At 48.9% G+C, this 142,352-nt stretch overlaps 2 protein-coding genes across 6 annotated transcripts in view; both read left to right on the top strand.

Moving 5' to 3' along the window:
- The window catches only part of MVB12B (multivesicular body subunit 12B), a 57,959-nt gene extending 57,580 nt beyond the window's left edge, over positions 1 to 379 (top strand). For all 5 annotated transcript variants that reach the window (XM_056505024.1, XM_056505022.1, XM_056505025.1 and 2 more), the window contains one exon: positions 1 to 379. This exon is cut by the window's left edge and continues 4,366 nt beyond it. The gene's annotated coding sequence lies outside the window, so the exon portion shown is untranslated.
- A 48,498-nt stretch (positions 380 to 48,877) lies between these two features.
- Positions 48,878 to 134,409, top strand: LMX1B (LIM homeobox transcription factor 1 beta). The gene is made up of 8 exons (XM_056505035.1): positions 48,878 to 49,236; positions 49,534 to 49,720; positions 124,169 to 124,401; positions 126,962 to 127,140; positions 127,532 to 127,609; positions 127,953 to 128,019; positions 128,784 to 128,945; positions 130,595 to 134,409. The coding sequence occupies exons 1-8, from the start codon at positions 49,098 to 49,100 to the stop codon at positions 130,750 to 130,752; spliced, it is 1,203 nt and encodes a 400-aa protein (XP_056361010.1). The 5' UTR covers positions 48,878 to 49,097; the 3' UTR covers positions 130,753 to 134,409.
- The last annotated feature ends 7,943 nt before the right edge of the window (positions 134,410 to 142,352 follow it).

Below are 142,352 nucleotides of genomic sequence, written 5' to 3'. Positions count from 1 at the left end.
GTGGGACAGCAGCAGGCACACCTGCTCCTCTGCTCACCACCAGCTCACTGAGGTGCTGCCCAGCTCATCCACCACAGGGAAACCAAACACTTGGGATATTCCGCTTGTTTGTTGTGAAATTGTTTCCTGACAGCAACAGATTTAAATGTCATCCTACAAATGGCAGAGAGAAACCTTTTATGTAGTTGCAAAGTGGTTTTCTAAGATGGTTGGGTTACTGAAAGTGATTTTACTGTGCATTAATCTTATGAATGTTACTATGTTTTATATTTATTTTAGATGACCCTCCTGTATTTTACAAAGGGAAGTTTCATTGTGTGATAACTCAGTCTGTATTCTTAATATAATTTGTTAAATGAAACTTGTTTTAATCAGATAATTCTGTGTGCTTTGTGTTTTAATTTTCTGACTGAAACAACTACCTGGATCAGAAGGTTGAACTACGGATGTGGCAACACGATCCCCTGTAGGGAACATGCTCTTATTCTGTGGGCTTTTGTGTCCAAAACCTCTTTCTCTACAGGTATGCTGCAAAATCAAACCAAACTCAAATGCTGTGTTTTATAGGGCAGGGTTGGCTGAAGCCTGGCAGGAGCAGTGCCCAGCACAGTGCTTGTGCTGACAGCCTGGGGGCTGCAGTGGCCACCTGGGCCCAGCCCGTGGCCACCCTGGCAGCAGTGCAGGCACCTGCATGGCTGGGGCAGCAGCCCCAAGGGGAATGGGCTGCTCAGCCAGGGGGAGGATAATGCTGCACTACACTGAAAACTGTTTTTCTTTGTGCTAAATTATTATTCTTCTGAACTTGACCCAAGCTAGTGGTGCACAATCTGACCTCTGGCATCTTCTCACCCCAGACAGTATTTCTGTCTCGCTTATTTTGAGTGCTCTTTGAATTAAGGGAGATTAATACCCAAGTTCCCGACATTCTCTTCAGGCACATGTTTTTGTAACCTTTTGAAAGCAGTACCACTTGCTGCACAAAAACTCCAAAGCAGGATCCTGTGGCTGCCGTGGGAGCTGTCACCAGCACCTGATGGAATGTCCTGGCAGGGAGGAGGTGCAGTGGGGAGGACATAAACCAGAGTGGGCCTGTCCTGTGCCAGCCCACGGCTCCCAGGGCTGTACTGCTGGGGCTGTGTGTGCCCTGCTGCCCCTGGTGTGGCACAGCACAGCCTGGGACACACACAGCACAGCCTGGGACATGGCACAGCACAGCCTGGGACACACACAGCACAGCCTGGGACACACACAGCACAGCCTGAGGCACACACAGCCTGGGACACAGCACAGCCTGGGGCACACACAGCACAGCCTGGGGTACACACAGCACAGCCTGAGGCACACACAGCCTGGGACATGGCACAGCACAGCCTGGGACACAGCTGGGCTCCCAGCCTGGCCAGGACAGCCTCATCCCCCCGCCCTGGGCTGGCACTGGAGCTGCCTTACATCCATCATTCCCCGAGTTTGGTCTCTAGGGAGAATCTCCAATTCTGCTCTGCTGGGTGCTTTGAGACGTGGGAGCAGCCCTTTCTCTCTGGAGAGGTGTCCTGTGGCCATCCCTACCCCAAGGAAATCTCCCAGCCCGAGGGGAGCAGCAGGGGCTGGCACAGCCCCTGTGTCATCAGAGCCTTCTTTTGGGCTTTGTGTGCCGCTGGCTTTGGTGCTGTTTTGTTTTCTTTTTTTCCTCTCCCTCCTACAGCTTTAAAAATTAACTTGCCTGGGGAGTTTCTCAAAATCCTTTCCTTTCTCTGGAATGATGGATAAGCCATGTAACTGATTGTCATGGCCCTGGGGAGGATAAACATCTTCTGCAGTTTAAAATAAAACCTCCTCACTCCTTGGTTAATAAGTGTTGAAAGAAGCACAAACAGAGCTAACATGGGATTTCCATGACTAACAAGATGACCACATCAGTGAATGTTGTTTGGGGTTAAAAATGACTCAGCTTTTGCTTCCCCTGGGTAAGATGTTTTATCCTAGTGCAGGAAAAGCTGCCAAGAGCACTTTGAAGCTCTGGCAAAGCGACGGAGCCGGGATTGTGAACTGGGAAGTGTTTGAATGCCGGGTTAAAAAAACCCTCATAAACTCCACGCCATGTGTGCGGATTGCTGGAAGATAAAGGAGCCCACAGCTTCATCCAGCTTGTGCTGACTCTTTTCTTTTCAAAAGCCTTTTCAGATGTTTTCACTTTTCTGCTTGCTATGTTGAAAGATGTAAAAATTTAAGACAACCACAAAGTAAACATTTCAAAACTTTCTATTCTGAAAATTAGTGACATTTCCAAAATCCCTCAAATTCCATTTCAGCACTATCAGAAATGAAGATGTTTGGGGGTTTTTTTGATTGGCAAGTTTTCCAGGCAGATTTTTGTTTATTGATAACTTTTGTTTTTCAAAGAAAATAGATTTATTATTCAGTAGAAACACTAGATAAGTAGATGTCTTGTCAAAATCAAGCAGGTTTTCTTTATTAGAGTGAAATAGTAATGAACTCATCTGCTTCCAATATTTATAAAGAGTAGGGAAGGCCATTAATTCTGCTGCTTGTGAATAAAACCATCTGTGATTTCTTTCCATTTGATGTGTTTTGGTTTTAATATACATTTTTCACAAATAAGTGTAGGGATTTTTTGTGAAAATGTCACATTCAGAATCTCATAAAGAAGGAACGCAAGGAGGGGGAAACTAAATGTTTTGTTAGCTCAGTAATTTCTCACCTTGCACAGAGAGTAAAATTCCTGCCAACTTTAACACATTAGGCGACAGAATTACATGTTCGGCTCTAATGCAATCCATGACATGGAACAAGGCAAACAGAGGATGTTTGGAAGTTTGTTTTCCTTTGGGAATCACACAGCACATTTAACTTAATCTGTCCTGACACTTGAATTATAACATGAGCTTCTTTAGGGAAGCAAAGTGGTAGATGCCTCTTTTTAAGGCAAAGCAGAAGTTAATAAAATGGGCAACACGTCAAGGAGAAAAAGCCTGAATGAACATCATGCAATTCTCAGCACAAACGGGCTCTAGTCTGGGGTTTTTCCACCAGAAATGCTGGAAATCTGGTGACATCCTTCTGCTGGGGCTGAAATTTGACCTCTAGAATTTTACTCGATTAAAGCAAAAGCTGCAAGAATGCCCCAAGTGAGACCACTTTGTAGATGGACCTGTGAGTGTTCTATCTTAAATTGGACTGAGTATTCATCCAGCTGCTCTGCCAGGATTTATTTCACAATCTTCCCAGCAGCTCATGTGTTGGAGGCTGTGCTGGAGCTCCCTGAGCTGTAGGGGTGAAGGAGAGCTCTGCTCCCAGCCAGCAGAGCCCAGGCACCCCACTATCACAGGAGCAGCAAAACAGGGCTTTGAATGGGAATAAGGAAAATTCACACTGGATGTTAAGAAAGCTTCCTGGAGGGGAAGCAGGTGGGGCCTGGGAGGTTGGTGAGTCTCCATCAATCTTTGCCAAATGCACTTTGGGAAGGGAGGTGAGGCTGAGCCTGAGCAGTGCCAGGAGTGGCTCCTTCCCGGGCTCTGCCTTCCCCAGGGAGCATGGCTGATGTTCCCACGGGCATGGCTGGGATTTGGGTTCTTTGGGTTTGCTGGGAGGGTGACTCCAAAGCTGCTGAAGTATCAGGAAAGCAGGAGCCCAGGAAGTGGCCAGGATAGCCCTGGGCCAGAGATGGTGCTGCTGGTGCTGGTGACCATCCTGCAGTGACAAACGAGCTCAGGGAAAAGCTGTCATGTCCAAGGGCTGGGCCAAGGGCTGGCAAAACTCAAGGAGAACAAACCTGGGGATATGTGAGGATCACTTTCACGAGCTCTGGGTGGCTTCCTGTGGCTGATTGTTCTCTGGGTTGCACAAAGACTGTGCTTTTCCCAGCAGCACAGACCCTGTTCCCACAGTCCCCAGCAATGACCTGCCATGGGTGGCAGAAGCCAGTCAATACTCAAAGCCCTTAATGCAAGAGTTTTCCCTGTTCTAACTCTAAATTCCTTTTTCTGTCCAAATTCCTACTCATATGAACCTTTTTGGAACTTAATTATCCTTGAGACTTCTACCTCTCTGTGAAATCTGGTTTAAATCAGTAAAGAAAAGAGTTCAAAGTTATTGGGCAGGACAGGCAGACAGACAAGCACACAGGGATCACAGGAACCTTGTTTTCATAGGAAACTAGATTAAAAAAATCCCACAGCAGTTACCAGCCCCTCTGGTGGCACGCCTGGTGCTGAGCAGGGCCGTGGTGGGGGGTGCTGGGGCAGGGGTGGCTGGTCTGTGCTCCCTGGGGAGGGGAGGGGGCTGCAGCAGACCCTGCCCCCTTCACCCTTAACCAGGGCTGCCTGGGCAGTGCCCTGATCCTGCAGTGTCTGCTGCTCCCAGCTGGATGCAGATTCATGACATCCCTGCTCGCCTTGGCATGCAAACCTGTACCTAATTTCTGCTGAAACGGGCCCTGAGGAAGTCAGCAGATGTTATTATTAAAGCATTGAGCATCAGCAGCTCCCGAGATATTGTCAGTCTGTTAATGAGCTGATCAAACTGGGGAAGGCAAGGGCTTTCCCTTCTTCTTAATAGGGAAAATAAGACCTCCAAGGTTAAAAGACTTCATTTAAACTGCACCAAGTTTATAGGTTGCAAAATGGTCTTTAATCAGTTTATTCTTAGAAGGCCCTAACTGCCCATGAACAGGAGTGGGCATTATCTTAAATGATCCCACAAGAACACAGCAGCTCTGTCTTGGTGGGGTTTGATGGTGTTTTGTTCCCTTAGTCTCCTTAACTGGCATTTTCCCTGCATCTTCTGCAATTCTTGTGTGAACATTTTGTGCATCATTACTCACCCTTGGAGCTCTGCCCCAAGACTACTGATGATTTCTGAATTATTGGTTTTGCTGTTTGAAAGTTAGACTGGTTTTCCTATCAATATCTTTATATTTGCAGTTTTGCAAGTCTTAAATCCCAGCAGTTTCCTAGGGCTGCAGGAGACACCAGTTGTACAAGTAAAACAGAAATCTCCTGAATTAGGCATCTCCCTTCATTCTCTGTGTCCTCTCTGACTCTGAGCCTGTCCCTGTAGCTGCAGAACCTCTGGGTACTGTTCTCCCAGTGGCAGGGGTTAATGGGGAACCCACTTTGTTGGCTTTTCTCTTAGCCCCATACTATCTGGAAGTCTACTTGTGCTTTTCCACCTGCAGGGATGTTTAGAATAGGGACACCAGTCATAGTGGTATTAGAGTAAGTTGGTAACAGCTGAAAGTTTGAAAGAAAACATTTATTATTTCTACAAGAGCAGAGTAGCACAATGTGCCTTAATGGTGCCTTGGCCACCATCACTCACCTGGGATAGTCCAGGAACAAACTGAAAAACCCTTGTCTTGGGGAGCTTCATTCTATCCAAACTGCCAGCAGGTGAACAGCTGCCAAGGAATGACCAGAGAAGGAGAATACAGAGAAGGGCCTTTTCCTTCTCCCCATCTGCTCCTTGGTGCAGGTAGGAAGGAGAACACAAAGTGAGGCCCCTGTCCCATGTCCTGCAGGAGCTGCTGTGTGGCTGTGGCAGCCTGCCCCATGCCCAGGGGGACTCCCAGGGGCTCAGCAACACTTCCTCCTCCCATGGACCACTGAGCTCAAGCCCATGCCATGATTTATCCCAGCATGGACATATTTATGCCATCTGAGAAGCAGAGCCTGCTATAAATATGTCTGTGCTCTCCCTTTTGCTATGCACCCGTGAGGAAGGGGCACGTTGTGATAAATTGACCCTGAAATATGGTGCATGTACATAGTTTCAAAGACTGGAAGGATTGGTCAGTTTGGTGTCTCTCTGTTGTGGTTCAATTTGTTATTTTTAAAGGCATCTGCTGAACTGTGGCTTCCAGGGAACATTTCCAACATCACTGACATTTTTAACCCCAACGTGTGTTCTTGGCAGAACTTTATGAACACTAATAAACAAAAAGGGCCTCAGCTCCTCCTCAGCATCAAAGCAGGAGTGTTCTCCCCTGCTGTGGCCAGTGAGGGCAGGGCTGTGCCCTGGCAGGGCAGGCACGGGGTCAGCACCCAGGGCCAGAGCTCTTCTACAGCCCTGCTCAGAGCTGCAGGGAGCCACAGCTCACTGCTCTGTGCCTGCAGGCTCCCCTTTCACCCCTTCAGTCCTGGGGCCTGTCTGCTCACCTCTGAAGGTAACGTGGAACAGAGAAACAACAAACCTGAAACAGCTCCCAGTGCTTCAGACAGCGGGGGGAGCTGGGTCTGCTGAGGAGGGTGGAGAGGGGCAGGGACAGCCAGAGTGCCTGGGGGTCACTCTGCAGCCAGGTGAGGCTGGGTGGGTGCAAGGCTGCATGACCAGGTGCCAGCTGATGGGCAATGGAGGCACCTGAGCCCGTTCTCACCATTTCTCTCAGATCTGAGGTCCATCTGAGCTCTGCCTCTTCTCCTGAACTGTGAGTATCAGCTATGGTTTTTCATCTTTCAGAGGAAGTTTATAATTAGGCCGGAATTCTTCAGGCAGAGGCAAAGGCCGTGCTGGTTTGGGTTAGATTGTTTTGTTAAATTTTGAGGAAAAGTGTTCTTCATTAAAGAATGTGTGCTGGTTTCCAGAGCAGTGGCTGAGACCTTCTCCTCTCTGGTATTCGGAGCCTTGTGCATTCTAAACTCGAGTTTCTGTTCTGTTAAAATACCTAAGGCTTGTCTTTGCTTTTGTTTTCACGGCAGTGGAGCTGCTCTGGGGCGTGCCCCAGGCTGTGGGAGAGGAAGCTGGGTCAGCCCAGTCTGAACTGGCCGTGGCTGGACAAGAACTGACCATGTGCACAGCAGGGCCTGGCAGCCCAGCAGGGGCTGCCAGAAGTGTTAGGAAGGGGAAACTCGTTTTTTTAGGAGTTTTGGATGGTTGGTTGTCTCTGCACAGGGCAGAGGAAGATCTCAGTGGGTGAACTGGGTGAGCTGGGCTCTGCTGTGGGGAGCTGCCCTTGCTCTGCTGTTTGCCTTGAGTTGTGTTGGAGCAGTGACACTCTGGTGTCTGTGGCCAAGATCACCCTGCTTGGTGCCCCCAAAACAGTCCAGGCATGAATTCATTGCAAGCTTTTTCACCAAAAACACCTGAAGGGGTAAAGCAGCCGTTGTGCACTCCTGGTAAAACCCAGCCTGACGTGGTGCTAGTGGGGTGCAGGTTCCTTTGTTGACTCACCAAAGCTTTAGAAAACATGAAAGCACTTCATGTAACCAAAAAGGGTACTGGATGCAGGCTTATTTCTGTGTTTACAGAACTATTTTCGAAGAAAAAGTGTTATTATTTTTTAAAAAATTAAGATAGAGTATTTTTTCATAGCATAACACCAAAAGGAAAATAGTGCAGCTTTGGACAAATTAGAAACAGGCTTGAGTATTAGACTTTACATGGATGGTACTCGGGTATTAATCCATTAAAGTAATCAAAAGAGCTTAAATAAGAATCTGAAGGCTGCAATATATATGTCAATGAACAAGCTGTAAAACTTCCTGAAAAGGTGATTTCAAAGCCATATTGTCCAAGCTTGGCAAATTGCATATTTAATTATTTTGTCAGTCCCTCTTTCTACTCTAATCTTTTGGTGAAATACCTTTAGACATATGAAATCAGTTAAGATAATTAGGGTATGATGGAATTAGGTGTTACTTGATTTTTAAGAAAGATACCATCCTCTGCCTTGGTATAAAATGTGTGCAGACCCCAAAAGCTGGACTGTATTGTAATGTTTTCTTTTCTATAAAGATCAAAGGTCTCCAGCCCCTTTCAAGATGTTTGCAGAATTTGTTTCCTAATTATCCCACATTTACTTATTTGTGTGCTGGGACATCAGAGTTAACTCTTTGATTGTAAAGATGAGATGGGACCTTCCTCCAGATGACTGCGGCCAGCAAAGCCTTGCATCTCAAAATTGTTTTTCAGATCCCGTGGCTGTTCCAGTTCTGAGGTTCTGGTGTGGGTTAGGATAGATGAGGTGTTGTGTTTGCTTGATTTTAATGCCCCAGTCCTCTACAGCAAAGATTTGGTTTTCTGCAGTAAGAGTTTACACCTTCATTAATATCCTTTACAAGTTTACAAACTCTTGGTAAGCAACAGTAAACTATTTAAGCTTTGATTTGTCTGGGAGTTGGAACTGTTTTCACCAAACCTTTATGGTCTTTCCATGATGTGGTGCCTGAGTTTCTTCAGCAGAATTTTCTATAAAAGTTTTGAAATTAGAATTTCTTGGCTCACTTCATTGACTTTATTTTTCCCCCCATCTAGAGAGATATAAAAGACTGACAGGACACCCCAGAAATGTGAAAACAGGCTGTAAGTTTTGCAGTTTCAGTTGTGAAGTTACAAAAATAAAGTTGATTAGAATAGCATGAAATCTATAAAATAAAAAGCAAAACGTTTATAGGGGAAGTCTAATATGAAACATTTTTAAACAATGTGTTTTATTTACTTTTTATACATTTCATTTCTCATATTCTTTTGAACTTTTTTGAATCCTCTCATATGTTTCCTAATTACATTTGCCTCTCTGACTCCTGTCTGAGTTTCCCTCAGCGGGGCTGTGTTCGGTTTGTGTTTGTTTTTCCCTTTGCAGTATCAGCTCCGAGCTTTGCTGAGGGAGCGCTGGGGCAGCGCCGGGCTTGGGGCTCTCGGGAGGAGATGGGTGCGATCGGGGAAGGGGGAGCCCGCACCCAGCAGCGCCCACAGACAAATCCCCGGCTTGCTCTGGGGGAAGAGCGGCGCACGGGCTGACAAAGAAAAGCTTTTTTAACTTTCGTGAAGTGCTGCTGCCTGTTTGTGCTGCAGGGGACAGGGACGGGAGATGGGCAGGGGGACAGGATGGGACAGGAGGGAGATGGGCGGGGGGACAGGAGCTGTCAGGGTGAGAGGGAGCAGCCCTTGCTCCGCTCCCCAGGGCTCTGCGCCAGCATTCCCCTCTGCAGGAGACCCCCGAGTCCCCTGCCACCCCCGAGCCCCCGGCATCCCCCCTGCGATCCTCCCGGCATCCCCCCTGCCATCCCCCTGCCATCCCCCCTGCCATCCCTCCGGTATTCCCCCTGCCATCCCTCCGGCATCCCCCCTGCCATCCCCCCTGCCATCCCCCTGCCATCCCCCCTGCCATCCCCCCTGCCATCCCCCCGCCATCCCCCCGCCATCCCCCTCTGCCATCCCCCCGCCATCCCCCTGCCATCCCTCCGGTATCCCCCCTGCCATCCCCCCTGCCATCCCTCCGGTATCCCCCCTGCCATCCCCCTGCCATCCCCCCTGCCATCCCCCTGCCATCCCCCTGCCATCCCCCCTGCCATCCCCCCTGCCATCCCCCTGCCATCCCCCCGCCATCCCCCCGCCATCCCCCTGCCCCCCGAGCCCCGGCCGCAGCTCCCCCAGATCTCGGGGTGATGCGGTGCCATCCATCAGCTCCTCGCTGCTGTTCCGGCAGGGTCAGCGCCGGGCTGTGCCTCGGAGCCTCCCGGGGTCACTCATGCCCTTAAATGCTTTCCTGACTATTTATTTCTTTGCCATCTTAGCTCAGGTGTGGGGTTACTTATTGTAGTTTTTTTCCTTCCTCTGCTTTTTAAGATTCGGGGAGATTTTCTCTAGAATTTGCCATTTCAGTATTTGCTCTTAAAATTGGTATTTTGTTCATTTTTTCCCCCCTAGTATTTATTATTTATTCACATAGGATTCTAAATTTCTCCCTTTCACACACTTTGATAGGAATAGTTTTCTTCCTTAGCACCCCCACAAAGAAGTCAGTATTCATTTCAGCATTTCATTTGTTATAATTCTTGAATTCAATAACATCACAGCTGAGCTTTTTACATTGTGTACCCAGCTCACAAAAGTGCTGGGGAAAAGGTGGGGGTTTTTAATTATACATGCACTAAAATACATCCCTAGTTCCAACAGCCATTAATAAATATTTCAGATGGTGCTCTGGATTGAGTGCATATCCTTTAGTCTGGGCTGGGTAAAACATTTAAATTCTTAGTTTTGCATAAAGTTACAATTTTTTTTTTTTTTAAAGACCCAAATTCGAAATGAAAGAGCATCTTGGGTGTTTTAGTGATAGACTTCTTAAAGACTAAGAGGTCTCCTATGCACTTGGGTAAAAATTTTGACTAAACTTGAACTTTAAAGTGTCACAGGAGCTTTTAAAGCAGTTTACCCAGTGTTTCACCCTGGGGCTTATTGAAGGGTTGAGGTGCAGCCCTTGGAGCTGCTCCTGGTGCCTGCAGAGAGGCTCTGAGTGGTTTCAGTCCAATTTGATCCCATTTCATCTTGGAGATTTCTAATCTGAGCTGCTTGAGGTATCCAGAGCTGTTTATTTGGCTTCTGGCTACAATTTTGTCCTGATACCCCTTTACTTGAAAACCACATTTAGAAAGGAAGAGGAGAAAAAAAAAAGGAAAAAAAAAAGTGTGTGAGAGAAAGGAAATACAAAGAGATTTTACTGAAGAACTTTTGCAAGTTCTGGATTTTGAAACTAAACTCAGAAACTCCTCAAAGACACAAACTGTGTTGTATTGTCACGAACAGCGACACAAAACATGAACTGGCAAAAGCAACTGCTGGAACAACAAACAGCTGCAGCACATGATCTGCTGCTGGATGAGGAGTTTTCACTCGTGTTAATTACTGTGATGAGCAGAACAGTCCTCTGCAACCAGCATCCTTGGGAAACCATAGATACAGCTCTGTTCAGAGGGTTTAAAAAATAATTTTCAAAGCTATCCTTATTGAAAAATATAAGGTAAATTATTACTGGTAAGAATTAAGGTAAACTTTGTTTTTACTTAATTCTAAACAGATTAAAAACATAGATTAATAGCATAGAGTAGTTCCATGAAATGCCTTACCCAGGTAACTCCCTACTGAGGAAAAGGAGACGCCACGCTCCGCTCCCTGTCCTCTCTCGTGCTTTTCATTCATTGCAATTTCTGCTGCAGCTTCAGCCAGAGCAGCAATAAATCTATTGGAATACAGATCTCAGGTTCACCTCCCGTGTTTGGGTGAGACACAGGCAGAGCCAGGAGTGTTTACCTTGCTGTGCTCAGAGTGGTCCCAGCGAGGATTCGGGTGTCTCAGCCTCTCCCGGACAGGTGCACAAACACTTCCCCCTTGTAGGTGCTACCTGCTCTTTACTGGACGTTTATTACAAGTCGATGCAATTTCACAAAGCACCTGCATGCAATAAAACCCCATTACATGTGTGAGGCCTTAAGGAAATTAACGGTTCCTCCCTAGGGATGCATATTTTGTTAAGATGTTTATTACAGATGAAGTGGTCCTGGGGTAAAACATTAACAAGTTGTAGAGTGATAAAAGGAATTTTATCATTGCTCAGTGACATAAATAGGAAGAAACCTTTAACTAAATCTATAAAATTCCTGTTTCCTAATGAATTTGCTTTAACTATTTATTAACTGGATGAACGTATACAGGCTGAAATTTGGATTTTTTCTTCCTTGTCCCCTCCCAAAACCCAAGCAGAAGGCATTGTCTATGAACTGATGTGAGCTCTGGTGCTCTAAAAAGAAACTTTAGATCAATAACTTTTTTTTTTTTTTTTTTTTTTTTAATTAAATGTTTTCCTCTGTGGGTTTAAGGCAGGGCTCTAAAACTCAGATCAGTCTTGTAACACTGATTTTAGAATTAAATGCAACATTAAAATTCCTTGTTATAATAATGCTAACTCAAATTACTGAAATTACATGTTATATTTTAGGGTTCAGTCCCAGGAATTTGTTTTTGGTTGCCATTCTTTTTTTTAGCACCATATTAATGAAGTTTTCTCTTTACCATTATTAGAGATGAAAGCAGGAGCACTGCTTTGGACTGAGAATGCTCCATCTAATTGAATTATATGAATGTAGTTAAATGTCTACTTCAGAAAGGCCATATTCACTTTCAAGATTAGTTACTCCAAGAGTTAATGGCCTATTTAAGCAACATAGTCCAAGAGCCAAACACAGGTGGGCTGTGTTAATAACTTTATTTAAACCGTTTTTTCCCCTTTTGAGAGGCACAAGCCATCCATTAATGCATTCATTAGAGTTTATGGCATAGTTCTGCTTTTCTCCTAATGACACTATCCAGACTCAAGCTTGCTTGGCTAATTTAGCCCAGCTGCCCTTTGCCTCTCAGCAACAGGTCCCTTGTTCTGCGCTCACGCAGGCTGGAGTGTCACGATGATTAGTTTTTGGTCATTGCTGCCCTTTGCGATATTGTTTTGTGTTTTCTCTGCATCAGAATTTACTTTTTCTCCAGGCTTTTAGTGGAGGTTTGTGTGCAGCAGCTGCTGGAAGGGGCATGGCCGTGCACAGGCACTGCCCCTCGCTGCAGCCCTCGCATTCCAATGTGATTGAATATTCTGGTTTATGACTTGACTCTGACCAAACAAGCTCACAGGTTTTAATATCCAGCCCTGCCAAAGGTATTTGTGGAAGTTCCTCACAACTGCAGCATCTGAGCTTGCCTGGACTTTGCAGTTTTAGGTCTGATCCATGCCTCTCCCTGATGTCATTACAGCTGTAAAATGAGTGGCTGTGCACAGAAGTGCCTGTTTCCCCCAGTAGCTGCAGTGGAGGTGACCTGTGTGTGTTTAGTAATGAATTCCCCAGGTACTAATGAACATCACAACAAATCAGAATGACCAATGCATCACTGGCAGAGGAAAACCGGGGTGGGTCAGGCTGCACTAGCAGCTCCTGACACTTAGAGTTTATTCTGGAATATTTAATTAATCAGTTTGGGTATGCATGTCTGATGTTTCTGGGAGGCCTGTGTTAGCTGCTGGCTTCCAATCTGAAGTATCACCTCTGATAAACTTGAGCAAACCGTGGGGGTGGCCATGGCCATCATGGGCAGACCTCAGGATCACAGTGCCACTGAGCTCTGGCCACCACAGGGATGAGGGTTCCCAGGGGCTTCCTAACAGATGGGTTTGGAGGAAATAACGGCTTAGAGCACTCCTGTACCTGCACCTCGTATGAGCAGCACAACTCCTGCAGGATGGCAGTGATGCTGCAGGGGTAGCACTGTCACGGGCAGGGTGACACTGCCACTGTCACGGGCAGGGTGACACTGCCACTGTCACGGGCAGGGTGACACTGCCACTGTCATGGGCGGATGTGACACTGTCACTGTCATGGGCGGATGTGACACTGTCACTGTCACGGGCAGGGTGACACTGCCACTGTCATGGGCGGATGTGACACTGCCACTGTCACGGGCAGGGGTGACACTGCCACTGTCATGGGCAGGGGTGACACTGCCACTGTCGCGGGTGGGTGTGACACTGTCACTGTCGCAGGCGGGTGTGACACTGCCACTGTCACGGGCAGGGTGACACTGCCACTGTCGCGGGCGGGGGTGACACTGCCACTGTCACGGGCAGGTGTGACACTGCCACTGTCGCGGGTGGGTGTGACACTGTCACTGTCGCAGGCGGGTGTGACACTGCCACTGTCATGGGCAGGTGTGACACTGCCACTGTCGCAGGCAGGGGTGACACTGCCACTGTCGCGGGCGGGGGTGACACTGTCACTGTCATGGGCAGGAGTGACACTGTCACTGTCATGGGCAGGAGTGACACTGCCACTGTCGCAGGCAGGGGTGACACTGCCACTGTCGCGGGCGGGTGTGACACTGCCACTGCTGCACTTGCGCACTGCCGGTCAAGGCGTTTCCTTTCGCTGATCCTGACAGCAGCACGCGTGCATTTAATCGTCATCATCCTCATCACCCCTTAGCACTGATGGCTCTGTTCGTTACCTGGTCACAGGTGATGCTGTGGGCGCGTTCTGCCTGCTCAGGGCTGCAGTGCCCGTGGGGAGCGGGGTGCCCCCTGCCCGTGCCGTGTCCGTGCCGTGTCCCGCTGTCCCCCGTGTCCCCCTTTCCGTGTCCCCCGTCCCCATCACGCCCCGCGTGTCCAGGCGCGGCCGCCAGGGGGCGAACGGGGGCGCCGTGCGGAGTCACCTGACCTGGGACAACTGAGAGTGACACCGGGACACACCTGAGAGTGACACTGAAACACACCTGAGAGTGACACCGGGACACCTGAGAGTGACACCGGGACATACCTGAGAGTGACACTGGGACACCTGAGAGTGACACTGGGACACCTGAGAGTGACACCGGGACACACCTGAGAGTGACACTGAAACACACCTGAGAGTGACACCGGGACATACCTGAGAGTGACACCGGGGCACACCTGAGAGTGACACTGGGACACCTGAGAGTGACACCGGGACACACCTGAGAGTGACACTGAAACACACCTGAGAGTGACACTGGGACACCTGAGAGTGACACCGGGACATACCTGAGAGTGACACCGGGACACACCTGAGAGTGACACCGGGACACACCTGAGAGTGACACTGAAACACACCTGAGAGTGACACTGGGACACCTGAGAGTGACACTGGGACATACCTGAGAGTGACACTGAAACACACCTGAGAGTGACACCGGGGCACACCTGAGAGTGACACTGGGACACCTGAGAGTGACACCGGGACACACCTGAGAGTGACACTGGAACACACCTGAGACTGACACTGGGACACACCTGAGAGTGACACTGGGACACCTGAGAGTGACACTGAAACACACCTGAGAGTGACACTGGGACACCTGAGAGTGACACCGGGACACACCTGAGAGTGACACTGGAACACACCTGAGAGTGACACTGGGACACACCTGAGAGTGACACTGGGACACCTGAGAGTGACACTGAAACACACCTGAGAGTGACACTGGGACACACCTGAGAGTGACACTGGGACACCTGAGAGTGACACTGGAACACCTGAGAGTGACACTGGGACACACCTGAGAGTGACACTGGGACACACCTGAGAGTGACACTGGGACACCTGAGAGTGACACCGGGGCACACCTGTCCTGAGATCCCTGTGTTTGGCAGTAGGATACAGACCTGAACCCTGTTATGAGAAATTACCAGTAATTCATTTCCCTTTATCATGTCTTCTTTATTTAATGTCTTTTGGCAGACATTTTTACATAGGCATGTGAGTTCCCCATGTCTTCTGCAATATTCTAACAGTTAATTAATGTTCTCAGCAACTTTGAATGTAAAATCTCACTCTGCAGAAGGGGCCCCACAAGCACCTACAATATTTCTGGATGAATTAGAGCAGGATGTTGAAATTGTAACATCTTGTGACCTCAGTGCTTTTATCTACGGGAGCAGTGAAAGAGTTAATGCATTAGTTAAAAAGATTTTTAGCACTGTCTGAACTGAGGCTGACAATCCATTACTCATGACTCCTCAGAAACCTGGCCTAGCTCTTTTCTCTTTCTTTTGTGATTTACAGATTTTTACACCAATTGTAAGCACTTTGCAGTTGGATTTTTTAATAGAAACTCCAAAGTGAAGAGTTACGGTTTGAGATTCACAATGAGAAAAGTGTTCTGGTGTTTGCAGATCCTTTCCATCTCCTGTGTCCCCTGCTCAGGGCAGGAGTGGCTGTGTGTGCAGGTGAGCTGGGCTGTGTGAGGCCAGGCCCTTGGGGTGCACCTGTCCCCCAGGCAGCTCTGGGCACAGGGCAGAGCCCTGGCACAGCACACTGAGCAGGCCGGTGGGTGCAGGAATTCCAGCAGAGACTGGGGTAGGTTATAGGGGAAACACCTTCCCAGAAAGGGTGGATCATCAGCCCCAAGGTGCCCAGGGCAGTGGTGGAATCCCCATCCCTGCAGGGATTAAAGTCACACAGATGTGACACTTGGGGACAGGGGTCATTGGTGGCCTTGGCAGTGCTGGGGGAACAATTGGACTCGATGGCCTTTGAGGGTTTTTCCAGCTTGAACAATTGTGTGATCTCTTGGCCGTGATGGGATGGAGACCCTGAGTGCCCAGGCAGCCCCAGCAGGGCTGGGTGTGAGCCTCAGTGTGAGCTGAGGTAAAAGAGCTCATGAGGAGTTGAATTTGGGATTGGCTGGAGGCTGCAGAGCTCCCTCCCCTGCAGCAGCTGCCCTGGGCTGGTGTCAGACAGAGCAGCTGCTCACTGCTGCTCCCAGCAGCTCCTGACAGAAAAGAATTGCAAAGAGAGCTCCTGCAGCTCCAGCAATCCTCTGTCCACAGGGTTTGTTGCTGTGGCTGAGAGTGGTCCCTCATCCAAAAAGCATTTGGGTGCAGTTGCTGCTCCTTGGCTCTGGAAGGACAACTCCAACCAGAGACAATTTTTCATTATGGACAAGAGAATTATGAGGTACAAACGAGTGTGCACAAGAAAGTTCATAAATTACTGGGGATTAGCATCAGTGATGGGCAGATCTGCTGTGTGCAGCCTTCGCCTGGCAGAACAGGCAGGATCCTGCACAGTGTTTGTCACAGATCAGAAACAACAGCCCTTTGAAAGATGCCACGTAGATCTTCATCTCCAAATTCGCCCATCTGAGGAACATCTGTGTGCTTAGGCTGGCAAATCTCAAGGAATGCTCTGCCAAGCAGCCTCCTTCCGCTTTTATAGCTCTGTAATCCTCCTTCCCCCTCCGAGGGGAGCGGAGTGTGTGCGGCTCTTCAGGAAAACCGGGTGGGTCCGGGAGGAGCCTGTGAGGAAAAGATTCATGGCACGATCAAAAAGCACCCAGGCTTTTACAGGCAGGGCTCAATAGGTGCTTCAGGCAGCTGTAAATAATGCTGAGGAGGCAGGGAGCAGATTAAAGAGCTGAGAGCTGCGAGCTGTGATGGGTTAGGGGGGGACAGAGAGCCGGGGCTGGGACAGAGAGCCATGGATGGGACAGAGAGCCATGGATGGGACAGAGAGCAGGGGCTGGGACAGAGAGCAGGGGCTGGAACAGAGAGCCATGGATGGGACAGAGAGCCATGGACGGGACAGAGAGCCATGGATGGGAAAGAGAGCCAAGGCTGGGACAGAGAGCCATGGATGGGACAGAGAGCCAGGGCTGGGACAGAGAGCCATGGATGGGACAGAGAGCCAGGGCTGGGACAGAGAGCCATGGATGAGACAGAGAGCCATGGATGGGACAGAGAGCAGGGGCTGGGACAGAGAGCCATGGATGAGACAGAGAGCCATGGATGGGACAGAGAGCCAGGGCTGGGACAGAGAGCCATGGATGGGACAGAGAGCAGGGGCTGGGACAGAGAGCCATGGATGGGACAGAGAGCCATGGATGAGACAGAGAGCCATGGATGGGACAGAGAGCAGGGGCTGGGACAGAGAGCCATGGATGGGACAGAGAGCCAGGGCTGGGACAGAGAGCCATGGATGGGGCAGGGAGCCATGGATGGGGACAGAATGGCAGGGCTGGGGACAGAGAGCCCAAACTGGGGACAGACAGCCTGGGCAGTCCCACCCAGCAGGGATGCTCCCTGTCCCTGTTTCTGTCCCTGGGCAGAAGTGTCCCCAGCACAGGACAAGGGGGCTCTGTGGCCATAGCTGCTGTCCAGACCTCAGGGCTCTGGTTCTTGGCTCAGGCCCCTCCTGCTCCCAGTGTGGTTTTCCCTCTGTCCTCGTGCTGGCACAGCCCTGGGAGCTGCAGGGATGGTGCCCATGTGGAGCAGAAGCACTGTGAGCATGGCACAGGTTCTAGGGCAGGTCTGTTACAGCTTCTCTCCCCATCACAGCCTGTGGGTGAGCTCCCCCAAAGCTCCCTCCTGTGCCTGCACCCCTCTGGAGTCACCAGCTCCTGTACTTGTTATAAAACAAGACCCATTTCCCCAGGGAATTTGGAATTTGAAGTAATTCTGGGAAATCTATGGATTTTGCATACAGTCTGCAGCAGCCACTAGGGCTTTTTTTATTGTTTTGTTTTTTGTTTTATTGTGAGAGAAACCTTTTGGAGAAGTATTACTTGCCTAGAGGCTGCCCCAATTTTTTCCATTTGTGCAGGCAAAGGAATATTGGTGGGGAGGGGCACAGACACACACATCACCCTGAGGGCTAAAGATGTTTCATAGGAAATTGTTGCTTTCAGTCAGATGAAAGCAGATCCCTTTAATTTTTTGTCAGTGCACGCAAGGAACAAAGTTGTGTTTAGGTGTGCTGATGTTATCCCTGGGGTCCAGGCTGGGTCTCTGTGGGGCTGGCTTGGAGCTAGTCTGGAAATGAAATGTTAAAGAATATCAGAAGTGTTCTGTTTGTGAAGAAGTGTCCCCAGCAGGCTGAGGTCACAGAGGGGCTCTCAGCTGTGCTGGGGACATGGGACAGAGCATGGCGAGCTCTGGCCCCTCTGGTGGGCAGTGGCTGCCTGGCCCTGCTCACCTGGAGCTCTGCCCAGGGTCACATCCAGCCCCAGGGAGCCCCCACCTGCTCCCTGCCTGCACCCACAGCCCTGCTGCCCTTGGCTCCCCTCCTGCCAGCAGGGAAGACAGCACGTTTGCTTAACATTTGAGGGCATGATTTATAAACAACCCTTAATGCACCTTTTAACCTCTTTTTTTCATTGTTTGAATTTCAAATTTTTTGGATGCAAACTCCTTAAATCAGTTCAATATGCTCTGAAGGGCTTTGCTAGAATTTGGGCTGAATTGTTTCCAAATGGAAACACAGCTCCAAAAAAACAGCATGTCAGTGATTTTAATTGACTCTCTACTGTGTGTGTACCCTTAAATAATTGAAATGTTTTCAATATTCATAGGTGCCTCAATTTGGCAGTTGTTTGGGGATAGTCCTAAGAAGGCAGAATGCAGAAGCCTTATACCTTGGGCTTCACAAGGGATTCCCTCTGGATTTAGCTGGGATTCCTGTAAAGCTGTGCAGAGCATTGCCAATGAAACTGGAAACCAGGTGAGCTCCTGGTGAACCTGTGTGGGGTTTGGCATGACCCAAGTGGTTTGGGAGGTTTTGGATGAGAACCAGGCAAAATTCACTGATTTCCCCTGACCCTTCTTTGTAATTTTGGCATTTTCTTTACTTGAAAGAAGAGTGAAAACCGAGAGCCCTCAGTTTCTCTGTCTGGGGCTACAAGGTAGATTGAGAGCCAGATTTGAGGACAGGGCTGTTTCTCCCTGCAGGATCTGTGATGCTCTCTGCTGGCTCAGCTGCCCCAAGCTGGCTCCTGCACCCAGGCAGGTGACATTTCTTCAGTATCCTCAGCACAGGCCTGAACTCTGCTTGCAAACAAGAGAAAGTCATAAAGAGAACAGGAAATTCTCACCTAAACACCTTAACACTGCAAGATTGGCTCTCATCAAGTTATACTGAAGTGAATTCCTCTCAATCCATTTAATATAACATTTCACAGGCATGATTTTTAATTCCTGGGATAAGAGAGACAAGGTGGTGTCTTGTACAAAAGCTGCTTTCTTGGGAAACAAAGCACTCTCAGCTCAACAGGTGCCTGCTCCCCTTGTCTGGCTGCTGACTTTCCTTCTCATTTTTCAGAGGCACCTGCCCCTGCACCCTGCAGACCCTTTCCAAGTTGAGGGGCTCTGGGGAGAAGAGAAAATTAGAAAATGGAAAGAGGACTCTTTCTCATGTCTTTCCTTTTTTTTGAGGAAAACTCTATGGTGAAAATATTATTTTCTGTTGATTGTTTGCTTTTAACAATCAGGGAAATAGCAGCTACTATTTCATGTCCTTCCTCCTATTTAAGGCTCCTTTACTAGAGTGGAAAGGGAGAACTTGGGGGTTTTTTTGTACTTGTGCCCAGTCAGAGAAATATTTGATATTTTTATTTTCCTGCAAGAAGGAAGCTGTGGTTTAGTAGTACAAACATTGTGAGCATGCTGAAGAAATGCCCGAAGCATTCAGAGCACATGTGTGACCCTGTGGCAGCTCAGTCTCAGCTGAAGCACCTCGGGGTGCTGCTCAGGGCACTGCCCTGGTTTTGCTCCTGTGCACTCAGTTTCCTTTGAGGTGCTGGCACCCACAGCCCAGGGCCAGGGGAGGGGCTGCTGGGGCTCCACAGCCCTCACTGCTCTCACACCTGGGTGCTGGTGCCAGTCTGGGCACACACTGCCTGCCATGGCACCCAATGGGTTAACAGCTCTGGTGTGGCTCTGCTGTGGCATCTGTGCCTCCAGTCCCAAAAGCTCTGGTGTGAAACCCAGATTCCAGGCCAAACTGCCAATCTCAACTATTTCATATCACAGCTTATTCTGTAGGTTACTATTATGGATAAAACAAGCAAGGTTTGGTTTCTAAAGTGTTTTACTACACAAATCATAGAACCCCCACTGGCAGTGATCTCCCACTCATCCTCTCACAGCACAACCTGACTGTGTGCTCAGGTTTCAAACAGATTCCCCAGTGTCCCCAGGACTCAAAGCACCAGGCAATAGAGAGATCTGGCCCATCATAATTGACTAAAATATTTATTTCCTGGATACAAAAGGTGCATTTCAGACACTCTTTTGATAGTGTGCAAAATCAGTTTCCAGCTTCCATGCTTCTGCATCATGGCACATGTACTGCACTGCAGGGCACGAAGGTGTCCCAGGGATTCTGCCATCGTGCCTTGCTGGACAGGAAAGCAGACTGGATGAGCTGTACCAGAGTTAAATATACATTCATGCATATTTTGGAGCCCAAAGCATCACCTGCTCCTGCAGCACTCCATTCCTGGGATTGCACTGTGCCTTGGTACACATTGTTCAATCTTCTCATGTCTGGCAGCCAAACCATCAGGAGAACATCTGAGCAGAGCAGCTCATCCCCTGGCATGCAAGTTATGCACATGGGGAAAGATGCTGAGGAAAAAGAAAAAACCTTGGAATTTCCACTGGCTGGGAGATGTGTTGCCCCAAGCAGGGTCAGAGGATGAGTGGTCCAATGAGGCACAGAGCAGGCAGCATTTTCTGGGGCTCCCACAGCCACCCATCCTCCTGCCCAATTAGGGGCTGCACAGCATCACCTGAGGCTGCATCAGCAGGGCATCCAAGGCAGAAAAACTCGGGGGATTTGCTCCTTCTGTTTCCTGCTGCTCCCTTCTCTGTGCCCCTGTGCATTTTGTCTTTCCCTGCCTCGTGTTTGGATCCCAGCAGGGCTCAGCTAGCCAAAGGGTCTGATTCAGTCATGCTTTAACCAAACCACTTAGAGAATCTCTCCTCTCTGTGGTATGGCAAAGCAAACTTTGGGTGAATAGACACAAACTTCTTTCCAAGCTGAGGAGGAGTCACCTCTGGGAGCACCCAGGGGTGTGTGTGGCAGGAGGTGCTGCTGTGCTGGGCTCCTGCCCCTCCACAGGCACTGCTTTGGCCCTGGGCAGGCTGGGGAGGAGGAGAGCAGCCAAAGCCTTTGCACTTCTGGCTGCCAGTCATGCCCTCAGTGTTTTGTCTGTCCCTGCTACTGCCCACTGCAGCAAGCAGATTTTCCTGCAGCTGAATTGCCTTCCTGCTTTCTCCTGTGCCCTGAGCTCCAGGAACAGAGGGAGAGTCTCATCTTGGCCAGGAATTAATAGATAGCAAAGCTTCTCTGCTCTAGCTGCTGACATGTTTCCAACCTGGAATAATTAAGAAGTATCAAGCATCTTGGAAAGCAGTTGTCTCCCATTAGATTTCCTGCATGATCTCCAAGTCAAAGAAATCAGATAAGATGTGGTGATGTTGGGGAATGTTTATACAAACCAGACTCACCCTTCTCACATGCTGCATACATGAATCCATTACAGTGCTCATCTTTCAGCAGACATCTCAATAAATAGCCTCCAATGTATAAAACAATTAAATCCTCCTCATCTCCCTCTTTATATCCTTCTGGTGTTCTTTTTGTCCATTGTGCTGTTCCTGTCCTGCTGACACCAGCAGGACTTGTGGGTGATTACAGTGCTTGGTGGTGTGCTGGGGCTGGCTGTGACCATCTCCCTGTGCCTGCCATGGCCCTGCTCGGCCTTGGCATGGGCTGTGGCCATCTCTGGGCAAGTGGCCAGCTGGCAGCAGTAAGGGCTGTGACTGCAGGAGTGCCAGGGAGCTGGGAGAGCCCTGGCCTGTGCCCTGAGTGCTGTGTCTGCACTCTGGTGCTGTGAGCACACACTGGAGCTCTGGGGTGCAGCAGGTCACTCAGCTGCTGCTGAGGGCTGGCCAGGCTCGGGTGAGGCTGGTGGCCAGCACAGGCACAGGTGCTCAGCTGCAAGGAGCCTTTGATGGTTCTGTTGTGTTCTGCATGGGGCAGGGCCATTGCACAGCCTGGGGACGAGGTGGGGCTCCAAGGTGAGCTGCAGCTGTGTCCAAAGCTCCCCAAACTCCAGCTGCCTCCTCCTCCCTCTTTGTGCAGCATCGAGGGCAGGGCTCAGCCTTGTTGGAGTCCAGGGTGTTCCTCTGGCTTCCCTGGGAGGTTTAAGACCCCCCTGGTGGGGTCCCCAAAGACCCTTAAATGAGACCCAAGTGTCTCAGGGGCTGGATTTACCTCCTTGGAACAATTTACCAACGTTGAGAGAAGAAATGCAAGCTGCAAAAATAAAGAGTGTAAATTAGACTGTTAGAATGTAGAATAAGTAGATTTCTAGAATGTTTCTATCATGGGGCTCGTGGTCAAGATGGAGGATTTGGGACGTGGTATGCCTCTTCCTTCTTCTTCATGCCATCCATGGTAAAGTGCCACCTTGGCATCCTTCGATTGGATGGGGACAAAACTAGACATTGCAATAAGATTGAAGTGTATTGGGAATTAATTGTAAATATCTAACACATAATTTAGAGTATAAAAGATAAGTCCTGCCTCTGCCAGGCAGATTCTGTCTGGCTGGACAAAGCATTCCTGAGATAAGAAACAATAAACAACCATGAAAACCTCCAAGAACAGCCTCCTGCAGTCTCTCATTGGCAGGCATTGGAAAGAGCTGGGTTCCAGACCACCTGCATGTCCTCCTGAGGTGATCTCAGTCTAAGGAGACACCTCGGGCAGTGACAAGCCTCTCCCTGCTCCAGTGCACAGTACCTGCAGGCAGCCCCTGGTGGCTCTCACACCTTGCAGGCTGTGACAAGAAATACAAGTGTTCTGAGGTTTCTGTCTGTCACACATACAGGACATTTGCACGATATAATTAATTGCACCCACAGTGCAAATATCCAAGAGGAAATAAATAGTTTTAAAGGTGCATAATGTCTGGGAAGCGTGTGCTGATCTCTGGGGAGCAGCTCGATTTCCTGAATGCATTTTGAAACTACCACTTCTGACAGGTCTCAGTGTTTCTACAAGCCATTTTCCCATCAGTTAAAGAACCACTTCAAGCCCAAAATAAGGTTACCAATGTTTTCTAGTATTTTTTTATTAACCACCTCCACCATCTTGTAATTTAAAGCACCTGTCCATTTAAATTTTCCTCCTGACCTACTAAATAACCCTGCATGATACATACAATGAAACTAATGGCTTTTGGATGATGTTGTTGAAAACTAGCTTATGAAAAGTGAGTTGAATGAACCACACTGCAGGAAATCCTTTTCATACCCCCTGGAAAACTGAGCTGGAACACCTTTCTGGTCCAGAATTTGGGGCTGAATTCTTACACAGTTATCACTCACTTTGCACTTGAAAAATGAGGACTGTCTTGTGATTCCTCGTGCTGCTGGTGTCACTGTGCAGCCCTTCCCGTGGTATTTTTGAGGAATGCCAGAGGCTTGGCACGCTCAGGAGCACTTGCCCACTAAAGGCAGCCATGCACAGAGATTGTCTGCTGCCTTCTGCTTCACTTTCTCTTGTTCTTACAAAAACAGAAACCTTTGGCTTTTGTTGAGGAGTAGTGAGTAGATTTTCTCCCTGCTGGAAAAAGAGCAGCTCTGTGCCTTCACTCAGTTACCACTTCAGTGTTTGTGAGCCCTAAAGCATGAGCCTGGTGAGCCCCTGAGGGGTGTGGGCACTGAGTGCTTGTGGTGCTCCAGGTGCCTGCAGAGGAGTTTCTTGGGTCTCTTGGGACTGGCAGTGACAGCACAGGTGTGTGGGAGGCACAACTGCAGCCAGGGGGCCACAGAAATCAGGGACTTTGTTTTTTTCATGGGAAGCCACCTCTCCTGACAGGCAGGCATCGTTATCCACATCCTGCGAGCGCTTGCCACAGGCCCTGAGATTTGTCACAGCAAGCAAGGAAAAGATGGTTCAGGAGTTAGGTAATGATGTGCACTGAGAGCTGGAGACTGCAGAGATAAAAGGCAACTAGTAGCAAAGCATAAAGACTGACACCACTTAAAAGGGCAGGAGAAGTAAAATGGCTAGACACATCATAGCCCTAATGGGAAACACATGAGAGATGCTGATCAGAGAATGCTGGCAAACAGATGAGGTCTCTGAAAAAAAAAAAAAAAGGGGGGGGGAAAGGAGGAAACAGAAAACAAGATGGAAAGATAAAATTTCAAAGCAAGCCCTAAATGGATAGCAGTTCCAGCTAATAGGAAGACCTGTAGTGATTTTGCCAAGTAGTGCACAGAGAAGCTGATGCTCATTAATATCTTGATAAATTTATTATCAGACAATTCATTCCTGTCAATGTCAATTCCTTCCAAGAGATTAGAGGTGGTTAATGTGGGTAAAAGCAAATGAATTCCTAAAACCACTGATCCTCCTTGTCTGCATCTCCATATAACAAACACTCAGGAGTTAACTATGGGAAAACAGCTTCCTACCTGCTGCACTTTGTGGGAAAGGCCCTTTGGAACCTACTCTGCCCACGTGGAGCTGGAGGGACACATCCAGTGCTGCTGTGAGATGGCAGCAGGGCCCAGGGGAGGTTCCCTGGAACACACTGGCTGCACTGGTGTGCATTGATGCAAAACTGCATCTGCACAGCCCCAGCTGAGCAGGGACAGCAGCCACTGAACCTCATGGAGAGAGAGAAAACTGAATTTCAGCAGTGCTGTCTACTCCTGCCACCACCTGGAGGGCTGCTCCTGCATTTCCCCATTGCTTTTGGAAGGATATGTTGGTTCTGACCCTATGCTGAAGTCATTCACAGAGCAGGAATCACTAACTTGTAACTCACTGCCAGCAAGACACAATGAAAGGACAGAAGTTAGTGAGAGCCAAAGGCTTGGCTGTCCCACAGGCAGCACAGCTGTGACACCCTGATCTACACTGGAATCATCACAGCCAAGGCAGAGCTCTGGGGAGAATTCCTACGTTTGCTTTATATAGTTCGATATACCTTGATTTAAAAAAAAAATAAAAATTAATTACTCACGCCTTACCCTATCTTTTGCAACAAGGCTGACACATTTTAAAACTAAAAATGCTTTTCTTACATTTTTAATCAGGCTTCATTATGAATGGCAGATGCTTGAAACTGAAGTGAAAATCATCATCAGTTGTATTTATTGACTAAATTCCTGCAACACTCAAAGCTTGAGAAAAATCAAACATGTTTGACAGCTGGTAGAATGAAAGGAAAGGATAAATCTTACCCTGACAGCATGCACCATATTTATCATAAGCTGTTAAACTCAGGGAAGCATCAGCCTTCTACTGGAATACCACCAGTGCTCTAACAGGGCCCCTGAACAGCTACTGGGGGCAGGGCTGGCAGGGTGTGCCAGTGCAGCTGTGCCAGGCTGGGCTGGGCTGTGGGGCAGGGCTGTGCCCACCAGGAGGCTGGGGCAGCTCTGGGGCCACAGCAGAGCTGCAGCTGGGCAGTGTGGGGCAGCACAGCCTCCTGAGCACAGCTGGACATCCTGGGGTAGCACAGCCCCCTGAGCACAGCTGGACATCCTGGGGCAGCACAGCTGGACATCCTGCACCCACCCAGAGCTGCTGCTGGACACTCTGGGGTACCACAGCCCCCCTGAGCACAGCTGGACACTGGGGCAGCACAGCTCCCTGAGCACAGCTGGACATCCTGCACCCCCAGTGTGGACGTGCTGGGCATGGGGAGAGCTCCTGGCTCCTCGTGAGCCTCTCACCTGGCAGCAAGCAGGAAGGTGTCTGCTGGCCATGGTGGCTCAGGTGGCTCCAGAGCAGAGGGGGCTGCTGCGGCTCCAGCCCCGGATGTGTGGGGCAGGAGCTGGGCTGGGAGCTGAGCTGAGCTGGGAGCTGAGAGCTGGGAGCTGAGCTGGGAGCTGGGAGCTGAGCTGGGAGCTGGGAGCTGAGCTGGGAGCTGGGAGCGGAGCTGGGAGCTGGGAGTTGGGAGCTGGGAGCTGAGCTGGGAGCTGGGAGCTGAGCTGGGAGCTGAGCTGGGAGCTGGGAGCTGGGAGCTGGGAGCTGGGAGCTGAGCTGGGAGCTGGGAGCTGGAGCTGGGAGCTGGGAGCTGAGCTGGGAGCTGGGAGCGAAGCTGGGAGCTGAGCTGGGAGCTGGGCTGGGAGCTGGGAGCTGGGAGCTGAGCTGGGAGCTGGGAGCGAAGCTGGGAGCTGAGCTGGGAGCTGGGCTGGGAGCTGGGAGCTGGGAGCTGAGCTGGGAGCTGGGAGCGAAGCTGGGAGCTGAGAGCTGGGAGCTGGGAGCTGGGAGCTGAGCTGGGAGCTGGGAGCTGGGAGCTGAGCTGAGAGCTAGGAGCTGGGAGCTGAGCTGGGAGCTGAGCTGGGAGCTGGGAGCTGAGCTGGGAGCTGAGCTGGGAGCTGGGCTGGGAGCTGGGAGCTGGGAGCTGAGCTGGGAGCTGAGCTGGGAGCTGGGAGCTGAACTGGGAGCTGGGCTGAGAGCTGGGAGCTGGGAGCTGGGAGCTGAGCTGAGAGCTGGGAGCTGAGCTGGGAGCTGAGAGCTGGGAGCTGGGAGCTGAGCTGGGAGCTGAGAGCTGGGAGCTGGGAGCTGGGCTGGGAGCTGGGAGCTGAGCTGGGAGCTGGGAGCTGGGCTGGGAGCTGGGAGCGAAGCTGGGAGCTGAGCTGGGAGCTGGGCTGGGAGCTGGGAGCTGGGAGCTGAGCTGGGAGCTGGGAGCGAAGCTGGGAGCTGAGCTGGGAGCTGGGCTGGGAGCTGGGAGCTGAGCTGGGAGCTGGGAGCGAAGCTGGGAGCTGAGAGCTGGGAGCTGGGAGCTGGGAGCTGAGCTGGGAGCTGGGAGCTGGGAGCTGAGCTGAGAGCTAGGAGCTGGGAGCTGAGCTGGGAGCTGGGAGCTGAGCTGGGAGCTGAGCTGGGAGCTGGGCTGGGAGCTGGGAGCTGAACTGGGAGCTGGGCTGAGAGCTGGGAGCTGGGAGCTGGGAGCTGAGCTGAGAGCTGGGAGCTGAGCTGGGAGCTGAGAGCTGAGAGCTGGGAGCTGGGCTGGGAGCTGGGAGCTGAGCTGGAAGCTGAGCTGGGAGCTGAGCTGGGAGCTGAGCTGGGAGCTGGGAGCTGGGCTGGGAGCTGAGCTGGGAGCTGAGCTGGGAGCTGAGCTGGGAGCTGGGCTGGGAGCTGAGCTGGGAGCTGAGCTGGGAGCTGGTAGCTGGGAGCTGGGCTGAGAGCTGGGAGCTGGGAGCTGGGAGCTGAGCTGAGAGCTGGGAGCTGAGCTGGGAGCTGAGAGCTGGGAGCTGGGAGCTGGGCTGGGAGCTGGGAGCTGAGCTGGAAACTGAGCTGGGAGCTGAGCTGGGAGCTGAGCTGGGAGCTGGGCTGGGAGCTGAGCTGGGAGCTGAGCTGGGAGCTGGTAGCTGGGAGCTGGGCTGGGAGTTGTGAGCTGAGCTGGGAGCTGGGCTGGGAGCTGGGAGCTGAGCTGGGAGCTGGGAGCTGGGAGCTGGGAGCTGGGAGCTGGGCTGGGAGTTGTGAGCTGAGCTGGGAGCTGGGCTGGGAGCTGGGAGCTGAGCTGGGAGCTGGGCTGGGAGCTGAGCTGGGAGCTGAGCTGGGAGCTGGTAGCTGGGAGCTGGGCTGGGAGTTGTGAGCTGAGCTGGGAGCTGGGCTGGGAGCTGGGAGCTGAGCTGGGAGCTGGGAGCTGGGAGCTGGGAGCTGGGAGCTGGGCTGGGAGTTGTGAGCTGAGCTGGGAGCTGAGCTGGGAGCTGGGCTGGGAGCTGAGCTGGGAGCTGAGCTGGGAGCTGGTAGCTGGGAGCTGGGCTGAGAGCTGGGAGCTGGGAGCTGGGAGCTGAGCTGAGAGCTGGGAGCTGAGCTGGGAGCTGAGAGCTGGGAGCTGGGAGCTGGGCTGGGAGCTGGGAGCTGAGCTGGAAGCTGAGCTGGGAGCTGAGCTGGGAGCTGAGCTGGGAGCTGGGCTGGGAGCTGAGCTGGGAGCTGAGCTGGGAGCTGGTAGCTGGGAGCTGGGCTGGGAGTTGTGAGCTGAGCTGGGAGCTGGGCTGGGAGCTGGGAGCTGAGCTGGGAGCTGGGAGCTGGGAGCTGGGAGCTGGGAGCTGGGCTGGGAGTTGTGAGCTGAGCTGGGAGCTGGGCTGGGAGCTGGGCTGGAGGCTGGGGGCAGCCAGGGCCATCCCAAGGCAGCCACAGCTGCTGCTCCTGGACAGTGGGCGACCCTGCAGCCCTTGGGTAAGCAGGGGATGATTGGTATCTCCTCCATCAGGGCAGCAAGATGATTTCCCAGTAATTTAAGTACAGAAAGATAAAGTTTCAGCTAACTTGTTAACCTGATTGGTGAGCACTAACTCCAGTGTCACATTTCACCTCCGAATAATTGGGGAATTGTGATTTTTGTTCATTCCCTCTTCACCTGTGGGTCAGAGGTCCCTGGCATGTCCTACAGCATTTGAACAGCTGGTTTGAGGTAATGCTGTGGGCCAGTGCCTCGGAGCTGGGCAGGTTCCCTCGCTGTGGGTGACCTCGAGAGCTTGGTGTGCCTCAGTGCTGATTCCTTATCACCCACAGCTATGTGGCTCTAGGAGACATTTGCAAACTCTTTGTTGATACATGTTTTATGGGTTGATATTGCTTGAAGACTGACTGTCTGTAAAATGTATTTCTAAAAGAACTGAAAAAAAACCTGTCTAAAATAGAAATGCATATGTTACAGAAAAATCCCATTTTATTATAAGAAGTTTTCAGATTATTATTTAGATCTGTTTTCACTTGATTTTACATGATGCAGATTTATTAGGTTACAATTATATATTGGGGTGAAATAATTCTGCAAATAAGTAATTCACTGTGCTTATAACTCCATTATCTGTGTCTATAGCAATTGGTACATTATAACTTAAATATTATATTATCAATCCCAAATTCTATAATCTTTAATTAAATATACATAAAAATACTGCAAAGGGCAGCAGAAGGGGCAAACTTTGGTTAATCCAAAAATGAACTACAACTTCATACTAAGAATCAACCCCAGTTTTCCAATTACAAAACACTTTATTTCCCCAGTCAGCACTGGTGAGTTTCCAGTGGGTTCAGATGGACCCTAATTACACATCAATATGGGTGAGGTAGGCTTCTTCCTGATCTGGGACTCCTGCTCAGGACAGGAATTTCATGTCTGAGTTCTTTGCCAGACTGGGGCAAAGGAGGCTCCTGCTGGGCACAGCTGATGGGGCTGGGGGCACAGGGGGCTGTGCTGGCCAGGGGCACCTGCCAGCTGGAATCAGGCTCTGTGAGGAGCTGGGATCAGGTCAGTGCCAGCTGGGATCAGGTCTGTGCCAGCTGGGATCAGGTCAGTGCCAGCTGGGATCAGGTCTGTGCCAGCTGGGATCAGGGTCTGTGAGGAGCTGGGATCAGGTCTGTGCCAGCTGGGATCAGGTCTGTGCCAGCTGGATCAGGTCTGTGCCAGCTGGGATCAGGTCAGTGCCAGCTGGGATCAGGGTCTGTGAGGAGCTGGGATCAGGTCTGTGCCAGCTGGGATCAGGGTCAGTGCCAGCTGGGATCAGGTCTGTGCCAGCTGGGATCAGGGTCTGTGAGGAGCTGGGATCAGGTCAGTGCCAGCTGGGATCAGGGTCTGTGCCAGCTGGATCAGGTCTGTGCCAGCTGGGATCAGGGTCTGTGAGGAGCTGGGATCAGGTCAGTGCCAGCTGGGATCAGGGTCTGTGCCAGCTGGATCAGGTCTGTGCCAGCTGGGATCAGGTCTGTGCCAGCTGGATCAGGTCAGTGCCAGCTGGGATCAGGCTCTGTGGGCAGCTGGGATCAGGTCAGTGCCAGCTGGGATCAGGCTCTGTGGGCAGCTGGGATCAGGGTCTGTGCCAGCTGGATCAGGTCTGTGCCAGCTGGGATCAGGGTCAGTGCCAGCTGGGATCAGGGTCAGTGCCAGCTGGAATCAGGGTCTGTGAGGAGCTGGGATCAGGTCTGTGAGGAGCTGGGATCAGGGTCAGTGCCAGCTGGGATCAGGTCTGTGCCAGCTGGAATCAGGGTCTGTGAGGAGCTGGGATCAGGTCAGTGCCAGCTGGGATCAGGGTCAGTGCCAGCTGGGATCAGGTCTGTGCCAGCTGGGATCAGGGTCTGTGAGGAGCTGGGATCAGGTCAGTGCCAGCTGGGATCAGTTCTGTGCCAGCTGGGATCAGGTCTGTGCCAGCTGGGATCAGGTCTGTGCCAGCTGGATCAGGTCTGTGCCAGCTGGGATCAGGGTCTGTGAGGAGCTGGGATCAGGTCAGTGCCAGCTGGGATCAGGGTCTGTGCCAGCTGGGATCAGGTCAGTGCCAGCTGGGATCAGGCTCTGTGGGCAGCTGGGATCAGGGTCTGTGCCAGCTGGATCAGGTCTGTGCCAGCTGGGATCAGGTCTGTGCCAGCTGGGATCAGGGTCTGTGCCAGCTGGATCAGGTCTGTGCCAGCTGAGATCAGGTCTGTGCCAGCTGGGATCAGGGTCTGTGCCAGCTGGGATCAGGTCTGTGCCAGCTGGATCAGGTCTGTGCCAGCTGGGATCAGGTCAGTGCCAGCTGGGATCAGTTCTGTGCCAGCTGGGATCAGGTCTGTGCCAGCTGGGATCTGGTCAGTGCCAGCTGGGATCAGGTCAGTGCCAGCTGGGATCAGTTCTGTGCCAGCTGGGATCAGTTCTGTGCCAGCTGGGATCAGGTCAGTGCCAGCTGGGATCAGGGTCAGTGCCAGCTGGGATCAGGTCTGTGCCAGCTGGGATCAGGGTCTGTGCCAGCTGGGATCAGGTCTGTGCCAGCTGGGATCAGGCTCTGTGGGCAGCTGGGATCAGGGTCTGTGAGGAGCTGGGATCAGGTCTGTGCCAGCTGGGATCAGGGTCTGTGAGGAGCTGGGATCAGGGTCTGTGCCAGCTGGGATCAGGGTCTGTGAGGAGCTGGGATCAGGTCTGTGCCAGCTGGGATCAGGTCAGTGCCAGCTGGGATCAGGTCTGTGCCAGCTGGGATCAGGGTCTGTGCCAGCTGGATCAGGTCTGTGCCAGCTGGGATCAGGTCAGTGCCAGCTGGGATCAGGGTCTGTGCCAGCTGGATCAGGTCTGTGCCAGCTGGGATCAGGGTCTGTGAGGAGCTGGGATCAGGTCAGTGCCAGCTGGGATCAGGTCTGTGCCAGCTGGGATCAGGTCAGTGCCAGCTGGGATCAGGGTCAGTGCCAGCTGGGATCAGGTCTGTGCCAGCTGGGATCAGGGTCAGTGCCAGCTGGGATCAGGTCAGTGCCAGCTGGGATCAGGGTCTGTGCCAGCTGGGATCAGGTCAGTGCCAGCTGGGATCAGGTCTGTGCCAGCTGGGATCAGGGTCTGTGAGGAGCTGGGATCAGGTCAGTGCCAGCTGGGATCAGGCTCTGTGGGCAGCTGGGATCAGGGTCTGTGCCAGCTGGATCAGGTCAGTGCCAGCTGGGATCAGGTCTGTGCCAGCTGGGATCAGGTCTGTGCCAGCTGGATCAGGTCTGTGCCAGCTGGGATCAGGTCAGTGCCAGCTGGGATCAGGGTCTGTGAGGAGCTGGGATCAGGTCTGTGCCAGCTGGGATCAGGGTCAGTGCCAGCTGGGATCAGGTCTGTGCCAGCTGGGATCAGGGTCTGTGAGGAGCTGGGATCAGGTCAGTGCCAGCTGGGATCAGGGTCTGTGCCAGCTGGATCAGGTCTGTGCCAGCTGGGATCAGGGTCTGTGAGGAGCTGGGATCAGGTCAGTGCCAGCTGGGATCAGGGTCTGTGCCAGCTGGATCAGGTCTGTGCCAGCTGGGATCAGGTCTGTGCCAGCTGGATCAGGTCAGTGCCAGCTGGGATCAGGCTCTGTGGGCAGCTGGGATCAGGTCAGTGCCAGCTGGGATCAGGCTCTGTGGTCAGCTGGGATCAGGGTCTGTGCCAGCTGGATCAGGTCTGTGCCAGCTGGGATCAGGGTCAGTGCCAGCTGGGATCAGGGTCAGTGCCAGCTGGAATCAGGGTCTGTGAGGAGCTGGGATCAGGTCTGTGAGGAGCTGGGATCAGGGTCAGTGCCAGCTGGGATCAGGTCTGTGCCAGCTGGAATCAGGGTCTGTGAGGAGCTGGGATCAGGTCAGTGCCAGCTGGGATCAGGGTCAGTGCCAGCTGGGATCAGGTCTGTGCCAGCTGGGATCAGGGTCTGTGAGGAGCTGGGATCAGGTCAGTGCCAGCTGGGATCAGTTCTGTGCCAGCTGGGATCAGGTCTGTGCCAGCTGGGATCAGGTCTGTGCCAGCTGGATCAGGTCTGTGCCAGCTGGGATCAGGGTCTGTGAGGAGCTGGGATCAGGTCAGTGCCAGCTGGGATCAGGGTCTGTGCCAGCTGGGATCAGGTCAGTGCCTGCTGGGATCAGGCTCTGTGGGCAGCTGGGATCAGGGTCTGTGCCAGCTGGATCAGGTCTGTGCCAGCTGGGATCAGGTCTGTGCCAGCTGGGATCAGGGTCAGTGCCAGCTGGGATCAGGGTCTGTGCCAGCTGGATCAGGTCTGTGCCAGCTGAGATCAGGTCTGTGCCAGCTGGGATCAGGGTCTGTGCCAGCTGGGATCAGGTCTGTGCCAGCTGGATCAGGTCTGTGCCAGCTGGGATCAGGTCAGTGCCAGCTGGGATCAGTTCTGTGCCAGCTGGGATCAGGTCTGTGCCAGCTGGGATCTGGTCAGTGCCAGCTGGGATCAGGTCAGTGCCAGCTGGGATCAGTTCTGTGCCAGCTGGGATCAGTTCTGTGCCAGCTGGGATCAGGTCAGTGCCAGCTGGGATCAGGTCTGTGCCAGCTGGGATCAGTTCTGTGCCAGCTGGGATCAGTTCTGTGCCAGCTGGGATCAGGGTCTGTGCCAGCTGGGATCAGGGTCTGTGAGGAGCTGGGATCAGGGTCTGTGCCAGCTGGGATCAGGGTCTGTGAGGAGCTGGGATCAGGTCTGTGCCAGCTGGGATCAGGTCAGTGCCAGCTGGGATCAGGTCTGTGCCAGCTGGGATCAGGGTCTGTGCCAGCTGGATCAGGTCTGTGCCAGCTGGGATCAGGTCTGTGCCAGCTGGGATCAGGGTCTGTGCCAGCTGGGATCAGGTCAGTGCCAGCTGGGATCAGGTCAGTGCCAGCTGGGATCAGGTCTGTGCCAGCTGGGATCAGGGTCTGTGCCAGCTGGGATCAGGTCTGTGCCAGCTGGGATCAGGTCTGTGCCAGCTGGGATCTGGTCAGTGCCAGCTGGGATCTGGTCAGTGCCAGCTTGTATCAGGGTGTGTATGCAGCTGGATCAGGTCTGTGCCAGCTGGGATCAGGTCTGTGCCAGCTGGGATCAGGGTCTGTGCCAGCTGGGATCAGGTCTGTGCCAGCTGGGATCAGGTCAGTGCCAGCTGGGATCAGGTCTGTGCCAGCTGGATCAGGGTCAGTGCCAGCTGGGATCAGGTCAGTGCCAGCTGGGATCAGGGTCTGTGCCAGCTGGGATCAGGTCAGTGCCAGCTGGGATCAGGGTCTGTGCCAGCTGGATCAGGTCTGTGCCAGCTGGGATCAGGGTCTGTGAGGAGCTGGGATCAGGTCAGTGCCAGCTGGGATCAGGTCTGTGCCAGCTGGGATCAGGTCAGTGCCAGCTGGGATCAGGGTCAGTGCCAGCTGGGATCAGGTCTGTGCCAGCTGGGATCAGGGTCAGTGCCAGCTGGGATCAGGTCAGTGCCAGCTGGGATCAGGGTCTGTGCCAGCTGGGATCAGGTCAGTGCCAGCTGGGATCAGGTCTGTGCCAGCTGGGATCAGGGTCTGTGAGGAGCTGGGATCAGGTCAGTGCCAGCTGGGATCAGGCTCTGTGGGCAGCTGGGATCAGGGTCTGTGCCAGCTGGATCAGGTCTGTGCCAGCTGGGATCAGGTCTGTGCCAGCTGGGATCAGGTCTGGGCACTCTGGACCTGTTGCAGTCAGTCCCCTCTCTCTGGGACAGGCTCCTGTGCTCCTCCTGCCCATGGAGCAGGGCAGGGTGCCAGGGACAGGTGGGCTGGCTGGGCCTGGGGCTGCTGGGTCTCTCTGCCACTCTCCTGTTTGCAGAGCTGTGCTTTATGCAGAACCATGGCATACACAATGTGTAAACTGTTGGGAAAGAAGAAAATGATTTGGGGTTGAGCGCCTTGTCTGAACTTTGTCCTTTTCTCAAGCAAAAGAAAATATTATTTCACCTTTTAAAGAGCCACACATAATAAGAGGCAAAATGTCAAGACCAGTGTTGATATAAACCCCCAAGGAAAACAAACTCTATGTGACTTCTCCAAAAGGTCTCACTTCCTCACCCCTCTCCCCTAGTTTAAACAGATTCAGTAACTGAGGAGGAAGGGGGGAGGGAAGGCTCTTCTCTGGTGGCTGCTGAAGGTCCTGTGCATGGACCCCTTGTGCCCATCCTTGGTGCAGGGGTCTGGTCCCACAGAGTGGCAGAACGCACAGCCAGGGTGGGGAAATCTCTGACTCCCAGGGGAATGTGGCTGCAGGAGGCAGAGCAGGGCAGAGGCACAGGTCCATTTTAGCCCAGGGCTCTGTGCTGGCACTGCTTGTCTGGGGCTGTGGGAGGTGCCCCCAGCACAGCTGGGCACGGACACACCCAGGCTCTGTTACCTGCTTGGGTCCGCTGGTTTCCCCAAGGAGCTACATGAGGTAAGAGCTGTTGGCTCTGAGGAATGAGGACTTGCTCGTGTGTAGGGTCATCCTGCTGTGGTATTACTTCAGTCAGGGCTACACTGAGGTCTGAGGCCCCTCAGAAGTGCACTGCATGTTTGCACAGCAAGTTGCTTGTTTTAAATGGCACGTATGTGCTTGCTGGGGACGGACTAAAATTCTCCCCAAGCCACTCAGCAGTTAGCCTGAAATACAAAATTCCCAATGACAGTGCTGTTACTGGGGAGCACAGAGACAGTAATTCCTACCCACAGCCACTGTAACTGTCACGTGGTGCAACACAAAGTACAGAAATTAATAATTAATGGCCTTGAAGAGGCTTCAGAAGAGCTGTGCTATTACGTGATCAGAACCAGGATAAATCACAAGCAATTCAGAAGTATATTCCCAGGTTCACTCATAACCAGCCTGGTATTTGGAGTCGCTTTGGGAGCAATAAATGACAGAGAGTCCATATTATAAAAATAAACATGAACTTAAGTGGCAAGGATTCATTTAAACCAAGAGGGAAAAGATTTCTCTACTTGCACTATCAGTTTAACATAAGTAGAGCAAGTTTTACCTTGGAGTATCTGCCCCATGCTGGGAGGAGGGGACCATAGTGAAGGGAACTGCTTGACACTGGCTGCTTCACTTCAAAGTTTTTAAACTAAATTCTCTAAAACATCAGCCTCAAAATGCTGTTCCAAAGTGAAAATGAAAGGCAAAATGCAGCTGTTTGTCTCATGGCACTTTTACTCAGTTTTTCTTAAATGTGACTGTGACCCCCCCTATACACAGTACTGGGGTTTTGTCACCAGGCACCATGACATTCAATACAGCCTTTAGAACTCCACCCCAGGAGCCCTCAGTGAGATTCCCTGCACTGAGATTACAGTCCTTGCACTCACAGCCAGCACTGAGTGCCCTCATGCTATTCTGAAGGCAGGAGGAGCTCAAACTTTACTTATTGACACTAATGGTTTAAAACCACCTGAGTGGATTTTAAGAAACTGGCTTGAAGCTTTTTGCTGAATAAGAATTTGCCCAAAAATGCTCGTTGAAGTTTGTATGATGGCAGGCTTTTCCAACCTGACATTCCTTTTCTCCCTTTGGTAATAACAATCTTACAATATCCCCCAGCACAGACCAAAAAGCACCAATCAAACAATCCCAGTCAGTTCAGTCCAGCTATGTGTGAAATGCCATCAGCCCTGTGTTTGGTGGTGCTGGCAGGGGAACAGCCTGGCTCTGCACTCGGGTTTGTGTCACAGCCTGGCTCTGCACTCAGGTTATTGTCACAGCCTGGCTCTGCACTCGGGTTTGTGTCACAGCCTGGCTCTGCACTCGGGTTTGTGTCACAGCCTGGCTCTGCACTCAGGTTCTTGTCACAGCCTGGCTCTGCACTCCTGTTTGTGTCACAGCCTGGCTCTGCACTCTGTTTGTGTCACAGCCTGGTTCTGCACTCGGGTTTTGGCACAGCCTGGCTCTGCACTCGGGTTTGTGTCACAGCCTGGCTCTGCACTCGGGTTTTGGCACAGCCTGGCTCTGCAGCCACGCTCCTGGCAGAGCTGGGAAGGAGCAGGAGCAGAGTGCCAGCGCTGGTGGGAGCAGGGCTGTTGGAAGCAGAGCTGTATCCCCGCTCAGGGAAATCCCCCAGAGGCTCGAGCAGCCGAAGCCTCCCCTGGCAGAGCCGCCGTGCTGCCGTGGAGCGCTGGGGTGACGCTGCCAGCCCCGGCTCTGCTGCTCCTGCCCGCAGACACCGCCGCCCTCTGATCCTCCCGCATCTCCTTCTGATGCCGGCTCCTCCTCACCGGCTCCGTTTCAATTAGCTCCCTAAATAAATAGGGTTTTGATGTGTGGTCTCATAGTGGGTTATTAAACTGGCTCCAAAATGCTTTTCAGCGAGAAGCAGCTCACTTTCCACTGGATTATCCTACTTCACACTTCTGATGTAAAAACCCCGCGGGATAAACACGCACCAGCACTTGTCTTTTCCTTCATAGCAGATTTTTTCCTAATCTCTTGAAGAATTGGCCTTTAAACGGTTCTTGGTGGCAAGCAGAGCAGCGCGGGTGCCTCAGCCGTGTGCAATCTGCGGCGGCAGCAGTAGATGGAGCCAAGCGAGAAAGGAAAGGTTTGAGGATTGCAGCATTTCTCCCATGGTGCAGGTTTAGCGCTTGATTTAACTCGATTAAGAAAAAAAAAATTCATTTAGTTCCTGATGCTTTGAAGGTAATACAGGGAATAATTACGTGTAGCTCTGCCAGCACAATACCCAGTGGAAAACAGTGACTTTTGGAGAAGTAACAAGTTGGAGGCTGTTTATCTTGAGGGATTAAATATATAGTGGAAGGGAGAGAGGATAGCTGTATTATATTTTTGGGAAGTTGAGAGATGAGGAAGGCATTCTGGGAGGCTGGCAATAGGGGTTTGAGCACTGAAATTTTCCTTCCTCTTCTATGAGTCCTGAAAAGTTCCTCAGCCAGGCACATTCTAGAATACGTGCTGGCTTGGTGAAGGATGGTTGATATCTGTGTTTTGGGGGAAGACGCTTTGCTAACCAGGAGAAATGGAAAAAATACTCAAGTCAAGTGCTCGCAGAGGGGTCTGGTTTTGATGCAGGACAGTTTCTGACCGACCTGATGGCTCCTCAGAATTGTGCTGCTTGGGCTGTGCCTCGCTGAGGAGGCAGAGCTGCCCCACCCAGGGCTGGCCAGCTCCGGAGCTCTGCTATTGAGGCAGGTGAATGTCCAGGTGAGAGCTCAGCAAAACCAAGGGAAGCATTTTCCCAATGTCTCCGTGACCCTGTGCCAGGTGGAACTTGGCCCTGGGAGCAGGGGATGGCTGGGCACAGCAGGGCAGCACAACCAGCACCTGCATGTCTTGAGCAGTTCCAGCAGCTTGTGCAAGGGGCAGCTACTGGAGCTGAAACAGGAGAAGATGAATGAGACCCTCCCTGCAACTCTCATTAAACAATCCCTTGTTTAATATTTTTAATTTGGTTTAGCTCGTGCTGAATATTGCTGTATGAAGATGCTGTTTATTTGGAAGTTGCTGCATTCTAGTGGACAATGAATACATTTCTGTGTGCTCCAAGTTCTATTAAAAATCACATGGAGAAAGGTGATAGAGAAAGACAAGATCTAATTTAGCCCAGTTCTTTCTGCATTTGTTTTAGTTTCAGCATCTGAGGTTTAAATCCTTACCAGGAATACTTTGTAGGAGAAGAATTGAGGAAAACAAGTGGTTTAACATTGTTCCCTCCTTCCTCTGCTCTCACCTGGGGCTGGCTGGGTGTGACTCTGCAGGCTGAGGGGTGGGACTGAGGCTGGCAGGCAGCTCTGGATTCTCACACAGCACTTTCAGTGATTGTCCAAAGGTGTCAAGGGATCCAGAGGAGATGAATCAGTTGTTTTAAAGAGGGACAGAGAGCACTCAATCTGCACAGTTTGATAAATACTTGAAGCAGTGTTTGGGGGGTATGTGGGGCCCCTTGGCTGCAGAAGGACTGAAATGTGTTCTCCCTTCATAGACCCTGGGCAGGTGTCTGGGAAGGACTGCCCAGGTCTCCTCCTTCTCCTGCCACTTCTCCACGTGCTGTGACCATGTGGAGACAGAAACAAGCAAGATCTTCTCATGCAAGCAGGGGAAAATATGAAAATATTCTATTCCTCTAGAAGCATTCAGATGGTGAATAAAAAGCATAAAAGCATAGTTTTAAAAAGATTTAAAACTCCAGCCTTTCATACAGTCCATTTCTACAAACACATTGTGGCCGTGGTGTTCTAATGTCAATTAGTCAATGAAACTGGCAAACAAAACAATGCTTGAAAATTGTAATTACCTAAATGTTCTACACTTAGCACATAAATATTAAATCCTCATAAATAATGTTGTCAGAGCTATTTGATTTCAAGAGAATTGTATCGTTGTTAAATGAAACAAACACCACATTTCAATTTATTCCTCTTGCAGTCCCATTGTTCAGCTTTATTTTTATTTCTTTTAAAAGAAAAAGAGAAAAGCACGTCTATCCTATGAAGAAGGCTACAGCCAAAACAAATGCACGTCAAGTAAGTTTATTTAAGCAGATGTGCTCATAAAATGTTAACAAGACACGAGATAATTACAGGAAAAGGCTAAAGTCCAACTCAGTATGGAGTCCAAAGGTCTGAGTTTTATTTAAGGCTGAGATCAAATAAAATATGCACTGACAGTGTAACACCAAGTCTTCTATCAGTAGTGATGCAGCCATTGTTTTCAAGGCCAATAAACTTTAATGTACCAGTGGAGCTGTATCCAAATCACATAAAATGCTTCACCATAGAACATGTAGAACAGACTGAAATGGGGTTATGGTTCAAAATATTGTCCTAGTGCAGATTTCTTTATTACCACTCCCTTTTTGACATGGAGGCTGTTTCTTACATCGAGTTGGTTCTTCAAATGTTGGTGTTTCTACTGCAAACCCAGCTTCGTTCTCTGCAAACTGATTGTCTTCATTTGCCTAAGTCAGTGCACAGGTGACACAAATCCCCTGATATCTCCCTCAGGATTCCTCAGCAGGCAGCTGATGCTGGCCCTGCCTGCTGGGACGGGATGGGATGGGATGGGATGGGATGGGATGGGATGGGATGGGATGGGATGGGATGGGATGGGATGGGATGGGATGGGATGGGATGGGATGGGATGGGATGGGATGGGATGGGAGGTGCCCATGGCTGTAGGGGGCTAGCTTTTCTGCTAAAGCCAGAATCCCGCCCTGGAGATGCAGGTATTGATGTTGGTTCTGGCTCTGTGCTCGAGGATGTCTCCACTCAGTCTGTGCAGAATCCACTTGGGATGCTCTGTCGAGAGAAGTTTGGCTTTTCCCTGCACACAGACACATCCTGAGCAAGGCTTTAAGGTTAAGAAAATTCTTTTTCTAGCTGCAAAGAAAACTCACAAATGTTCTGAAAGGACCCTATACTCTAGGCACTAGGAATGAAAATAAAGGATAGTTTACGATCCCGTGCTTCTAAACTGCTCTGACAAGCTCTCTAAGGCTAAGCGATGGATTTTGAGCACCTTGGTTTAGTGCTACTGGAACTGGCTTCTCCTTGCTGATTCTTTTATTTCTCTTAATTCACTAACAATGAGCGGCATTCCTGCCTCCACCTGCTGGAGACATGCAGGTCTCGGTGTGTCATGTGAGAGAAATTTTGGTAACATCTTTCACTTCATTCCAAACGATGCATGTAGTAGCAGCTGTAAATATTCCAGATTAGTGTTGTAGGATGGTGACCAAATACATGTGTTAGCACATGCTCCTTTAAAAGTGTTTTGCTATAGTGAAATTCATCCTTTTTTTTTTTTTAATATTTTATATTTTATATTTATATTTATTTTTATTTTTATTTTTATTTTTATTTCTATTTTTATTTTTATTTTTATTTTTATTTTTATTTTTATATTTTTATAATATATAAACAAACTTTAAATTGTTTTCCCTGGACACTGTCGGGATTGGAACAGCGGTCTCAGAGGTGAAACTCTTGTAATTAATACAGCATGCCAATCAAATCCCATCAGTGGCATGTATTTCTTCAATATCTCTTTTTTTATTGTTGAGCTACATTATAAACATTTTAACAGTTCACATCTGTCTCTCGTAGAACAATTGTAATTGAAATTAGAATGCTATTTTTTTCCAACGTAATTGTATTTTTGAAGCCCACATTCTTGTTCGAGGATACGATGTTTTCCGTTCCATAACTCACAGCGCTGTAAACTCTGTCTAATCACCAATAGCAACTGTTCTGTATATCTTTCACCTGCCACAAGGAAACAAAATGTTACCCTGAAAATTCCTCCTCATCCGTACAGTGTTTTGCCCTCTGTTCCGCCTGCTCTGGCAGCAGAGATGCTTTAGGACTCCCCAACAAAATGATACGTGTAATGTTTCTCTATATTCTTTGTGGAATTCTTTGTTGAAACTTCAAAATCTTGCAAACTTCACACCTGCTTTTCCCCACTTAACATCAACATTTTAATATCTTCTCAATAACTTAATAGATCTCATTAATGTCTTGTTTAAGTGTATTATTTTACTAATTACCCACTATTTTCTGAGCACTTTGGACTGCAACTCCCGCTTCCCACACAAAGGCAGGGAAACGATTCTTTGGCGTGGAAGGTGTCAGCCCGAGGATGGTGCAGGCGCTGCTGGCGGGGAGCGACTCGGGAGGGACCCTCTGTGCCTCTGACATTCCCCGCGCCAGAGAGGGACGCCTGGCTCTGTGACCCCCGTCTCTCCCTTCACCAGCTTTCACCGCTGAGGAGAACCTGGGTGTCGCTTAAAGGGGCTGCATCGGCCCCCAGAGTAATCTTACAAAAATCTTCATACACAAACCCATCAACGGACCCGGTCTGCCCCTACGTTTGAGAGCAATGGGTTTATTCCTTGACGCTTATAAAAATTAAGACCCGGGGGCTCATGTGCTGTTGGTACTTGAGAATTCTGGTACAGGACCGATTCTAGTACGGGGCCGGTTTTGGTACGGGGCTGGTTCTGGTACGGGGATAGTTCTGGTACGGGGCCGGCTCTGATACGTGTCTGGTCCGCGGCCGTGGAGCGCAGCCTGAGCTCTGCTGTGGTGCCCCTCTCCCTCAATCCACTGCCGCAGCCAGAATCAGGAGTGTAAATTTATCGACCCGTATATATGATGTGCTGCTCGGGATTGAGGGGTAGGGGTTTTTTTGTTTTCTAAATCGGGCTTAAGCAACGATTAGGAGTTGAGCACGCACAGAAATCCTTCTATGTGGGCAAGTGATTGAACAAATCAGAATTTTTGCAACGGAACCGCTTCGTCTAAAACATAACATCATTACCGCGAGGGTGGTGTGCTGTCCCCGACCGAGCTTTCCGGTGACCGTGACTGAAAACGCGAGTGCGTTCATATCCACAGGGATCATATCGAAAATCACACTTTGAAGTTATTAATCCAGGATTTCAGTTCTCCCTTTACAGTCTCTTTCACACAGGTTGGAAGGATGCTCCAATCTGTCTTAAATGTGACTATTCGGGCACGCATGTGACGCATGTTCCTGGGGAACATCTTTCCCCGTCTGTTACACAAATACTGAACTTCAGAAATACCCGGGGAGTCCCTATGGAAACAGCAAAGACGAAACTAGTCTAGGAACGGGGACCCTGCTCCATCGCCCTGACCCTTTCTCCCCGTTTTCACTTGCGGAGCCCCGAGACACCAAAATGTCTCGGTTAAGGCAGAATCGGTCACCGCGACTCCAACGAAAAATACGCAGGTCCCTCGTTTTGAGATGAGCAAGTCTGTGTTGAGGGAAGGGATGTAATATGGACTCGTCTGTCCTTGGCTAACTGAGGCTGAGGGTGAAAGTGCTTGTTGTCCATGATAACAATTTAGCCGCATTATCAGAGGAGTTTTTTCAGAAAAAAACCTTGGGAGAGCGACTTCTCAACAATTCGATGCCACAGCTGAGTTCACCTAAATTTATGTCTAGAGATAAATAGATACAGCAAGCAATAAGCTGAACTTATTAATAATGGGAGGAAAAATTAACCGTATTCCCGCCGGCAGTAGTGCAGGCAGCCCTCCGGTCCCGGAGTGCTCCAGGAACAGCTCCCAGTTTCACCGCGCCAGCACCTGGCATGTCAGGTAAATCAGACATGCAAGAAAAGGGGAGAGGACAAGGGAACGCTGCCAGAAGAGCCTCCAACCTCACGTGCATCTTCCGAGCCATCAGCTGGCAGCAGGTGAGGAATCCCAGGCTGGGAATTGCATCACGCCCCGCTCGGCGCGGCGAGCGGCCGGGCGCGAGGTGCTGGAGAGCGGGAGGGGAACGGGGCAGGAGCAACCCCGGGCCCGGGCTCGACTGGGGGGGCGGGAGGGACGGCCTCCCCCGGCTCCCCCTCCGCCTCTCTCGGGGTTTGCTCAGCGTTATCCCCGCTTTCTGTGCGGCACACAGGCTGCAGCCTTTTGCTTTCTCTTGAACCGCGTGTGTTTCGGGTCCCGAAGCAAATCCTTCCACCCCTGCATTCCTTAATGACAGCACAATAATCGCTAATACAAACCAGAGCGGAGCGCTCCGCTCAGAGCAGCGCTGCTTATTCGCGCGGCTTCTGATACTTCCCGTTGTACGTGATGGTTTTCTATTGACAAAGGCTGCCCCGCAGAGCCTCAGCAGCCGCCTCACCGCCGTCACCCCTGACTGCAGCTCCCGCTGTTCACATCTTTACGTAAAAGCGACGTCTTCTGCAGGCAGAGTCCGCTCCTCTCTTCCCTTCTCCTCTTCCTCCCCAACGCGTTTTTTCATGTCTCTTTTCAAGAAGAGCCGGGGAAGCGGCGCTGCGTAGGCGCGCAGAGGGCGCGGTGCTGAAGCGATGTCTGAGCGCTCCTGCCGGGCCCGCGGCTTCACCGGCCCCAGGCGGAGCTCGGAGCGGCCCCGGTGGGAGAAGGAGAGCGGCTGGGGGCTGCCGAGGCCCTCGCTCCCCTCGGAGGGAGAGATGGGAACCTTAGTCATAACGGAGAGGCCTCCCAGAACAAAAAGGAAACGACTTCTCGTTGTTGTTATTTTTTTCCCCCCTGGAAATCGAGGTATATTTAGGTTCCTCAATTAAACCTACAGAAACGATCCCGCAGCGCCTCGGCAAAGCAAAGCAGCGGCTAGCTCCCCCTGCTCCGAGGAGCCGGCCCTTATCGGGAGCCCGCTTCCATCGGGCGAGCGGTCCCGCCGCTCTCGCCGCCGCCCGGCCCGACGGCTCCCAGCGAGCTCGGTCGGGCGGCTCCGGCGCACCGGGAGCCCAGACACTGCTGCGGGGCGGCGGTGCCGTGATCCTGCCGGACAGCCCGGCGCGGCTGCCGAACCGGCGGAGCGGGCTCCCGCCCCGTGCCCGACCCGCCCGGCCGGCGCCGAGCGCTCGCCATGCCTCCCAGACGGCCCTGGCCCGGTGCCCCCGCCCGGGCTACTCCACGCACCTGGCAATTCTCGGGAGAAAAAAGTAGGAGTTTGGGGTGGCCTCGTCCTTTCCCGTCCCACTCCCCCGCTCACGCCAGCTCGGGAGACGCGGCTCTGCCGAGCGTGTCCCTGCGGGATCGCGTCCCGCCGGCGGGGACAGCCCGGGCCAGGTAGCGCCCGCACCGGCCCGCCCGTGTCCCTGCCCGCTCTCCCGGGCACCTGCCGGGTTTCTGTGCGGGAAAGGCCCCGGTGCGGGCAAGGCCTCTGCCCCGCCGGCCCAGCCCGATCCCCGGGAGCCGGGGGGGCACCGCCAGACCCCCTGAAGCTCCTCGGGGGCTGCCGAACCCCGCGGGCCCGGAGGGCAGCACGGGTGGGGGGCGCCGCCGCCCCCGTCCCGCTCCGGCCGGCGGGGCCGCTGCCGAGGCCTCGCAGATGAAAGGCTGCGCTCGCAGGCGTTCCCGCGCCGTCAGGTCCTGAGCCCCCCCAGCCCCTCCCGGCTGCACATGTCAGAGTTCACAGACCTGGCTGCTGCCTTTTACAACACCGAGCTGTAAAAGAGCGGATATTAAACCCCTATAATGGATCCAGCTCCAAGGAGAGGTTAAATTTCCCAGTGAAACGAAGATATTTGCCCTGAACTGGGAAAGGACCCCTCCCACCCCCCCCTGGGCTGAGAAACCCGCGGTGCCGTCAGAGACAGGCGGTAAACTCTGCCCCCAGCCTCGCACCTGGCATCGGTCGCCGCGGGGGCACATGTGCGCGACACGCTGCTGCCAGGCGGGCTCGTCACGCCCGCCCCGTCGGGTCCCTGCCCCGGCGACCGGCCGCAGGGAGCGCTGACGTTTGGTGCGGGGCTCCGCCGCCTGCCCGGCCCGTTGGGTCGCTGCGGCTCAGGGAGGGAGAGGGACACGGCCCGAGTAAGAGCTGTGCGAGCGGGCAGCGAGAGCCGGGCCCGGTGAGGCCGGGGAACAGCCCCCACCTCGGGCGCAGCCCTTGCGGGTCGTGCCCGGAGCTGGGTTAGCCGCGGGCAGAGCCAGGAACCGCTGGTGCCGCGGGAGGGGCCGGGTGGCGGAGGGACAGGCGCGGGCCTTGGTGCCGAGCCCGGTCCTGGCTCCTGGGGGCGGGCCGGGGTCTCGAGCCCTCCGCTCCACCAGGCCACTCGGACGGGCGCTCCACCGGCGAAGGGAATGCGGAGCCCAAGCTTGTCTGCCGCTCTGCCCTCAAAAATCCACTTAGGGAAGATGAAGGCGCATGCAAATGCGTGGCGCCTCCTCGCCTGTGCCTTTAATCATGGTAAATTGGCTCCCGTTCCTCCAGGCCCCCCGAAAAGGCGCACGGCGGCACCGCACCGCGGCGGGGTGAGGATCCCAGCACCGCCGCTCCCTGGGGCTTTCCGGCTCCTCGGCGCGGCCCCGACGCCCTGCCTGACCCGCCTCGCTCAGCAATTTTCCTACCCGAATGCTGTCGTGATGGGAACAGAGTGCAGAGGTAGATAGCATCAAGCGGCCTATATCAAAGAGGTCCTGCTTAATTAAAATACCGGCTCGGTGCTCGGCGCTTTTCACGCCGTGCGGCTTCCGAGCGCATTCTGCCCGATACCGCCGGCACCACCTCCCCAATCGGCCACCCCGGCTGGCCAGTCCCCGATCACTGGCCCTGTCACCTGCTCTGAGGCCGCCAGGCGATCAGGGTCGGTTCCTCAGCCCGGGGAGCAGCCGGTTGTCGGAGGAGCCGGTCCCGGTGGGTCCCCTGCGAGGCGCGGGGAGACCCTGCGTGGCTCTCGAAACATTTGTTTGCATTACTGAGCAGCAGTCCGATAATTTATTGTTATTGTTATTAGTAACTACACTTAGTAGCTCGTTCACATCCATCCTTCCGAGGGGGGAGCGCGGGCTGGATCAGTCACCGTCGTGCCGCTCCTCCCGAGCCAAGGCGGCCGGGCCCTGCCGCTGCCCCGCACGGCGGCGGCCGGGGGAGAGGCCCGGGGACGGGGAGGACCGGGCTGTGGGCGCCGCCGCCGGGGGCTCGGTCGGGGCTGCGGGCTTGCAGAGCCAGTCTGGGGAGCACCCTGTTGTAGGAAACACGGAGAGCTCCATGGACAACCGGCAGCGAGGTCGCCAAAGGGGCGGCCGCCGGTCTCGGTGCCGCTGCCGAAGCCACGCAGCTGTCCGCAGTGCCGGCAGCCCGGTGCCCCGGCTCCCCGAACGCTCCCGCCACGGGCGGTGTTCTGTGCACCGGCGTCGGCTCTGGCGAGCGGGGAAGGCCTCGCTCCGCAGGGGAGCGAGTTGCGGAGTCCGACTGTGGGTGGAGAAAAACAGGACACGGTGAGCGGGTGACACACGGCTGCCCGGGGGCTGCCCCACGGGGCCGGCGGACACGCACCGCTAGGCTGGAGACCTGTCCGGGGTGTCCAAGGGTGGGAATCACAGCGGTCTCCGCGCTGCACAGCGCCCGGTCCAACCCCGCCGCTCGCCCGCCCCGGTCCCGGCCCCGCCGCTCGCCCCGGCCCCGCCGCTCGCTCGCCCCGGCTGACCCCGCGCCCCGCAGCCCTGCCGTGCCCCCGCACGCCAGCAGGGGGCAGGCCGAGCCCGAGCCCCGCCGCTCCGGGCACCGGGCCCGGGGTCAGCGCCCGCCGGGCGGCCCCGCTCTGGCCGAGCACCGCACACCGCACACCGCGCTCCCGCACCGCCGGCCGCACGGCCCGCACCGAACCGCGGCCTGCTGAGCGCCGGGCACTGATCCTGCCCAGCTCAGCAGGGGAGCGGGCGGTGCCCGTCGGTAAGCGGGGAAAATACGCGTCCAGGCAGCCGGGAATGTGCACAGACAGACTGCACAGACACCCACGCGTCCGCACGCTGATGCGGAGAGAGCCCGGCGTGCCCCTTCCCTCGTGCGGAGCCGCCCGTGGCCCTCCCGAGTTCCGCACGGTTCTGTCCCGCTCACGGCTGCGGTCCCGCTCGCTCCCCGGTACCGCGCGCACCGGGAGGCACCGACGGGCCGGGAGCGGCACCGGGACCGGGCCGCGCGTCCCGGCGGCCGCGGGGGGAGTCGGTGCAGAGGGCTCGGCCGTTGTTAGTTGACCCGATGGCTCCTTCCTCCTGTCTCGTTCGGGAAGGATTGGGACCGGCTGCCTTTCGTGTTCCGCTCTCAAATTTAACTCAAAACAAAGAGATTTGCCTTACAAATAAAAGCACAATTCGAAGGAAGCCGCGGGGAGGTGGGGCTGCTTAGTCTGGTTTGGGTTTATTTCTGTGATGGTTTTGGGCGTGGGTGTTTTAATTGCATTTCGTTTTTCGTTAAAAGCATTATATAAACCTATACAACACCTCATCGAATTGTTCTCGGGGCAGGAGTGGGGATAACATTTACCCGGCGCAGTGCTCGTATACACGCACGGACAGAATAAACAAACCTCTAGTGTGATATTTGCGAGTAAAAGCCCACGAACAAAGCTGGAATTACTGCTGCGGGTGCAGAGCTAGGGGCTCTCCTTCTGCTTCCCGGTCCCGCTGCTCAGCGCTGCCTTTTCGTTGGGTTTGGAGGAGGGTTTTTTTCGTTCTTTTACAGCGAGAATTTATGAAAACTCCTCCAGAAACAGGAGCTTTAATTTTCCTCTCAATTGTAGAAGATAATTTGATGGAAGCCCTGTGTGATAGAGAAATCTGAATCCTTTCGTGAAAATAGGAAGGAGACATAAAAAATTAATGTAAACGAGCAGCTTTTGCATCGCTGACTGAACTGTGAAATCTTAGAAGTCTTTATCTTGATCTCAGAATTAAATAATCATATTTTTTCAGCATTAAGGACTAAGATTTTCCGATTTCTACTGTCTAGAACAAAACCAAATAAGCTCTATAACTGAAAATAGTTTTCCAAAATAATTTACTAAAACACAGTGACGAATTTCTTTTAAAGATTTTTTTTTTCCGTACAAAAACGACATTAAAAAAATTTATCTTAGGACCCACAAAATAGAAACATTAATTAATTCAAGTAAACACTCGTCCTGCTTATTAAGTATCAGTATTTTGGGAGCATTACAAAATACACTCCTCCTTTTGACAGGGTCATGGCATATTAAGAACCTCCGCAATAATATTTTCTGGATTTTCATTTCTTCATATTTAGATTTTTAACGGTATCAGGGGGAAAAAGCAAACAAAGATAGAAACGAAAACGAACAAACAAAAAAAAAAAAAACTCGAAAGGAGAGCCAGCGGCGCGGGGTCCGGCGCTCCACGCAGGATTTCTTTTCCCGTCGGTTTTTTCCTGGGAGGGAATCCCGGCGCGGTGAGCCGGGACGGGGCTGTCCCGCACGCGCTCGCCGCGCACCGCACCGAGCCCTGCGCGTCCAAAAGCGTTCGCGAGCAGCCCGAGCAGCAGCGCTGCCGCGGGAGCGGGCACGGCTCCGCCGGCACACAGGCACCGCAGCCCCCGGGCCGCGGCTCCGCCTGAGCGTTCCCGCTGCAGCCGTGACGGTTCGGAGCCGCCCTCCCCAAAAGGACGGCTGCCGCCGTCCGAGGGACAGAACCGCGTCCCCGCCGGTGCGGACGGCCCGAGGGACGGCGCTGCCGCTCCCTGCCCGCAGCCCGGGGCTGGACGCGCGCTGCTACCTACCCCGGGCAGGGCAGGAGCCGAGAGCCGCCGTCGGGCCAGGAGCAGCGCGGGGCGCGGAGCGGGGAGCGGGCCCCGCTCATCCGCCACCCCCGATAGCCGAGATCGATCTCCCCCTCCGCGGCCCGCGGGGGCGCGACCCGGGCCCGCGCTGCCCGCGCCACCGGCCGCCCCGGGGTGCCCGGAGCCGGCTGCCCCGGGCGCCGCCGCGCTTCAGGGGCCGCGGGGGCCCGGCGGGGCCAGGGCACTATTTGACGTCGAGGAGACGGATCACCGCGGCGCAGCGATACGCCGCGCACCAATGGAGTTCAAATGTCAGCAAGTTTGAGGAGGGGTGAGGCGCCGGGGGGTGTGTTCCTCCGCCGCGGCCCCTGCTCTAAACGGCGCGGCTCCTCGGGCCGCCGCACGGCTCAGGGGCTGGGAGCGCCGGGAGCCCCGCGCCCCGCCCGGCCCGCGCTCCGCCCGGCACGGCCCGCCCCGGGAGGGCCCTCCGCGCCAAGCAGGGCGTGGGTCCGGCGCTGCCGGCGAGCAGGTGACACCGCGGCTGCCCGGCGCCGTGTGCGCGGCATGTGCGCGCCCGTGTAGCGGGGCGGCCCCATGGGCGGCGGCGCCGGCTCCTGCCTCTGCCCCCCGTCTCTGGAAGCCCGGGCAGGAAACGCTCCTCATGTCTTCCAGATAAAAATAAAAGCGACTCGTCCCTCCCGGCCGCAGAGTGTCCCCGCGCCCGGCCCGACGCGGGGCTGAGCTGGCCCCGCCGCCCGGCAGCGCCTCTCCCCGCCGCCCGCAGCGCCGGGCCGCGCCGCCGCTCATGGACATCGCCTCGGGTCCCGAGTCCTTGGAGAGGTGCTTCCCGCGGGGCCCACCGGACTGCGCCAAGATGCTGGACGGCATCAAAATGGAAGACCACCCCCTGCGCTCGGGGCCGGCCACGCTGGGAGTGCTGCTGGGTGAGTTGCCGGTCGCTTTTCGACTGCGCCGAGAGCGGCCCCGTGCAGCGCTCGGTGCCCAGGGCTGCGCTCCGAGGGTCCCGGCCGCTCTGATGCGGACCGTGGCCGCTCAGCCCCTGAGCGGTGCGAGGCGCGGGACCGGCGGCAGCCGTCGAGCTCGGTGTTACCGAGCGGCTGGGCCGGGCGGACTACGCTCCCGGGACGGGGAGCGGGGAGCGGGGCCGGGTCGTGTCGGGGCTGGGAGCGGAGCCAGGCGGGGCCGGGGCCGGCGCCTGACGCCGCCGTCTGCCGTTGCAGGGTCGGAGTGCCAGCACCAGGCCGTCTGCGAGGGCTGCCAGCGGCCCATCTCGGACCGGTTCCTGATGCGGGTGAACGAGTCCTCCTGGCATGAGGAGTGCCTACAGTGCGCCGCGTGCCAGCAGGCGCTCACCACCAGCTGCTACTTCCGGGACCGCAAGCTCTACTGCAAGCAGGACTACCAACAGTAAGGGCGCGGGGGGCGGCGGGAGTCCCGCCGGGGCGGCCCAAACCGGCCCGGGGCTCGGGCCGGGCTCCGGGCGTGTTCCCGGCCGGGCCGCAGCCCGTGCCCGGCGGAGCGGGGCAGCCGGGCACCGGGCTCACGGCTGCGGGTGGCGGCCACGGCCAGCGGGGACCCCGGCGTGGGCTGAGAGGCGGGCACGAGCGGGACCGAAGACACCGAGCCGTGGCGTCCGCCCCAGGCAGGGCGCTGCTCCTCGGCCCGGGCCCGCAGCGCTCCGGTACCGTGCGGCGCCGTCGGAGGGGCGGCGATGGGGCGGCCCAGCCCTGTTCGGGCTCCCGCGGCACTCGCTGCCCGCCGCCAGCCCCGTCCCGGACCGCTCCGCCAGGCCCGAGGCCAGCCCGGCGTGGAACCGCCGGGGGCACTGCCGGCGGCGGGGCCGGGGCTCGGCGGGACCGCTGCGGGCCGGCCCGGTGAACGGCGGTACCGCTGCGGGCCGGCCCGGTGAGCGGCAGGGGAACGGCGGGACCGCTGCGGGCCGGCCCGATGAACGGCGGGAGGAGCCCCTCGCTGAGCCGGGCCCCGGCCCCGCCGTACCCGCGCTCTCTCTTATTCCGCCTTTATCCCCAAATGTCAGGCGCTGTCGGGAGCGGCCCCCGCCCCGTCGCGGCCCCGCGCAGGGACGAGCCCGGCCCCGCGCCGGGCCGCCCTCCCCTGCAGAAGCCCACTTCATGCTTGTCACCTAAATTGAGGATCCTTTTTGTGCCGGGAGGGGGGCGAACATGGGCATTTCAATCACTAGGACATAATATGGCTCTGCTAGAAGTCTGGCAACAAACAAAGAACAACAACTATTGGTTTGCATCAACTTTTGTCAGGCGTTCAGCAGGCATCCAGAAAGGCCTGAAGTGGCTTAGTGGCAACAATGTGCATTTCATAGCTACAGCATGAAAATCCATCTCCATGGAAACGGGTAGTAAATGCTAACATGACATGCTGAGTATAAATATTGTGAGGGTTATAACTCTTGTATAAATGGCCCAGATAAATGTCCCCCTGTTTAGGAATTACAACAAAACATGTTATTTCATGCTGCAGCCCTCGCTAGCTCCCAGAGAGTCCTGCGTGGCCCGGGCACTGTGCATGGGAATAACTCAAGGCTTGCCCGTGGGCTGCCGCCATCCCGACCTTGTGGGGCTGCGGCACCTTTGGGGTTTTCTTGTGCCTGGTTTAGACAGCCCGTTCGCTTTGCCTTTCATTTCTTCACAAAATAAACCACCCTGTGGTAGCTGTAGTTGTAGATCGGTAAAACTTCTTTTTCTGTAGGTAGTAACACCTTACATATTTTTTGTTAATTAGTAAAGAATGTTGAATAGTCTTCAGGCTACCTAAAAAAGCATTATTTGGCAATGTAAATATTTACATTAATTGCATATAAATGTACCCTCCAAGTTTCCAACTTTAGTTTCTGTAAAATAAAGAATTGTACTTAGTGATCCAAAAAGCAAGATCAGAGACTACTGCGTTGTAAAAAAAAACAACTTTCCTGACTGAAAACAGAATTGTTACCGCTTCAGAACCTCCCATATCACTAAAAGCGTCCAATTGTAAGGGGGCAAAACGGGGTAACCAGGCTGCCGAGCAATAAAAAGATATCAACATGGTGGCCTTTGTTGGATCGCAGCACCTAGTGTGACATGACATGGTGCCCTGCTGTGCGTGCCCCCGAGGACTGACAGCGGCAGCGGCGCACGGCGAGGGGAGGGGAGACACGCCGAATCAGAATTTGTTTTCTCTGAGATTTTATTAGCCCAAAAGAGCAAGCATGTGAAACTGTGCTGACACGGATTGTGTGCCCTTTCAGAGCTGCAGGAATATTCGTTTATGGAAGCTAGAGGATAAAAATAGCTGTCTGTCCGTGCAAGCGCCCCTGGGCTGTGCAGGACAGGGGCAGTTTTATCCATCTGACCGTGGGGAGCGGGGCCGTGAGCGGGCTCCGGGAGGAGCTGCAGCGAGAGGATGCAGCCCGTGCTGGGACACCGGGGTGGGAAATGCCCGTGTGCTCAGTGAGAATGCCCTGGGGTAGTGAGATGGACTAGAACCGGCACGGAGGAAGACAGGGATCAGAATTATCAGGCGCTTTTTGTTATCCTGAGTCCTATTTACATATATCTGGGAAAAATAAAAAAAAAGGATAATAACTTTACTTAAATATCTCAGTTCCTGAAATTTGCCTTAAATAGATTTTTCTGTACGTAGTAATGTAATTTTAAAGGTCAGATTTCTCCAGAACTCCCAGGACTATAATCAAGTACTGTGTATATATCTTTGGGAAAATGGTGTCTCATCTTTCTAATGAAAGCAAGCTTCTGATGGGTCAGATATCAGACCTTACACCTTTCCCTGGGTCAGGAATGATTGCTGCCCATCCTTGGATGAGGGCATTTCACATTAGGGGGAAGGGTGAAAACAGTTTTTCTTTTTTCTTTTTTCTTTTTTTTTTTTAAGAAAAATATTGGCTGTGTGAAGCTACCCTTATGCTTGGAATGTTACAGCAAGTCCTGGGGGAGGTGAATTAGTAGCCCAAGCCCAGTTTGAAGTAGTCAGAGATGCCTGATAAATGTAATTTATCACAAAAATATCATCAGTATGTCAGTGGGATAAGCTGGGCATGTATTTTGGTCTCTTTTTAAAGATGGAATTCAACACATTTTTGCATGAGTACATACTGATGTTTTGAGTTAATGCAAAGTACTTATTTTGCTAAAATCTAGGATTTTGAGGGTCAGGTGCATTAGATGGCAAGATTTTTAAGGGGGAAAAAAAAAAGCCGGAGCAGTGGCACCAGGGAAAGCTGGCTTTCACAAGTCCCAGTCAAGCAGAATCTCTTTTCTTTTAATTAGAACTTTTCCAAATTGCTGCACTTTTGGAACCTTACACTTACACTGTGTTTTTTTCTTTAAAAGAAGTTTTCTTTCTGACAAACTGAAACTCTCACAATTTTTTTTTTTTTCAAAAACAGGAGGCTTGTGGTAGTTAGTTGTATTTTAGTTCTTTGCTTAAATGAATTATTGTATCGCTCATAACAGTGCTTTCTACTACAAAACATTAGTATTTAGCTACATTTCTTTTCCATTTGTGCAAATTTTTTTTTTTTTTTTTTTTTTTTTAATATGATTGTGCTTTTCTGGTTTGTTTTTCTCTCACTGCCCAGTGTTATATAACGATTTGCCCTAGTTCTTGCTGATAGTAAAAAAATATATGTTACAAAAAGCCTGTTCCAGGATATGTATTTCATGTGTAAGCAATGCATATAATTTATAGAAAGATTTGTATTCTTGTTTTAGTTTCGGAAATAAAGGCTCTAAAAGAGGTTTTTATTCAAGGGAGCAGATAGCAAACACCCATAGCTGCTATTTCATAATTTTTCATTAATGCGTTCTAAGTTTTTCTTAGGGTGAGAAAGAGAAATATTCAGGCTTTTGTTCGTTTAGATATGTCAGGTATTCTTTTAGCATCACTTTTGCATGCTATTAAAAAACAGACCCACCACGTATTTCTGTTCCCCTTATTTGAGTCCTTTCTTGTCGGTGGCTTGTGTTTGCTGTGCAGTCAGCACGGAGCAACACGTCCCTCGCAGGAAGGGAAGGGAACCCCATGAAGCCTCGGTGCTGCGGGGAAGCCTTGCCCGCTGCAGATTTTGGGAATGCTTTCACGCCAGCGTAGCACAGAGGCTGATGTTTCTCAGTTTAGTTGCGTTTTAGGTTAAAAATACAGCAAACTCTCCCCGTGGGTGCGCGTCCCTCGGGTTTGTGACTTCTCGCAGAGCAGGGCTGTGCGGTGTGCTGGGAGCCCGGAGCAGGAGGGACGAAGCTCCCGGGTCCTGCTGCAGGCGCAGCGGACAAAAGCGATCTGCTAACGGCAGGATTTGATGCGTTTCCAGTGCTCCAGTTTGATTTTTAGCGGAGGAGCTGTGGGCTCGTGGGTGCAGCCCTGCAGCCCCCTGAGCTCAGCAGAACCGGGGATTCCTGCAGCTGCCTTCGCCCCGTGCCGGACGGGCACTGCCCTTGTGTGCGCAAAGAGCGCAGAAACCAGGTGAAACTTAGACACGAGCAGCCTAAGCACATGCCCAGGACATGGAGCAATGATTAAAGTTATGTCATCCACTAAAAATGCCTCTCCGAGTCTCTGGAACACTCTGGCATTTTTTCTGAAAATCCCACCAGCCCTGCACCATCGGTCTCAACAGCCCCATAAAAACTCCTGAGTGCGATCAGACTTTTGTGGCATCCCGAGCAGCCCCAGAGAGGAGCACGGAGGAAATGTGGCTGTTATTGCTGTTATTTCAGCCGCTGACGTCAGCGAGTGGCCGGGCTCGGTCCCTGCCGGTTCCCCGGGCCGGGCTCTGTCCCCGCGGTTCCCCCGGGCCGGGCTCTGTCCCCGCGGTTCCCCCGGGCCGGGCTCGGTCCCCGCGGGTCCCCCCGGGCCGGGCTCGGTCCCTGCGGGTACCCCGGGCCGGGCTCTGTCCCCGCGGCTCCCCCAGCCCCGGCCCCGGCCCGGCCTCGTTGGCTCCTCGGCCCCGCTGGCCACGGGCCACCCGCCGGGCCGCGGCTGGGCTGCCGGAGTGCAGGCGGGGATCTGCCATGGAATGTGTTTGTAGGATTTGGGGAGACATTTTGGTTTGCTGCTGCGATCACTGTAACGTTGGACAAAGTCATTGCGATGGAAAGACGCGATTTGCACTGATCCGTGGCAGAAAACGATAGGGAAGGTCTTTGTGCAGTATAGACAATATGCAATTAAATTAACAGGAGTATAATTTATAGTGCTTCACTTCTACCCTGAGAAAAAAAAAAATCATAGATGTGAAATACATTGCAAAAATTTCTTCACTTATTACAACAAACAGGAATATTTTGCATTCTGTTTAGAAACCGAGTCCATTTTTTTTTTGGTCTAAATTTTTGAGGTAGTTCAAAGGCATACATCCACCTTCCAACAATCAATAATATATCATGATAAACCAGCTGGATTTCAATGTCTCTTTTTAAACTAATTATGTTATTAGTGTATTTCAAGGTAAATACACACCCCTGTCACTTCCCTCCGTTTTGGAGCAGTCTGTAAAGCCTGCTATCTCCTAAAGTGCTCACTGCTCTGGAGAACCTGAAACGGGGGGGCAGATTTAGCCAGCGGCTGCTTCATCTGGTCACATATCTGGGCAGAAGCATTCGGGAGAAAAAAAGGAGTATGCTTTTCCTAACGCAGCTGTGTTTTTTTTTTTTTCTTTTTTCATTCCAGACAAAATTTGGATTTATACTAAATCTGCTGTTTCTTGCAGAAACAGGAATTGATTCAGTTTTATTTAGTAGCTCTTTCTTCTGAAATGGCGAGGGATTGGTTGGAGGAGACCTGAGAGGCCAGCGGGAGCTTTGGGAGGCTCCGGCGCTCGAGGAACGCTGGGGCCCTGCGGGCTAGAAGGGAGCGCGGGCCGGGGCTGCGCCCGAGCGCGCACGGGCCGCTCTGGCCACGGCTCTGCCACGGCAATGGGCACGGCAATGGGCACGGCAATGGGCACGGCTCTGGCCACGGCTCTGCCACTGCACTGGCCACGGTTCTGGGCATTGCTCTGGGCACGGCTCTGGCCACGGCAATGGGCACGGCAATGGCCACTGCACTGGCCACGGCTCTGGGCATTGCTCTGGGCACGGCAATGGCCATTCAATGGCCACGGCAATGGCCACGGCAATGGGCACGGCTCTGGGCACGGCTCTGGGCACGGCAATGGGCACGGCAATGACCACGGCTCTGACCGTGGCTCTGGCCACTGTTCCGGGCCATTTCGGGCTAGCGGGAGGGCTCCCGGGGCTCCCGGGGCTGCTCGGGGCTCGCTGTCCCCGCTCCTGCCGGGCCGGAGCTCCGCGGCCCTCGGGGCAGCTCGGGGACAGGGTGCAGTGTAAACACAACAGCGACAATTCAGGGCAAAATTAGAAAAGGGTTTAACACTGCTTAGGCCAGCTTGCACCAAGCCAAAAGTTGCATAAAATGCAGAGTCAGAGAAAGGCTGTGGATTTCAAAACCCAGCACGATGGACAAAGGCCGCTGCTGCGTCCTCTACAAGGTGTACAAGGGCGGATGACAGACTTGCAAAAAACAGAAAAATTCTTCTCTTTGCCTACAGTTTTTTACCCCACATAATAAGTCGTGTTAGGTAAGAAACAAGCAAATAAATAAATAAAACGGAGAAGTGACTTGATCAGCAATCTCCAGTAAAGGTAAACAAACCAGGTATTGCTCTGGTATGGTTTGGTGTGGTAGGAAGGGGGTTTGGCATGATTTGGGGTGATTACATTACTCACCAGGCAAAGATTGACTCATAATGAAATGACAGTTTCTTGTTCATTGCAGACATGAAATTTCCACATTTGTTTTGAAACAAAGGACAAGATTAGTTGTAAGTAACCATGTGTTGTGAGCCCCAGCAGCTGAGTCTGCAGCAGCCAAACAAGGGAACTATAGGAGTCTCAAGATAAATGGGTGCAATTAGGAACAGAATTTTCCTTTCTCCAGGTGAATTGAAATAACTAAATGAAGTGGGCAGGAAGTTTTTATTGAATATCCACCTTGTGGACTGTGTAGTTGTGGTTTGGTATAGCCAAAGCTATGAATGAAAACTGATCTTTTTGATAAAAAAGTATTAGAATTTATTTAGAAAGCAGGGATGTTTTCTGAGTTACAGTATTTTATAAAATGTAACAGGGAGATAACCTCATTTTGCAGCAGTGGAGCCTTAACAGCACTGGTTACATTTGGGAAGGAGACATCACTTTTCTCCATTAGCAACTAAGTTAAAAAAATACATTAACAGCTTCACATTTAACTTAAAATAAATGTTGAAACTCAAGCTAGACTTCTGAGTCTGAGAGGAGAGAGTATAAGAAAAAAAATATGTAAATACTCGTAAGGCAAAATGAGCCTGAGTTTTTGTTTGGAATGCAGTGTTGGTGTTTACAACATGCTAATATAGATCTGAATCTTCAGTGCCTTGTTCAGGCAAATTATTCACTGGTTCTAGAAGCCTCTTTAAATTCAATAGAAAATCGAGATATACTCTAATTTTTCCATTTAAAAAAAATATTTTTACATATCAACCTTATGTTTACTTTACATTCCTGGACTAGCTTTAGCTAGACTTGTGCTTCTCGAACACAATGCTGCCTTCCCTTCTGCTCTTGGGCAGACCTGCAGCTGCTCTGAGCTGATCCCAGCAGTGGCTGTGCACCCCGAGCCCCGGCCCTGCAACGCTGCCAGGAGCAGGGGGAGCACAAGGCTCCTGCCCTGGGCCTCAGCAGGCTGCTCTGAAACAGCCATTTCACAAAATACGCTCTGGTTGTTAAAAACCAAATGACTGGTGCTGTTCTCTGCTCTTGCACAACCCACACGTACCCTGAGTGGATGTGCTGCCATGGCCCTGTTTCGTGTGCTGAATATACCTGAGAAGAGAAACACCACGTGTGGTGTGTTGTGCTGCTCTAATGCAGATTATTTTAAGCAAAACCCTCAAAATGAAGTATCTGTAGTCACCATAAGTGTCTGCTGTCTCGGGGGGTGCAGTGTTGAGGTCAGCACTGCCAGTGGCACCCGCAGCCCAGCCCAGCCCCCTGTGTGCGGCTCATCACCTCACTCAGAACGGGGGTTTTACCTTTCAGAAACTATTTGCCCGTGGGCAGAGAACAAGTAGACTTTTCTGAGATTGTATTACGGTAAGGGGATTGTTAATGTGACTAATTTCAGTTTGTTATTTTCTTGGGTTTGAAATTTTATAGTGATCTTCTTCACAGATACAGCAGAACTGGTGTAGCACAAATTGATTAAATGCCCTTGATATGAGCATAAATAAGGTGTAGCACATTTCTTCAGGACTTGATTGGTGTTTGTGCTCCTGTAACAGGCAAACAGAATACTTGTTGTGGAGGTCATTTTTGTTGCTTCCAAAACATAATATTTTCTTTAATGTGCACAAAATTTTCCTCTGCAAACATTGACATGAACTTGTGAACATGCAATTCCTATTGGCTTCAGTGAGAGCCATCCTCGCTCATCAAAGGAGGGAATTTGGCTCCTGATTTTACTGCAATCAGTGTTTTATTTATAATGTACAAGAGTGCACGTGCACTCTCCCAGTAAGAGCTGATGGGATTTATGTGCACATGCTGAGGACCAAATCCTCCTGGTAGCTGTCAGGAAGTTTACTTTCACATGCTTCTTCCTTGGTGTAACCCAAATCACCATTCACTGATGACAAAAACAAAACAAAACCAAACAAAGAATAACTGTCTACATCAGTATTTTTTTTCCAGTTGTTACTTTCGTCATGTTAGTAGTATGATAGGGAACAAGCAGAATTGAATTGAATTTGCAGAAGAAATTATGAATATCCTTATAAAGAATTTTGGTTACAGTCAGGGATTTCTCTGATGGAGAGAAGCACCACTGCTCTTTAGAAGCTGGCACTGGTGCGTTCCTATGTGTCAGTGAGGGAGCACGTGTGGTGCACCTGTGGATGGGGACAGTTTGGTGGGGACACTCTGATGGGGACACTTTGGTGGGGACACTTTGATAGGGACAATTGGATGGGGACACTTTGATAGGGACACTTTGATGGGGACAGCTCTCCAGTCCCCAGCAGAGGAGCTCAGCTGGGTGCTGGGGTCTGCCTGTGCAGCTGGAGCCAAGGTCCAGCAGCACTTGCCAAAGCTCATTAGTGAGAAAGGCCAAGTTCTCCTCCAGCACTGACCCCAGAACAATTGTATATCCTGTGAGAGTCTGGCAGAAAGATGCTCAGGATGCTGGAGCTGTGCTGGTGTGGCTGGCAGCTCACAGGGCTGTGCTGGGTGGATGCAGCTGGCACGGGGAGCGAGCTGGTGCTCCCTGCCTGTGTGGGATGGGCTCATGCAGGTTACCTGTGCAGGTGACTCTGCTGGTCTTCCAGCATTTCTGACTTTCCAGAAGAGGAAGAGCTGATCATCTCCCTGACCCCACTGTTAATAGTCATGGTTTGCAGAGTAAATATCGGTTCCTTGAATGTTTGTGTGTACGTGCAAGCTTGAGCCAGTAGCTGATGTCCCTTTGGAGTCTCCCTGGATGCAGAGTGCTTGTGGGGCTGGCAGTGCCTTCTCCAGCAGCTGTCAGCAGCCAGGGACATTCCCTGCACAGAGGGGCTGGCACTGCCACTCCACAGGCTCTGGGCAGGGGCTTGAGCCAGTAAATCCTTGCCCCCAGCAGTGCCAGTGAAGCCGATTGCCCTGGCGTGCAGCAGCTTGCAGTGTCATACAAGGTCAGTTTACCTGACAGCAAGTGTCTAGTGAGGAATCAGTGGAGCTACTCAGTACAGATTTTGGGGATGTGGTTTTTCACAGGCTCAAGTTTTTCACCCACCCTAAGCAGAAGTCACAGTTTATCATGAGTTGTCTTCTGAGTTGGATCTTGGTGTGGGCTTCATCTGGCAATAAGGAAAGTTTCCCCTCTGGAGTTTGACCCTGTGGGGTCAGGTCCCACTCACACTGGAGTCGATATGAAAAGTGTGGTGAGACTTTACCTGAACATTAGCACCGGCAGTGAGGCTGGTTAAACAGTGCAAAAACACAAATGGAGTAAAACAATTTGAGGGAAGAAGTCCAGTGTAACCTTGCAGCAATGCTATCTCTGCACAGCATTATTTGTTCGAAGCTGCCAGGCTCGCTGCTTGGAGCTGCAGCAAACAAGAGGTTCAGCTGGTGGGAGCAGAAGGTGTTACTAGCCCTGACAGCTCCTTTGGTAACGGAGGAGCAGGCGGCTCCTGCTGCCAGGGGCTCCTGCTGCTCCTGGCCGGAGCTGCTGTGGAACCAAACTCCACGGAGGAGGCACAGTTTGTGCCCCAGCAGCAGCTTTCCCTCGTGTCCCCAGTGGGGCTGCAGGGGCACACAGCACCTCTGTGAAGTGGCTGGATTTCCGTGGGGTTTCCTGAGCTGCAGGGAGAGCACTCTGTGGGGTGTCCAGCTCCACCAGCTCCTTCCACTCGCCTCGCCTCGCAGCCCATGGGCTCGTTCCCAGCATGGTTCTGTGAGTGCAGGATGAATTAGCCATAATGGCGCCTGCATTCATTTTGTGTGGGAGAATCCCCATGGATTCCAGAGCAATTACAGGGAGTGCAGGCTTGCCCAGTGCAGCGTCCTTCCCATCCTGCTGCTGCTCCCCTCGGAGGGAAGCAGCACGAGAGGGGACAGGAGGGCTGGGAGCAGCAGGGCTGGGAGCTGCAGGGATGGGAGCTTCAGGGATGGATGCTGCAGGGCTGGGTGCTGCAGGAATGGGTGCTGCAGGGATGGGTGATGCAGGGCTGGGTGATGCAGGGATGGATGCTGCAGGGCTGAGAGCTGCAGGGCTGGGTGCTGCAGGAATGGGTGCTGCCGGGCTGAGAGCTGCAGGGCTGGGTGCTGCAGGGCTGGGTGCTGCAGGGATGGGAGCTGCAGGAATGGGTGCTGCTGGGCTGGGTGCTGCAGGGCTGGATGCTGCAGGGATGGGAGCTGCAGGAATGGGTGCTATGGGAATGGATGCTGCAGGGCTGGGTGCTGCAGGGCTGGGTGCTACAGGAATGGGTGCTGCAGGGATGGATGCTGTAGGGCTGGATGCTGCAGGACTGGGTGCTGCAGGGATGGGAGCTGCAGGAATGGGTGCTGCTGGGCTGGATGCTGCAGGACTGGGTGCTGCAGGGCTGGGAGCTGCAGGGCTGGGTGCTGCAGGGCTGGATGCTGCAGGGATGGGAGCTGCAGGGCTGGGTGCTGCAGGGCTGGATGCTGCAGGGCTGGGTGCTGCAGGGATGGATGCTGCAGGGATGGGAGCTGCAGGGCTGGGTGCTGCAGGGCTGGATGCTGCAGGGCTGGGTGCTGCAGGGATGGATGCTGCACGGATGGGAGCTGCAGGGCAGGGTGCTACGGGAATGGATGTTGCAGGGATGGATGCTGCAGGACTGGGTGCTGCAGGGATGGATGCTGCAGGGCTGGATACTGCAGGGCTGGGTGCTGCAGGGCTGGGTGCTGCAGCATCCCTGGTGGCCAGGGCAGGCTGCTCTGTGGTCCCTCTGCGCTGCCCTGCTGCTCACAGGCTGACGTGTCCTGCAGGAGGGCTGGAGAACAGGCCCAAGGCAAGTGCACTGTCTTGGCACCATTCTTGTCCCTTGAACAGTGGTTGTTGTCTTGAGTAATTGAAGCCTCTCCCATCTGTGGCTTTTTTCTTAAAAAAATCAACCCATGCTTTGGCAGGGGCTGGTCTGAGTGCGTAGAGAATACATTTAGTGAGGAGAGTTATAACGTTCAGTTTGTTGGATGCCACAATTAAACCTCAGGGTTTTCACCCAACCATCCAAAGCGAATTGGACACTGTCACTCAGGCAGGAATACATACAAAAAGGGGCAGCCCACTGCCCCGGATCCCAACAATGTGATTTTCATCACCTCACCAGCCTTTGGGGAGTCTTCGGCTTCCATCTGGAAGTACCTTCAACCCTTTCCACCTACAGATCTTGAAACAGCTATAAAAGAGAGAAAACCAAAATTACATGGAGTTTATTGCCATTTCTTAAGAAAAAAAGAGTTTGAAAAAGTTTATTCAGGAAGCCAAGGGAAGTTAAGTGGGGGACATTTGCTATTTCATCAGTCTGTTGGTGATAGCCATTCATGTCATAAATGGCTTGTGTCATTTGATGCCAAAAATAACACAATTTTCCTCCCCAAAGGCCTATAGGGTTTTTTTGCAATAAATGTTTATTTGTTAATAATATACTTTAAACAGTCCAGCCTTGACCTCAAGTCTCCAAAAGAATCCATCTTCTCTCTGAAAAATCCTGCAAAGTTTGTGTAATTTTTTCTGGGAAGGTGTAATTGATGGCGCAGTGAAGGGCAGTGTGTTTGCTTTAACTACTGCAGCTGCGTGGATTAACTGTTTATAAGGGCCTACTGTGCTTTGAATGGTGACTTGCTTAGATTTCAGCCTTTGGTTGACAGCACTTCCTAATTGTTCCTTGGATTTGCTTAAGTTCAATCAGTAAAAATAAATTTCTGCACTGAGCTCACCCATCGTTCTTCCCTCTCCGCTGCCTCAACCCCTTTGAAACGCTGGTTTGTAGGAGTTTGATTCCATGGATCACCCTGCAGCCTTGGAATGGGAGTGACCAGGACAGGGGCTGAGCAGGGCTGAGCTTGTTCTACATCTCCTGCTGATTTCAGAAAAAATGCCACTGGTATTTGGGTGCCCAGCAAATAACCTGTATGCAAATATTTTTGACAGGCTTTCAGTTGTACTAATGGGAGTCTCTAGAGTTGAACATAGAATTGACAGATATGAAATGTGATTAAATATTCAAAAATGTAACAAAGGATTTTGTAAATAACCATGAAACATTTGTCTCGGGAGAAAATAGTAAGTAAGATAATTAATTTATAATATGTTGCACTGTTTTGAAATTGCCCTGCCAAAAGCTGGAGTTGGATTTCTATTGGCAAAGTGTTTGTGGAATGCCAGTGACATGTGATCAGTACCACAGTAAGGCAACAATTGTCTCTTCACTAAATCACCAACTACCACTGATTTAACCAATGTTAAATCACATTTTTCAGCCGTTTTTGTTCTGCCATTAGCCACTCTGATCCTTCTCTTAAATTTTTTCATGTGGACTTTCACTAAACAAGCAAAGTATTAAGGCACTTGTCAGATTTTTTTTCTCTTAGTCCTTAAATGAAAATGTGGTTTTCTAGAACTCTGGAGGACTTGTTTCCTTTAAGATCATCTGAGTTGTGGGAGAGAGTTACACATTTAATTTCTTGAAGCAGTTCAGCTCCCAGTACTAGTTTGTTTTCAGTTCAACAGGCACTTGGATAAAATAAAGAACAGTATGTATAAAATGAATGGAATTCATTTTTTCTTTGAACATTTCACATTTGTGTAGCTAAATAATTTGGATAACATGGACACTCAGGTGCTTTGTATAAAGCTTTTTTCAGTGGGACTCCATAGCCCTAAATGGCACTAGTTTTTTGCTGAGAATATGTTTGTAGTTTATTAATTGTAGCAATTATATGATGCTTTAAAATCTATATTTTGAGAATCAAAGCTTCTGGCTTGGGCTGTGGTCCCACATTTAGAAGTTGGCCAATTTTAGTCAATCTCCTCGAGTGCTATTTACAAGGCGAAGTTACACACACAGCTGGTTCAAGAGCTGGGTGCCTGCAGGTGCCCAGGCTAAGTGGTCACTGACTTCCCAGGGGCATTTTCTGGGCAGTCTGGGGCACAGTAACCTGTCCTAGCAAGGATTTGGCTGTTCTCAGAATCACAGGATGGGAAAGGCAGGAGGGGACCGTGCTGGATCACTGGTCCAACCTCCTCGCTCAAGCAGGGTCACCCCAGAGCACAGGGATGGACAGGATGGCATCCAGATGGTTCTGGAATATCTTCAGCCAGGGAGAACCTACACACTGGGCAATCTGTTCCTGTGCATGGTTACCTGTGCAGGATGGAAGTTCTTCTCACGTTCAGGTGGAACTTCATTGTTCCTGCCTGTTGTCCGGGGCAGATACACATGTGTAGGCTCATGAAGGGGCTGCACAGCCAGGCAAGTGACCCAGCTGCAGTGTCCAGGGACAGTGGCAGTGCCCAGGGACAGCAGCAGTGCCCAGGGACAGCAGCAGTGTCCAGGGACAGTGGCAGTGCAGCCTCCTCCTCTACACCAGGCTTCGAGGTCTGTCCTGTCCAGCCCTGTCCTGTCCTGCCTGTCCTGTCCCACCCTGTCCTGTCATGCCCTCTCTCCTAGAAGTGATCCCTGCAGACCCTGCAGTGTCCTCTGGAGCCCTGTGCCAGGTCACCCTGCTCACCCTGCTCACCCAGGTCACCCTGGTCACCCTGGCCCCTGTGCCCAGGCTGCCCCTGCCCCGCTCCTGCCCGAGCTCTCAGCTCAGTGTGGCAGGCTGGAGCTCCGACGGGCACACGGGGGGTGCCGATGCCAGCGCTCCCAGTCTGCCCCTCCTGGCTCCGGGAAGTTTCTCCTGATTCATTCTCAGGTGATTCATGCTCCCAGCATCAGCTGCCTGTTTGTGAAACTGAAAAGAAGCGATCTGAAAGTGAAACAGTCACGTTACTGAGGCTGTAAGAGGATGTTAAAAGTTCCTTTGTTGTACAGAGACTGAGCTCTACCATGTTTTAGTCTTTTTGTCAGCTTTCTTTGGTATTAAATCAAGTGACAAAACATTTAACTTTATCCCTGTGCATGAGCACTCATGCTAATTAATTCAGTAACTCTTTTGACCTTCTATTTAAAAGATCACAACTGGTGCTGTTCCTGCCAGACACCACCATCCCTCAGCACCTCGATTGTTCATGTATTTGGAGCGTGGCTGTGGTGGGGATGGCCAGGATCTGAATGCTCTTATATTCTTGTAATAGCAAACATTGAGAAAGTTAAATGGACAAATGAATAAGAGAAAAAGCAGAAAAGCCAAGGAGCAATTAAATGTAACTTTTCATCATGAAAAGGATTTCACTGGTTTATCTTCTAATAAGATTATGTCACCGACACAAGTATCTAGGAGCTGTGATTGACAGCCTCCTGTACTTTTATCAGGCAGTGTGACACTAAACCTCGGGGCCTTTTGTCCCACAGAGTGAGCTCACGGAAACTCTCCGTCCTAATCCCCTTATTCATGTCAGGCACAGAAAAGAAGTTCTGATCAGATGGCATCTTACAACAGTGTCACCTCCACCCCCTTGGCCAGGATGGACGTGGGACACGGACGCTTTGTGGCTGCTGCCCTGTACCCTGCACAGCTGAGCTGTGTCTGCAGGGCAGGAGAACCCCAGGGAGATGGCAGCACGATCTACAGGCTGTCTGATTTCGTTTGTCTTCTACTTTCATTTCTCTGAAGAACTAAGACCTCTAAAGGAAATACTTCCTTTTGTGTTTTGCCTGTAGGATCACGTAGTGAAATGTCCCACTGAGCTTCTTCAAACTTTGCACCCAGGCAAAAGAGTAAGTGGAACTAACCCCCTATCTTTTCAGAAGTGTAGGATCAGTGTTGTAGAAGTCAGCAATCGATCCCAGCGCTGGCATTATAAGTTTCATAGCTCCAGCCCTTTCTTAGTGCAGGAATTCCTTTGTGCCTATCCCTGCGGTAACCTATTGCAAATAGCGGTTCCCTGGGGTGCTTTATTTACTTGTCCAACTGTTTGGAAGTCTGTTAGTCTAAAGATCAGATGCTCTGAAACAAATCTTATTACCTTAACCAGCTCTGCAAATTCTTCTTTCTCCATTTTTATTGACTTCTTTTCAGCTAGAACTAATACATGTGCAGCAGGTGGGCAAGTACATCTTTCAAAGTTTAGCCCCTCAGATTTAACATGAGAAACTATAAATCTTTTTGTTTTCCTTGGAAAATGTGGGAAACCACAGGTATTTGAAGAGTTGCCTCCTCAGTGGATTTGTGAAGTTTATACTGGTTGCTGTAATTTTTGAAACAGAAGTCTGGGAAATTTTGAAAGAATGTTGCATTCTGGAGTATAGTCTAATTAATTACTTTTCTCCTTGCATTAAGTATTTTTTCAAGCTGTAATCAAAAGCAATGGAATGGGAAAGTTTTAAGATATTTTTCTTTTCATCCAGCCTGGCACCCCTGGCAGAGAAACTGCATCAAACTTCCTCCAAGTCATCTGCTACAAGCTGGTTCTGTCAGCACTACTCACCAGTTCTCATTTGGCAAGGCGTGTCCAGCCCCTCTGTATTTTTCATCTCTATGCACATTTAAAAAGTAATTTTAGATGTAAAAAGTCAGTGCTAATTAAACCTTTTAAGAAATCATCCTCCAGGAATTCCCCTTTCTCCTCCCTGTCCCCCGCCCCGGCTCCTGGCGACCTCGTGCTCCTGGTGGGTGCTTGCACCCCATCCCGGGCGGAGGCTTCACCTCTCGTGGCCCTTTGCTGCAGCAGGTCTCCAAGTCCTCTGCAGAGGGGTTCCTGCAGGCTGGGCTGTCCCAGACACGCTTTTCCCGGGACACGGCTCCTCCCCGTGTCTCCTGCGGACCAGGCTGCCCCGGAGCCGGGATGGGAGCGCTCCCAGCGCCGGCGGTGCGGGGCACCCGCTGCTGCTCTGCCTGTGTTTGTTTTTCCATTCCGAGCACCAGCAGCTGCCAGCACGGAGTGCAGGAGGGAGCATACACAGCATCTTGTTTTTAAAAAGCAGCAGGCAAGGGAACCTGCAAGGCTGCGGCTTTCCTGCAGCAGAGCGTGTTTGCTGTGAGCAGCCGGCTCTGCCGGGTCCTGGCAGGGCACTCTGGGGTCAGCCTGTCACCTCTGCAGCACGGCCAGGGCTGGAGGGACCCTGCTGGACGCAGCTTTGTGTGCCCTGGGAACCTGTCCAGAAATGTCTGTAACTGCTCAGGTCAATTCACTGATAGGTGAATTGAGCACTGTGGTGTCAGAGTGGGCCTGGGGAGAAGGTTCAGTGAAACTGAAAAGGGAATCACAATATTGGCAAGAGCCCTACTGAAATACCAGGGGGTTTGATATGAAGAGTTAGATGCAAGCAGAAGTGATGTGGTAAGCGATGTGCTTCGGAAAGCATCTGAGATCCTGTTGGTATCCTGTTAGTATCCTGTTAGTATCCCAGGTTTAAACCTGAGGGCTGTTTACCACTCCCCCCGGAGCTCCCCCAGCTGTGGTGGCAGTTTGGGGTGTCCTGCCTGACACTGAACACATCTGTTGCAGAAAGTTGTAGGAAATAAAGCATGTTCTGCATCTTCCAGAGGGAGCCAAGCCTCCCTGTGTGCCCTGACGCTGCACAGAGCAGCTCCTCTTGCTTTCCTTGACGTGTCCTGCCCTTCTCTGTGGATCAGTAAACAGGGAAAAAACATCCACCCACAGTGAGTTTGGGCTGGTGTTCCTGCATTAGCAGCACTTGATGCTACAGCATTCTCATTGAAAGAAAAATAACGTTTGTTTGGACCAAAGAAAAAAAGAAAAAAACAACCCAAAAAAAACCTAACAAAAACCCCTCCTTTGGGGATTGAATTTCAGAGCCTCCCTGCCTCACTCTCAGCCCCCTCTGAAGGCTGAAATGATTTGTGAGCCAGGTCCTGTGACCCAGGGAGGCATCAAGCAGCAGAGAAGGGAAACATTTGGAGTTCAGAGGGACAGTGGGTCTTGATGACCAGTGTAAGACAATGCAGATGTTTCAGATCATGAGGTCTCTGAGGATGATGAGAAAATGCCCCTAACAGCCTCTGGGCTGGGGTCTTCTCTGCAGCCCTTTTCCCTCAGTATAATGTTGTCACATCTCACAGGATTACATTTTTAGGGTTTATCATGGAAGAATCTTGGTGCCTACTGCATTAGTTAATTCTGATGAGCAGGGTGGGATTTTAATTTCCCGTTGGGAAGTGAATTACTGCTCTGGCCCAGGGGTGGTGGCAGGGGCACCCAGAGCAGTGCTGGTGGGGCTGGGCTGTGTGTGCTGCCAGCCCTGACAGTGGCCCATGGAGGGTTGGCTGAGAGGAGCTGAGCCAGAAGAACAAGAGTTTTTGGACAAGAGTCCAACAATAACAGCATGTCCCATTGTCTTCACTGATACAGACAGAGATTTCCTGGAAGGAGGACAGGTTCTGGAGCAAGGGAGGAGAAATACTGATGGAGGAGGAGAAGGAGGAGGAGAAATCATTCAGGATCCTGACTCCGCAGTAGGTCTGCTAAACTCCTAGGCACTGACCACTGGCCATGTTGGCTCTGTCCAGCCCCAGCCTGTTGATCTTGGTGCTCCTGCCCTTGGGAGGAGTGGAGAAGAACCGGTGGGGCAGCACCCACCCTTGGCACAGGAGCTCTGGGACCAAGCCTGGCACAGGGGTTTGAACCTGCACTGCATCTAGGCAGAACATCCCTGAGATCACTGCTGGGCTGAAGGGTGTGAGTCTGACACCCAGGTGTGTGGAACAGCAGGACAGAATTATGTACTGTGCACGAGTTCAGGCACCAGCAGAGCAGTGCAGGCTGTGGAGCCCAAGAAACAAACCCTGATTCTCTCTGCTCTAATGCTGGGTAGGTGAGGAGCAGCAGGCACAGTCCTGCTGTGCTGGGGTGCTGCTGCTGTCTCTGCTGGCCACAGACCACGGCCAAAGCCCAGCCCGGGGCTCAGGTACCAGGGCCCCATGGGCGTGAGGATGGCTTTGTTCCAGGCTGGAGGCACAGGGAGGTGCCTGAGATCACCCTGAGCACCAAGCCAGGCACGGCTGCAGCGCCTCGCGCTCCCAGCAGTGAGTCCTAGCACGGCTGGAAGTGGCAGTGGGCACCTTTCCTGATTCCATGAGCATTCCATGAGCCCCATGTTCTGCTGCTGCCGGTGGGGCTGGGCTCACCTCAGCCACTGCTGGAGCAGCAAATCTCAAATTACATCTGCAGTGAGAAAATAGCATACAGAACTTAAAGTACTGGGTGTTTTCTTGTTTGGGTTTTTTTTTTTTTTTTAAGGCTTGGAGGAGTGCAGAGGCTCTCCAGGGTCTCCCTGCCATCTGCCTTGCTGGGAGGAAGGTGTGCCCTGCACCCAGTGCAGGAGGGGATGGTGAGGGCTGGGACTCAGCCAGAGCTGCCAGCCCAGTGCTGACCCTGCCCAGCCCCTTCCCAGGCAGGGCTGGAGCACAGGGCAAGGCAGCAGCAGCAGCTCTGCACCTTGGCACTGCTGCCAGGGGACTCTGCTGGAACAATTCCTGTGCATGCTGCCAAGCTGGAGCCTGGCAGAAGAGTGAGAATTTCCTAACTGTGACAAATGCCTGCCTGAAAAAAAATTGTGTTTATTTATCAGTGGTGTGTTCAATTAGGCTGAGCTTTGGAAAAGCTGTCTCACTGCTCCCACAGTCTCCCCCGCCGTTTGCACCTCTGCTAAGGAAAGGACTAGACAATGTCTGGCTTTAAAAAAATTTAGGAACTGCTCATTTCTGGTGCTCCCCTTTGCAGGCCAGCTTTGACTTCTGATGCAAACTGGGATGGGAACATCCCTTCTTGGTTGTGTTTTCTATCCAGAGCCAAGGTTTTGTATCTGATGGTAAGTTACTGTTTTCCTACTGGCTACAGCTAAAAAAATGAAACCGGAACTTTGCCTCCAGAGAACCATCACGGGGAGTTTAATTAAAAAGCCACATCCATGATCTGTGATTGTGATAAAATTGTCTTTGTGATTTTGAAGAGGTGGCTGCCACCTCAGTGTGGTTCCCCAGCAGTGGGACAGACACAGTTTTGCCTTTGCCTTTGGCATTCAGCATGGGGCTCACGCTGGAATCTGAGCACGGCTTTATTGTCATTATGGTTGGAGGGGCATTGTTACAGCACAACTGCAGTTCTATAAGCATGTGCTATAACATACACTTAGGATATTAAAAAGAGATTTTCAATAACAATCCTGTTTAGAAACAAATGACCTTGGTTTTCCATTTCTGGGCTGTTCCGTGTGAAGCCAAATGATCACTGTTCCAGGGATGTAATCTGCTGCATTGACTTTGGGGTTTCAGGCACAAGAGATCAAGCTACCTACTTTAAAATGGTGCTGAGCTAGCAACAATGCTTCTGCCTCCAAAACAGCTCCATAAAGTACCATCTCTGGTAATCAGCTGATTTTTTTTAGGTCATATGTAAATGAAGAACTCATCTGCTTTCCATATGTCTCCCATACACAGCTTACATATGTTTTTGGATGTATTATCTTAATCATATTTATTGGTCAAAGTAAAAAAAAATTGAATTTAAAATATTTTTGGATTATAATATAAAATCAACAACTATAAAGCAAATTAGTCGTACTGAACTGCAGTTACAGTGTACAATTTGCAACAAGTATTTAAGGGCTGTATTTCTTTGCTGGATCAAAATCTATAGGTAAGTTTACTATGTCTCCTGTATTTTTGTCTAACAGAGATCTAAAGAAAAATTAATTACACTTCTCTGACTGATTGTTATTCTGCTGAAGTATGGTTCTAATCCTTATTAACATTCTCTAAAGTCATGCATGAAATATGACTTTTGCACCACACTCTGTGGCATATGTTTTCTCTTTCCAGTGTATTTTTCAAACTATCTTCAACCCTCACTGCTGTTCATTATTTTAAGATAGGTTTAAAGTTTGCCACAGTCTCAAAACTGATCCAGTACAGAGCATTGCAAGGAAAAAAAATGACACATCATTCTGCTCATGAACACAAATTGCTTCTGATTATTTAGCTTTGAATGTTCCCCTCATACTGTTTTTATTAAAAGTCCCAGTATATTTATTCTTGATAGTGTCTTCAATTAAGTTAAAAAGAGTCCCTTTTCTATAGCAGTATGTAAAGAAAATAGTTGTTACAACCGCAAAATTACCGAAAAAACCTGGTTCTAGTAAAGTACTACTTCAGTTCAACAACCACAGCACGAAGTTTGCTGTTTTCTTGTAAACTTTCCAGCCATTAGATAAACAGTGTCTGTGTCTTCACACAGAGCTGTACCCTCACATTGTTTGAGGACAGTTGTTTTCCTGCAGGTCTCTGCAAAATGTATGGTCCATTAATCCATTTATCGGTATTGGAAAATTTGTGTTTTGGATGTGGAGAGACTCTTGGGCCAGGAATGAGCAGTTCTGTGCTCTGGGAACAGTTTGTGTAAGAAATTGCTGGAGGAGCTGGGCAGAGCCCTCCAGCTCTGCTCATTGCCTCCCAAGTGCCATTAATTTGAGCTGTGACAAGGGGAAGGAAAGTTGTTACAAGTGGGATCCTGTGACTTCTGCACACATTGCACACAGCCAGGAATGTTTTCCTTTTCCTCTTATAAAATAGTGATTTAGGAAAATGGTCTAAGTTTAGCAGTTTCTGTAGCTTCTGCTCTGTTTGCTTGACAATAACTGATTTTTTTTTAAACACTGTCTTTTGGTGCTGTGATGTCACAGTCTAATATTGTGCAAAGGTGTAACCGGACCAAACATGTCAGGAACATGTCAGGAACTTTCCATAAATTATTCAGTCTCTTTGGGAAAACCCCTAATTATGTGTTCACTCATTTTCTACTTCAGAGAAGTTTTGTCTTGAGCTTCAGAATCCAATTGCTGGGAAGCTTTTATTATTTATCTATTTATTCAATGCTTTCTAAAAAATTGGGGGTTAATTGTATTTCTGCTTGGAACTCTTTGTGTGTGAGCCGTGGCAGAGCACTGCAAAGATCTGGCAGGAGTAGGATGTCAGAAATCAAAGCGTGGAGTGGCTTTAAGCTGGTCTGCAGGCAGCCCTAGGCTGCAGAGGTCCCTGCCGAGCATCCCGAGCGTCCTCGGCGCTGCAGCAGCAAAGCTGGCTGTGCTCTGGAGCCCTGGGGCAGGGGGAGAGGCTGTTTGAAACATGTCACTTTGAACTGTGCTGCGGGGTCCCGGGAGCTGCCACCTCCATCCCCCGGGTCTGGTTCCAGTCTGCAGCCCTGGAGCCAGCCCCTCGTCTGCTCAGGTGGCCCCACTGTGAGATGTCAGGCTGAGAAGTGAAAGTAGAGACTTTGGGAGGGGATCAAGAGTTTACTGCCTGCACTGCGTCCCTCTCTACATGTAAGAGTTCAATATGGCAACAGAAGGGGTTTCCTGCCTGCAGACAGATGCTGCCTTCTCAAAACCTTGCTCCACATTTGAAGCCTGAGCATATGCTGTAATAAAGGCCATCCTGAAACTTCAATGGGTTGCATCATGAGGAAATTCAGAGAGGAAGGAGCTTTAGGTGGAGCTGTGGAATCTTTTATGAATTAATCCTCTGTGAAAAAAATGGGACTATCAAGCTGGGGTCAGTTAGGGCTCAGGATCAGTGCTGTCTTGTGTTTCAGCTCTGCTAGCATTCCTGCCAAGATGACTGGGGAGGGAACAGGGGCTGGAATGCTGCTGAAACACCCAAATTGTGGTGCTGCAGACGGGAAAAATAAAAAAGAAAATGTAGATGCCATGTTTCCTGGTCAAAGGGTACACTGTCCTGTTAGCTGATCCCAGAACTCGGGTAGGGGCAGGTTGATGGCACCTTTGGGCAGTGGCTGTGCAGGAGGTGGGGACTGATTGAATCTCCCCTTGCAGTCAGTCCGAGGGCAGTGAGGCTCGGCAGGCAGACCAGAGCATTCGGCTGGGCTGTGCCACCTTGGGTGCACTTTTCTCTCTTTTAATTCCCATCTCTGTTCCTCCAGACAAAGCAGAGACTTGCAGTGTAAGGGAGCAAGTGGCCAGAGGCAGGGATGTGATCCTGACCCCCTTGCTGAGGGATGTCAGGGCAGTGTTCCCGTGTCCTGTGATAGGGAATGGGGAAAACATTTCCCTTGGCTTTTTGTTTTAAAGCAGTTGTTTTTAAAATGCTTTTGCATCCTGTTTCTGAAGTGGGCTGGCCATTAAGCTTTACTTGTACATGTGTTTGTGAAAAGCAAAACAAACAATTGTTTATTCTCCAAAATTAATCTCACAATGTGCATTTAGTAGTGCTGGAATGGTTGGGAATAGAGGTTGTCTCAAGCACCACATGGATGCAGGGTGCAGTGGCTGATGGTGGGTAATGACCAGAGTACAAATACTAGGGTTAGAACATGGAAAATGTGCAAAAGAGAGACAGTAATTGTGGCGAGCAACACAGTTCATTTTCAGCAATTTGCTCAGTGACAATGTTGAGTGGAAGAAAGGCTGTAAATTCCTGTTGGGTTTGGGACTGACAGTAGGGAGCAGTGCTAAGCTGGCTGCCAGCAAGAGTCACGTGAGCTGGAATGGATTCTCTCTTAAAAATGTAAGGATTTAAAAAAAAAAAAAAAAAAAAATTGTGCCAGAAGTTTGAGTTCAGATTGTGTTATGGTAGGGTTTTAGAGGTTGAATTTGCAATTTCTAATTTTTACATCTAAATTTTTTTCTGGCAGTAGTGTAAATCTACAATACTTTGACCGATGCAGAGCAAAACTAGTGCAAAGTTTGTGCACTTCATCTGGCTCAGACCTTCCAGAGCAGGGCTGTCAGAGAGTGTGAACTCTCGAGCCCCCAGTAAAGGTGATGTTATTAAGTATAAATATAGAGTATCTTTTAATAGCTATCGCTTTAATAGCTATAATTAAGATGTGTTATAGTTTTAAATTAATAGAAACAGGTTTTGGTGGCAGGGAGCAGTTTGGCCCAAACCAGAGCCCGTCCAAAGGTGTCCAGTTGGTTCCAGAGGCAGCGTGTGCTGGGTGCAGGTGTGCTGAGCCAGGCATAGGTGTGGTGTGCTGGGCACAGGTGTGCTGTGCTGGGCACAGAGCTGTGTGCTGTGCTGGGTACAGAGCTGTGCTGTGCTGGGTACAGAACTGTGCTGTGCTGGGTACAGATGTGCTGTGCTGGGTACAGAGCTGTGTGCTGTGCTGGGTACAGATGTGCTGTGCTGGGTACAGAACTGTGTGCTGTGCTGGGTACAGATGTGCTGTGCTGGGTACAGAACTGTGCTGTGATGGCTACACGCCCCTTGTGCCAGGCTTGCAGCGCTCTGGGACAGCACTCGGGGGCCGGGGCAGCACTCAGGGGTGCCAGGGCAGCATTCAGTGGCCCGGGCCATCGCGCTCCCGGGGCGCTGGCCCGCTCCCAGCTGCCTGCTCGCCGAGCGGAGCCGCTGCTCGCCCGGCCCGGGGCTCTCGCCGCGGTAGGCAGGCAGGGAGCAGCGCACCGCGCACGCTGACAAGATCAGGTTTCGCACAGAATGCAGCGGCAGCCAAAACCTTCTCTTAAAGCAGCGCCGGAGGAGGAGCCTGGTGCTGGTGCTTCCCCCTCTCGTCCCTCCTGCAGCCCCCGGAGCGCTCGCTGGCTCCTGCCCCTCTGGCCGCAGCCTGGCCTCAGGAGTGTCCCAGCCCCGGGTACAGCAGTGTCCCCATCCTCGGGCACAGAAGTGTCCCAGCCTCGGGCAAAGCAGTGTCCCCATCCTCGGGCACAGCAGTGTCCCATCCTCGGGCACAGCATTGTCTCAGGCTCGGGTACAGCAGTGTCCCCATCCTCGGGGACAGGAGTGTCCCATCCTCGGGTACAGCAGTGTCCCATTCTCGGGCACAGCAGTGTCCCCATCCTCGGGCACAGCATTGTCTCAGCCTCGGGTACAGCAGTGTCCCCATCCTCGGGGACAGGAGTGTCCCATCCTCGGGTACAGCAGTGTCCCATCCTCGGGGACAGCAGTGTCCCCATTCTCGGGCACAGCAGTGTCCCAGCCTCGGGTACAGCAGTGTCTCCAGCTTGGGCACTTGCAGTCCACAAATGTCATTTTTTGCAGGCTGCAGGCAAAGCCACTCCATGGGACTGTGCAACTGTGCCCTAATTTCTCTTTGCACTGCTGTGGGATGACATAGGTGAATGTGTGTCCCACGAAGGACTGCAATGGTGTCAGGTCTGTGTGGAGCTGTCTGCCCATGCCATGGATGTGCCATGCCCTAGGAAGAGGAAGGGCTGTGTGCTGCAGGGTGTGAGGGGGGTCACACACAGCCCCGTGCTGGGCACAGATGCCTGCAGTGGAATTGGGAAGGAGGGCAGGGTAAAGCCCTTCCCTTCCTGAAGGCTGAGGGTGTGTGGGGTGAGGAGAGGATTCCACAGGCTGGCCTGGTGCCAGCTGGGGTGACTCTCTGCTTGGATCACCACTGGCACCAGGACTGCTCCCACACACAAGCTGATGGGATGCTGCTGCTGCTGCTGCTGCTTCAGTGCTGGGGGAAATAACTGGTGTGCACGTGTGAGCCTGCCAGGCTGATCCCTGCATGATAGTGAGCAGGATTCCTGAAGCTTCCTCAGGACAGGTTGAGTGTCAAACAGCCTCTGTCAGCATTTCCCAAGCTGTTGTACCCCCTGTCCCACTTCCAGATAAACTTGACTCTTACACCCCCACATTTCTCAGCCTGGGCACAGTGCCGTGCTGACACGGCTCTTCCAGCTCCAGGAGTGAATCCAAAGCCCCCAAGCATTCCTAAATCCTGTCAAGAAGGAGTACCCACAGTTGGAAAGTATTGGCATGTATGGAAAATACTGGTTCTGTGGTCTGGAGAGCTCCTGGAAGTTGTAATTCCTGCTGATGTGCACCAGCACTGCTGGCAGCCTGCTGGAGAGGTGCTCATGAGGTGAGCAGGGGACAGCCAGGAGCCTCCTGGTCTGAAGCTGTGTGCTGGTGTCACACTGACAGGACCCTGACTGTGAGCACAGGGCTGATATTGGCTCAGCCATATCCCTTCATCCACACAGTCCAGCTCCTTTTCACTGGAGCCCCATTACACCCATGGGCAGTTTTGTGTTCCCTGCTCCTGCTCCTGCTCCAGCCATCCCTGCTGCAGTGGCTGAGTCTCAGGGCATGTGCAGTTCAAAGACACGTAGTCCTCTCACTCTCCTGATGTTAGCAGGTAAATGTCTGAGTGTTTGGAATCTCCAGACCATCATCTCACTGTGTGTGTCACTACCACCTGTCATATGCTGTTTACTCTACTCTGTCCTTCCCATGAGGACAGGGGTGGTTGCTCTGTATCCTGTTTTGATGAGGTCCTCAGACTATGAGCTGGACATTCAGGAGGCAAGGTTAGAAAAATGTACATGACAAGGAAAAGGTACATAACAGGAAAAGTCCTTTTCTCTGCAGAAGGTCATGACATGTTCACTGAGAAAGTGCTTTCTTCTCTCGTTCATTGGCCCCATCACTACCATGTCACTTATGACATGACCTGGCTACTGACTGCTTAGAAATTGGCAACATGTGGGCACAGACTCCCTCTGTGACAAGACACAGAGTAAGACAACTTACACAAAAATTTATACTTCACTCTCCTCATTATTTCTAAGCCATCAATTGTATTCCATGTACCAAGGCAATGAATGTACCACGTACAGAGTGTCGGGGATGGAGCTGATGTTTGCAGGGACTTTAAGCAAGGAGTCCAGCAGAGTATCACAGGGACAAGCACCCAATCGTTTCATTACCCTTCCCTGAGCCTCTGTGCCTCTCCTCCCCAGAGGCACAGGTGAGGGCAGTAGCTCCTTGTTGCTGGCTTCACCTGCTGCCAAGTTCCCCAGAAGTTTGAGAACGGCAGCTCCACCCTGGCTGCTTCCTGGGGGCTGGGCTGGGCTTCAGGGCTGGACTGGCTGCTGGCACAAGGGTGCTGCTGCTCTTCAGGGCACCCTGGGTTTCTGGCAGATAAGTGTGCTGAAGTCTAAGGGTGCAGAGAAGTTATTTGCAAGTGTTCCTTAGGGCCTGTGGGCGTGCAGCTGTTTGACTGCTGTGGCACCCAGTGGATCATCTGTACAGACAGCAGCAGGCACAGAGTGCCCTCCTTGCTGCTGCATGGACCCAGCCCTGCTCTGCACCAGGAGCAGGACCACAGGAGGAGAAGAGCCGTGGGGAAAGGCTGAGCTCCAGGCTGGTGTGTGGTGAAACCTCCCAGGAGAATGAGCTGTGGCGTTTTGCTGCTGCTGCAGACAAGGTACCTGTGAATGTCTTGGTGAATCCTTTAGTCTCTGGTGGTCTGTAAATAAGCATAAAATGCATGTTAGTTTTGGCTTAGGTTTCTATTCTCAGATGAATGAATTTGAATGAACTTGTCTTATCTGTGGAATCTCTCTTGGAACTGATGTTTGCAGAGAAGATAAATGCGCTGCTGCCTGCCTGCTTGTCCTGACTTAATCTGTGATGCACCCAACAGTGTCCTGGGGGAATTAGGAAGGCTGGAAGCAAGTTTGGGATGTCAGGCTGCCAGAATCTGGTGCCGTGACCTGTATCTGTTTCTCTGTTGATGATAAGGCTGTGGATTGCATGTTAGCAGTAGAGCATCATGGTTGCAATGTTTTCCAAAGTGGTTTTTTGGAGGGCAGCATTAGGCACTGGTGTTCCTGTTATAACAGTATCCTAGTGAAGATCCATGCTGGATAAAATTCATTCCCATTGGCGTAGGGCAGGCCAGCATACCTACCCAGTGTAGCACATACCAGCCTGCTCTGCCCTTGGATGGAAATATTTTTCACCTTGTTTTTAGAAAATGTTAAACCAGCTTCAGGTTAACTGGACTGTTTCTCCAACTCCTTACTTAAATGTTTGCTAGCAAGAGCTTGTGAAAATTCTAAGTGAGGGCATGCTGAATGCTGCAAATGTCATTCGCATAAGTTACGTTTGCAAGCTGTAAACCACAAAAAAACCCAAACTATTGAAACTGTTTTATAATACGAGTCCTCAATGATGAATCCAAACTTGCATTCAGTGTCCTTAAAGATGCAAAATGAGTAACGTGGTCTCAAAATTTCGTTGTCATATAAATGAAATATTTTACCAGAGAATTGCTTAAGCATCTCTTAGTCCAAAGATTCATTCAAGGTAGAAATAAAAAGAACTGAAAATGACTGAGGGGTGAGCAATGAGCAGTCCCCATAGGCCAAATCTCAGTAGAAGAAAACACTTAAAGTTTCTTTAGTGCTGGCAGGTTCAAAAGTCAGGGCTGGTTTCAATTAGCTTGGGAGAGTCTCAGTGATAAACAATTCCTGTGGTCTCGAAGCAAAGGGCCTAGCTGCATGCAGCCATCCCAACTACTTGAGCTGGCCCTATTCCCCCTGCTCTGGGAGTAACTGTCTGCTTGAATGAAGTATTTGTCATCGTTTGTATATGAATTCTTCTGAGTTTTTGAGAGCAAGGAAAACATGAAGTTTTCTGGTTAAGGCGTTTTTGGTCTGAAAATCCCCCAGGGTATCAGTTTAAAATATGCACGACGCTCATGCGATTTATTTTCTTTAAGGGGCTGGAAGATGTGAGTGTGTGCAGATGTGTTTGTGTGCAGATGTGCACATGGCTGTGTGATCCCCAGCTCTGCCTCGGTGCAGAGCCAGCTCAGCACCCAGCTCAGCCTCAGGTGAGGGTGGCACTCCTGGGTCCTGCAGCAGCCTGGCCCCTGCAGCACAGCCCTCTCTGGGAATCTGTGTGATCTGGGGAGAGGGGACAGCAGCTCCAGGCTGCTGCAGCTCTGTGTGTGGCACAGGAGCCCACCCAGGCTCCTGAAGCAGCTCTGGCTCTGTGCCCACCCTGGCAGAGCCCACGGTCCCAGCACGAGTGTCACGGTGACCAGAGCATCACCCCACGGCACCCAGAGCTCAGGATCTGCTGAGAGAGGGCTTTTGTGCCCTGTGCATGTTACAGAGGGGTGAGGCAAGAGGCTGGGATGAGAAATGCTCCACCTTTTATTAAAAAGATCTCAATGCACAATGCTGCCTGGACTAAGGTGATAGTCCGTCTGTCATTGCCTTGAGCCCCACTCACAGCTCATGCCAGCTGGTTTTTTCCTGCCTGTAATGACTGGATGTGCCTTTCCAGATGACTAGAATAGCCCTTTAAAAAAAAAAAAAAAAAAAAAACTTTAAAATTGATCAACAATATTTCAAATAATCTTAAAGAAGGGTTCCTGATACCCAAATCTATATCTACCCAACTCTCAGAAAACATGAGGGTGAATATATTTTTTTAGAATCACCATTACAACTTTTCAATTTTAAGAGCATTAAATAGCCAAATCCATCAATGAATGCAAACAATAGCTCCTAGTCTCCTGTTGGAAATTTTTAGCATGTTTTGGACATAGCTGTTTTGATTGTAGACTTGAAAAGTCTGAAGTCACACAAAATACTACTTTGTGATCTTGGATACTTCTATTCAGACTTACTTACTGTTAAAAGATTTATGGTAGCATGCTTAGGGATGGGTTGTATAAAAATTATGAACCACCATATGCTCTTACTCCTTAAAACTTTTATTTCTAGACAAAATACTAAGAAGCATAAGCTTTCCTTTTACATCTGGGAAAAAGAGGCTGTGTTTGCCCTCTGTGGCCAATACAGCATCACCTATTCAAATGAATCTCGGGAAAAGAAAGGAATTTTTGACAAATATGATTTTTGTGCAACAAAACAAAGTGCACAGGGTAGTTCAGTAAGGGCCCTTAAATTACACACAGTGCAGATCCTGTAGGGCAGGAGGATCTATTTTTATCATGTGAGTTTCCATAGCAAAAGCTGATTTAACTCATTAGGGTGAAGTTCACCCAGTGCAGGTCTCAGTGAAAGATCAAACTCCCTTTTCTGTGAGCAAGGAACCTGCAGAAAGCCTGACTGTGGTGGAGAGCAGAGTCTGCACACAAACACCAACCTGAGCTGGGAATGCTCTGTGCTGGGTGACAGCTCCTGCCACCCCTGGCAGTGACAGGACGTCAGGGAACCGTGCTGAACAAACTCTGGCACTTTAACTGGGGGAAAACCCTTCCCTCCAGGCTTTCTGGAACAGGAGGCAGCTGAGAAACTTCATTCTGTGGGGGCAGCACCGGTGTGAGAGCTCAGGAGCCCGAGGTGTGTGAGGATGCAGAGTCAGAGGGGAGCAGTGAGGGGGAGGATCCTGGATCTGTCCAGGTGAGCAGGGCAGACCCCTCTGAGGGGCACAGCAAGAGTTCCTGCAGCTGGGTGAGATGTGTACACTGAGATTTCCCTACAAGCTGTGATTCTCTGAATCTTGACACAATTCCTCTTTTTTCTCCTTTTCTTTCTTTTTTTAAAGTTTCTTGGTGCAGCTTCCCCAGAAGTCACAGCTCACCCACCCCTCCCCGTGTTTCACACTACCAGGGCACCTCAGTCTCCAAAAGGTGGTTGGTGAAGGAGCCCATACAGAAAATGTCCTTTGGGTGCTGTGTTCTCTCCTTCATGGTATAGCACAGATTCTGCCAATTAACTCTAAAGTTGGGTACTTGTAAAAAAAACATGGAAAACAACAAACAAAAGTTTGATTAGCTTTGTAAACAAATTCAAATAAAAGTTTGCTATTAAATAAATACAGAAATTAAAAGATAATTCCTCCAGCCTGAATCTTGCCCCTCTCACCACAGTAGAGTTTGATTCTAAACTTTATTTCATGTTGAACTTCTCCTGAACATTAACTTTAGTGTGCAGACATTCTCTGGGGAGTTCTGCTTCAGGTCCCTGGAGTACCAACTGGTTTCAACAGGAGTTGAATTCCACAATCTTTAATGGAGCAGGATTCCCACAGAGTTCAGGGTAGGCTGTGTTAATTTTCAAATGCACAGCATTAATTCCAGCTTCAGAAATTTGACTTGTCATGTGCAGGTAAGGGTTCAGAGCAGCGTGCAGGCTCTGCTGTTGCAATGGCTCGGGGTGTCAGTGTTGAGTTGTGCAGAGTGTATAAATCATATGTGTGTGTTTCTCAGGCTGGTACCTGGGGATTTGCTGATATGATTATACACACTGCTCTGCTCACTTAGTTCATTTCACGGCTGCCTCAGGAGCGACCTCAGGAGGCGTTTACATTGATTATTTCCTTCACAACAGCCAACACACTTCAAATAAAGCAGACTATGCATAATTAAAGGCATCATTGCTTTCTCACTCAAAATAGTAATGGGGCAGTGGATCTAATTTCCTACTTAACACAGCAAAGCTGTGCTTATTAACTATTGCTCTGATTATTGTTTACTAAGCTAATTTTAATAATGGCCCGTTGTGTGTTTTTTCTCCTGGAAGACCCAAGCTGTTCTGCATGTGCTGTAAGAGCAGGACAGGGCAGCCACAGGTCGAGAGGAGGATCATGCACAGCACCCCAAAAGCTGGGCCAGCCAGGGCCGTGTGCAGGGGCTCAGCTGGGGCTTTGCCCTGCAGACTCACGCTGATGCTGTGCTGCAGGCACACACCAGTGAAAACTGCCACGTGTGGAAGTGCCAAACAGGAGTGTGTGTGTGAGCCCTGTGCTTGGAATGCCCAGGGAGGCTGATCTGCTCCTGCCTTTAGGACAAAACAGGAGTGTGTGTTTGTGTGTGTGTGTGAGATGCCCAGGGTGGCTGTTCTGTCCCTGCCTTTAGGATAAAACAGGAGTGTGTGTGTGTGTGTGTGTGTGTGTTTGAGATGCCAGAGAGGCTGTTCTGTCCCTGCCTTTAGGATAAAACAGGAGTGTGTGTGTGTGTGTGTGTGTGTGTGTGAGATGCCAGAGAGGCTGTTCTGCCCCTGCCCCCAGGAGCACAGGCAGGGCAGCCCTGGCAGGGCTCAGCCCCGTGCCCTGTGTGTCCCCAGGGCTGCTGGGGTGCCAGCTCAGCCCCAGGAGCTGCAGGCTCTGCAGGCACTGAGCTGTCAGCACGCCCCAGGCTGCTGGCCCAGCTCATGTGGTGGACAGCTGTGCTTGCTGACAATGCAGTGGTTAGTGTAGGAGACGCCCACTCTCAAAGCCAGCCTTGTATCTGTTTTTCCTGTGGGAGCAGTTTTTAGCACTGCCCCTGGCCTCTGGCTCGCATGCTTCAGAGGGCTATTGTGCTCTTGTTTCATTAGCATAATAAAACCTGCACCTCCCCGACCATTCCAAAACCGAAATGCCCAGCTCTGCATGGGCACCACTCGTGTCACCCAAGTGAGCTGGTGAGGAATGGCTGCAGGAGGGTGCTGGTGGCACGGGGAGGTGGCAGAGCCTGATGCCAGGCAGGAGAATCTCAGCCCTGAGCCTTGGGCAGGCTCTGCCCTCGCAGCAGGAAGCGATTACACCACGCAGGGCTCCTGCTCGGGCAGGACTTGCACGTGCTGTCAAGCCCTAAATTATCAGCTCTCCAGAAACAGTAAAGCCTAGACATTTTGTAAACTGCTCTTATCATCTGGTGGGATTACTAAGCCCAGGTACCCTTTGCTAAACCAAAAATTCAGAGAAGATTGGGGCTGAATTCGGGGTGAATTTAGCCAGAGGTTAATGCTTGTTTAGCAGGCAGCACGCTCATCTAGGGGACCTGCAGTGAGAAAATGTTAATCTGATCATTTTCTCATCTTCAGCTTTTGCTGATCCTTCCCAGGGCTGCATCATGCTGGTGAGTGTCCCGAGGCCAGGCTGGTTTGCATTTGCAGTGCTCACCCTAGCAGGGGCACAAATGACAGTAACTTTGTGATGGCTTCAACATGCTCTCACACGTTTAAATTGTTCATATTTTCTGGGAAAGATAGACACCCACCCTGACAACATCTTGCTTCTGATGAGTAGGGGAGCCTATAACCTGTGATCCTTGAGAAAAATCTGTCAAACCTCATTACTTCCAGTGAATGAGCACTGTCAGCTGTGCTGGTTTGTACTTCTCTAGCAAAGTTATTAAATTTCTTATAAAATGAGGACACCACTGCATGCTCATTCTTCTCCTGTCTTTTGGCCAGTCCTGCCACCCTTGTCCACCTCAGCCTATGCCAAAGCTGTGCCCTGCATCTCCTGGTGCAGTTGGATGCCAGGGAAATGCCTCACTCAGGCCAGTCTGCTGCCTTCTTGAACAAACTGAGTTAAACCAAAAGCTGATGGTTGTGAGGAATAACTGATCAAACTTCTGTGAAACAAGTCTCAAACTCAGTTTGCTCCATGAGCTGTTAAATATCTGACAAACTTCTGGTTAACTTTAGGAAGGACCAACGACAAGGGGGTTATTGCCATTGTAAATTGTATCTAACAGTTTAATAGTTGTAATACCTGGTATGTTCTTTTTAATCATAAGTGTCTGGAGTGTTGCAGAACAGAGAAAGCATCTGGATCTAGAGCAGCTGAAGTAGAAAGTTGTTTTTCTGTTTACAATATGACTCTCTGCTCACAATAACTAAGTGAAATGCATCTGGTGTGCATTGGCTATGTATTTTGTGTGTGAAAAAGGTGTATTTTTGTGTGTCAAAATTAGGATATAGTGAGGATGGTTTTTTAGGATTCAAAATGAGGAAACAAACAGAGTAAGCAAGCCCACATTGTTAACACTGGGAAATGTCTGTCAGCTGGCTGCAGGGTTGTGTCACACTGAAGACAAGGAGGTGAGGGGGTGTCCATCCAGGCTGGTCACATCCACAAAGACTGGCCTTGCTGTCCTTGAGCTGCAGCCTAAAGCATTTCCACTCCACAAATGCCCTGCAGACAGCAACTGAAACTTTTCCAGGCTGCAAGTACATGCCCTTTTAGATTCTCTTAATTGAATAGTTTCTCTTTAATTGAGTCCCAGTGTGTCCAGCTGAGGATAAAGGGTTTGTAGGTGTGGCTGTATCATTCCTGACTGTGCTTCAGGACTTTCCCAACAGCTCTTCTTTTACAGAGGAAATGTTTAACTGCTGGATAACTGGGATTGAATGAATGGGATTTTGCAGAGGTTGGTGTCATGCTCTCTGGTCTCTGTGCAGGAGCAGTCCTGGAGTAGGTGAAAAGATTTCAACCTACCTGCGTCTGATGAAAACCAAAGCTGCACAGAGGGTGGGGATTTTCCGACACAGCCAGAGTGAGCTGTGGTGTGTCAGACGAGACACTGAGACAGGTCGAAACCAAACCAGCTAAAAATGAGCCATCGGTGAAATAAACTAAAATCTATTCAATAACTGAGAATTCTTCCTCAGATGTGGTTTTGATTCACCAGTGCAGGGTCCAGCCCCCAGCACGCTCCTCCTGCAGGTTTTTAAATACCCTGTTTCCAAATCTCTGTTGGGATGTGGAGGACCAAACCCTGGTTTGCTTTGCATGAAACTTGCTCTGGACACGGCTCCAGGCAGGGTTTTGAGGCTGGCAGAGCCCAGGTGCGGGGTTTGCAGATGTGTAGGGGCTGGGGTGCTCTGGCAGCCCTGCCCTGGGGCATTGCCACAGACCTACAGAGAACAGAGGTCACTTCCTGAGAAACTCCAGTCGCTGTCCTGTAAATCAGATATTTGGGGAGCAGGAGAGGCAATTGATGTTTCAGTGAAAACTGGAAAAATTGGAGGAGTTATCAGAGCAAGTTGTCTCCTGTAGCCCGTTTATCCCAGGCAGCTGCTAGTGTTGATTCCTGCCAGATTTCATCCTCTTGCTTCAAAAGGGTATTAGCTAAAGTATTTTTAATAACAAACAAATGCTTTAATCACAAACAAATGTTTGAGAAATGTGTAGGGTATAGGAGAGGAGCCCCTGTGCCATTCTCTGTGGATAGATAAGAGGGGGTTAGGGAGCCCCAGGTTCAGACTGCTGTAACTTTTGTCATTAATATGCACGAGCCACTTGACAATTGACTCTGGAAAAGGATCTGGCTAGGTGGCTACAAATACTGATACCTGCACTTGTGATTTCATGCAGGGAATTCAAGCTAAAAGCACTGTGATGGGCAGCAGAAGAGGACCCTAGCCACCAAACGTTTGCCCCTTTGCAGGGGTGAAGCGATGTTGGCTTGTTTTGACAGGTTTCCCATAGGAAATTCAGCTTGCACAGGGCTCATGAACCAGCCATGGCAGTCCAAGGTCAGTGGGATTCTCCACAGCCCTTCTGGCTGCTGTCCTTGCCTGTCCCCTCACCAAGAAAAATGTATGAACCATTTTGAGGTGGTTATGTCAGGACTACAAGCTTGCTTTATGCGGGCTGCTGGTTTCTAGCTGATAGGCTAATTGTGGCTGCTGCTCTTTTTTTGTATGGAGTATTTCTTCCAAGCCTGTAGGGAGTGATACCTTGTGTTACTTATCAGATGAGGCTTAAGAGTGTCTCACAGTGTTCACACAGCTGAGGTGCAGATACCTCACCTTTAGAAGTGCATTTACTTTAATTTACATATTTAACATGTATTCTGTCACTTAATCCTTTGCTACCTCTCACCGTGTAGAGCTGGAAGGAAAATGTATTTGTCTAAAACTTCAGGACAAATGGTATCAGCAGCATCCAGCCCCAAATAACTGCTCATATGGAAGAAGATGTAGTTATTGCGTCTGTGATCTGCTCAGTTCTGAAATTATTCCTGGGATCAAACAAGTGGAATTGACTTCTAGTAAGTGTCCCAGTCAGCCTAAATAGAACTTGGTTTTCTCAGATTCTGGATTTGTGCTGGAGTTAAATAAAATCACTGATGTACCATTTGAGTCTGTAGATGTTGACACAGAGTGGAGAGGACCTGGACCATGGTCAGCCTGCTGTGCTAGCAGTGCTGCTTTGTGCTGGCCTTGTTCTCCAGCTCACAAAAGGAAAAATAACTGAGATTTGTCTTGTCTTGGGCTGACAGTACAGCCAAGTGATTGCCAGTCCAATTTGGCAGTTTTTAATCATTTTATCTCTGTTCTCTTCTCTCTGGGGAGACAGGCAGTGTTTAGCAGTCTGCTCAGAAAGACCTTGGGGCTACTTTCAGCGGCAGTGGCTCAGAGCTCCGATTATTAGCTCTGCTCTTAGGAGCACACTGCGATCCTTCCCAGGGGAGTGGTGTGAAAAATTAACACAGGCTTCGAGCAGCAGTGCAGCAGCAAGCTCTGTAACTGTAATTACTCCATTGATATTCCTCACACAATAACACTGTCATCAGTCATTTACATAAACTTTTTCTCCATGAAGAGGGAATGGCTGCTTATAACCCTATTGGGTGCTTCCAGAGCATGCATTATACATTTTATTTGTTCTAATTTCAGACTCAAGGCCTGTAGGAGCAGAGTGAGGAAACGTGCAGCCTTTTTGTTGTTTTCTTTTCTCTTGCAGCAGTGAGTGTGCCACTTTGCAGGCGTGAGCCTGCAAACAGGCAGAAATGTGTCTTGACAGGGTTCTGGGAACTGATTCCAGGATTTGAAACGTTCAATGTAATTTCAAGAAATACAACAGTATATTTTAAATATTTTAAACAATGTAATACCAAACTCTGTTCCAGGTCCCAGTCTCTCACCCTTTTGGTCATGCTGGGCTCACAACAGCCAAGTCCTCCAGAGCTCCTTGGGGCACGCTGGGTTTACTTAGGTTCCTTTTCCTTCTACAAGCTCGTGGCATGGCTCTGCCTGTACCAGCTCTCCTGTAGCTCTGTTTCTTTCACTGTCACCAGAAAGAATGGGTCTTTAAGCCACAAAAGCGCTCTTCCTGCCAGCAAGTGATCCAAGAAAGCAACAGAAAATAAGTGGTTAGTAAAATTTAAAATTAGTGCCATCCTGTCTTCTGTCAGGGACGCTCATTTCTTTTGTGTCCATGCAAAGACTGAGTGCACAAAGCAGATAACCCTTCTGCAGGTCAGAGAGGAGCCCCTGTGCCCCAGGTGCCTCCTGGCTCAGGGTCAGGCTCTTGGGGTGGGCACTGCTCAAACACAGGTGCCCACTGGAGCCTGAGCAGCTCCTGTCCCAGGTGTGCAGGCCCTGCAGGTGATGAGGCACCCACCTGCACAAGGGGCTCGAGAGGAGCCATTTGGGGCTCAGCTTCATCAGGGACACCATGTCCCTGCTCTCCTAGCAGGAGTGCTAAACTTCTGCAGATATTATGCTTCTTCTAATTAAAGTCTTTGGAGGTATTCCCGGGGCCAAGGCTAATAATGCATTCAGGAGAATAATCACCCTGTCTGGGCTGCAGAGTGTTTATTGATGGCGCCAGGAGCCGCTGGTGCTGCCCGTGCCCTGCTTGCCCTGCGGGGCACAGCCGCCCACGCCGCTGCCACGCCGCCCGAGTGCAGCACGACACATCTAGTGGGAAAAACGGCACATGATAGTCAAATTTCACTTGCTGAATATTTAATGAAGCCTGCAGTGTTTATTTGGTTAGCCTGTCGATTTTTATCGTTCTGTCAATAGCTTCTCATATGTGGCACGGTGATGATCTTTAGCAGCCTGTCCCCTGGGAGCCAAAGCGCTAAATGCAATTATGGATTTTATACCGCAATGTGTTTGATATTTCCAGTGATCTAATTTGCAGTCTGGTAGTTTATTGTTTGGCATTTTAATGGCGTTCAAATGCTACGGAAAATTTGATTTCTCTGTATAATTCATCCTAACATCATTAATGCTGGTAGCCGAATGGCATGGGTTTTAGGGGGCTAAATATATAGGAAAGTAATTTTTTTAATATGGACCAAAACGAACAGAGTTTTAACTAAAAGGAAAACCATGTTGTATTTTTTCACACTTCCTCTTTGTCAGTTTCCATTAAATATTAAGATTACTTTGAGGAAATGGTGAAACAGATGCCTGACCTTAGCAAACCAAACAAAGTGTAGTGTGCTGTATGATGGAAGCTTCGCTGTACAGCTCCTCAGGAGACTTTTGAGAGAGAAACAGAATGAGAGTTATTATATTAAAAAGTCTTTCCTGGCTGTTTCTCTCTTCTGTTCCAGACCACTTGTGATTGATGATCAATCCTCCATGTATATTTTTTCCTCCTTGGTAGCTCACAGAAGTCCCAAGCCAACCACTTGAGCAGATGCATCTATTTCCCTAAAAAACCCGCAAACCAAAACAAAACCCAAGCCCACCACCAGCAACAATCCCAAGCCACAGCATGGTTGAGTTTTGGGTTGGGGCTGTTGGCAGGATGAAGGGGCACACAAAACTGTGTGGGGCTGAGTGGCTTGGGGGAGTTAATCATGGTGTTATTTTACACATCTACAACACTTTTATTGTGCAGTAACTCATGAGTTATGGGTCCTCTGCAACTGCAAAATAAATCCTTTAATTAACCACCTACTCAGAAACAATTTAACCTCTTCAGTGTATCTCATAAACTACATTAGCCCCAGATTTATTTAGAATAGTCTTGTGCAAGTGTGATCTATTTACATTAAGGAGTATATGCCCTTTGTTATGTCAAGTATACTGGGAGAAGGAAATACAAATCTGTTTTGTATGGTTTCATCCATGGCTTTTAATGATTTCACTGAGTGTTTCCCAAACAGAAGCAAACACATTTTTGCAGTGTTAGATGAAAGCAGACAGGATGATAACCATTTCACCTGGGCAGGTAGCATATGAATTCATTCCTTGTTGTTAGAGACTATTTCACAGAGAACAGCATTAGAAACACGGCTCTCCTCTGATGTCCAGTGAAGTCAAGATACACAGTGTCATGTTGACAAGAAGTGATTCTTTTTCTTGAGTTTCTGTCTTTCAACAGAGGTGAACACAAGTCCAGTTTGTGTAATACATCTTACAGGCTGACAGAACTAGAATATGCTTTGTGGTTAATGAGTTTAAGAACATTAAAGAAGCTGAAGAGAGTTTGGTTTTTTAATGCAACCAAGTAGAAAAAATGATAAAAAAATGAGTCACAAAGGAGAGCGAATGAGGTACCAAAAGCAGTAATGAATGAATACAGAACATTCAGATTTGTGTTTCACAAAAGGTTTCAGTGTTGGGCTGGCTGACCTGTTTGCTTTCTGGATGAGGCTCCTCCTGATGCAGAGGTTTGCAGGTGCCAGGGCTGCTCCTGCCACTGGGCAGGGTGGCAAACATTGATTGCATCTGTAACTCATCTCAAATCTTTCCCCTAGATAAATTTTCCTTAAAAAAACCCCAGATTTTACTCCGAACTTATTGAGTGACGAGCACAGGAGATCATGTAGAGGAGGAACTGCCAAGTGCCGTATTTCTTTCCATGGGGCAGAAGTTCTTCTCAGTCCTTGTTCTGTCCTGAACTTGTTTGAAGCACTGGTGGTCACTGCACTGCTGGTCACTGCATTGCTGCATCACTGCACTGCTGGTCACTGCACTGCTGGTCACTGCACTGCTGGGTCACTGCATTGCTGGGTCACTGCATTGCTGGGTCACTGCACTGCTGGGGTCACTGCATTGCTGGGTCACTGCACTGCTGGGTCACTGCACTGCTGGGTCACTGCACTGCTGGGGTCACTGCACTGCTGGTCACTGCACTGCTGGGGTCACTGCACTGCTGGGTCACTGCATTGCTGGGTCACTGCATTGCTGGGTGTGCTGATATAAGAGAGGGGGTGTGGAGGTCACCTGGAGCCAGAGGTTTCCTTGGCCATTCCCCTCTGGGAAGCTGCTTTGCAGGAGCAGCAGTCAGGGATGGAGGGGTCACATCCCAGGCAGTGGCTCCTTTCTGGGCGCCTTGCTGAAGGGCAGACAGAGCAGTGCCATGGCCCCAGCAGGGCACTGGGGCTGTGGCTGCTGCAGCTCTGTGCTGCTCTCAGCTCTGTGCTGTGCCCTCAGTGACAGCCAGGGCTCAGTCAGGAGCCTGAATTCCACAGGAGGTGCAGGGTGGGCTGGGATGGGAGCACAGAGATGGCACAGCAGGGCAGGAGTCCTGCTGCTCTGAAAAGGAAAAAAAGCATTTGGAGACTATTGGTAAGACACACCCTGTGCAGTGGCAGCACTCACTGGAAATAGGCTAAAACATCACACAACTGTGCAGTCTCCAGAATACACATCAAACCCCCACTGTGTTACTCAAGCTCTGGCCTAGGATGTTTCAGCTGATGATTTTGTTTGTAGGAATGACAGCTATCAGGTCCTCCCAAAATTGTTGAGAAACCTAGTTAGCAGAATTAAAAAAAAAAAAAAAAAAAAAAAAAAGCCACCAAGCTGTGGTGTGCTGCAGGCTAATGACATGAGGCCTGGCCCTCCAAGTGATCTGCTAGCAGATGATGGATGGATGTGCACCTCACTCAGCAGCAGCACCAGCTTTGCTCCATTCTTGAATATCTGTCAAGATGTTAAGTGGATGACTGCAATCAGCAGTGAAATAAGACCTATGTAATCTGATGTTCCACTTAGAAAAGAAAACAGAATTCCTACCACCTAATATGAGGCTGCACCAGCCAACACATAAAGGTCTTTCGAGCAGGCCAGGTATCTGATAAAATCTTTACACCTCATTATCACTTGTAATTCAGAGATAGGGTACAGCTGTATCTACAAACAAGGCATGATGACATTTCCAGGGATTTTTTTATCTGTGTCCCTTTCCAGCCAACAGCTCTTCCTCCACACATATGCTTTTCTATGACTTTTAATGTGTTCTTTTATTCTGATTTTATCTGGCTGAGAAGGGAGGGCTGTCTGTTATATCCTTTGACAATTTATGAAATTTTTTATAGATTTATGAAAAAGGCAACCTTATGAGGAGCAGAGCAGGGTGCTTTGTTTGGAGGAGACTGAGGTCAGAGCTCACTGTGGGCTTTGGCATCCTCACAGGGGAAGCAGAGTGGCAGGTGCCAATCTCTGCCCTTGTGACTAGGGACAGGACTCAAGAAACAAGTGGAAATCTAAATTTAACTGGAAATAGTGATTGAGATGCATATATTTGTCATATAAAAGGGAAGCTCTTGACCGTACAGGTGTTCTAGTTGTTGTCAGTGTCTCTGGATAATTTCCCTGAGAAAAAGAATATGAAGACTGTTTAAAGAGAAGAGGCAAGAAGAAAGAAAGAATTGAAAGGATGAAGGAAAGAAGCAAGGTGAGAGAACAGGTTAGGTAGGCTCAGGCAGTGATTAATGGAGATGTGGACTTTCCCAGGCACTGAGGCAGGTGCTTGCCAAGGGCTGGAGCAGGGCTCTGGTGGGACTGCAGGTCTGAGGGGGGACACCAGGTCTGTGAGATGGAAAGCTTGGGGCAGATGGCTGCTGCTCTGTTCCTGATCTCCCAGTCCAGCATGATGTTTGTTGTCTAAAATCTGTCACCTCTCTGGGCTGAAATTAGCCTGTGTCCCATCTCAGGCAGTGCAGTACAATGTACCATGAAACTGCTTAATGCTGTAGAAAATTGCTAATGCAACAGAACAGAGCCCCTTGAAGAATCAGCTAACACCTCCTGATGCCTTTCTGGTCCTTTCTGACCCCGTTCAGGGGAGCACCACTTCTCACAGTGTGCTGCTCCCTGGGCTCCTGGAACCCTGACAGGTGTCTCTGAAGCTCAGCCCAAGCACTGCTCTGGAGCTGCAGCTCCCCAGCAAAGCTCAGACCTGTGTGCTGCTCAGGGAGCCCAGGGGAAACAGAATGTTCCACAGCAAAAGGAAAGGCAGTTTCTAACACTCCCATGCTCTTTATTATGGCAGTTTCTGAGTCCCTGTCTGGCTCGTTGGTAGGTTCTGCCTTTAGGATAAAGCTCAGGCCTGGACCCTGAAACACCTGATGGCTCAGAGTCTCTCTTATTCTAGTACATGCAGACAAAAACCCCATGTATCAATGAGATCTCCCTGATTTACCAATGCCAGCGTGCACATCACAGCTCACCAGGCCATAAAAATTAGATTAACAAAGATTACTGATGTAAACACAAGGGGAAAAAACCGAAACCAAACATTGTCAGTATTTGCATAAATATGTTCCAGGCAAAAAATATAGGGGCTCCTATGGGAAAAGACAATTGCAGGATTCTGGGAGAATGAAAGGTCATTGAGACGTGTCAGCCTTTCTCAGAACAGCAGGAAAGAGCAGCAGAAACAGCTGCTGTGGTGATTCCAGGTATATTTTTTATCTGATAAATTACCAATAAATTACCTAGGCAGGAATACCTGGGTAATCATGGATAAGCCAGAGGAGGAAAGGTGGGGAGAGGAGATGGGTTGTGGCTGCTCTCCCATGGCTGCTTTAGCTGCAGAAGGAGCATGGAAATCCTGTGACCCAGAGTCGTGCAAAGGGCTCCACATCACTGGCAGGCAGCAGAAGAGGTGCTTGAGCCCCCTGAAAGGAGGGGGAGCCTGTGGTTGTGTTGATAGACTTAAGCCCCTTCCAGCCTCTCTGCAGCTGGGTAAATCTCCCTAGGATTGGGCTGGCTAACAGAAATATTGGCATTCCTCAGTGCTGGGTGAGAGATTACAACTGATTCATTTCTTTGCTCTGCAGAGTAATTCTCAGCAGCTTCTTTTTAACTGAACGGATCAAAGTCCCTAAATGAGAATGTGGTGAACTTGATACTTCTTCACAAGCCCAACAGACATGGACAATATACGTTCTGTAACCGAAACCTTTTGGGGTTTGTGTAATACAATACCCTTTCTGTAACCCCCACCCTCCCCTCCATCCTCTTGACCCTGTTGCAGCTAAGGGACTGGACAGTAGAAAAACATGTCAAGCATGAAAAGCAGCAACTTGAGGGCAAACATGACCCCTCCACTGCTAGTTACTGAACTTCTGAAAGTGCATCAAGCCAGCAGAATCAGCTAAAAAGGGAGGCCAGGGACACCTCATGTTGTGCGAGATGGGAGGTGAGGTCTTTGCTCTTTAGAACTAAAGTGTTTTGTTTTAATCATGGGGAGAGCTGCTGGCTTGGCACTGTGTGAAATAGATTTAGAAATCCTGAGGAAGGAGGAAATTCTCAAAACAGTAAGGAAAACAAAAGTCAGCAACAGGGAAGAATTGTCCAGCATTTTTACAACAGGAAATGTGGAGGATACTGAAAAGAGAAAATTAATGGCACTGGGAGTATGATCCTGTTAACCGTTATTGTTGACACCTCATCATTTCCAGACTCAAATGCCAGCTAAGGCCATGTTTCACTTCACACTATCTGAAGTCATCTTTGTCTTGCTCAGAGAAAAAGAAACCCCATAATTAAAATGGAGCACATCATGAGCAAGTCCTTTGTGTGTGGAGTCAGCTCAGCAGTCAGGACATGGCTGCAGCAATCCTCTGCACCAAATATTGTGCTGCATTTGATTTTCTGAGGTAGAATAAACATTCCACTCTGAGGAGAAGAAAATGCTAGCTATACCTATTTTAAACACCAGAGTAATGCTTTATAGCCCATAGAGGGATAATTACAAAGTACAAAATCACAGATTTTATAGCAGATTTTCCCGAGAGTGCAGTTAGGAGAACAGCATGTGTCATGTAGCCAATTTAGATAATGATTCTGATAAAGATAAACTGTATTGTTTATAATAAGTAATTGGGCTGACAAAGGCCCAAAAGACACAGAGGAGTGTGGGAGATGCAGCTCTGGACCGTGGGCACGAACCCCTGCCTCCTGCTCCCCACACCCAGAGCAGGACAGGTCCATCCCCAGGAACAGCTCACAGCCCAAAAATGCTTCCAGAGTTTTCCATGGCTGGGGTGCCAGGGCTCTGTGCTGGTGAGGGGTGGGCACCCAGAAACCTGAGAACAGGGAAGCAGAGCCTTGGCTTCCCGGCTGCCAAGTCCATCCTAGGGCTGGTTCAGAGCTGAGCCAGGAAGAATACTGGCCTGGTAAATGTACAGTGGCACTTTACCACAGGCACAGATTACTTGTTGAGTAGATTATCTCTCCCTGAGATAAGGCAAAATCCTTCAGAGGCAGTGGAGTATCTTGCCAGGCCTATTAGCACATGACAAGATGCAGTTTGGGTCCAGTGAACCTCTATCAATCACAAGATGAAGTAAAGCCCTAATTATCATTTAATTGCTGCCTTCAGCTTGAGCTGCCCTTCTTCACAGCTCTCCGCATCCATTGGAGATTAGGTTGTACTGAAATGAGAGCCGTAAAGGGCCTGGCAAAGGTGTGAAATTCCCCGGGTAACCGAATTAATGGCAGGGGTTCTGCTGCTGGGAGGGCTCTGCTCTCTCTGCAGACAGGATGAGTGAGGGCAGCACTCTAATGGGGAATTGCAGGCGATCGCTCTCAGCCCTTCGCTCACCAGGAAGAATGACACACAGCATGCCTGTTCGGCCAGGCTCCAGGGAACAAAGCAAATACCACTCACAAACGCTGGTTTTTATGCTAATTTTGGGGAATTATGTTGTGAACTATTTTGTTAAATAAGAAGAAGCTGTAATATGTTCATGTGCTTGTGCAGGGAAGTAAAGCAGCAGAATGTGAGCATGGGTAGCTGCTTTTTCCCAGCCCTTTTGAAGTGGATTGACACACAGATTTGGGATATTTGGGCTCTGGTTTAGCTTTAAAGTCAGGCTCATTGCTGATCTGTTTTCATATGCTCTGCATGGCAGGTGTGTTTTCTAAGTAAATTGCAGCATCAGAACAGTTTCTCATGATGAAACTCTGACATAAGTAGGACACTTGTCTGTACTGTGTAACTTTGCAACATCAAATCCAATTTCAAAGATAATTACAGGCCATTAGTGCCTGACACAGAGTTTAATAACAGAGTAAATATTGTGGTGATCTTCGGAAATGCATAAATAAATAAGTAAATACACAAAGTAGACTTGTCTGGCTTTAAAAATGAGCTCTTAAAACTGGTATTGCCTGAGAAACAGGCGCAGTTGGAGCTGGTCACTTAACCTCATTAGATGAAAGACAGAACACTATAAATCCATCATTTTACTAGTCTGCCTGGCAAGCAAATGCTCCTGTTCCCAAACAATACCTGTTTGCATGCCCTGGGACGGGGAGCTGGGCAGACAATACCTGGGAGCACGGTGCTATGAAATAATGAAGAGTTCCTCTTGGTGACACACTGATGGAGCTGTAGCACTGTCTCTGCAGTGTTAAACAAAGCAGGGCACTGGTGGCTCCAGTCGTTTCCCTTCAGCTCTCCCTTTGCAGTCATTAGGGGTTTTTGAGTGTCTCATTATGTTGTTTGACTGCACAAAGCTGGTTTGTGGCTTGGCACAGCATCCTTGGGAAGGGCAGTGATCTGAGCACCATGTGCACTCAAGGGATCTCAAATCGTGATCAAAACGAGAAATGCAACACTCAGGGCATTTCCTGCTGCCCCATCCTTTCTGGATGTTCCCTCCCACCCTGGCTTTGTCAGCTCTCCCCCAGCAGAGCTGTGGCCAAAGGTCCTGCCTGCACACCACTGGCCACTGGGCTTGGAGCTCTTGTGGTCATGTTCAGCTGGAGCTTGCTGTGCACAAAATAAATAAATATATATAAATATATATTTGTGGATAAATCCACAAATTATAAATAAGGGGTTAGGATTTTGTCCTTTTTACACTAAGGTTTATTGCTAGACTGTGGACTCGTGCAAGTTTAAGGTAGACTGAAATCAATATTTAGGAAACTTGTAGGCCTATTTAGGATTCAGTTAAAACAGATTTATTTTAGCTTTAGCTGCAGCATCTCAAGAACTTTTATAACATATTGTCTTTTTTTATGAACATAAACCATACGGCGTATGTCTGGATTATTAATTCAGAAGATATTTGTCTTTTAAATGCTAATTTTATTTTCATAACTGACTTCTTAAAAGATTTGAGAGAAAATAAAAATAATCATAAAAGGAAAATAAGAGGAGCAGTGAGAGGTCCTTGTGCGTTTCAGGGCTCAGTGTAGTGGCCATGGATCCTCCTGCAGGTGATTAATTGCAGCAGAGGAATGAGCATTGCTCAGGTACCTTTGAACCTGTTAAGGTGTTAAACAGTGGGCTTAGGTCAAGTGTGAAAGCCAAAGAGTAACAGACATGACTCACTGACTGAACTGCAGGGTAAATTTTGGTCTCCTATATTCACTTTGCTCTCTCTGGTGGGGAAAATTGTGCTTGTAAGACCAAAATGCGATTAGAAGTGGAGCTCTGTTTTCTTTGTAGCTATTATGATGTAAAACTGAAAAACATTTTTAAATCTGTCCATTCCTTCTGCTATTTTTTCCACTCCAGCTCCTTTTCTGTTTATTTTGATTATTGTTTATTTCTCAAGAATTCTGATGGAAATTTTTCTTAACTCACAGAATTTTTTCATAGTATGAAAAATAATTTCTTTCATTCAGAGCTTGATTTGCTTACAACAGCAATTTCTCATACTTTTCCTAAATAATAAAATAAATAGGCCATAATGGGGAATAGGGAGTTTACATTCCCAATGGAAAGAATACATGTGTGGAGATGAGTTTCATTAAGCTGTTAACTGAAACAGTGACTTTTAGAATTGATTCCATCTTTAGCCAGTGCAGTCAGTGCTCTCCAGAAGACTGTATTTGTGAAGAATTCTTTATTCAAGGTAAGCAAAAAACATAAAAGGAGGCCTCCTCACCCTCTTTTGCTGCTCTGGGTCAACATCACAACCTCTTGATTAGATTTGGACCCTACTAATTAGATATAATTCATTACCTGCAAGAATGAGATCAGAAATCAGGAGCTGCTTTTCCGAATAGGGTGATCCTTCCCCTCATCCATCATGGCTGTTAGTAACCAATTTAAAGTCAGACAAATGCATAACCAGCATTATTGCCTTGTCATAAATAGTTAGGGAGAAAGACCTGGAATAACCTGGCATTATAAATGGTTTTTATCACATTATTTTGCAGTTATTTGTCAGCCACTTTGCTTAAGATAAATGTAGAACAATAATCAGATTCTAAAACAGAGCAGTGAACAAGGCATTGCTAATTGTGAAACCTCTTCTGCTGGCAGAACCCTGTCATGGGGCACAGTTTATAAATTTCCTTATGGAGAAATTACACTGAGCACAAGTTCCTTGGACTTGAAAGTCTAATAGGCCAAAAAATTGGAAAAGGGTCTTGTCCCCTCCTTCAATCCTGGTGAGATCTCAGCAGTCGGTGTCAGGCTGTGTCCCTGGGGATTGCTGAGCCAAGGGAGGGTGGTTCAGCTCCTGTTGGCTCCCAATGTGCAGAGATCTGAATGCCTGTGCTCCATCATCCATGGAAAGAGCCTTGCACCAAGACAGAAGGGATGCTGTGCCATGGGAGGGCACACAGGTTCCTTGGGCTGGGCTTTTGGTGATCACAAATGTCTGATAGCAAGAAGAACGTGATGAAATGTTGATTGCAGTGAGACTGCATTGAGAGGAGAGTGGCCAGTGAGTCCAGCACTGAGCACATGATGTTTCTGGAGCAGCAGGTTCCCACCCTCCCTGGGGTGGAGGGAGTGGAGCTGAGCCTCTGGAGCTGCAGGGCCACCCTCTCACAAGTGCCTCTGGTTTCCCCACTGACTGAAGGAAACCAGGATCTGTGTCCATGTTTCAAAGAGGAATAGAAGGGCAAGGCTCTGCAATATAAATCCCAAACAGTTCTCTCAGCTCTATCTGTATTTAGATAATTAGTGACTTCAAATTTAAACCCCTACTATGGAGAAAAGCATCAGGCTGTGACTTATGCCAGGGTTTTAAGGATCATGGGAGCCCCTCTTAAAATTAAGACTTCAAACATGGAGGAAGGTTTCAAGCTTGCCAAGGGAGGCCCAAACACCCAAATCAATGGCACCTTTCTGTGGGATAAGACAGAGCTTGGGACTGGGGAGCTTGCACTATGGATGAGTGCTCCCATATGCAAGGGGGGAAAGGTCTGCAGAGATATTTTCTTCTGATAATAAAAATATTGAATATTATTTATATCCAATACAAGCATTTAGGGGAACAGTTTAAAAGCAACAATTTCTGCAGTGTGGTTGAGATGGCAGAGAACACCTCCTCTGGTGTCAGAGGGTACAGAGCTGCTCAGCATGGTGTAGCTCTAAAATGCAGACAGAAGTCACAAAGTCAGCAGATCTGATTAACTGTAAATCCAGGCTTTTATTACACTCCCCCCATAGGTAGAGAAGGACAATAACTTGATTTTGATCTCAGCTGCAGCCAAGTAAGATCTGATAGGAAGATATTTACTAAATTATTTACCTTCTATAGCACTGTCACTGGAAAACAATCATGTTTGAAGTGCCGTGTCAGTGCAGCTGGCCTCAAAGCAATCCTGAAGGTGTGTTTACTGTCTGGGCTTTCTGTTCATTTTCCTAAAGCCACATCTAATTGAAAGTGTTGATATAATTGCAACTTAAGGCAAAATGTAGGAGGAATAGGGACACTTACAAGTGACAAGAACTGGAATTGTCCTTCCATTATCTCAAAGCATAAGCTATCACGAGGCAGGTAGAGAGCAGTTCTTTTCCTTTTTGTTGGAGTTTCAGTGGAAGTTTTGGGCCGTGTATCAGCACCCTGCTGTGTTTCCTGGCTGTGGGGTGGCTGCCAGCATCCAGGCTGTGTCCCCTGGGCAGGCACCCAAAGCCTCAGTGGTTTCCCTGGGGCAGCACTGCGGTCCAGCCTGCCATGCACTTGTGTTTCCAAACAAACAAATGCATTCTGAAAGGCAAACAAATGGTTCCACCTGATTTTTGTACCCCAGGATCACATTAAAATGCTGACTAATCGCAGCCTTTAGACAAAGTTTTCTTTTTTTTTTTTTTTTTTTTTTTTCTTTTGGTTCTTGCAGTTTAGGTGGCTGTAACAGGAGAAGCAGTGACAAACTGTTGGCATTAATGTACTGAGCATAATGAACACCAGCCATACAGCACATGGTGCTTGTCTGCTTATTGGTGAATTTAACTCACTTTAATTGCAGTGTTACTTAACATGATGGAGAAGTAGCCCTCAGAGGGATCATTTGAGGGACAAATAATGTATTTGTGTAAAATTAAAAAAAATAAACCAAGCAACTAGAAGATAGTACTACTAGCTGTAGTAAATTATAGTTTAATAATTATTATCCAGATAGTACTTGGCTTAAGGTTAAAAAGGAGGCACTTCTGGAAAGCAGGAGGCAAGCTTGCCTGGAGCACAGCCACGGGGAGCACAGCACAGCCTTCTGCAAGCTGCACTGGTGGCAGACATTCAGAGAAGCACCTGGGAATAAATTGAGTCTGCTGGGAGGGGAAAGCATCTACCCCTGGGGCATGTCAATGGAAATAGGAGGTGACAATGAGCCCGGGGCCTGCTTGGCCATATCACATGGGTCTCCTGATTCTATTGAAGGTATTGCTCAGCAACCTGCCCTCTGAGCATTTCTGGCACCTGGGAGGTTTTCTGTGCAGTGGGAGGTGTGGGACCTTTCCCCCCGGAGCAGAGCTGCTGGCGGCGCTGGAACCTCCTTATGTCTGTCATTTGTACCCCCGACATTAAATATCTTCCTCATTATTCATCCCACCACACTAGAAACAGCTGGTCTTCAAGGGAAATTACCTAATGAATCAACAATAAGGCTATTGTGTAGGCGTGACATTTCTGATAATAAATTACTGCTTTCAGGAGGTTGACCACACTTGTCAGGGTTTTGTGAGTTACAAATTCAGCTGCCTTGTCTTATGCTGTTTTACATAACTGACAGTGTAAAACCTTGGCATTTGACTGTAAGTTATTCCCTCAGCTTCTAGATCTCTATCACAAAATTTCTTTCTTCCCTCATTCAGAATAATCTTTGAGCATTCTCAACTCATACATTGAAATTATTTTAATTTGGTTTGGTTTGATTATTGTGTCATATATATATTGGACTTAAATATTAATTTAAGTATTTTTAACTAGAAATGTAAACAGGGTATACATGTAAGGATTGCATTTTTAAATTTCATTTAGATAAAATATGTGTTTGCATATTTCTTGTATGCTTACACTTAAAGCAATATTTTTTCTAAACCCGTGGTATGGAGGAAGATCTAAATATTGCCTTGCCAGCTTTCAAAAAATACCTGGATATACCTAATTAGTTTAGAAGTGCTTGGCCCATATGAAGTATGCTTCAAGGATGAATATTTTAAAGTATGCTTTTTTTTGCAAGTGTTATTTCCCTTTTACTTTGCATATCCAGAGATGTGATGGTTAGTGATGAAAAGCAGAAGTGTTTCTCCCTCTTAGCTGAATGCAAATGGCACTGAAATTCAGGCAGTATCTGCCCCAAATTGCGTGTTTATCTCTGTGGAATTCTGTGGAACCAGTTCTTTAGCTTTTAATACTGTAAGTCTTTCATAAGTAGCCAGCAAGGAGAGAAGGACAGGAGTTCCATTTTCTGCCAGATTTCTCGGGGCAAAATGCATTCTTGCAAATGTGAATGAAGCCCACAAAGGTGGGGCAGGCTGGAGAGGAAGTTGGTATTCTTATGCAAGGAGTTGTGGAAGCTAAAAATGAGATCTAAGACAGTGAATACATGTTCTAGCAAGTATACTGGGTTTCAAGTGCTCCCAGTTTCTTTGTTACGCTCATTACACTGTTGTTACACCCATTTCTTTCGCGGGTAGTCAATATCTTAATGTCTAGGCAGTGCTGCTGCTCTGCCTCTCACAGAACGTGCTCTTATTTAGTGCAGCACGGCCTTTTGGGATTGTGTGAGGCTTATTATTATTTTTATGTAACAATTCCGATTTTCAGCAGGAAGAGACTAACCAAAACCTGGTGCACCCAAGAAGTATCTTCTGACACTCCTGTGTGAGAGCAAAACCACCAGCCTTGCCGAGTGTGTGAGCAGGGTTTTGGGGATGGCTCATGCCTGACGTGGTGCCAGGACCCTCCTGCCCAAGGGGCTCTGACAGCCCAGCTGCACTGGAGCAGAGCTGGGGTTCACTGCCCTGTGCCTGCCCTGCAGCCCCCAATGCTGGAAAGTCCCTGTCCTTTGGGGGATTGCACCCTGAAAAGGTCCCTGACAGCCTGTCCTTGGGGGGATTGCACCCTGGAAAGGTCCCTGACAGCCTGTCCTTGGGGGGATTGCACAGCACCCTGAAAAGGTCCCTGGGAGCCTGTCCTTTGGGGGATTGCACCCTGAAAAGGTCCCTGGGAGCCTGTCCTTTGGGGGGATTGCACAGCACCCTGAGCACCTCCAGAGGTGCCTTGGGGCAGAGCTCTCTGCCCTGATCCTGCTGACTCTGGCTTGGGGTGGGTCTGAGTCTTGCACAGTTCTCTCTGCCCTCCTGTGTTCAGCCCGTGTGAGGTGCTCCCAGGTGCTCCAGGCAGTGATTCCTCCCCAGCCAAGTGCAGTGTGAGGTGGCAGTGCCAGCAGCTGTGCCTTTCCGTTGGAGGAAGGCTCTGTCTCCTCTGCCTCCTCTGCCTCCTTGTCCCCCAGCAGAGAGAAGGGATCTCCTGTGGCTGTTGGAGCTCAGCTGGGAGCCCTGCAGGGATGGGGGCTCTGGGCACACGTCAGGGCTGTGCCACTGTGGGTCTGTGCCCTGTTTGTGGGCAGGGGTCCTGTCTTTGCCCCCTCCAGATGAGCCAGGGCTGAGCTGAGGAGGGACAGGGAGACACTGTGACCTTTCAGTGGAATATCTTGGGATCAGTGATTTACTGTGTGCTTTGACCATGGTGGTGAGTGAATGCAGACTAGCTGGTTAATTGTGGATGTGTTCTGTTTATAAAACAGCACCTATAGCTAGGGCCAGGTATACTGGGCAGCTCCAGAGCCTGCAGTGCTGCAGCCCTTGGACAGGGCTTTCCACTGCCTCCTGCCTTGGCTGCACTGCCCTTTGCTCCTGTCCCTGCTACCCTGAGCAGGACTTGTGTCCCCAAATGTCCCCTTGGAGACATTTCAGCTGCCCATGGCCCCAGGGCCAGGTGGATGGGGACAGCCCTGTGAAGTCCCCTGCCCCATGGCACAGCCCCATTTGGAGGAGCTGCACTTGTCCCAGCTCAAGTGAGGGTGTTGAGAACAGCAGCGTCCTCCTCTCCTGGTTTGGTTTGGTTCAAGGTCACTGGTATCCAGTCAGGGCCTTGTGCTTCACGTGAAGGCCATTCAGTTATAATGCAGAGACAGGATGAATGAAAACAGAAGTGAAAAATAATTTTAAAACATACAGCCAAAGTCTGACCCTACACTGGTTTTCAGCGGGACTATATTGGCCCAGAAAATTTAGTTAGATGTTAGTGATAATCGAAGTCCTCTGAATTCTATATATGTTTTTTTCTCTAAACGATGTAGTTTCAAGGGATCCACTGTTGAAAGCAAGAGCTTGCTGTGCTCTTTCCTTTTCCAAATCCTGGAAATTCATCTGAAGTAAACAAAGGTGTTATAATGGTGTCACATTGTCATTTCATTTTCCTCAGCAGCCTTCTGATAAAGACATGTTGTATTCAGCAGCATACAGACATAAGAGCAGTTCTGTCTCCAAAATCTGGCTTTGCAGTGTAAGGCCTGTTGAGTTTCCATGGCAATGGCCACAAATTCCTCCCCAGCTCTTCAAAGTGAAAGACATATTTGTTTTGCTGGCGCAACTTTGTAGCACAAAAGCTCTCTCTCCTTTTTCACGTAACACCTGCTAATCTCAGCCTGGGCCCTTTGAAGCCTCCTGCTGATCAGAAATTCAAATACATTTTTGCATGCTAATCTTGGTGGTAATCTAGAGCTTGTGTCTTTGACGTTGTGTCTGTGAAAACAGTTTTCTTTATAAGTCACCAGAAGTGCTGGCCCGATTGCTGTGCAGGGAGGACGAGTCCATGGGGCTGTCAGCAGCTCGGCTGTCCATTCTCTCGAGATGCAGCGATCAGATCAGGGCTTTTCAACCATCCCCTGCCCTTTGTGGGGAGAAGGAGGTGGGGGGCAGAGGGGGAAGGGCTTTCCCATGTCTGGCTCCTGGTGGTGTGTGTGCTCCTGCCTGGCTGTGCTGGGCACCCAGGCTGCGATGGACAGAGCGTGGCACTGGGCTGGCACTGGGCTGTGAGTGTGGCTGGCACTGGACTGTTCCTGTGAATGTCACTGGACTGTTCCTGTGAATGTCACTGGACTGTTCCTGTGCCTGTGACTGGCACTGGGCTGGCACTGGGCTGGCACTGGCACTGGGCTGTTCCTATAGCTGGCACTGGGCTGTTCCTGTGAATGTCACTGGACTGTTCCTGTGCCTGTGACTGGCACTGGGCTGGCACTGGGCTGGCACTGGCACTGGGCTGTTCCTATAGCTGGCACTGGGCTGTTCCTGTGAATGTCACTCAACAAGGGAGTGTGGCTGCAGAGCCCAACAAACCAACGTTGGCTGCAGTGCCTTTTTGTCATCTGCTGGATGGACACATGATGCTGAATCCACAGCCTGTGTGGAATTCCCTCTGCAGCCCAGCTGCTGCATCCTCACTGCTGAAGTGCTGTGAGTGCTCTGCTGGACCAGGGGTGGTGCCATGCTGGGACCCCTTGTCTCTCAGCTGCCCCCACTGCCCTCCTCCATGCCACAGAGCCCTGGCATGTGCTCAGAGAGCCTGGCTGTCCAGGGAGGGGGTCCCAAAGCTGCCAGGTGTCCTGGTGCTGCTGGTGCTGTGGTTTGGCTGTTCAGGGACTGTGGAGCCTCAGCCTGGGGCTGGAGATGGAGCAGTGGTGCTCCAAGAGTGCTTAGAGGGTATCCCCCACTAGGAAAGGGCTCAAATGGTTTGCTCTGGCTGTGAGTCCATGATCTTCCCGTGTCTTGCAAAGCACATTAAACTCCCGGCTGCCCAAGGTATTCCATCCCTAAACCTTCTCTCAGGTCATTTTCCAGTGGTGCTGTGTCCAGCCACTGCCTGCTGCAGACATGCTCACAGCCATGGAGCTCCTGCCCTACTCTGTGCTTGGGAGGTTTAAAACAAAAGGGTTTGAGTTTCACTGCAGCTCTCACCTAGGCAAGCCTCTGGCTGCTTTCAATGAGTCAATCCTTGCAGGGCTTTGCTTGTTTAAAATGATCTCTTTTTCCGCTACTTAAAAAACCAAAGATAACTTGGTAAATTTCTCAATAATTCTGTGGGTAGATATGATTTTCCTCTTGGAGGAGATGAGCATTTTCCCACTTTTTCAAGATGGATCACTGTTTAACACTTGCAAAGTTCAGCCCTGCCATTGCTTTCCTGAAGTCTGAACCCTTGTGCAGAGCTGGATCAGCTGGAAGCTGAGCCGGGCAGCTCTTCCTGCCTACCCTGAATTTTATAAAATCTGAACTATTGGAAAAATCCGTGTTTATGAAAGCTCAGAGTGCATTTCAGGGAGGTATGCACACTTGCTGTTTCATACAAACTCACCAGTAAAATATTTGAAAGCGGGTTTTGTGCTCATTGTCTGCTGCATCTCCCTGCTATTCAGACTGTGTTTTATTCAAATTTTCTTCCTTTCTTTAGGGGCAGGAGTCTGAGTGCACAAAGGGGCTGTGGTTTCTGCAAGCAGATGATATGATCATGTAATATAAACATGGCAATGATTTCCTTGGGCCCTGTGATCCATCAGGCATGCTGGGAGCAGTTGGCAGGCTCTGGGCAGCTCCCACTGCTGCAGCAGTGACAGATAAGATCCCTCTCTGCCTTGGTCAGCTGCAGAATCCACACCCTGGTGCTGGAAAGGTTCATCCCATCCTCTTTCCTGGAAGGGAAAACCTCTGCCTTTGAAGTCACGTGCCCACAGCTTGCAGAGCTGACTGATGCAGCAACATCATTAATTTACCAAAGTGGGGAGCAAGGGGGAGGAAATCTGCAGCATAAATCTCAGTCTAGCTTTATTCTTTTACCTTAGGTTATATGTCTTTAAAGGAAAAATGCTGACAACATGCTTGCTCACAAAAAGCCTTTTGAGCCAGTGCCAGGATTTTGCTCAAACCTGGTAAAAAGTCACAGCTGGGACCTAAGAGCAGCATTGAATTCTACTCCCTTGCTTGATCTTAATTTTCTGGGGCTGAGGAGATGTTCAGTGTGCCTCGTGCCTCCTGCTCTGAGGCTGGCTGAGAAAGAACCTGCTTTTGTCCTTTGGAGCAGGCAGTCACTGCTGTCTGATGTGGTGAGAATCCACTGTGCTTCTCTGTTTGCTCTCTCTGTATCACTTACTCTCCAGTTTAGAGAGTTTAAAACAATATTATTTGGACTGAAATAGCACAGCCAGGCAACAAGGGGCCTCCAGCCTGCAGGAAGGGCTTCTCCCCTCTGCAGGGGCAGCTTTGTGAATGGTAACATCTGCACCCAAGAGCTGCAGAGCCCTTGGCCCTGCTCTGAGCTGTAGTGACTGTGCACCCCGAGCAGCAGCACCTGAGACCCTGGAACATTCTTGGCTGGAGCCCTGCCAGCCTTGGGTGCTGCTGCAGGGATTCTGCTGGGCTGTCTCAGTGCTCAGGATGAGGTCCTGCTGCCTGGCTCTGGGTCATCATGGAGTTTTCAAGCAGAATAAATCAGAAGGGGCAATTTTTTTTATGAGTATTATGCCTGTCTCGGGGGAGCTGACCCCACTAATTTTTCTCTTCTCAGCAATCTTCATGCTCTTCTAATCTCTGGACAGTGACTGCTTGTGTCTGCAAGTGGCTGTTTGTGATTTTGTTGGAGATTCTCCTAGGGAATGGAGACGTGGGGCTTTGTACCAGCCTGGCTCCCACCTGAGCACTGCTGGAAGAGGAGAGGAGCCATCACCCCAGCAGCCTCTGGAGCTCCAGAAGCACCTGGCAGTGTTGTGTGTTTGCACACAGGCCTGAAGCACAAGGGTTAACTGCACAAAGTACAAACAGCAGCTTATGGACCTGTACTGATCTTCTCCAAGGATTCCTACCTATCCCTTGAAATACAGAGAGCAAAGGGCTTGGAGTTACTGAGGAGTTTAGGATGTGAGTCCCAGGGAATCTCCTGCCAGATTTTTTTTCCCTGAGCTGGGGGAGGCAGTGAATGTGTTCTGCTCCCTGGGATGTCACATCCTGCCACAGAATAGTATTCCTTGCTTTCTGCCTTGTTGGTGGCTCTTCAAGCTACCCTCCCTGTATCTATCAGATGTGATGTCTTCTTTTCCACCGAAGCTGATGGGTCAAGTCTTACATCCAAATCTTGATGCTTAATTTTAAAAAATAAATATGTAAAATAATTCTATTTCTAAATATTTTATTACAAAGTTGGTCTGTATGAAATTATGGAACCCCACAACTGCAGTAGTGATAGCAACGTGCCTATTTTTGCTTCCACTGCTGCATCATTCATTGGTGCTGTAGTTCCCCAAGAGAATGTAGGAAAAGTTCTTAAACCTTGGTGGCCTCTGTGATCTTCTCACTTGCTATGTACAGCCGATTAGGGCTCAATCATGTGCTCTAATGATAGCTCCCCCCCCTCCCCCCAGTTTATTGATCCCAGTGGGAATGGAGGGCATTCAGCACCTCACATAAGCAGACCCTTCATGTCTGTCTTGCTGCTCCTTACAGAATATGAGCAGTAAGGCTGAGCACTCCTCCATTTTCTTATTCAGACTCATTTCAAGCTCCAGCTCAGACTGGAGATTTGCTGAGTAAATAGTCTCAACAATAATCTCAGCCTGATTCCAACTAATTAAATCCTGTACAAACATCCCTCTCCGGGCCAATATAGCAAAAGACAATGAAAACACAGAAAACCAGACATAGCTTTCCTCCAGATTTTGCTCGGCCCTTTAATCCTGTATCTTTTGAAAGATAGTAACGTCCATAAGATGAGGGGTCAGCCTTCCTGCCCTTAGCATCAAGCAGTGGAATTTTTCAATAATGAACAGCTGGGTCACCAGCGACACAAAAGCTGCTGTAATATCCTGTAGGCTTACGGGGCACAACAGAAATCCCAGAGCAAATCATGATGTACACAGAAAGGGACCGTCCTTTTCTATTAAGGAGACCACTTCAAACCAGTCTCAACACCACCTTTTCTCCAGCTTTTCCAAGGGGAGATTATCCCCTGCGTATATTTAATCACACATTATGGGGTGGCTTTGATTGCCTTTTCGGAGTCAGAGAAGTTAAAGAACACAGTTTGGAGCTCTTACTGCCAGTGCTCATCCGCGTGCTCCCAGCCAGGATGTGTTTACAAACAAGGGCTGGGAGGGAAGGGTGGGAGGCAGGAATGCTGCCCTGGGCCCAGGCTGGCCTCAGCACTGCTCTTACTGAGCTGTTGGATACCTCCCTTTGGGAGGGGGAGGCTGGGGGGCTGCCTTTGTGCTTTAATTTTTATGAAACCCCGTGGAATTCATCCCCTTTTCCAGGGAAAGAAGGAGTTACCTTGTGGGGGTTTTCCTACACAGTAAAGCAAAGAGTAGACCAGGGTAGCATGAACAAAAAACTAAATGCTATAAAGACTTTTTAATGTATCACAAAAGTCAGTCTGAGATGTGTGCAAGATATGCTGGAGATTCCTGATTAAAAGCAGTTTGTGTCAAGGAAGTTACCACTTGCAGCATGTAGAACATCTGACAGTGATTAACTGGAGCTAGCTATTAGATTTTCCTAGAGAAACAATACTTAAACATATCTCCACAAGTATGAAACACTTTATGTACTGTATCTGGTACACCTCATTTAAATTGACTTAGATGGAACAGACACACTAAGTCTAACTAGTAGGTTATTAAGAATATAAACCTGGTGCCCAAGAATTTACAATCAGTTATATGGGAGGTATCCTGACTTTCCTCCTTTTCCCAGGGCTTTCATTTACTAAGCATGTGCTGTAAAGATGTCACATTTACAGCAAGGGACATGTTTAGGATGTTTCTTACAAACAGTTTTAAGTTACATACCTGCAGCAAATGCATCTTGCTATGCTGCAGTGTACTGTTAGAAAGTCTGCTATGAGCTCAGGAAAATGTGGGTGATAGAAAGAATATATGCATTTGTACAAATGCATTCCTAACCTAGTTTTTTCAGTTTACTTATTAGTGCTTGTGAGTTTTTGTTAGAAAAATTACATAAAATTGTTTTTTACAGGAAAATGCATTTTCAGCTCTGTTACAGCCTTTAGAGGTTGGAGAAATATGGTTTAAATTAAGCATATAATACTTCTAATTCTGGGGGGTTACAAAGAGAAGAGCTTGGAGATTCATCCAGCCTGGGTTGTTTGGTAGTTGCAAATAAACTGTGCATTATGTGTAATGATCATTTCCCAGAGAAAACCTTTCTGTTTCCTTCCCCTTTTTGGGTCAGGAGGCTGATGGTTACTGCAGGCTGTGCTTGCACATAGGTGCTGCCCTAATTCGTGTTCCTACAGCACAGAGGAGGAAAAGGCAGAGGCATAAGACTTGGAATTCAGCATTTCAATAGGCCTCAATTCTGGATTTCCCTACTGTTTGTGAGAGAGTGGTGAGAATTGCTGAAGTAACCACACAGTGCTGTGAGCCCAATTAAAAGCTCTGCTTTGGGGTGTGGGATTTGTGCAGAGTGTTCCTGCCTCTCTGCTGTTTGTCACTTACATTGGAAGGTTTTTTTAAAACAATTGCACTTCCATTAGCAGCCACAGGAGCTCTGTTCTCCAGGCTGGCTCCTGACATCCCCACCTACCTCTCTCTGTCCATGCAGGGTCAAACCAGGAACTGCAGAGCTTCTCCAGAGCACAGGAATGCTGAGGGCCAGTGTTTAATAGGTGGGAAATCATGAAAACTGTCCTCTGGGGGCTGAGAGGTAATTTACAGTTAAATCCAAACTTCTCTAATTTGCATAATACCAAGCCTAATAAAATATTCATGGTAGCTTCTCTCACTTTCAGACAATTTAAGACAGACAAAAATTAAATTGGAAAATACTGCTTAAAAATATGAGAAAAAGTTTGAAGACAACATCTTCAAATATCTTCCTGCTTTTAATTTAATCATGTTTTTCAGAGTTACAGAATTGTTTGCAGAGTTACTGCCAGGCAGAAGTCTGCCTTATGCACAAAACTGTGCAGAGTTTGATCTTTTTGATAGGAATTGCAAAAACTGCTGGAATTCCAAGATGTGGGTCAGGTGGAAGATGGACTTGGAGGATGTAGTGTTGTGTGCTGGATGTGCTGGCAGAAATGGCCACTCTGTGAGAAATGACAGCTCCAGGGTTGTTGATTTTCTCAGAGCTGGATTCAGGTGAAATGGCCAAAGCCAGAGTTCACCTTACCCAAGGGAGCATTACCAGAATTCCGTGAGAGTCGTGGCCAAAGCATTCTGTGAGCTGTCAGAGGTTGCAGAGTGTGGAGAGCAGGAGAAACCACAGAGTAAAGCAGAAGTAAATGCAGGAGAAATCACAGAGTAAAACAGAAGGAAATGCAGGAGAAATCACAGAGTAAAGCAGACGTAAATTCAGGAGAAAGCAGAGTAAAGCAGAAGGAAATGACAGCTCTGGGCTCGGTGCTCAGCCCTGGGTGTTTCTGTGCTGTGCAGGTCCTGCCCTTTGGCAGCTGAAGATCAAAGCAGCTCACAGCAAACGAGGCAAACCCTGGGCTGCAGGTGGCTCTGGGTACCTGAGATACTCTGAGTACCACAGGGCAGCTCCTCCTGTCCTTACTCACAAAGATGTGAGCTTCTCCTGACCAGTCTGTAAGTTTCTTACTGGTGACTGCTGCACACATTCTTGATGTTTCAACATCTGTCTAGAGTCTTGTGTTTGGAAAACGCTGATTTCTGCATTGCTATTAACTACCAAACCTGCACAGTCTTTCTCCTAGTTCCGACTGAATTTGGAAATAAAAATCAATGCATATTATCCAAATGAGATTGCAACTCCAGTGGTTCAGCCCATTGGTCATTTCACTTAGATGTGTGCCTTAAAGAGTGAGGAAGGGGAAGTGATTGTGTTTGTTCTTAGCATTTTTGTGCCAAATGATTTTGTTTGTATTGATCTACTCACGTGAAAACATCAGATTTCAGTTAAGCTTATAAATTTAGTCAATGGTAAAATTTAATCACATTAGCATTAGCAAAGACAGGTTTTCATAGCATATGGCTGTGAGATGGTGCCTTCCTGACCAAAAGGATTGACACCTCACCTGTCCCTTTCCTTGCTGCTGTCAGGTTACATTTATTTTTAGATAAGAAAAGATGAAGTGCAGCTGCTAATGGTGCAGATCTGCTTAGCTGTATGAATAGTGCCAATGGCTGCAGCAGGCACATATCTTCTCAAAGCCCCCCCAGCCCCTGGAAGTGTGATTGTCCTCACCCACAAGGGTGGTGAAAGCAGTTTTGTCTCTGGTTCTTCCTTTATGCAAAGGAAATCATATCACATGGTTCCAGCATAAAACACACTCCTGACAAGGAGACATTAAATCAAAGCCCACATTTGGGGTGCAGAGGGAGGCTGTGGCTGCCAGCTGCAATCAGATGACAGATATTTCTGTTAAGAAATAATATCTTCCCCTGATTTCCTGAGAGGTTGAATATAAAGCATAAAACAATGGACAGTGATGAAATCCAGAAGAATTACTTCTGTGTGTTCTGGAAGAGAGTAAACAAGTACCTGTGTGCTGTCCAGGTACACCAGGCACTGTTTGGACAGCTGCACTGCCCATTCAAAGGTGTTGCCTGCCATGGATTGGCAGTACAAATGCCAGGTTCATGGAAGGTTCATATAAAATTATAAACCTTATATATTTATACATATAAATTGTAAAGCTTCATAGACAGGGCCATGATAATAAACCAGACACAGCAGAAAGGTTGGATTTTCCAATGCAGACCCACTACTGGTGTAGAACATAGTCCAGTGAGGATTACTTGAAAAACTGCATTCAGTGCTGCAATAATACTAAAAGGTCACTTTGGATCACATTTGCAAAAGGTCAGAGCTGCTGGAGATAACAGTCTGTGCACACAGAGCAGAAAGTGGTGGGCTCATTTTAGCTCCATCTACAGTCTCAGCTGAAAACCAGTCGGGATCAGACATGCAGAAAAGTTTATTCCATTTTGACTGATGCTGTTGTAGAGAAGGAGTTCCTCGTGTAGTAAGGGATGTCTTTGGGCTTGGTAAGAATCCTAAAAAAAAGGCAGAAGCATTTTCAAATGCACCTTTCTGTATTCTCAAGATGCATTGGGGTGAATGCATGTTTCCAAAGTGATTTTGGCAGCAGAGTTTCATAGAATATTGTTTTGTGTGACACAGCATGAGGTATGAAGTGTGAAATGTAAAAACATGCTTTTCAGCTTGAAATCTGTCATATGATTCTTGTATGCATGGGGAATTTTTGTCCTCAGTTTGCTGGGAAGCTTTCATTGTGAAATGGTGGGAGTGCAATTGTTTGGTGCAGGGAATACTGCGTTCTCTAAAGTCAGTTTTTCGGAATTTGGGAAACCCATCCCTCACAAGGGATGCAGCCCCAACAACAGCTGACAAACCTCAAGCCAGGGAAAGTGAATTCTTTTGTGATGGATCTACATTGTATTGAATGATTCTGCTGGCAATTTTTATTTGTAACGGGGCAGGTCCAGGGATGCCCTGTGAAGTAAGTGAGGCCTGTCCCTGGCCAGAGGGTGAGTGAAGGTCTTTGCCTAATGAATTTCTATTCATTGTGAGCAAGGCACATCCTCCTTCATCCAAATTTTCTGGTAGCAGTTGAGAGACACAAGAAATGTCATTTATCTTTGAAAATGCAATGTTAATACATGTAGAGGCTCCCAAATGCTTCAGTGAAGGAAGGCAGGATCTATTCCTGGCTGGAGTCTGATCCCGTTCTCTGTGGGCCCCTCACTCCACCACGGTCCCCTTGCACTGTCAGGTACAACATAAAGCAGGAGCTCCTGCAGCTGCTGGGACAGCCAGGGCCTTGCTGGGCACACAGGGACATCCAGCCCCGTTTGCTGGGAGTCTCTGAAGGATGCAGGGTGATCAGTGTCTGTGGAAATGAATGGCTTTTCATGCTGATGATTTCATTTCTGGATGGACACAGCGCTTCCAGCCGTGGCGATTCATCATCCTGGCTGGATGCAAGTGGAGGGCAGCCAGCACTTTGCACTGATGCTCAGAGCAGACACTGAGGATGGAGCGTGGGACTTGGACAGAGCTTTCCAAATATTTGACAGAGAGCTGCCAGGGCAGCACAGTGCTATTGCTGTTTCTAGGCTGCCAGCAGTGCCCAGTAAATTTTCCCAGAGAATCCCTGCTGTCCACGACATGGCTCAGCACTGGACTTTCCTCACCCCCTTGTTCTGCTCAGGATTTACCTTTACCTGTGAGGCAGCTCGGTGCTGCTGGGCAAAGAGGGCTCATGGTGTGTCTGGTGTGTTTGGGGCACTGGTGCTGCTGGGCACACTCCAGGGCTGGGCTGGGGGCTGCTCTGCCCATCCCAGCTCCTCTGTGCTGCAGAAGCAGGCAGAGGCTCCAGGGAGCTGGCAGGGGGCAGAAGGGCTCTTTGGGCACAGGAACCCGAGTGCTGCAGCTTTGGGAGCTCTGTGGCACTGGGCAGCCAGAGGTGGGGCAGCTCCAGTGCCCCAGTGCCACCCTGGCCTGGCACACGGCTGCTGTGGCACCTGGCCACCACCGAGGGCTTGCTCCCCACCTCTGTGCACAACGGGGCAGGTATGGACACAGACCAGACAGCTCAACTTCACAACGTGCCTGGGTGGAATATTGATGGATTCGGGGCTCAGAGTGACTAATTAGTATGCAGGGTTCCTCAAAAGGGTTAACATGGGATCTTTTTAATTGTCAAAAGAGTTGCAGGCTATTAGGGTTGGCATATTCTTCAATAATCTGTTTTATTTTTACCTGCTGGGAGCTTAATTAAAAAACAAAGAGGCTCAATTTAAAGCCCATTACTATGCTAATTTTGTAAGAACTGGGCGGTGATTAAGAAGCTTTAAAAAGAGGAGTTTAGTTTGCTCTAGGGAATGGGTTGGAGGCAGGTTTTATTTCGTTTCATTAGCTAGCTACAATTATTTATAAACTAAATGGAAATGATATTAAAGAGTAATGAAAAAAACAGCATCTATGTATTATTGAACAGCAGAACTTTTTTTAATTTAGTATCGAAGTGTGCAGAGCCTTTATTACTGCAACTCACAGTTAACACAGCTAAATGCAGTTGTTAAATATAAGAGGCTTTTAAAATATGCCCATAAATACAGAGCTGTCTGGTTTGCTTTTCCTGTAGATCACTATACTAAGTTTATAAAGATATCAATGTGACAATAAAGATGAACTGCTGTCTCTTTAAAAAAAAAATCTGGGGTTTTATATAGGAAAATTTCTTAACAGAATAAATTATGAAGACTTACTCTTTTTGTATTATGTATGTAATGCTGTGTAATCTAACAGCTCTACTTCTTCTACTGCCTTTTGCCTGTCATGTGAGCCCAAAATAATACCTGCAATTCCAGTTCTGTGGGAGTACCTGGGAGGAGCCACTGCACTACATGGATATTCAGAGCTGGAGCCAGGCAGGAACCAGAGAGGGCCAGAGATGTTCCCCAGGATGTGGTGGGTGAAGAGATGGGGGAGCAGCAGCAGGACAGCCTGGGTAGCTCTGGGAGGGCAGCAGGACAGCCTTGGTGGCTCTGGGAGGGCAGGAGGACAGCCAGGGTGGCTCTGGGAGGGCAGCAGAAGTGTGAGGTGCTGGGGGCAGACATGGCCAGGGAGAGGTTGCCAGGAGCCTGGAGAGGGCTCCAAACCCAGGCAGCACCTCTGAACTGAATCCCCCAAGCAAAGGTATCTGTTGCGGTGTCTGTGAGGATGTGGGCAGGGACATGCACCCTGTTTGTGCCCGAGGAACTGGAAATGCTGGTGTGCATCTTCTCAGTGTTGGGAGGAGGAGGAGGAGGAGCAGCTGCTGAGCCTGTTCCTGGAGGAGCCACATCTATGGTGGCACCAGAACCTTCCACAAAACAACATGATCCTATAAATCATGCCAGCTATGTGGCACGAGTGAGAGCTGGTTTGCCTGGGCAAGCTGGAAGCTGAGTTCACTCAACACTTAGGTTCCCACTGAAAAGCCACTGTGACCTGATAAAGGACCAGGAACCCCACACCCAGCACTGCCTTTCTGTGCTGAAACCCTTTGGGCTGCTGCCCTTTCTGGGAAAGCTTCCATCCTGTGCCAGGGATGGGGAGTGGGAGGAAGCCTGGGGCGACTGAGTGGCATCAGTATCTACCAGGCAGAGGGGTGAGGAGGAAGAAGAAGGACAGCAGGAGGGCTAGCAGTGGATGCCAGCTCATCCTCCTGGGCTGCCCAGAGCAGCTGGCATTTAACTTTGTAAAGGTTCACATCAGTCTGGCTGTGACACCAGAATTGTTGGTGGGGCATCTTAATTTGAATAGTTGTTGCAACTAGTAAAGTGTTTCTAGATGAAGGAAGCAAGTTACAGTAAGAATTAAAATTACCTGCACATCAGTGATCCGAATGTCTGTGGACACTTGCAGGACTCCTGCTGCCAGAACCTTCTGCGTGGGTCCTGCATGTGTCCAGCACCCTGGAGCCGTCCAGGATCTCTGAATTTGTCCTCTGCCAAATCAAAGTTCACGATGTGGCTCCCACAGTGCTGGGGAGAAAAGCCTTACACTGCGGGTCTGCTTCTGCTGAGGGCAAACTCTGAGCCGAGCCGCTGGAGATAGAGGTCATGCAGCAGAACAGCTTCAATGCCTCTTCTGCTTCTAAAGGCAAAGTGAACTAACCAAGATCCCTGAGGTTGCAAATGTCCCTTGGCCTTCTTTTGACCCTATATACACCTTACATTCTTCCTTTAATGATTGGCATTCGGTGGGTTTGTGCCTTCGGGCACACTGAAGTTGTAGCTGCTTCTTCATCAAAGCGACTGTTTACAGCTGGTTTGAGTTGGATGCCAATAAACAGTATTCTTTTTGTCTCAAAATAAAAAGCAGCTTAAGCCCCTAATGATAAGGACTTTGTGCTTTGTAGAGGAAAAAAATCCAGCTAGTTTGAGACAGCCAGCCACTTAGCTTAGCAAGTTGGAGTACTTTATACTTCCTGCTAAACTGCCTTTATCTCCTCAAGTGAGCCGGCTATAGATTCTTATCATCGTGGCAGAAGTGATGAGGGTAACATCTTTAGTTGGAAATCATTGGCAACATGTGGAGAAAGCTTAAGATGTTGTCACACTTTAACTTGGTCCTAATCTGTTCAAAGGCAGTTGATACTTTCTAACTGTGCCAGCAGGTAGTGAGAGGGAGTCAAAGACCATCAGGGTGAAATAGCTTCTGCTTTTCTTTGGAGAGTTTATGACTTTCATAAAGCGGACACAAAGACACTGTGGCAGTAACTGTTATTGTCTAAATTAAGAGCTTATGTTCACCCAACCATATTTCATTAACTTGTACACCGAAGCTTCTACATTTCCTGCCTGCTCCATGCAGTGCTAGAAGCGAATCTGAAATATTTTAGAGCCCATTGTCAGTGCAGTGACAGGAGCAGCGTGTGGTGTGTGGCCAGCACGGGCAGGGTGAGCTGCACCTTCCTACAGCCTCACCTTCCAGGAAGGCTGTCCTGTCCCTGGGGACCTGTCCTGGTGTGAGATCCAAATTGTTTTCCTTCCAATAACAAATGGAGAAACCATGAGCAGCCCTTAAATGCCAAACCAGGACTGAACTGCCGATGGAGCTGATCGTTTCTGAAATCATCTTCCCTCTGAACGAGGACCAGTCCTGCTCCAGTTTTGCATCTCACTTACCTGAAGCAAAAGCTGGCACAGCTTCTCCTACCTTGTTTTTCTTTAACACACGTTCTTAAGAACATCAGAGCTCTTGATGAGCAAACTTCAATGCATTTCAGCAAATATTGTGTTTTAAAAAAAAGGCTTTGTCAACTCTGTAAAAAGGACAGTGCAATCAGAGCAGGATTTCTTTTCAGTTATTCAACAAAGCATCTCATTTTTGGAAAAGTACATTGGAACCCTGAGCAACACCATGTAACATTTTGGTGTTTTTATAGGACAATTCCAAGCCATACAAAATTTCTTGCTGAAAGGAATGTGCTGATAAGATATGAGGGGATTTTTTACACTTTTTCTCTAACAGGCATCTCTATTTTTTTTCTGTGTGTGTGTATAGTATATATACATACACTTAACCAAAAGTTAAGTAGTATTTAATTTAAGAATTTCAGCTTTGACCTACTTACAACTTTTCATTTAATTAAAAAAAAAATCTGAAAAAGTTAATAAAATGTTTAGACAAACCTTTCAGGCTTGTGAGCTTAAAGGAATAATCCTCTTTGCATGCCTAATAATGTTGTTGGTGTCTAATGGGATTTCATTTTCACACATGTGGAAGTGTCCTGTGTTATAAATGTTTGACTGCTGGAATAACTTAAAACCTGTGCAGACGTTGGAGGCAGGAGGAGGGTCTGGGCATGCTGTAGGGCCCTGCTGACTGATAAATCTCTTTGTATGGGTTTAGAGCATCTAGTTTACTAAAGCCTAAATACAAACACAGATGCTGATAGCTCAGTCTTAGGACTCTGTCAACCATGTTTGGCCTTATGGAAGCCAGGAGATTTTCATAGTTCTGTGTCAAATCTTAAAAATTCAGTTTACAGAGCAACTTTAGTAGTCATCCATACTAGAACATACTAGAACAACTAGGCTCGTCTGTTCTTTAATTTAAAAAAGATGAATCAGATGTTTCAAGTCTTCAAAAAACCCTATATTAAGAGGAGTATTTGTTTTCCATCCTAATATTAATAATAAGTAATTGGCATAAGCTTAGTTAGAGTCTCTTCACATTAAAAGAATAAATTACCTTTCTTAGGCATTGCAGCAGACACCTTTAGTTACCTGAGTCTTGGGTTTTTTGGTGTTCCTTTTCCAGTGGTGTTTTTTACAAAGCTCTGTGCCTCTGGTAGAGTCTCCTGTTTTTATCAGAAGAACAAAGTTTGTGAAAGAAGGACTATAAAGAAAAACCATGTGAGATGATTGGGGGAGAAAAAAATTCATCCCTTAAGGGTCAGCCTAAAAGAGCACGATTTAGAGCAGAATATAGCTGGAACTTTTGTAAGACAAGCAGCAACTTTTCATGCTCGGATGGGGATTCTTGGGTTAAATTGCTATCTTTGAGTTCTGAACTTGGAAAGGTATTAAAGTGGAATTAAACCTTTACACAATCCTGCTCTTGTGTCATTCAGGATTTTTTTGGGTTCTGTTTAATTGTACATCACAGCAGGGTTCTGAGTGACTGGTGCTTTAAAGAAATGAAGGGTAGGGTTAAGTCTGCAGCCCACTGCTCCCTGCTAATCCTTCTTGTTCCTTGAAGAAGGATTTACTTTTGCTGCCAGCTTGTGAAAGACTTTCCTCCTCCCGAAGAGATTGTTGTGGCTTTCCTGGGGAGGTGTGGTTGCTATAGCAGGGAGTCACGCCTGGGTATTCTTTCAAACCCTACTGAGAATGGGCCAAAAAAGAGCCAAAGAAGAGTAAAACTGGGGATTAAAAAATGGAACAATGGGAGACAGGAAGATAGGAGTGGGAACAAATGGGAATTACAGCACCAAAAATAATGCAAAGTGACAAAAAGAGGAAATAGAAAAATAATAGCTGACAGTTGGACTGAAAAGACAAACACTACAAAAGAACAATTTATTTTCAACAGGCAAAGAACATAAAAAGGCATCTGGGAAATAAGACACAGCCCTGTGCTGAGGGCTTTTTTTGGTTCTTACTGTATTGCAAACATACATGCAGCAAGTTCACAAAACTGCTGCATGCTTCCTTCTCAGTTCCACCTTTGTCACAGTCTGGTTATTTGAAACAAAACCTTCTTGAGTTTTAAACTGTGTGTTTGTTTGCTGTTAAATGATGTCTCTAACTGTGTCTGTTCCTAAAGGTAGGGTAATTCTGGGCTTTTCACATTGAATATTGTCATGCATATCAACAGTAGAAGAAAAGATCCAAGTGCTCCAATTCTGTTCTTGAATGCTTTCCAGAGAAATAACTGCCTGCAGTGGGCACTTGGTTTTGCTGCTGCTTATTGGAGACAAATTCTTCAGCTCATGCCATGGCAATGCCCTGCCACCTGTACCTGGCCCTGCCCCAGGCTGCTCCCCCTCCTTGCCCTGTGCAGCTCCTCTCTTTGGCTCAGCCAGCTCATCCCTCTGTGGAGGAGTTTTCCTGCAGGAGTTTCAAAGCTATATTTTGCTCCTACTCCCTTTTGCTCTACTGACAAAATACAGCCTAATTTTGCAAATGTTTGAGTATTTCCAGCTCAGTGAAAGAAGCAGAAGTTTTCATTCAGTGTAAAATTTGCCACAATACAAATAGAATTTAAAAAGGAGGCAGTGCCACATCTAACAGCAAATCTCTCTGAATGCCTTTCCTGCACCCCACTGCTTTATATACAGGGGAGGCAGAGAGATATAATAGATGAAACATTTTGTTTATGAAGTGTCTATGTTTGGTTTTATTTCACATGTTTTTGCAATATAGATAACAGATTATACCACAGAGCTTTCATTGCCTTGTGCTATAAAGATACTCTAAAGCCTTTCTGGGTATTAATAATAGATTGTGTTGATGAGTTTGGAGAAGCTGGCAATAGACCCCCCACTGCAAAGACATTAACACCACAGGACTAAGGTATCTTTCCCTTGCAAATCAGTTGCTAAATTGGCTGTGCTGATGAGTTTGGGCACAAGCTCTCCACCAGCATCACTGCAGCAGGCACAGGAAGTGATTTTGTTTTATGCTGGCAAACAACGTTTTTCCTCTTGATGTTCTTAGTTGCCAGGAAAGCCTTGTGTAAATTCTTTCCCTAAGTCATTCTTACCAGTCAAGAAATAACTTAGAAATTACATTTGAATTGCTTTGACACGATTATTTTTTTCTGTAAAAGTGAAGACTGGGCCAGTGAATCACAGCAGTACAATTTCCCTGCTCATGGAGCCTTTAGGGTAAAATCTCATATGACAATTGCATTAGAAGACTTTCCCTGTGTTGTTGGTGATGTAAATTCAGTGTGCCATTTAGTGAACAAGGAGGATAAGATGTCTGTCAGAGCAGAGGCTGGAGCTGTTCCACAGGGCCCTTCCACAGCCACTTCATCCTCTGGATATTGGTGAGGGCGCAGAGGGAGAAGATGAAGGTGGATTTAATTAAATTTGTGTAAATAACTGAATAAAAATTTAAAAAAAAAAAGGAGTGTCCAGTTTGTTTTGGTGGCCACTACCCCCCATCTAGGTAGAGCTGTGGCAGAAGCACAAATGCTCCAACAAGTGCAATGCTTTTATAGCCCATTGGTGTGATTTGGAGAATGCAAAAAACACAGCAGCAGAAGCCCATTGAGCCTCTTTGAAACTCATGGACAAAAAATAACATTATTTCACAAATGTTTGCACTGCCTAGAAATACAATTCTAGCAAAATCAACATATTTTGTTAATTCATTAGGTCTTCTTAATTGCAGCCCCAGCTTTATCAATTCAATTGGTGCCCTTAACTTTTATAACAGTTTTTGTTCTACAGAAAAGATTAGGAGAAAATTGCAGCCATAATCTGTACAGTGGAATTGCCGTGCTATAAAGAGGAATGGGAGTAGCTGAGAAGAGCAATTGGATTCCCAAAGGTGGAGCACAGTACAGCAATATCAGTGACTTTGTAAATGAAAAATTGTTTTAATTCCCTTCTAACAGCAATAATTCTATTCTTCATAAATTTTTCCATCAAAGTGTTGTATGGAAAAATGCTATAAAATAGAACAGCATGGCAGTGATGGAAGACAGTTGAACAAAGTGGTCAATTAGGGGATGAAAATTAAGCAAAGAGAAGAATTCATTCTGTCACATTCTGCTCAAAGCGAGAAACTGCTCTGCACTTTGCATTTTATGTTGTACTTTATAGTTAAGGGAGATGTAACTATTTAGGTCATTCTGGTCCCACTTGAGCAAGTTGCATTTAGGCTGTGAGCTTTAAATTGTGTGTGTCTTTGTGCTTTTGTCTGAGATGCCAGCTCCTCCCCAGAGCAAGTTTGAGGTCACAGTGCAGGGGCACAGGGACAGTGTGAGAGAACAGCCAGGGCCAGGGGTGCTGCTGGCTCTGGCACAGCCCCAGAGCAGCTTTGGCACAGGGTAAGGCATGTTCCCTATGGCTGTTTTAGCCACCAGCTTGTCTTGGCAGGGCAGCAGAGCACTCCTCACAGAAATACTGGTGAAATATTTACATAGAGAAAAGGCCAACATGTAATTTGTGATAGGCATATGTGATTTGTGAGTCTAAATCCATGTTGTGAAGCAGAGATTCAACACAAGCTTTCACCAGAGCTGATGTCCATTCTACCACAGCTGTGGGTAGAGGGTTAATAAATATTTTCCTCAGTTCTCCTGAAGAAGAAAAACGTTTCTTTGTTTTAGTTTCTCTCTAAATATTACAGGGTTTTTTCCTAGAAACTTTTAAATTTTGCACATTTTATTACTTCTTGATGAAAGGGAATTATCTTTCTTATTCTGAAGTTTCAGTTATGAAATTGGCTTTAATAAACTGTGTAATTATTTCTTCTGCAGGGAAAATATTTTAAATGGATTATTTCTTTTTAAAGGGGGTGGGGGTTTCAAATCATAAATTTATAATATTCCTGTTCTGCTTTACTGCATTCAGAATGTTCTGTATATTCTGAATTTAGTGCAACTAAGCAATATGTTTTTCACTTTATAAGCACCCATGAGCTGTAAGACACTACAAAAATTATTCAAGTCCTGTCCTGGAAAGACCCCACAAATTCTGTTTTCCAATCCTATGTCTAAAGAAAAGAGTATCAAAATTTATCCCAAAGAACAAAGAAGAGTTATCTTTCATTAGTAATTTAATATTTTCTCTTAATAAAACTCAGTTGTGTGAAAATAAGACTGTATTTAGCTCTACCCTGTTTTCAGCACAGGAGTGTGGAGCAAATCCTAGCAGCAGAGCAGGCCAGCAGGGGTGGCCCAGGGAGTGAGCAGAGGGAAAATGGCACACCTAGAGACTGCACCGAGAGTGCTTGCAAAAGCTGTGACCACTACCTTTGCACATTTATTCAATAGAGAAAAGCCAGGTATCTGCTGTGGTTGCTGCAACACCAAATGTCACAATAACACAGAAAGGGGAATCACTGAAGGTCTCTGATAGGTGGGAAGCAGCATCTGTCCTCTTGCATACATCAAACACAGCTTAATAACTTCCTATTTACTGCTCCATGGCAGAGGCCCAGTAAATAAACAACCTGACTGAATTAGTCTCTTTTGCTACCTTTGTCCTGTAGAACAAACCTCTTGAACCACGCTTAATGTGAACAGCAAATTTCACACTGCACACGGACATCTCTCAGCACAGATTAAATTAGTTATAATAAAACCATTAAAATCTATTTGCCCACAGAGAGGAGGAAATTAAGGACCTGGCTGAGCCATGGAAAGGTAAAGGGTGGGTTGTCAGGGCACCAGGAGAGCAAACAGCAGAGCTGTGATTCTCAGGAGCAGAGCAGGGTCAAGCTGGCTGCAAGATAACTGGGCGGGATATCGTAAATCAGGTCCGTGCTGTGCTCCAGATGGCTGTGCCAGGCAGGAAGGCACAGTGCTTCACGGGGCTGTGCTTGTTTCCAAGGATTTCTGATTCAGCCTGCCTTCACAGGGATATCCTAACATATAAAATCTTTCTCGCCTCTTCCACTGGTGAATATTTTCATCTACTGCTTAAAGTCAAGACATGTCTTAGCATTTGCATTGCCCCGATATGTATGCAAAATTAATTTAGGTTCACACAGTTTTAGCTGGTAAAGACTTTTTCATTATCTAGTACTGTAAAGTGCTTCCCAGCGTTTATTGTAAATACTCTGATGGACAGACAGGCCATTGTTCTGGGCTTTAGCTTGGCTGAGTCGCCCAAGTGTTCCAGGCATAGAGACAAACACACTTAAAAACTCCTAAACCTATTGAGTTGTCTTTCAAAATTGTCCAGGCAACAGAATTTATTTATAAAACTCCGCAATCATTGATTCAAAACAAGGTTTTCTTGTTCTGCTTTTCTTCTTTGTCCTCTTTGAACGGTTTTCTCTGGAATGTTTTCGTTGTGCTTAGGAGTCGGAGATTTCCTGCGGCTTCTAATAAAGGCATTTGATTTCCACTCTCCACACACTTTAACACATCCAAGGATTTTGAGGTTTGACATTAGCTTAAGAGAGCTGGAGATAATCAGCCATGGGGGTAAAAAGCCAGAGTTACACAAATTATTTGTAAAATGTACAGAAAACAAAACAAAACAAAATCCTTTAAATGTGCTTGGTGTGGGACAGTCTTTGTCTCAGCACAGAATATCTGTGTGCTCCCCTTCAAATTTATGGCTTTGATTGAAACCTGTAAAGGGGTGATCTGTAAAGTATTCCTGCTATCCTACACTTCCCAACAGGTTTATTACCATTCGTTTATAAAATGAACAGTCTAACGAGCAGTGGTTTAGATCACAGCTATCAGAGTCTGGTCATTTGTCAAGATTAGTTTCCTGTTGTGAGATTGCCTTGTGCAAAAAGAGTGCATAACCTTGTGTTCCTCTTGGGAAGCTGAAAAAATACCTATAAACACCCTATAAGATAGGTTTAATGAAAATTTTATAATCTCAGAATTCAACCAATGCTCTGTGTGTGTTTGTGAATGCATGTTATAATACCAAGTACCTGTGTACAGGGGAGGGAATTTTCTTGACAAGAGTGAAATTCAGGATATGAAGTCCTTGCAATATTGTCAGGGCAATTCAATGTTCATTTGAATGAGTTGATATACACTGACGACAGTGTAATTTGCTGTAGCTAAAACACTGCCTTGGGAAGCGCTGCTGCAAAAGCACCATCTTTACAGGAGTAGTCGGTTGCCAGTAAATAACACAAAGTATTTTCTGTTCACGTTCGATATATTTATTTGAAGAAAAAACACAAACACTCATTAAGGCAGTATGACTGCAAAGGTGCGGGTCAGGGAAACAACGCGCTCCACAGGACAAGGAGCGTGTTATCTTCGTGTCCCTCTTTGAGGGAAGGTGCAGCAGATTTATGCTTTCCGGGGCTTTTCTTCTTGAAATTATCTGTAAACGGTGTTAGGTTTGTGTTTTCACGGTCCCTGGACGGTGGCGCATTGTGCGATTTGCTTGGGGCACAGCTGGAGGCAGCGCAGCGTCCTGGAGCGGCTCCGGGAGCGCTCCGCGTTCAGAGCTGGGCGCTGAACTGGGGGAGATGGGCACTGAACTGGGGAACTGGGCATGAACTGGGGGAGATGGGCACTGAACTGGGGGAGATGGGCACTGAACTGAGGAACTGGGCATGAACTGGGGGAGATGGGCACTGAAAGGGGGGAGATGGGCACTGAACTGGGGAGCTGGGCATGAACTGGGGGAGATGGGCACTGAACTGGGGGAGCTGGGCACTGAAATGGGGGAGCTGGGCACTGAAATGGGGAGCTGGGCACTGAACTGGGGGAACTGGGCACTGGACTGGGGGAGATGGGCACTGAAAGGGGGGAGCTGGGCATGGCAAAGGGGAGCAGGGTGGGCACGGAGCAGGGATGGATGGGCACAGATCAGGGATGGGCACAGAGCAGGGGATGGAAGGGCACAGAGCAGGGACAGGTGGGCACAGAGCCTTCGCACCAGCTCTGCCACTCCTGAGCTCTCCAGCTGTGCCCCAGCCTGAGCACATCCCTCGCACAGACAGGCCAGGCTTTCTTAAATGGGTCAAATAGGTTTAAGCAGTTAAACTGAAAGAACTATTTCAGTGCACTGGGTTTTTTTCTGGTTTGTTTTGGTTTTTTAGGTTTTTTTATCCTCTGTGTGTGTTAATCCTTTCGGATATAAAATTGTGTAGAGATAAAAATATTTTATGCTTAGGAATTTGCTGGCTAAAGCATTGTGAGGCAGAGCCTTTCAAACAAAGCAAACTGAGTGTATGGATTAAGCTGTCCTGTCCATGGCAGTGCCCAGGCTCCTGTGTGGCATCAGTTTCCTTTTGATAGATTTAATTCCTTACACACCTGAAAAAGCTGCTCAGTGCACCTTGCACTGCTGTTACCTTTGGGTTGTGGCCGTGCCAAGGTGTGCACTGCGCCAGCCAGGTGCAGTCACCCCTGGTACAGCTGGGAACTCCCCAGTTCCCGTCCCTCTGTCATTTCTGGATGCTATGTGCGTCCCTATTGACATTTGCTTTTCCCTCCTGCCCACTCTGACTGCAGCCCTTTGCCGAGGGCTCCTGCTGCCATTTTCCTGCACTTCTCAGCTCAGACAAAATGGAGGTTCTGGAGGAAAGAATAACTACCACAGCCTTAGCCTCCTAAAGTCACAGAGAGTTGCCTTTTTGTGAAAAATTATAATTTTGATGATAGAGAAAAAGTCAGCATACCCCATGCTAAAAGGCAGAATCTAATTTTATTTTCTGTGAGCACACTGGTGCAGTGGTGTTCATTTCCTTGCTGAAATGTAAATGTTCACGCACCTTGCACTATGATGTATTGCCATAAAAGACACTGAATTTCAAATCACCAGCACACCATGTGACACAGGGATGTAACAGCAATTTGTCTTTATTTGAGGCAGCCCTTTTCTGAAATCTCACTTAGGGAGATTCCCAGTTGCCATTAGAAAAGCAAAATAAAATTAATCTAAATAATTCTAACTTAAGCCTAGAAAATTAATGATGGATGAAAGACAGGGTTTATAGAGCATTAATAAGAACTAGTCTGGATACAGTGTGTGCTCTAGAGCCTGTGATTATACTGGTAATTTGACAGATTGTATCACTGCCTATCTCTGCCAAAGGATGTTTCACACCATTTGAAATGCACAGTACTTCCTTCAGAGACAGGTTGTTCTGGAATAACTCAACATCCAAAGAAAAGCTGTGTTATTTCACTCCTCTCTTTATTGATTGCATGTGTACAATCATGTGTGTATATGCAAGTGCTGACTTTGCTTCAGCAAAAGCACAAAGTTTTCTTGCTCATTTCTGGGTTTATCAGCCTCCTCAGAGACAGACAATACCAAAAATGGAAAGTCATGAAATCTGTTCAGAGTAGGGCTTAAGTGCTGAAACCAGAGACCCTGTATAAAACAGAGCATGAGCTGGTCTGGTCCTTCCTCTCAAAGGTGAACTAAAATACATTTGGGTTTAAGCAATTAACAACTTTGGGATCTCCCGTTTGTTTCTCATTTTGAAAAGGAAAAAAAAATCCCACTGAGATAAGGACAGATCTTAGTGGGCTTTGCCCAGGAAGGATGATTTAGGGAATTGCAAAACCAAAGGGATTGAGATCTGTGTGCAGTGTGATCCGTGTGCAGTGTGATCCATTTGCAGACATCTCTGCATGCACACCCACGCAGGTCACAGTCTGATGCTTGCCTGACTCTGCTGCCTTTCCCCGCCGATTCTCCACTGACTCTGCTGCCTTTTCCTCGCTGATGCTCCCCTGACTCCGCTGCCTTTCCCCGCCGATTCTCCCCTCACTCCGCTGCCTTTTCCCGCAGGCTGTTCGCCGCCAAGTGCAGCGGCTGCATGGAGAAGATCGCGCCGACGGAGTTCGTGATGCGCGCCCTGGAGTGCGTGTACCACCTGAGCTGCTTCTGCTGCTGCGTGTGCGAGCGCCAGCTGAGGAAAGGCGACGAGTTTGTCCTCAAGGAAGGGCAGCTGCTCTGCAAAAGTGACTATGAGAAAGAGAAGGACTTGTTGAGCTCGGTCAGCCCAGACGACTCAGACTCAGGTGAGCTTTCCCCACCCCTGCTCTGACTGGAAAAGCTGCGTGAGTCTGTAGAGCTTTCCTACAGAAAAGTACATCCATTTTCACTTCATCTATATGCATGTGCCACCTATGCAAATTTGCAGGCACAGCTGAAAACATTCCTACTGACAGTCTGCTTTCCCTAACCTGACTCCCTTCCTTAACTTCGTGCTTCGTAAAAGACAAAATCTTTTTTCTTTCATTGAAGTGTTTTTCTGTAAGATCATAAAGCATGAATCAGACTGACTTTAGCCACCCCAGGTCTCACTCAAGTGAGGCATCAGTACACTGGTCTCCATAGGCGTTCTTCCAGCCACTTCACTTATTTTCAGGGGTTCTTCTGCACATACAATTTCAGCACTAAGCTAGGGAAATGGGCACAGCAATAATATGAATTTTGAGAGGAATCTCTCTTGCAATTACAAATAGTACCTTTAAGAAGGATTGCAAGTGCAACATAGAAGTACTGAAGAGAATCTGAAAGTAACTGAGATGTGGGTTTGTGCCATCATAATCTCACACTTGTTTCCCAAGAAAATATGTGACAAAATCAACAGTTACTGTTCCATTACATGTACAAATAACATGGTTGCCTGTGGTTTATGGGAAAATGTGTTACTCCATGCCAACGGGCAGCAGAAATTTTCCTTAATCTCTAATCTGAAAGTCACGTTCTCCACACTGCTAAAATTTGTATTTCCACATCAGGAATGCCTCAAGTCAAAGGTCTCTGCAGAGGCAGCATTGTGTGGGACAGGGCCATTCTTGGAGCAGTGTCCCAGTAATTGTCATGCTGCCATTGCAGGACCCTGGGTGCTCTGCTCAGTAAATCTCTCCAGGCTCTTGGTGAACATGTGTTTCCTCCTTGACCACCAGCACATCTCCCCCCCCAGTTCCAGTGACCCCCCCGTGACCCCCCTGGTGCCCACCAAAGACCCTGCCCAGCTGGTGTGGAGCTGTCCCCACGCTGGGCTGGCACAGGCACTTCCCCAGTGCTGTCCTCACCCACGGCCAGGGGCAGCTGCCTTGGGCACCAGCTTGGAGCAGGGCTGGCTCCTCCTCGGCAGATCTGCCTTGTGGTTTGCACTGAGCAGGGAGCACAAACCAGTCTTGGTTTCAATTTCATTTCCCTTTGGCACAAAGGGGAGTTTCTTACTCCTGGAGATGCTTTTTTCCCCTCATTATTCTCTGTTAGTCAAACCCAAACCTGAAAAACAAGCTGACAAATTAAACAAGTTCTTTGTCTCCCATTGTCTAGCACAGTGAAAACACTGATCTCCCAGGGGTCTGTGTGAGAGCACACGATCTGCAAAGCCCTGGCTGAGAATGTGTGCTGCTTCAATCAAATATTTATCCACTGGACACAAAAGTAACTCTCCAATGAGCAGTATTAATCCTCACAAACCTTTCCTTAGAAATGGCATGCTGGAAAGTTAATAATGTCGTGGTTATTAAAATGACTGAACTTCTCTTTAATCATTAGGCCAAAGATGCTTATTAAAGTAAAAGGTGATTAGACTGCTAGGTGCATAATAATCAGACCCTAAAACAAATTAAAGTCTAATTTGTTGATTCCCCAAAGTCTTTCAGTATATAAAAAATTTCAGTGTGTTTCTTCATGTTGAAGTTCCTATAATAATGTGATAGTGTTTGCTGGAAGAAAAATCAGTAGTCTGGTCAAATAAAATATGCTGAGTTGAAAAGTTGATTTTCTCAACAAAATGTGTATTTACCCCTCAACATTTGCCACTGTGCTTGAGATTTCCCAGGACAATATACTAACACATGTAATATCACTAGATTGTATGAGTATTCAGAATTTAATTATAGAAAATACAAAGAATCTCTTTGGTCTATACAAGCACATAGATACTTGTATGTATTTACTGAAAAAGAGAATTTTGTGCTTGTACATACAGACACATTTTAATGCACAGAGGAAGACTGATATTTTCTGTGGGAAGTGGAAATGAGATGGCAAAGGTGATATTCAGTATTATCTCTGGAGCTTCAAAACATTCAAAGCAGTATTCAGTAACTGGGATCTGCACTGCATTTGGGTAGATGTGCTCTGAGATACTGTGTGGTACTCACTGGATGCTGCTCTTCTGCCATAGCAGTGCAGGCAGTAGCACCTGTCTGCAGATAACGCTTCAGGAGAAGCTGGAGCTCAGCTGTGAAGGTAAAGGTGTTTATTTGGTGGTGAGATTGGAGCAGGTGAGCACAGGTGAGCACAGGTGAGCAGGACCAAGGGGTGCTGGAAGGGCACAAAGTCTCTCTATGCCTGATGCCTGGAAATACTGAAGCATATTCCAAGTTTCCATCCCACGTCCTCAACTGAAAATTGAAAACATTTTTATGCTTTTGTTGCATTTGATTTAGGCAGAGCACACAGATCTAAGATAGTCTCTTCCTGCCCACAGCTGCTTAAGCTATTCAAATAACCATGACACAATAGCTGAACCAGGTGACTGAAGAGCAGTTCTCAAACACTCTGTTCTCTTGGTGGAACAAGTGAAATTATATATCCTTCTTTCACCAGTCAAGAGTGATGATGAAGATGGAGATGTTAAGCCCACCAAAGGCCAAGTAACCCAAGGAAAAGGAAGCGATGATGGGAAGGACCCCAGAAGGCCCAAACGACCACGGACAATACTCACCACCCAGCAGAGACGAGCCTTCAAAGCTTCCTTTGAGGTCTCCTCTAAGCCCTGCAGAAAGGTGGGTGCTTCAGCAGGGACTGAGCCAGCCCTGACACCACAGCCCAGACAGCCTTCCCCTTCCTGGGGCAATAGCAGATCTCCTGGGGCAAGAGCAGAGTGCTCCTTCTGCACAGAAGTCCTCTATGGGAAAATTTAGAGTAATTTTCCCCAGCTGAGACTCTTTGTTCAGTAGTTACAGAACTGGCAGCACCATCAGGGTGCACTAGTAATAGTGCACTATCATAGTATTTGACAACACTATGCAAAAATATGATTCATTTTTAGAAGTAATTCCATACATGCAATTTTTGTTGTAAGCACAAATGTTCCTCCTAACAAAACTGATTAGTGTTTTTTGGGGGTTTTTTTAACTTACGAAAAATTGCATCATTAAGCATTTCCTCCTGCAGGTCAGAGAAACGTTGGCAGCTGAAACGGGGCTCAGCGTGCGAGTCGTCCAGGTCTGGTTCCAAAACCAAAGAGCAAAGGTAGGCTGTTTGTCACCTCCCAAAAGCCAAATGCAGGCTGTGCCCAGCACGGGCTCACACTGCAGTCCCATGGCTGAGCTCTGCTGCTCTGCTTTCTGCACCCACACTACAAAGGCAACTCCCAAACACAGACATTAAATTCATGTGCTCAAAGAAGCTCAGGGTTGGGAGTACATTTTGCATGCAAATCTGAACTGGAAACTGAAATGTTTAAGCTTAGAATTGAAATTGTGTGTGCGTAGGTATAAATGGTCTGTGTTAACTGATGTTTGCAGAGAGCTTTGTAAGGAAACAAAGTGGTTGCATTTGGAGCCATGGGATTGTTCTCTTCTGCTTTTTTCAGATGAAAAAGCTGGCACGAAGGCACCAACAGCAGCAGGAGCAGCAGAACTCGCAGCGACTAGGACAAGGTAGGGGGTTTGTGAGAAAGCAAAGTGAGAGAGAAAGACTCTGCAGTTGTGTGGAAGTGCTATTCCTGAATTTAGGGGGCACAGACAGGTCTGTGCTGACCTGTGCCATAAGAAGGACACAAAGGTGTCCCTGAGTGCCCAACCCAGATTACCCCGAGCTCTCCTGGTGGGATCAGAGCCCAGAGCTGCTCACACAAAAGCTGTTACCTCATTTCTGGTGGAAATGTGAAACATGGAGGTGTTTGCACTGGAGGAAATCTCCAGGGGCTTGCTCCAGACAGATCCTGCAGTTTGTTTTCTGCAGTAAGGGGCTCAGTGCTGAACTGGGAGCCTGCACAGGCACCAGCAGCACTGCCCCAGGCAGGCAGCAGAGCCCCTCCTGTGCCCCACAGTGTCTGCACAGAGGCACTGGAACTGGCTCTGCTGCTCCCTGGGCACTCCAGATCCCAAAACCTTGCAGCCTCAAATCTTCCTCTTTACCCAGATCAGAAAAACTGGGACCAGCAGAAGTCAGAGAATAACTGGGCTGACACACAGAGCACACAGACTTTGGGAGGATAGGATCCAGGACCTAGGAGCTCCAGAAGTTAGGTAGTCAGAAATTACAAGCCTTTCAGCTTATTGCTCAGGGTTCTACACCAGGACAAAACCTGCGAACTTTTTCTGACTGACAGGATACCCCTGACTGCGTTTGCTAGGGCCCATGGTTGGCTCTGGCTCTGCCCTGATCCCAGCAGTAACTGTGCCTCCTCCTTGCTTTGCAGAAGTAATGTCCAACCGAATGGAAGGGATGATGACATCTTACACACCACTTGCACCACCACAGCAGCAGATTGTAGCAATGGAGCAAAGCAGTTATGGCACAGACCCATTTCAGCAGGGTCTTACACCTCCACAAATGCCAGGCGACCACATGAACCCCTATGGTAAGGCATGCCTCATTCTGCCACATCCCAGGTAGCTGGGTCCGTGTGCTGGATCACACGCCTCAGGGGCAGCAGCTTTACTGGCTTTTAGAATATTTTTTCTGGGATTTGTACCAGGGAATGTGTACCAGTCAGTTTTATGTGTGTATTTTCTTGTACACGTAAGGGTGTAGAACAGAGCTTGTCTTAAGCTCTGGACACATTTCAAAACTATTTCACAGTATAATTCTGATAAATGATAAGCAAGCAATATCACCTCTCCAAGCTCCACTTTTTAAACCACTGTCCAAGACGCTGAAAAATAAACAGTACCAAATTCTAGCTCCCTCACAAATTTTTCCTTTTTTCTTAGAAGCTTTGAGGAAAAAGTGCCTTCAATAAAGAGAAGTAATCTATTCATTACAAAATGAATAAGCAGCCCTGTAAGACCACTCAGATTGGATGCGTGGATTTGTTAAAGAACAGTTCTTGAGCTACTAAGAGATGGGTTACCACAGGACATTTCACCTGCATAGTTTTATTCTCTGTCCCAAATCAAGATGACGGTTTGCTTTCACCATTGCTTGACCACACATCAAATGCACAAGCACTAAATGCTCAGTTATTGATTCTGGACTATTGCAGTGTGGCATTTAAAAAGAATGTCAGAGGATTTTTCAGACTGTGATTCTCTGGCCTGTTTCAGACTCCCTTCTGCTGACCAGGAGCACTTCACTCTAGAGGCTCAATGCGCATCACTGTCCTGAGCACAGCGTGCACAGGCCAACAGGAAACTGCCTTGGGTCTGTGTCACTGCTTTTGCTACTGAGACAAGTCCATGGTGCACCCCAGGAAGTTTGGGAGGTCCTGTAAGGAGCTGAGGACACATGGAGTGCCATTAGGTGGTTTTGTTGGCTTGGCTATCTGAGTAAAACTCCTGGGGAAGCAGGTTCTGTGCTCCCAAAGGGGTGCAGGGGATGGCACAAAGCCCTCTCCAACGAGCGTGTGAGGAAAAAGAACCAGACTAACACTTTCACAGAGCCCCCAGGACCTGAGCTAGAGCTTTTTCTGGTACCAACCTGTGTTGAAGTAAGCTGAAATCTTAGTTGCTAAGGGAAATAAAAGGTGCTGTTCCAAATCAGCCCTTATAGAGTGGAATTTTCTGAAAGGAGAGCATGTTTACAGCTGTAGCTCACTGAGGCCAGGGAAGCTGGGTCTCTTCCTGGGTCCTGTCACACTGGTAGAACCTTTACCCTGTGTGTATGTGAAGAGCAGTATGGTGATGTCTCTCAGACCCTGTTTCCTGCCATGGCACTTGGTGTCTGGTCCCAGCACGCTGACAGTCCTGGTGCTCCCAGGGTGCCAGAGCCCTGGAGAAGCTGGGGCCCTGCTCCTGCTCCTGCTCCTGCTCCTGCTCCTGCTCCTCCCCAGCCCTGTTTGCTACCGCTGGCAGCCAAGGCTCTGTTTTGTGCTGTGATGGAAATTGAAATGCAATCCCGGCCGGTTTGGGCACGCTGCTGCCAGCTGACCCTGTGGGCTGATTTCAAGCTGTCCTTGTAGCCAGGCCCTCAGAGGCAGAGTGTTGAGGTGTGGCACAGAGCAGAGTGCTCTGTTGGCTGCAGCCAGCAGCACTGAGCAGCACCCAGCCTAACGTCTGCTTTCATTTGCAGGAAACGACTCCATTTTTCATGATATCGACAGTGATACCTCTTTAACTAGCTTGAGCGACTGTTTTCTTGCCTCTTCCGAAGTTAACTCCATGCAGGCTAGAGTAGGAAATCCCATTGACAGGCTGTACTCTATGCAGAGCTCCTATTTCGCCTCATGAAAATAAAGGAAGCCCAGTGCCGGCGTTGCTCAGCCCGGGATGTTTCCAGTGCAGACTCTACAGCCATATGTTGCCCAGCTCTTCCTTCACAGTGACTCTGCTGCCTCTGGACTGCAAAGAGCCTTTTTTTAGGAAGACTGTCTCTGTTTGCATATATGTGTATGTATGTAATACATTTTAATACCTGCATACATACATATATAGAGAGACAAAACACATCCACCCGACCCGTCCCCTTGGTTCCCAGCTGGCGCCAGACCACGAGACAAGCACGGAAGGAACAGAAGAACCTGCTCATCCTCAGCCTTTGATCTGGTTTGGTTTGAGCTCATCATCTTAAAGGAAATGGATTTTGTGGAAAGCTAGACCTTTTCCTCCTCTCTCTCCTCCTTTCTTTTGGATGTCTAAACTTTTTTTTTTTTTTTAGCCACTGATACTGACATCAGACAACCATATGACAAATAAATCAAAGAAACTGGAGATTCCTCCTTTTCTTACTGCATGATTCATACTATGTTGTGGATAAATTGCCATTTGAACTGTGAGAAGTTAATGTAAATGTGACGTTCAACATTTGTTTCCTTTCTACACTTTTTTCTACATAACCTCGATCTGCTCATTAGTTTATAGCCCTTATGCATATGATACTGAGGAAACTGGTTAACAGTATTTGTGGAGAAAGCCAGTGATTTCAGAGTAAGAAAGGTCTATGACCCTGGAGAGGAGATGCATGTTAGGGGCAGAGGCATTTAGGTTAGTATTGATCTTAAATAATTAAAACTAAAGGTGCTTACAAGACAGATTTATTTAATTTTTTTCTGAAGTGTGAGATTAAAAACATTTACATTTGTTTGTAAGTATTGCAGTGCCAAATTTCAAGTCTAGACCATGATTGGCAAACAAGTGCTTTTCATTCTGTTCTGTTTATTTGTTTTGCATGAGGCATAAATGTGCTGTTCTCTATTGTCCATCTGGAATAATTAAGCACTCCTTTAGTTGCCTTGCCTCAGCAAGAATCAAGGATGCACAGTTCTAGCCTGAAACACCAGGAGTCCTGAAATGTGCACCAGCCAAGAACAGGAGACTATGAAAGAAATGATGATAGGAAGTTCAGGTATGTTGGGCTGAAATGTTCCCAGAGCCTGCCCAGTGCCAGGGCTGCTGGTGAGGTGCCAGCTGCTGGTCAGTGTGAGTGCTGCAAGAACACTGGCCAAAGGGATGGCCCAGCTGAGCCCCCACGCTGAACTCGGAGTGTATGGCATAGAGATCTTTGTAGGGCATAATATACCCTAAATAATAATAGTATAGCTATAAATATTGCCTGGTGATAAATATAATGTGGAGAGGCAGACAAGTACAGTCATGGCTCTCAGTAGAGAAAACTTCACGGGGAATATTTGCCAGGGTAATATCAGTAATTATAGGGTGTGTTCAAAATAGAGTTCATGGGGAAAGATTGGCAGGATAGGCACTTTCTTAAATAAATACCTTTAATATATTGACCATAATAGCTGAAAAACAAGTCCAAAGCTTTGGTTAATCTAACTCCCCCAGGCTGAGGACTGGTACCAGGCCAGCATGGCAGTGTCCCCGTGGGGCTTGGCACCTTCTGGGAGTGTCACATGGAGGGAGAGGCCAGAGCAGAGCCTGCAGCCTCAGCCCCTGGGGAGGGAGCAGCCCTGCTGGGGGACTGGGGCAGCCTCAGGGAGCCCAGCTGGCACCCCCATCTCTCAGAACCCCTGCTCAGAGGCACGGCTGGCAAGGACACCATGAGGGGTCCAGGAGAAAAATGCCAATTTCCCCCAGCATGGAAGTGTGGACTGAGCATGGTGGAGGTTTCTTGAGAAAGCCAAGTTTTATCTGCAGGGTAAGTGCACAGGTTCTCACTCCTGAGATGACGAGAGCACCATGGATGAGGCTCTACATATGTGTGTGTGTGTGTGTGTGTCTGTCAGTCTGTATGTCTGTGTGTCTGTGTCTGTGTGTGTGTGTCTATATCTGTGTGTCTGTGTGTCTGTCCGCGTGTCTGTGTGTCTGTGTCTGTGTCTGTATCTCTGTCTGTCTGTCTGTCCATGTGTCCGTATGCCGCACACAGCCTCACTCAGGGTGGCGCTGGTGGCTCTGCAGGGGACGCTCCTGTCCCTGTCCCTGTCCCTGTCCCTGTCCCTGTCCCTGTCCCTGTCCCTGTCCATGTCTTTTCCTGTCCGTGTCTGTGTCCATGTCTGTGTCCATGTCCTGTCCCTGTCCTGTCCCTGTCCCTGTCCCTGTTCCTGTCCCTGTCCTGTCCCTTTTCCTGTCCCTGTCTTTTCCTGTCCGTGTCTGTGTCCGTGTCCGTGTCCGTGTTCGTGTCCCTGTCCTGTCCCTGTCCCTGTCCCTGTTCCTGTCCCTGTTCCTGTCCCTGTCTGTGTCACTGCTGTCCCCAGGAAGGTTTGGCTGTTGTGTCCCTGTGCTTTGCCTAGTGACCATTCCCTGCTTTCTGGCAAGGATGTGGTTTTGACTGAGTGCTGTGAGCCCCTGGATATATTTTGAATGTGAAATTATTTTCTTTTCTTACCCATCCAGTTCAAGCATTTTCCACTTTCCTTGGGTACCAAAATAAATAACATTTTCCTTTCTCTCTGCATGATAGCAAACATCTATAAAGAACTCAGGTGATCCTCCCTTCTTGCAGGGCAGAAGCAAGCAGGTTTCATATGGCTCATGTAAACATTTATCATTTGTCACTACCCATCTCAATGGATTCATCATTTCCCTCCTCTCCCCTCTGCTGTGCTACTTCACAGTCATAGGAAAACCTCTCAGACACACCCGTTTGTAGACTCCTCACACAGGCACAGCCTTGCTTCAGAGCTCGTTAGTGGCAGGATCAAAATGGCATTTTTGGTGTTTACAGGGACTTGTATGAGAACTATAATGTGACCTACAGTTTGGAGAACAGCCTTGTCCCAACTCTACCTCTGCATCTGGGATGGGTGAAAAATAATCCATCTCCAAGGAAAAAAATCAGACCTCCCATTTTATAGCTGAAGCATAATTCTTTGTTGATTTTTTGGATGACTGTTTGCCACCTTTTTCTTTCATGCTTGTACATACTCTCTCCTCTCCCCTGGTGTGTCGTATGATGATGCCTTAGCTGTTTGCTGCCCCATGTTCTGCCACCTTTGGAGCCACATCCACTCACACATTCAGGCCCTTGGCAGGTGTAACGTTCTCCATGCCATGGTGGGCCACTGCTGGTCCAGGGAAGGAATGCATAGGCAAGGATTTCCAGTGGGCCCGTGATAGCTGGCAAAGGCCAAAGTTCATTAAAGTAAAATAAATGTCACTTTCTTTTTGTGGAATAAATTACCCTACTGGAGTGTGATCATTGTGGTTTTAACCTGGGACCTTGCAGTAAAAGATTATACAGCAACCTCTGACCTCTTTGATTTCTGCTTTGCTCTTCTGTTGTCAAGGGAATGTCCCCAATCAGGTGACAGTAAAATGTTTAATGGGCCATATCACAGTAATATCTTACATCGAGTCAAATTGATAAACTCTTGCCAAAAATTCTTAGCATCTGGCACTTCCACGGAAACCACAAACAATGATTGCACATATGGGAGCTCGAAGGCCAGAGGTCATGACAGCAGTTTATTACATGCACCTTACAGTGATCATTTTCCCTAGGAAATTAACCCCTCTCTAACACAAATGCATCAAGTGAGCTCTTCACAGTGTTTCCATCATATTGTTTTGGCTAATCAAGGAATACATGTGCAGCTAAAGTGGTGACAAGATGCAATTAAGTAAAAGATGATTGATTAGGTTCCAGTGTGCTCAATAATGTATAAAAAAGGTGATTATGAGGCCGGGATGGATACGCTGGGTACGAACTCAGCAGTCCTTCTTGTGCAGCTGCAGGTGAGTTAGGGTGGCAGAGAGTTCCCAGGGCCCAGGGAGGGTCTCTGAGTGCCTGGAAGGGTCTCTGAGTGCCAGGGAGGGTCTCTGAGTGCCTGGGAGGGTCTCTGAGTGCCAGGGAGGGTCCCTGAGTGCCTGGGGCTGGTCCCAGCTGGGCTCTGGCCAGGCAGCAGCACTGCCCTTGGCTGCTGAGGGCACAGCTCCAGCTGGGTGCTGCTGTCCAGACCCCACTCACCTCTGCACTCTGGGGCAAGCCCTGGCACTGGCAGCACACCTTTCACAGTCACAGTATTGAAGACAATTACTTGCTGTAAATAAATGGTGGTGTTTGATGATATTGAAACATCATCCTGGGCATTTTGATCTCCTTTTCTTCTTTCAACTCTGTCATCAAAACCATCCAGATCACTCGGCCCAGTGACAGCTAACCATGCCTGAGATGTGGCTCGTGTAGGCTGCACAGTGGATTTTTCAAACGCACCCTGCAGAGCTCAGATGATCATGACCTGGTCCTTTGAAGGGTCACTGCTCAGCACCTCGCTGTGCATCATGCTATGGGGAAGGTCCTTCGTGCCAGCAAACCCTCCAGAGATGAGTGAACCCACTTTCCTCTTCCTGCTGTGCTCAGGACTCCTCCCAGTCCCCTCAAGGGTCAGAGGTGTTTCCCAAGGCACTGCCCAGGAGCTCCAGTGAGCCCAGCTCTGGGTGCTGCTGGGATGCTGCAAGCTGGGGTTCACCAGAGCACCTCTGTGAGCCTGTCACAGGAGCTCTGGTTCTCCCTGAAAGTCACTAGCAATGAACAGCAGAACCACGAGGCAGGGAAGGATTCTCAGGAGCTGGAGCTGGGTCACAGCAGTGACAGGGCAGAGGCAGCTGAAGCCCAGCAGGGCTGTGGGAGCTGCAGTACCCAGAGTCTCAGTGCTTGAGACCCTGCTTTACACAGCCCCCTGCCCAACCCACCCCGCGGATCTGGGGCCAGGGGCTGCTCCCGGGCACTCAGCTCCCTGCACAGCCCCTTCTCTGGGCGGGGCTCACGGGGCAGCCACGAGGCCAGGGCTGCAGGCACCCCTGCTGCTGGCTTGGGGACACCTTGGGCATTTGCTTGCTGAAGTCTTGTGGCTTTGGTGGGCTTGGAACTCGGTCCTGCTCCTCTGAGACCACGCTGATGGATGTTCCCCTGGATCACCTTGGCTCGGTGCGCTCTGGCTCTGTGCAGCAGCAGCTGTGAAGGGGCTGCCAGATACTTTGCATTGGGAACTCTGTTTTTAGGTGAACACCCTATTTTTTAGCTGTGTATGGCTGTATTACTTGTATATTTATATATTCTGTATTTATGTTATCGAAATGTAGTATTTTGTAGCTGTCTGTTACAATTTGTTTAACTTGTAAAAAATATGACTGTGCTCTCTCATACTTAACCAGCTCCTTTCACTGTAGATTCGCTGCTCCTTTCTCTCTGTGTTGGAAACAAACCACCATAATGTATGTAGATTGGAATTTTTTTAATTTAATTATTTGTCATTATTAAATTATTTATTAGTGTTTTTAAATTTCATTTCACTTCAATTTTTTTTCCTGCCACCATTGCTGGCAGCTAAGATCCATGAGTTTCTCATGCATCATGTTCCTTCCCATGTGCACTTGCACATACACACACACACACAGAGTCTAAACAAAAACAGAAAAAGGAAAAAAAGAGAGAGATTACACTTCAGTATATTTGTAAATAAAAGCAACCTGTAAACTAAGCAGGAATTTCTCTCAGTGTGCAGTTCTTTCCTTGCTTTTGCAGACTGAGAGTGTGTCCTCTGTGTCCTGGGGCTGGCAGCAGTGCTCTGGACAGGACAGGGACAGGAGCAGGACAGGGACAAGGACAGCACAGGGACAGGGACAGGGACAGGAACAGGACAGGGACAGGAGCAGGAGAGGGACAAGGACAGGGACAGGGACAGGGACAGGGACAGCTGAGCACTGCCTCCACGGTTCAGAGCTGTGGAATGGGAGCCCAGGCTGCCTGGGGAGGGACACAGCAAAGTGGTGGCAGAGGCTCTTTTGCTGTGCTTTTTGGCCCCTGAGGGCTGAGAGCTGTTCTGCAGGATGGGGACAGACTGTGACACGTGCTGGCTCCTCTGGCTGGCTGGGCACAGGAGTCAGCCCAAACCCAGCCCTGGCAGAGGAGCTGCTCTGGGGGCACTTCAAAGACCCAGTGTGATCTTCCCTGTGCAATGCACATGCAAGGGCAGCCTCATGCTAAAGCACAGAAGTGTGCAAGAATTAACTGTGAATTATAAAGTATCCATACAGTAATGGCAAATTCAAGACTAGTATAAAATGATAGATACTTGCTGGTGTCTCTTGGGCCGTGTAAACATAAACATGGAACCTCAGCTGAGGTTTGGTCTGGTCACATCTGATTACTCATTTCTATTCCCTAGGTTCACACAACATTTCTTTTCTATGCCTTGGACATCAAGTCACAATGTCAATTTTCTAATAAAAATCAAAGCATGCAGTTTTACAGATGACCCAGTATCACCAAAGGCACAGCCCCGTTCCCACAGCCCGTGCCAGTTCAGCACAACCCTGTAGCCCTTGGCCTCACCTGCTTGGGGAGCAGGCCAGCCCCAGCCCCAAGAACCACTGCCCAGCAGCAGGGCAGTGTGTGCCAGGGGCTGGGCTGGCACTGGGTCTCTCAGTTTGCACATCGTGGGTGACACCACAAAGGGCACAACACAGCAAGAGGAGGTATCTCAGTGACATAATAAAAATCAGTTTAAAAGTTCTCCCCCTGTTTAGTTCCTCAAGATCCACATGTAACTGCTGAGCACAGATCTCCCTGCTCAAACTCTCCCCAAGCTAAGGGAGGAGGCACTGCCCTAAGTCCCACCTGAGGACTAAATCAATAAAGCAGTTTTGCTTCTCATTTCATTCCCTTTCGCTTTCCAGCTCCAAACTGCATCATCCTGTCCCACTCACACTGGTTATTGGTGGAATGTCACTGAGGAAAAATGAATTGCCATTAGCAATTGGATTCACCTAAGTCAGAATTAGCTACTCAAATATTCATGCTCTGTGTGCATCTAATATTTATGAAGGAAGAATTAGAGTTGCCCGTAGCTATTTTTGAATCTCCCTCAAAAATAGGTGAAAGGGATCACAAAAAAAGGGAGGAAAAAGAAAAAAAGATGAATACATTTGGGACTTGGTGTTGTGCATTGTTTATGCTCCGTTTCTCTTTGGTGTCAGTGAGACAGAATGGAGACTGATTTATGTGCCACAGCTGTAGCAAACAAAAGCAGGAGAGGGGGAATGGCTGGAGGTGAAAATGCCGGTGCAAGGGGCTGAAGGTGCACCTGGGTACTGCTCCCCATGCAGCCTCCCCCGCCTCCCAGCACCTTGGAAAATCAGATTATCTGCTGGACACAGGAGTTCAAACAGCCCTTCAAAAGATTTGTCTTAATAATTGCTGCCTTATCTTAACTTCTGGTTCTTTATCAGCCAAACTGCTGCTGGGAGGCAGATCCTGAGGATAAGGTTCTGTCACTCTTAATTATTATTACCTCTTATAATGAAAACACATTTGTTCATCCTCCCGTGCACTTGGAAGTGGTGTAACAAATGAATGTCTAGTGTTTTATCAGTAATTTTAATAACATAAAAGAATTATTATGAGTATGGCCCCACTGTATAAATGATTGTACATCGAATGCTATGAAATAGATGGCATACTTGCTTCTCATTTATTTATACTCAAATATAAACCAATTACTCAGTAAGAATGAAAAACATTTTTATGTCCTCAGAAAACCGTTCTTTCCTGAAAACCAAATTTTGCAGTTAAGATGCTGTAGGGCTATTTTCCATCACAGAAAGAACATGATAATTAGCCCCAGAACCAGCAGGTACATTCTGAAATGAGGTGATAGAAATGCTATTTCTTTGTTTACTTATGATGGGAAAATTAAACAATTCTCTCTGAAAGCTTACTAATGAATTTGGCCTGCAGTATTTGTCAAAGCCACAGCCACCATTTGCAGCTTCATCTGGTTTTTCTCATACTTTGAGAACTAAATATGAATCACTTGGATAAAGTGATAGCATGGAGTCAGTTGTATGTGGGAAGACCTTAAATTCAGAAATGATCTGTACATCCCCTTGGCCTGCAGCTCCTTGCACTGCTCTGCTGGCTTTCACCAGCCCTGGCCAGGGTCGGATGTTTTTGTCAGACAGGTCAATGTGGCTCTTGCAGCTGGACATGACCAAACTGCATCCCAAACTGCAAAGAAAATAAAAGTGGAGAATTATGTAAAGCACAGCACGAACTAGAGCAATGCATGTTTCACTGCACTTAATGATGGTAGAGTCTTTGCCACCTGCATTTACACTACCAGTATCTTGACCTTTAGTTAGCAGGAGGGCACCACATTCTCTCATCTTTAACCAAAGTGTGGAAGTGAAGAGATATTTTTGTAAGCCTATGGGATGCTGTATCCACAGGGAACCGTGCAGGGATCTATCACAACATCTGCTGGCTCCAAAATCCTCTTGCTATCCCTTGTGCCTGACTGGCAGACAGGGTAGAGCTAGTTCCTAGGAGCAGCAGCCAATGAGGGTTTGATCAGACTCTGGCATAGTCCAGGTGATGTCCAAAGCAGAAAGAATTCTGTAAGACAGCAGATAAAAGCAAAGTTTTTGATGCAGCTGACAGGAGGGACAGGCTGGAACTGTACATAAAGCACAGGAGCCTGGTTCAAACCCCTCGTGTCATCCATCAGTGACAGACTTTTGTCATTGTCATGTGCTTCTGTGTACCTCCCCTTCCAAACAAATCTTTCCACATGCTGTGATACTTTACTTTTAAACAGGCTTAGATAGAATTCACCTGGTTTTGTCAGAGTAGAGCCACTTTTCCATTCAACTTACTGTAGAAAAAGGTAGGGCACTGAAGGGTTCCTTACAGCTTTCCACCTCTAATACGATTTCGGGAATAAACAATCAACCTTATTTGGAGCTCAACACAATTCTTCCCCAATTTTTATCTCTCTTGCTGCTTCAGTTCAGTGCTCAAGGCACTGTTTTGGCATGCTGCCTCCTCCCCTTAGGTGGTGGGGCCCAGGGAGCTCACAAGGGGAGCTGGAAATGAGGAAGGTGAGGGAGGCAGAGGAGCAGAATTGAGCATGCACTGATGTCCACCTCTCTTCATGGCATTTTGGTTGAGCTTGGTTAGAGCACCTCTCTACTTTCTGACCCTGCCTGTAGCCAGACACTGACCCTTTCAGCCATGAACTTCTTTGCCCCAGCCATGGGACAGGGACCTTTCCCCAGAGCAATGAAAAGCACAGGCTGCTGCTCTGGCTCTACCACTGCAGCAAGGATGTGGGTCACAAAGCTTTGGGGTTTTTGGAAGACGTTTCACAGTGAGTCATCTGTATTATTAAAATGAGGAACAAGGGATATGAAATACCTTTTCCTTCTGAGCACCCTGTCTGTGATGCCTCTCTCTCCCCATGGGAGCACGTCAGGGGCTGTGCAGGGGTTGGGAGTTGTGCACAGCCAAGGTCCCCAGCGGCTACCAGCACCTCTCGGGCAGGCTTAATTCGTTCCTTTGTTCAGGTGGTGAGGGTAAACTGGTGTCCAGCAGCCCACAATGAGTTACTGCTGATCAGGTTACCGAGATCCGTCCCAGCTGGGGCATCCCCTCACACCTGTGTTGTCAGATTAGATAAGGATAAGGAGCCGCTGATAAGCCTTGCACTCAAGTGCTCGCAGGGAACCCCAAGCATTCCCTTGATCTTTCTTTACACTTCAGCACCATGCGGAAACCTTTTGTTTTAGGGCTGAGAGGAGAAAACAGGTAATTATCCTCCCAGTGGCAAGCATCTTTCTCACAGGACGCAGCGGTGGAAGCCTGCTGCGTACCGGAGCAGGCAAAATACATCTGACTAAAAACAATTAATTACATAGCCCTGGATAACTTAAACTCTTTTTTCACTTCTATACGGAGGGAGGAGCCCCCAGGCTGTGCAGCAGCAGAGAGAACGGAGGTGTGTTGGAAGGCAAAGTGCTATGGGCCGGCAGCCCCGGGGATGCTGCAGGGATGCGGCTGCAGCGGGGCTGGAGCTCTGCGCGCGTGTCTGTGTCTGATCAGAGCGCAGAGCCGGAACCGCTGGCCCAGCTGTGGTTCGTGTTCCAGCTGTGCTTCATGTGCCATCTCAGAGCCGGAACCGCTGTGCCAGCTGTGGTTCCTGTGCCAGCTGTGGTTCCTGTGCCCGACTCGGCACTCCAAGCAGCTGCTCCTGGAGCAGCAGCCAGGAGCCCGTGTCTGTCCCGGCTTGCGAAGGGTTTGTGTTAGTGACATCACACGTCCTGTTCTTAAAATACCTCTCTCCTCACTGCTGCACCAACAGTCCCTTTGCAAGACATACGTAAATTACAGTCTCAGCGAGTGTGAAATGGATGGTTGGACAAGGACTGGTACCAGCGGGGCTGGTGCTGTGCAGGGCTGGCAAAGATCACAGCCACAGGAGTCGGACCCACCTCAATCTTCGATTGCAAGCTCAGCTGCCAGGATTGCAGCTCGGCACAGGGAGGAACAACTGCCTGGAGCCCGGTAAGCTGACAGCTGAACTCCACTTCTGTGAGACCAATGCATTTTTAATGACTAATGGCTAATAATAAATCAATAGCACCATAAAAAACCTAATAAATAAATATATTTTGAGTAATAGATAAGTGATTAATAATAAAGTACTAATTTTAATTATATTTGGAGCAAAAATCCTCTTTCTTAACTTTCTTAATTTCTGAAACTTTCATGAGTCCTTTTAAGTACAGCAGATTCCTCTAAGAACTAGAACATGCATGAAAAAGAACAGGCTTTTGAAATCTAATCTTCTCCTGCTTAAAATAGAGGTAGTGCTGGGCTGTTGACAGTAGGTCTCTGAAGACTTTCAATATACTTTTTATTCTGTGAGTCTGGCACCACATAGGAAATTAATTCAGTGACAATATTTTCATTAGATTATAACCCAAGTTCTCAATCTTAGGCACATTTGTATGCTTGTAATACATTCTAATTACTTGTAAAGAATAAGTCTGTGTGCTGGTTGGTTTATTGAATTTATTAAATTAATGAATAAATAAATTTGTCTCCATGCTGAGAATGCCACTTGACATCAAAGCTTGCTGCAGAAGCAACCAGAAATGCACTTGGTTGTGGTTTTGGTAAACAACGTGATTTGTATTGTAGGTGGACTTTCATGTCCCTAGTAAGAGTGATGAGTGAAAAAAGTATCTTTTATCCCACAAAACAACAGAAATCAATTATGTGAAGAGATACTACTACTTTTAGAGATACTACTACTTTTTCTTTTCAACTTTTTTTTTTTTTTTAATGATGGCTCCTTATTGATTTAGTCAGGAGAATTGCTCTTGCTGGCTCAGCTCAGCACCTCAAATTGTTTCCCTAGGATGGAGCTCTCAGGAGCACTCTAGTGCTTTCACATATTTTTGTTATGCAAGTAGGAAGGAAATAGCATATACATGAATGAAAACAATGATACTAGAAAAACTTATCAGATTCTAGTATCATGTAGTGTCTGCCCATGTTGTGGAGTTTTCTGTTTATCTTGTCATATTTCAGTTTAAAAAAGAGTTATTTTTAGCATGGAACAAAGTCATCAGAAGTGGGACTTTATCTC

This window comes from Oenanthe melanoleuca, chromosome 17, assembly GCF_029582105.1.
Source record: "Oenanthe melanoleuca isolate GR-GAL-2019-014 chromosome 17, OMel1.0, whole genome shotgun sequence".
Lineage (NCBI taxonomy): Eukaryota > Metazoa > Chordata > Aves > Passeriformes > Muscicapidae > Oenanthe > Oenanthe melanoleuca.
Note: the sequence above shows the minus strand (reverse complement) of the source record. Positions and strands in the feature narration are given on the sequence as shown.

Coding starts and splice junctions, on each gene's coding strand:
- LMX1B (XM_056505035.1), top strand. CDS start 49,098: ATGGACATCGCCTCGGGTCCCGAGTCCTTGGAGAGGTGCTTCCCGCGG. Junction 127,141..127,531: donor CCTCTAAGCCCTGCAGAAAG/GTGGGTGCTTCA, acceptor TTCCTCCTGCAG/GTCAGAGAAACGTTGGCAGC. Junction 128,946..130,594: donor CGACCACATGAACCCCTATG/GTAAGGCATGCC, acceptor TTTCATTTGCAG/GAAACGACTCCATTTTTCAT.